This window comes from Somniosus microcephalus, chromosome 28 (genome assembly GCF_052327205.1).
Source record: "Somniosus microcephalus isolate GS21.2 chromosome 28, FLI_Smic_1.0, whole genome shotgun sequence".
Lineage (NCBI taxonomy): Eukaryota > Metazoa > Chordata > Chondrichthyes > Squaliformes > Somniosidae > Somniosus > Somniosus microcephalus.
In genome coordinates this window covers 36,303,554-36,432,196 of record NC_141014.1, presented here as the reverse complement: position 1 = coordinate 36,432,196, position 128,643 = coordinate 36,303,554, and the positions used below count along the sequence as shown (strand labels likewise).

The following is a 128,643-nucleotide window of genomic DNA, read 5'->3' as shown; positions in this document are numbered from 1 at the left end:
GGAGAGAATGGGAATGGGGGGGGGGGGAGAGAATGGGAATGGGGGGGGGGGGGGAGAGAATGGGAATGGGGGGGGGGGGAGAGAATGGGAATGGGGGGGAAGAGAATAGGAAAGGGGGGTTTTGGTGTTTTGGGGTTTGAGCCGCTCCGGGCCCAGGCTCCTCCTCCCTCTCCCTCAGTCATCCCCGGGCTGCGCCTCTCCCCAGTCGGGGCGGCGGCAGTGTAAATGGAGCCCGGGGCTGGAGCTGCGGCCTAGGCGGCTGTGGGCGGCCTGCACTCTCTCTCTGTCTCTCTCCCCCGGGTCGGGCCCCGGCCTTACCTTTCTGGATGCGGAGCTGGGCGGCCGACGCCTTCTTGGTGCCGGTCTTGGTTGCGCCGGCGGCGTCCTCCTCCTTCTTCTGCTGCTTGAGGGAGAAGAGCTTGATCATGGTGCGGTGCCGGGCCGGGCCGCGGGGGGGGGAGAGGAGAGGAGAGGGGAGGGGAGGGAGTGAGCGAGTGCCGGGGCCTCGGGAGTCGGGCTCGGGTCGGAGCGAGAGACGGAGCCGCCGCTCGGGCCGGGAGCAGAGCGCAGAGCAGCGCGGGAGCCGGGGGTGAGAGGTCAGGCCGGGGGGAGGGGCGCTGGGGGAGGGGAGGGGAGGCCTGGCTCTGCCTCTCACATCCTCAGCTCAGCAAAATGTCAGCAAAATAGGGTGTGGGGGGAGGCCCAGAGGGTGTCAGACAGGCTTGGAGACGTTCAGGGGGTGTCAGGGACCCTCAGGGGGCGTGGGAGACCCTTGCGGGGTATCGGAGAGCCTCGCGGGGTATCGGAGTCCTTCGCGGGGTATCGGAGTCCTCTGCGGGGTATCGGAAACACTTGCAGGGGTATCGGAGACCCTCGCAGGGTATAAGAGACCCTCGCGGGGTATCGGGAACACTCGCGGAGTATCGGAGACCCTCGTGGGGTATCGGAGACCCTTGCGGGGTATCAGGAACACTCGCGGGGTATCAGAGACCCTCGCAGGGTATCGGGAACACTCGCTGGGTATTGGAGTCCTCTGTGGGGTATCGGAAACACTTGCAGGGGTATCGGAGACCCTCACTGGGTATCGGGAACACTCGCGGGGTATCGGAGTCCCTCGCGGGGTATCGGAGTCCTTCACAGGGTATCGGGAACACTTGCAGGGGTATCGGAGACCCTCGTGGGGTATCGGAGTCCCTCGCGGGGTATCTGAGTCCTTCGCGGGGTATCGGGAACACTCGCAGGGGTATCAGATGCTTGGGGGGAGCGTGTGGAAGATGCTCAGGGGGCCTCAGAGACCCTCAGGAGTGTGGGAGATGCTCGTGGGGTATCGGAGACGCTCGGGGGTGAGGGAGAGGCTTGCAGGGTATCAAAGACACTCGGGGTATCAGAGATGCTCGGGGGGTGAGGGAGAGGCTTGCGGGGTATCAAAGACACTGGTGGGGGTATCAGAGATGCTCAGGGGGTGTGGGAGACCCTCGCGGGGTATCGGAAACACTCGCAGGGGTATCGGAGATGCTCGGGGGGGTGTGGAAGATGCTCGGGGCCTCAGAGACGCTCAGGGGTGTGGGAGATGTTCACGGGGTATCGGAGACCCTCGGGATGAGGGAGAGGCTTGCGGGGTATCAAAGACACTCGTGGGGGTATCAGAGATGCTCGGGGTGTCATAGATGCTCAGGGAGTGTATGAGACGCTCTCGGGGTGTGGGAGACAGTCACAGGGTATGGGGGACCCTCTCGGGGTGCGGGAGACGCTCTCGGGGTGAGGGAGACATTCGCAGGATATCAGATGTTCAGGGGATGTGAGATGCACAGGGGTTGTGACAGATGCTCTTGGAGTGCAGGAGACGCTCTCGGGGTGTGGGAGACCCTCCCGGGGTGCGGGAGACACTCCTGGGGTGTGGGAAACTCGGGGTAGGGAAATCTAAGACGACAGGAGATGTGTGTTTGGGGGTCTCCGATGGGCGGGGGTACATGTATGTTTGGGGGTGTCTCATTCACACAATTACTGGAAAGGAAATATCGTCAGCACGTCGTTGGTGACCATCTTTCATTCAGTGGGTTTCCTCCTCCTCCTCTCCACTTCCAGTTTAAATGGTTCCCTCTAGATGTGCCCAACTTCAATCTGAATGTCTACACTTTTACACTTTGATCACGTGATCTCAAAACCACATCCTTATGACAGTAGGTGCCTAAAAGTGAGTCTCCTCGCAGCTCAATGAGGCTCAGTCTTGCTGCTAATTTCAGTGCAGTTGTGTTGCTCGCTAACTTTTTCTGAAGGACCACATTCACAAGTTGCAAATAGCCAATATTGGAGCAGGAGAACAGTTGGAAAAGAAATAACAACAGAAAACGCTGGAAAAACTCAGCAGGCCAGGCAACATCCGTGGAGAGAGAAACAGAGTCAACGGTTCAGATCGAAACCCTTCGTCAGAACTGAGAGAAAAAGGCAGGAAATGAAACAGATTAAAAGGCAGTTTGGGGGCTGGTAAATGGGGGAGGGGATGAAAGAAGAGATACTCAAGGTGAGACGAGATGGTAATAGGACAGGTAAAGAAACAAAGGATGGCTCTAGATGAAGTGTGAAATGCGCTGGCAGAGTGAGAGACAGCTGCCATGTGGGAGAGAGAAGGAAAAGGCACAAACCAAAAGTGTGGATAAAAAATATAAAAATGTAATAGGGGCCGAGGTTATGATCTGAAATTGTTGAACTCGATATTGAGTCCGGAAGTTGGAAAAGAGCTGCCGCCGCCACAACATAGTTAGGTTTAAACGTCAATATCGAAAAGAATAACGAGGAATCATCGATACGGGTGCTGGAGTAGAAAAATGCCAAGCTTAGCGAGACCAGAAGGGATCTGGCCCAAATTAACCGGCAGAAAAGTTAGCCGTAAGTCAACAGGTCAGCAGTGGGACATCTTCAAACACGAGGTGGCGAGAGTCCAGAATAAATACATCTCTTTATCAGGCAAAAATGTGGGTTACTTAAAAGAATGGAGTTCTGTCGATAGATCGAGGTATTAAAATTAAATTGGAACTTAAATGTGTAAAAATATAGAGCTAACAATACTAGAAAGACTTGCATTTATATAGCACCTTTTACGACCTCAGGGCATCCCAAAGCGCTTTACAGCCAATGAAGTACTTTTTGAAGTGTAGTCACTGTTGTAATGTGGGAAACGCGGCAGCCAATTTGTGCACAGCAAGCTCCCACAAACAGCAATGTGATAATGACCAGATAATCTGTTTTAGCGATGTTGGTTGAGGGATATAAAGCAGTTCACAGGTCATTCTATTAGTCATAGAACGTGCCTCAGCCCCAACCTTAGAACAGTTCTGATGAAAGGTCTTCGAGCTGAAACGTTAACTCTGTTTCTCTCTCCACAGATGCTGCCTGGCCTGCTGAGTGTTTCCAGCATTTTCTGTTTTTATCTTAGAAGAACTCCGCCTGCTTTACTAGAATTATACAGCAAAAGGAGGCGGCCATTCGGCCCATCATGCATGTGCCGATGTGACAATTTTCTCCACTTACCGCACCAGCCATCCGGGTCCTCCGAGTGAGTAGCAGTTCAGTGCCAAATCAGGAGGCAGTGTTGTGCTGTAGGTCCCTGGCCCCAGTCGGAGCTGGATTGATGCTGTATGAAATAATTTCAGGCAGGAACCTAACAGCCAGCACACCACGACATTCTATTCACAGTCTGGGCTGGATTTAAACCCAGGTCCCAGAGGTGAAAGGCCAGTGTCTGACCCACTGCAACACCCAATTCCTAGACAGATCTTTTTCTTGTGGCTATCAGTAAAGACAGACTTGCTTTTATACTTTCACGACCACCGGACATCCCAAAGCGCTTTACAGCCACGAAGTACTTTTTGAAGTGTCGTCACTGTTGTAATGTAGGAAACGCAGCAGCCAATTTGCGCACAGCATGCTCCCACAAATAGCAATGTGATAAATGACCAGATAATCTGTTTGTGATGTTGATTGAGGGATAAATATTGGCCCCAGGACACCGTGGAGAACTGCCCTGCTTTTCTTCGAAATCGTGCCGTGGGATCTTTTATGTCCACCTGAGAGAGCAGACAGGGCCTCGGTTTTAACGTCTCATCCGAAAGACGGCACCTCCGACAATGCAGCACTCCCTCAGTACTGACACCCCCAACAGTGCAGCACTCCCTCAGTACTGACCCCCCCCAACAGTGCAGCGCTCCCTCAGTACTGCCTCTCCGACAGTGCGGCGCTCCCTCAGTACTGCCCCTCCGATAGTGCGGCGCTCCCTCAGTACTGCCCCTCCGACAGTGCGGCGCTCCCTCAGTACTGCCCTTCCAACAGTGCGGCGCTCCCTCAGTACTGCCCCTCCGACAGTGCGACGCTCCCTCAGTACTGCCCCTCCGACAGTGCAGCGCTCCCTCAGTACTACCCCTCCGACAGTGCAGCACTCCCTCAGTACTACCCCTCCGACAGTGCAGCACTCCCTCAGTACTTCCCCTCCGACAGTGCGGCGCTCCCTCAGTACTGCCTCTCCGACAGTGCGGCGCTCCCTTAGTACTGCCCCTCCGACAGTGCGGCGCTCCCTCAGTACTGCCCCCTCTGACAGTGCAGCGCTCCCTCAGTACTGCGCTGGAGTGTCAGCCGAGATTTTTATGCTCAAGTACCATTGCAGACCCACTTTAGGGGAAACACCAGGCTGTTGTTGTGATTTTAGTAGAGATGGAGAACCTGTGCCATAAAGGTGCCCCATCCCTTGCCCCTGGGATGTTCATACTCAAGATAGAAAAGAATTTAATCTCAAAGATCAATGATTGTGTCAGATTGTTAGAGCCTGACTTCGGTTTAGTTTCTTGGGCCAGTTATGGATTTGGAGCCAGTGACCAATTGTGAATGTGTTGAGATCGATCAGTCTGCTCGGAATTGTCCCATCAACCTCTCCCAGCTCAGATACACCAATGGTTAGAAGCATTTAACCTCTCGAGCACTTTCTGCTACAGCAGTCTGTTTATGCTCCACGCGAGCCTCCTCCCACCCCTCTTCATCTCACCCTATCAGCATATCCCTTTCTCCCTCATGTGCCTATCTAGCTTCCCCTTAAATGCATCTATGCTACTCCCTGTGGCAGCGAGTTCCACATTCTAACCCAGTTCTGACAAAGTCTCATCGACCTGAAACGTTAACTCTGTTTCTCTCTCTCCACAGATGCTGCCTGACCTGCTGAGTATTGCCAGCATTTTCTGTTATTTCTAACCACTCTGTGGGTAAAGTTTCAGAAGTTTCTCCTGAATTCCTTATTGGATTTATTAGTGATGATCTTATATTTATGGCCCCTATTTAGGAAACATCTTCTCTCTACGTCCACCCTATCGAACCCCTTCATAATTTTAAAGATCTCTATCAGGTCACCTCTATCGAACACCACCTCTGTTCAAGAGAAAAGAGCCCCAGATGATGCCGTAGCTTTGACAGCGTCAGCTGGGGAAGAGCTGGGAGCTAAACCAGGCTGAATAGAACAGTTTCAGAAGAGATAAACAAAGAGGGAGAAGGCATTGCAGGACCAATTCAGCGCTGGAGACAAAGAATGTTATTAAGGCTAACGTTCAGACTGAGGGGTTTTTCTTGACTTTGTGCAATTGTGTAAAATGGATATGGTGAAAAATGGGACACCGTCTTCAGATGGCTGTGTTGAGTTTGTCGTATCTTCTCCAAGCATTTTGGAAATCTCGCAAGAACGCTTCACCGTGTTGTTGCCTGCTGAATTACTAGAGTGTCAAAGCTAAGAATGAAACCTGTAATCTTGGCCCTTTGTTCAAATGCTGATGATAAATTAACCATGTATTTTAACATTAATAGAGTTGTTTCCTTTTAGTACATCTTGTTTAACTGAGGCCCTGTCTGCCTGCTCAGGGGGGATATACAGATCTCATTACACTCCATCAAAGACGACCAGTGCGTTTTCCCGGTGTACTGGCCGACATTCCTTCCTCAACCAGCACCAAAACCAAATGATCTGGCCATTAATCACATCGCCGTCTGTGGGGGCCTATGTGAAAGGCTTTCCTTTTTAACATTTTAATGAAAATACTGGATGGCAAAAAAATAATACTCTCAAACACATGTTTTAGTCATTGAAATTTACCGTTGCTCTTGCATCAAGCAGGATGCAGGAAAAGTACATCCGCAGCTATTCTGCGCACCCTAAGCAGCATTTAAAACGGATGAGAATGGAGATTCTGCTGCTCCCCTTAACTAAATGAAAGGACTAGAAGCAACTGCAGAAATCTCCATCAACCCCCCCCCATTAAACAGGCCTATATTCCCTAGAGTTTAGGAGGAGAGGTGATCTCATTGAAACATACAAAATTCGTACGGGGCTTGACAGGGTAGATGCAGCGAGGATGTTTCCCCCTGGCTGGGGAGTCTAGAACCAGGGGTCACAGTCTCAGAATAAGGGCTCGGCCATTTAGGACTGAGGTGAGGAGGAATTTCTTCACTCAGAGGGTGGTGAATCTTTGGAATTCTCTACCCCAGAGGGCAGTGGAGGCTCAGTCGTTGAGTATATTCAAGGCTGAGATCGATAGATTTTTGGATATTAAGGGACATAAGGGATATGGGACTAGGGCGGGAAGGTGGAGTTCAGGTAGATCAGTCATGATCTTCTTGAATGGGGGAAGCAGGCTCGAATGGCTGACTCCTGCTCCTATTTCTTATTACTGGGACCGAGATACAGATCCTGTAATCTCACTGGCTACATGCAGTGATGCACGCAGAGTTGAAGATCCCCGGCTATGCTGAGCTGGCTCATCTCCGTCAAGGGCAGCAGTTGGCCTCGGTGGCCCCCTCGGCTAGGGCGAGGTGGACGGAGAGCCAGAGGTTTCCTGCTCCCGCTCACCACCCGAGCCCGATCCCGTCTTTTGCGAGAGAACACAGGATCAGGCTCGCCTCCAGTGCTCCCGTGCCCACGCTCGCTGTCGGGGCTCACGTGGAAGAGTGGCCACCTTGGGCGCAGTACACAAGGGCTGCCACAACACCTCGGAACCAAACACCAAGCACGTGGAGGACAGGCGGGGGCGGGTGGAGAACCAAGTGAAAAAATGAAGAGGAGTCCAGCAATCCCAGTATCGGTGGATTTTTTAATTTTTATTACTGAGTGACGTAGGATTTCCCCTCAGAGAAATGAGTTTATTTCCTTTTTTTTCTTTACTATGATCCAGTATGAATTTCAACATGAAATACAGACAATGTATATTACACATTATCGAATTCTTTAATACATACAGTTTACACCTAGAAAAAAAAACAACTCTGGCTCTGACCTCTCTGCATGTAAAAGTCTCAGTAAAACCAGGAACAAGAAAACAAAATATCTTTCCGCTAGTTCTCCAGTCGGACTCGAACCCAATTTGACTTTTCTGAAGCTGAAAAGTCCTGTGTGTGGTATCTCCCAGGCCCAGGTTTATACTTTTAGCTCAAGTCGTGTCGGCGTGCCACAGTAGCTGAAGACAGCCGGGGCTCTCTCGTGTATTTACAGTCTTGTCGAACGAAAGTCATTCCAATGAGGCGGGTCCGAGTGGGGCCGGCTCTCAAAATCTGTCGTCGACCACCATTCATCCGAAGTTTACCACGATCGGCAAAGCTTCCCGTCCGAAGCTGCTAGTCCTCGTCAAGCCGCCGTCTTTTCGCCTGTGCGGGGCTGCTGTCGAGATCGCCTGTAGGACGGGCCGGCTCCCTGGTGTCAGTTTGGTCACATTGTTTGCTGTCCACCTCCATCTCCGGCTCGTCCTCTGGCGGGGTAGCGAAGGTTCTGCCGCTGAAGATATCTGTCAGTTTCTCCTCGAAAAACGATTCGAGCGTCATCACAGACTCTGCCACCTCCTTCTTGTCCTTCAAATGAATTCAAGAGGAAACAATTGGTTTTTTAAAGTCACTGTAATTAAGGACCAGCTAAATAAAACCTTTAAAAAAAATTTTTTTTTTTTTAATTCTCCTGTTTTAAATAAATCCCATTGGTAATCCAATGGTTTAGTGGAGACACAACTTGCATTTATATAGCGCCTTTAACGGGGTAAAACGTCACAGGCGCGTAATCAGACAAGAATCGACACCGAGCCACATCAGGAGATATTCGGACAGGTGACTAAACCTTGATCAAAGAGGTAGGTTTTAAGGAGAGTCTTAAAGGAAGAGAGGTTTAGGGAGGGAATTCCAGAGCTTAGGGCCCAGGCATCAGAAGGCACGGCCACCAATGGTGGGGCAAAGAAAATCAAGGATGCGCAGAGATCTTGAAGAGTTGTAGGGCTGGAGGAGGTTACAGAGATATGGAGGGGGCGAGGCCATGGAGGAATTTGCAAACAAGGATGAGAATTTTCAAAATGTTAAAAATCGAGGCGTTGCCGGACAGGGAGTCAATGCACCGTCCAGGGTGGAACTGAGTTGTAGGATCTTAGCCTGCGCTGCAGTTGGCCTCAATCCCCTGTACTAAGGAAGGGGGCAGTGGGAGAGATGGACCAGGGACGGACCAAAGACTCACCTAGGGTTTCTGCTGGAAAGTGTGCATGTACATGTCAGGTAGGGGCAGGACTGGGATCTGCTGGGGTGGCCTCCACAGTTAAGAAGCTTGCTGGGTGTTCAGTGGCGAGGCTCATTAGGGAAAATGGTCACTTGGCCAAGTAAGCCCAGCATCATTCAGCAATCTCTATCTGTCACTCGGACTGATGGCTAACTGCAGGGACCTAGACAGCCTCTCCAAACTGTTCTCCCACTACTAACCTATCTTACAGGCTTTTTAACAGTCTCCTGGCTTTACAGTCCAAAGATTGATTTTGAATTCAGTTTAACAAACCTGGAAATAAAAATCAGTAAAAGTGGCCATGAAGCTGTTGGGTTGTCGTAAAAATCCATCTGGTTCACTAATGTCCTTTCGGGAAGGAAATCTGCCGTCCTTGCCCGGTCTGGCCTATATGTGACTCCAGTTCCACACCAGCGCGGTTGACTCTTAACTACCCTCTTAACCCCCCCCTACAGTCCTCAGACAGGACTTGGAAAAACATCTGAAGATCCAGAGATGCACTTAGCTGCTACAATTCATTTGGGAACAGATAGACACTAACGTAATAAAACTCACTACACACTTGGTTTGAGTATAAAGCAAGGCTTTAATCAACTTGTTTCAGAACATGGAGGTCTAGTTGTACTTCACTAGCTCCTTGTCTTACAAAATGTCCCTGGAAAGCTGGGGCCCACGCCCGAGTATTTATACTCCTTGAACAGCGCCACCAGCTGGCAGACCAGCGTTATTTCATAAGTAGTTTCTTGATGAGATTTATAACAGACACCCCCATGTCATTTTGATCCTGAGGTTAACAAATGTTAAAGGAAGAAATAAAAGAAGAACTTGCAATTATGACACTTTTCACGACTTCAGAATGTCCTAAAGTGCTTTTGAACATAAGAATTACGAGCAGGAGTCGGCCATACAGCCCCACGAGCCTGCTCCGCCATTCAGTAAGATCATGGCTGATCTTCGACCTCAGCTCCACCATCCCGCCCGATCCCCATATCCCTCGATTCCCCTAGAGTCCAAAAATCTATCTAAGTGTTAAAGTGTAGTCACTATTGTAATGTAGAGAAGCGCAGCAGCCAAGTTGCACACCACTGTTTTGTGACTCGTCTGCGCGAGGTTAAAAAAACATGAATGAAAAAGGTCGCGTTCAGTGACACTGGCGTTGTCAATAGTGGTTTCTAGAGTTTAGAAGAATGAAAGGCGATCTCATTGAAACATTGACAGGGCTTGACAGGGTAGATGCAGGGAGGATGTTTCCCCTGTCTGGGGAGTCTAGAACCAGGGGTCACAGTCTCAGAATAAGGGGTCGGCCATTTAGGACGGAGATGAGGAGAAATTTCTTCACTCAGAGGGTGGTGAATCTTTGGAATTCTCTACCCCAGAGGGCTGTGGAGGCTCAGTCGTTGAGTGTATTCCAGACAGAGATCGATAGATTTTTGAATATTAAGGGAATCAAGGGATATGGGGATAGTGCAGGAAAGTGGAGATGAGGTCGAAGGTCAGCCATGATCTTATTGAATGGCGGAGCAGGCCCGAGGGGCCGAATGGCCGACTCCTGCTCCTATTTCTTATGTTCTTATGTCCTATAAACAGCAGTGAGGTAAATGACCAGATAATCTGTTTGTGGTGTTGGTTGAGGATAAATATTGGCCAGGCCACCGGGGAGAACTCCCCTGCTCTTCTTTGAATAGTGCTGTGGGATCTTTTGCATCCACCTGAGGGGGCAGACAGTACCTCAATTTAACGTCTCACCCGAAAGACAGCACCACCCTCAGTACTGCACTGGGTGTGACAACCTTGATTACGGTCTCAAGTCTCTGAAGTGGGGCTTGAACCCACAACCTTTTGACTCGGAGGCGAGAGTGCGACCCACTGAGCTGAGGCCGACACAAGTGTTCACAGGAACACGAGAAAAAATAAAAAAAACAATACCTACTTCTGAATCTTTGCGTTCCCCGTCCCTTGCCTGCAAATGAATCTACATCGACAAACTTACCTGAAGAGACAATAAGGATAGAATGGAGGAAATGGAAAGGTATGTTGAAATTTAACCACTGGGACTGAGGTTCTCAGCCCACCCCGTTAGCTTCCAACTTGTATCATTTCAGACAAGTACAAAAGTGTTCTTCTGTTCACCAACACCACCGTGCAATCATACAGCCCCTTTACTGTGGAAAAACATCCCATGGCATAGAAACATTGAAGATAGGAGCAGGAGTAGGCCATTCGGCCCCTCAAGCCTGCTCCGCCATTCAATGAGATCATGGCTGATCATCCCTATTCAGTACCCTGTCCCTGCTTTCTCCCCATATCCCTTGATCCCTTTAGCCTTAAGAAATATATCCAACTCCTTCTTAAATATATTTAATGAATTGGCCTCTACTGCCTTCTGTGGTAGAGAATTCCACAGGTTCACCACTCTCTGGGTGAAGAAATTCCTCCTCATCTCTGTCCTAAATGGCTTACCCCTTATCCTTAGACTGTGACTCCTGGTTCTGGACTCCCCGACCATCAGGAACATCCTTCCTGCATCTTGTCCTGTTAGAATTTTATAAGTTTCAATGAGATCCCCTCTCATTCTTCTAAACTCCAGCGAGTACATGCCCAATCGACCCAATCTCTCCTCGTACGTCATTCCTGCCATCCCAGGTATCAGCCTGGTGAATCTTCGCTGCGCTCTCTCCATGGCAAGAACATCCTTCCTCAGATAAGGCGACTAAAACTGCACACAATACTCAAGATGTGGTCTCACCAAGGCCCTGTCACTTCGGAGGTGTGAAGAAAACGGACGTTAAGCCAGAGAGGGATCAAGGAGGTGGGTTTTTGTGGAGTGTTTTAAAGGAGAGAGGTGTGGGAGAGGCAGAGGGGTTTAGGGAGGGATAAGTGGTCACCAATGTGCCCCATAATTTTTTTTCGGGAGCGCGGCCCATTCACAGATCCACGTATACGCAAACTTTAATACTGCAAAAGCTGGTATGGTACTGCGCGGGACCGGCAGAGAGCTGCGCGGCCTATAGGGAACGTTGGTGGTCACACCTTTGTCTTGACAACAGGAAGCACAAGTAAGTGAACCGTCAGAAAATGAAACAACAGGAGAAAAAAAAAAACACCTGGTTCTTCTCTTACCTGAATTGGTTTGCCAAATGCCTTGAACATTAATCGAACCTCCAGCACGAACTCGTCAGCTGAGGAGTAACGGGGTGAGCTCGCCTTCTCAAGCTTGGCTCGAATGGAAGACAGATCTACTCGCTGATTCTTCAACTGTATAAAAGAATCGACAAGAGCAAGATTAGCCCTGGGTCCGGGGCGAAGAGCAGGTTGAGCAAGCGCCGTGGAAAATGGAGTGGGTGAAGGAAGAATTGAGAGAATCGGCTGAAGAGTAGCTTATGGTTGAAGTGTTGGTTTCATGATGGGAAAAAGCCGACAGGAAGTGCATTCAGACATAAAGAAAAAGAAATGATTTGCATTTATATAGCACCTTTCACATCCTCGGGATGCCCCAAAGCGCTTTACAGCCAATTAAGTACTTTTAAAGTGTAGTCACTGTTGTAATGTAGGAAACACGGCAGCCAGTTCATGCACAGCAAGCTCCCAACAAACAGCAATGAGATAAGTAACCAGATAATTTATTTTAGTGACGTTGGTTGAGGGATAAATAGCGGCCAGAGTACCGGGAAAACTCACCTTATCTTCTAAATCGTGCCGTGGGATCTTTTACGACCACCCGAGGGGGCAGACGGGGCCTCGGTTTAACGTCTCATCTGAAAGACGGCACCTCCGACAGTGCAGGACACCCTCAGTACTGGCACTGGGAGTGTCAGCCTACATTACCTGCTCAAGCCTCTGGAGTGGAACTTGAAACCAGAGGCGAGCGAGAGTGCTGCTCACTGAGCCAAGGCTGACACTTAGACACAAGATTCGTAATGTAAAAAGAAAGACTTGCATTTATATAGCGTCTTTCACGACCTCAGGACGTCCCAAAGCGCTTTACAGCCAATGAAGTACTTTTTTGAAGTGTAGTCACTGTTGTAATGTAGGAAACGCGGCAGCCAATTTGCGCACAGCAAGCTCCCACAAACAGCGGTGTGATAAATGACCAGATAATCTGCGTTTTTTTTTTTAAAGTCATATTGATTGAGGGATAAATATTGGCCCCAGGCCAATATTATAGACGACATGGATGGATATACAGGAAACTTTGTGCTATCCGGCACCCACGGGACCGAGCTGCTGCCGTTGCCTCAAAACTGCCATACTCTCCAGAGTTAATGTTGAGAGATACGGAGATTCTTATCTCCGTATTTGATAACAAACACTGTTGCTTAGCAACAGCTTCTAAACACTCGGGTGTGGCCCTAAAGCTCTGTAACTGAAGCTGTTGCTATAGCTACAGACCTTGCACAGTTTGACTGTTCAAACAAAGCAAAAAAAACAAACAAAAAGAATTAAAAAACAGCTGCTGATTTTTGCCGGTGGCTCCAGATTGCCAGATAGCTCAACTCCGGATAGCACAAAGTTTCCTGTATTTGACAACTTTACTTATAAACAAGTTGAGCAAGAGAATCTCACACAAAGAGCTATTCTTCAAATACTTACTTGTGAGAATCCAGTGGGGTTGTAGAGGGCCTGACTCATCTTATGAGAGAGCAGCAACAACAGTATGTGTTCACATTTCTGTTAAAACAATGAGAGACACAAATCTGCCATCACTGTTACACCTGTATAACACATATAAACACTGGCACGCCTCCAACACTGAGCACAGACTTTCTTTTTCACTGGGGTGGCTCATTTTTTTGTAAACATCCCTTCGCGCAACCCGCCCCCAAGTCACCCCATGAACGCCGACTCGTGTCGGTTTGCAGTTGCACAGATACTGGCCCAAGCAGCCACTGCTTGTGCGTGACCCTCGACCCGTGAACGTTGGCAGGCTAGTCACCGGTAGTAGCATTCGTAAGGCTGGTGTAGGGCAACAACTATAATTTGACATTGAGGTGGTTCAGCCAGATACATGCATCAGGAGTAGCGGAGCGTATCGCTGTGACGCCTCCTTCGTATTCGTGAATGGGGCCTGGGAGTCGTTCTGTGTTCTGCGGCCTGTTCTGGGTGACCACAGTTGCACACGGGAGAGTTTTTAATTCTCCGTTTGTGCACCTTGTATCCGCCTCTGCTGCAGTTTGCGCGGACGCAGTTTAGGGTTGCCCATAAGCGCAGCGGAAGATCCAAGCCAGGGATCTTCCGCGCCGGGTCTTTCACGAGGCGTTTGCTTGCGACTTCTTGCGAACTCCATTTGGCTAGTCACCGATTTCAAGCATCATCTCGCCCAATGCGCGCACACCTGTGCACTTTCCAGAGACCACCAAACAGCGATCAAGAGCAGGAACTCCAGCTGATATTCCCGTCCCTGGTCCCCTGGTGTCCAACAGCCTGCTGAAACTCAGCGTCAGGCACGAAGGTGAGGAATGGTCGGCCTGGCACCGCGCCAAAGTTAGTCGTTCTTCACCAGTCAGCTCAACAGCGAGCGTCAGCGGGCAGTTTGACAACGGGAAGCGCCACAGCCGAGTTAATCCTGTCTCAGCCAACGTCGGTCCGTGGGGTTTACACAGGATCGCAATCAGCGGCATGAACCCAGGCTGATTGCCCCTTTCCCTGGTCAAGGTTTATTTGTTGCACCCCAACAGCTGCCCTTGGCTGAGAACAGCCAACTCAACATAAACTGGGAGTACAACCAATGTTCCCTGTAAGCTGCACAGCATTCCAGGGAACCCGCGCAGTCGGCGTTTCAATGTAGAAACCACACATGCGCGGTATTTTGAATGGCCCACGCAGCCCCTTACAAGGGGCCACAAAAAATTACAGGGAACATCGATAACAACCGGGGACATTCCAGTCTGAGTGAACTTGTAGCACACTCCACTTCGAGGAACAGGAATATTTCCAGTTTTAGTACAAACCCTCTGATCGAGAGCACAGAGGCCCTCCACTGCAACACTACTGCCACTTTCTAATGCTGTTGGGGAACTTTCAGTCTGTATTTCAGATGTCGGCAAATCCACACACATCGAACATGTCCATTCAACACTGCAGAAAAAGAAACAGGAAACAGGTCAATCAACAATGATTTAAAAAAAAAATATATATATATACTAGCAGACAACGTCTCCCCCGTAAGCTGCGCTGCCTCCTGCGCGGCCTGCCCCATTCAAATTTTTGCGCCCGCGCGGTATCCACAATGGAAAAGCCGGTGAGCGGCCTGCCCGGGACCTTGCAGATGACTGCGCGGCCTAGCGGGGATATTGCTAGCAGATATTCCACGGTGCTGTTCAAGCTTTGATGTGATATTTTATAATGACAGGAGCATCGTAATGCACCATATTAAGAGTACTGTGCATAGTTCTGGTCCCCATATTACATAAAGGATGTAATAAAAGGAGACACTGGGGAAGGTGCAAAAAAGATTTACAAGGAGGATACCAGAACTGAGGCTATAACCATCAGGGAAGATTGAACAGGAAATTCAGGAGAAATGGTTAGAATGTGCAACTTACTACCACAGGGAATAGCAGCGATGCATTTAAGAGGATGCTAGAGGAGCAGATGAGGGAGAAAGGAATAGAAGGATATGCTGATAGGGTGAGATGTAAAGGGGTAGGAGGAGGCTCGTGTGGAGCATAAACACCGGCATGGACCTGTTGGGTCGATTGGCCTGCTTTTGAGCTGTAAATTCTGTGTAATATATTATTCTGCTGCTAAGAGGGGAATTGTGTTTAAGAGGGCTTGTTCTAAGGCTACAAAATCCACCTAATGTTAAGTTAACACAGCCAGAGATCACTCAGTTTACTTGCTGTTTGGTCAGGGAAGGTTGCAGACTGGAATGTGCTGGTCAGTTTCAGGCTGCAGCTCAGTAACACCCAGCACTTTCAGATCGCTTTGCCTCTGTAACAAAGTGAGACATCTGGAATGCAATGCACTGCTTTCAATATTTAAAAAAACTTCCGAGGTACATTTCCAAACGTTCGCCCCTCTTCAACTGCTGGTGTCGACTCCCGTTTTGTTGGATGCTGGCAACTTCTCCCCTACTTCACCCAACTGGTCATTCTTCAGTGGTAAGCCTAGGAAGCGAGTGGCAGCAGGACATTCAACCTTGCAGAACATCACTCCAGCTCAATCTTGCACTTTCAAGCCAATATCTGTACTGTATTGTGTACAGTTTTGGTCCCCTTATCGAAGGAAGGATATACATGCCTTAGAGGCAGTGCAACAAAGGTTCACTAGATTGATTCCTGGGTAGAGAGGGTTGTCCTATGAGGAGAGATTGTGTAGATTGGACCTATACTCTCGAGTTTAGAAGAATGAGAGGGGATCTCATTGAAACATACAAGATTCTGAAGGGGGATTGACAGGGTAGATGCTGAGAGGTTGTTTCCCCCTGGCTGGATGTCTAGAACTAGGGGGCATAGTCTCAGGATAAGGGCTCGGCCATTTAAAACTGAGGTGGGGAGGAATTTCTTCACTCAGAGGGTGGTAAACCTTTGGAATTCTCTACCCCAAAGGGCTGCGGATGCAGAATCGTTGAGTATATTCAAGGCTGAGATCGATAGACTTATGGACATTAAGGGAATCAAGAAATATGGAGATCTGGCGGGAAAGTGGAGTTGAGGCCGAAGATCAGCCATGGTCTCATTGAATGGCGGAGCAGGCTCGAGGGGCCGAATGGCCTACTCCTGCTCTTAATTCTTATGTTCTTGTGATCACTGGGTAAATGGAATCCAGGCTTAATTTTACAATCCCTAGCTCAGAGAACTGAGGCTAACTGTACGGCCCGACTGCTGCCCCAGCTAATTCAGCAGCCCAGGAGCTGAAACTGGGATCTTTCAGGCTGTATGAATTCGTACTACACCAGGCTGGATCTTCAATTCCTGGTTGTGCTGAGTTGCCGGGAGTAACAGCTGGAGCATTGTTGGCGCGGTTGGGGGGGGGGGGGGGAAAAGAGAGAAAAATGAGACACGGCTTTCGCTCCTAATTGCTTTCCCACGACATTTGCTGGAAAGTGCTCGAGTGCACATCATGTAGGGGTGAGGGTGGACGAAAGAGCTAATTTAGCATTGACGGGGATTGAACCGGAGACGTTGGGCGTGGGCTGTGCAGCTGAACACTGCCTTAACATATAGAAACATAGAAGATAGGAGCAGGAGTAGGCCATTCGGCCCCTTGAGCCTGCTCCGCCATTCAATGCGATCATGGCTGATCATCCAAACTCAGTACCCTGTCCCTGCTTTCTCCCCATATCCCTTGATCCCTTTAGCCTTAAGAAATATATCTAACTCCTTCTTGAATATATTTAATGAATTGGCCTTAACTGTCTTCTGTGGTAGAGAATTCCACAGCTTCACCACTCTCTGGGTGAAGAAATTCCTCCTCATCTCTGTCCTAAACGGCTTACCCCTTATCCTTAGACTGTGACCCCTGGTTCTGGACTCCCCCGCCATCGGGAACATCCTTCCTGCATCTATGGTGTGGAGATGCCGGAGTTGGACTGGGGTGGACAAATGTAAGAAGTCACACAACACCAGGTTATAGTCCCAACAGCTTTATTTGAAATCACAAGCTTTCGGAGCGCTGCTCCTTCTTCAGGTGAAGTGGAGAAATGCATAAAGACACAGCTTATATAGTCAGAGAATCATGTCAGATGTTTACAGGTAACCTTTCCAACTGCCATTTATCACACCTCGGCAGGGAGATAATCACAGCAGTCAAAGGCGTGAATGGTGTCCAAACAGGTCAGTCAGGGAAACATTACATCAAAGAACAATGAGGTGGGGTCACAAGGTGACCCCTTGTGACCCCACCTCATTGTTCTTTGATGTAATGTTTCCCTGACTGACCTGTTTGGACACCATTCACGCCTTTGACTGCTGTGATTATCTCCCTGCCGAGGTGTGATAAATGGCAGTTGGAAAGGTTACCTGTAAACATCTGACATGATTCTCTGACTATATAAGCTGTGTCTTTATGCATTTCTCCACTTCACCTGAAGAAGGAGCAGCGCTCCGAAAGCTTGTGATTTCAAATAAAGCTGTTGGACTATAACCTGGTGTTGTGTGACTTCTTACATTCCTGCATCTAGTCTGTCTAGTCCTGTTAGAATTTTATAAGTTTCAATGAGATCCCCTCTCATTCTTCTAAACTCTAGCGAATATAAGCCCAATCGACCCAATCTCTCTTCATACGTCATTCTTGCCATCCCAGGTATCAGTCTGGTGAATCTTCGCTGCACTGCCTCCATGGCAAGAACATCCTTCCTCAGATAAGGCGACCAAAACTGCACACAATACTCAAGATGTGGTCTCACCAAGGCCCTGTACAACTGCAGCAAGACATCCTTGCTCCTGTACTCGAATCCTCTCGCTATGAAGGCCAGTATACCATTTGCCGCCTTAACCGCCTGCTGTACCTGCATGCTTATCTTCAGCAACTGGTGCACAAGGACACCCAGGTCTCGTTGCACTTCCCCTTCTCCCAATCTATTGCCGTTCAGATAATAATCTGCCTTCCTGTTTTTGCCACCAAAGTGGATAACCTCGCATTTATCCATATACTGCAACTGCCATGCATCTGCCCAATCGCCCAACCTGTCCAAATCGTACTGGAGTTTCTCTGCATCCTCTCCACAGCACACACGCCCACCCAGCTTTGTGTCGTCTGTAAACTTGGAGATATTACATCTAATTCCCTCATCTAGATCGTTAATATATATTGTGAATAACTGGGGTCCTAGCACCGATCCCTGCGGTACCCCACTAGTCACTGCCTTCCACTCAGAAAAAGACCCATTTATTCCAACTCTTTGCTTCCTGTCTGCCAACCAGTTTTCTATCCAAGTCAGTACCTTACCCCCAATCCCATATGCTTTAACTTTGCACACTAGTCTCTTATGCGGGACCTTATCGAAAGCCTTCTGAAAGTCCAAATACACCACATCCACTGGTTCTCCCTTAGCTATTCTACCAGTTACATCCTCAAAAAATTCCAGTAGATTAGTCAAGCACGATTTACCGGCAGGACCATCAGAGGAGCGGTTCGCCACTTACTAATTCAACCTGTTTGGTGCTGGGACTCACCTGGGCACACTTGGCAAAGCAGGCACGTGGCAGTCAACGTGAAACACCTTCAGGCAATGACTACAACATGGCAGCTCGCCTCCTTTGCCACAGACGGCGCAGACCACCTCGTCCGACTCCTCGCCCTTCTCACCGACGCTGCAAAGCGGAGACGACTTGAGGTCTGGTATGCTTCCGGGCGACTTTTCGCTGGGGGACGGTGTGGGGCTCAGGGCATGGTGGGGACGCTTGCTCGCTCCCTCAGTCCTCTCGCTGAACACAAATTCGATTTCCGTTTCTGAGGCGGGAGAGGCCGAGTTTGGTGGTGTCAGGGTGCTCTCCAGAGTCGATGCCTGCAGGTTAGAACGAGAGTTAACTATTTCCTGCTGGTGCGACGGGGAGACCAGAACCAGAGCCGTAAAATCAGAGCTAGGCTGTTCAGGGGCGAAGTAAGGAAGTGCTACAAAAAGGGTAGTGGAAATCTGGAACTCTCCCCCCCCACAAAAAAGCTTTTTAGGCTGGGGGATCAATTGAAAATTTCAAAACTGAGATTGATCGATTTTTGTTAGGTGAGGGTATTAAGGAGCTAGGGTGGATAGATGGAGTCGACATACAGATCAGCCATGATCTAAATGAATTGTGGAATAGGCTCGAGGGGCTGAATGGCCTACTCCGGTTCCTATGTTCCTAATTTTTTTTTTTACATTGCCTTGTGACCCAGCGTTTTTCCGGTTCCCTACAGCTACTCTTCCCGTTGACACGGCACGGCGTAGCGCAGTACAGCAGTCAGCAGGAGCTACCGTCGCTGAAAGCACGCGGCAGGGTAACCCGGAAGACAGCTACTTCATCCACACAGTGCCTCGAGGGTACACAGGTGGAGGCCAATCCCCCGCCTCACCGAGTGCGCGAGTGTCTCCACAGCTGAGCCAGCGCGGTGTTCATCTCCACAGGTACAATCCGCGCCGCCCCAAGCTTCACCCCCCGCCGCCGGAGAGCGATTCCTCAGTGAGCCCGTGCTACTGCAGTTATGGAGCAGTACTTGCGGAGTACGGTGCATACCTCAGCTGCACATAGAAGCCATTAAGTCAAACCATTTCATAAAAAGGCTCGATGTTTTCCAAGTGTAGAAAAATATGCACACTATTTTGGTACGAGAAGGTCCAAGGGACAAGCAGTTGTGTTTCTGGAGAGAGTCAGGATCAGGAACATAGGAGTGCGCAGGGCCAGAAAGGTCACGGAGGGTCCAGCGAGCCAGTGCATCCTTCTCTCTTATAGGTTTCAATCAATTTGCCAACACTACGGGTGCCTCCAATGTCTCTCTGGGCAAGGAAGTGCAAATGGTTGCAGTTAAAGAGGCACGCGGCAAGAATGTGGCTCAATCAATCAGAAAGAGACGCGTTTGTTGGGATCTACTGGCATTTTTAGGATTCAGAAAACTTCTTAGGTTGTAAGCCTGCTCTGAGGTACTGCACAGCACTGCTGCTCGACAGGGGATTTTTTAATCGCCCTAACCATAAAACACTTTAAAAATTAAGGCATTTAATATAATTTAGCAGACCTCACTTTTGAACCTAAAACATTTTCAGACAAACATACGTGGAATGTAGTAAGGTATAAGGGAATGGGATTGCTGGGCTGAAAACTGTCATTCCAATAAGGAACACTCAAAACAAGTCCGTAAATACCGTGAAGGGTGGATTCAAAGGCAAGCCATCTCCTTCGATGATGATCAGGCTGAACTCGTCCTGGCCACTGCCTGGTAACAGTTTGAAGGTTGGAAGCTCGGTGTCGGTGGACAGATCAATTTGCAATCGCTCTAACCGCACATATGGGACCTTCATCCTCAATTTGGGTTTAACGCCGGAGCTTGAACTAAAAGCAGGAAGAAAAGGGACACAGCTTTATGCAATGTCATCAAAACCAGAAAACAAGCCATTAGAAAAGTGAGAAATTCAAGATGGCGCAGCAGTGAGTTGCTGCAATGTCCTTTCACCTCTGGGACTGGGTTACGCAGCGGGTTAGCAGGCTGTCCTTTCACCTTGGGTGATGGTTAGCGCGCTTGCCCTTCGACCTCTGGGTCTGGGTGATGCAGTGCATTAGTACTCTGCCCTTCGACCTCTGGGTCTGGGTGATGCAGTGCATTAGTACTCTGCCCTTCGACCTCTGGGTCTGGGTGATGCAGTGCTTTAGTACTCTGCCCTTCGACCTCTGGGTCCGAGTGATGCAGTGCATTAGTACTCTGCCCTTCGACCTCTGGGACTGAGTGCAGGGACCAGACAAGATTCTCATCTTGAACACCCAGTGTCTGTACCAAGTACTCACAGGTCAGATGTAGCGTTCGAGATGCAGAGTGAAGTTCCCTCTATTCTGCCTCAACCCCTGCTGAATCAATGCAACATTTTTCTATTTCCCACACCAGTCAATTTGTGTCTGCTCAGAGTGAGCATGTGAACTCGAGGTCAGTTTTGCGTGCTGGGACGGTGTCCCCTAGGAACTGGCGTGAGACTTCAAAATTCTTTGGCCTTTTAATACCGAACAGTAATGGTGACAACACTGCAGTGCACTGGGAACCCAGACTGAAGTGGTATTATGCGTATTCGTGCCATTGATCTTCTATACAAAAAGCATCACCTTACTGTGGACAGGCGCCGAGAACCAGGGGTCACATTCTCAGCTTAAGGGGTCGGCCATTTAAGACTGAAATGAGGAGGAATTTCTTCACTCGGGGTTGCGACTCTTTGGAACTCTCTGCCCCAGAGGGCTGTGGAGGCTCAGTTGTTGAGAATATTCAAGGCTGAGATCGATAGATTTTTGGACTCTAGGGGAATCAAGGGATATGGGGATCGGGCGGGAAAGTGGAGTTGAGGTCGAAGATCAGCCATGGTCTTATTGAATGGCGGAGCAGGCTCGAGGGGCCGTATGGCCGACTTCTGCTCCTAATTCTTATGTTCTTATGTAGAAGCTTGGGGATGGAACGAAAAACTCAGATGCAGCATCTCTTAGCAGTGGTTTCCCGGTGCCACAGGCAGGTGCTTACTAGCGAAGAACGTGGAAAGATCAAGCGATGGGAGTTAACTCCCCACAATGGCTCATTTAGTAAAGCCAATGCGAGACCAAAAGCAGAAGGTCTCGTGTCCGATTCCAGGGCTCTGCTGAATTATCTGATCTACTGCCGGGGAGGAAGGGCGTCAGCAGAGTGCACCTGGTCTAGAGAAGCGCACAGCAGCCAGGGTTTTGATATCTGACGACTGCTGCCCAGTCACTCCTGCAATGTGTATAAAAACCAAACAAGGACAAGAATGGAGTCAGCTGTGACAGAATCCCAGCTAACGCTGAACGTGGAGGCTCAGGCATGAAAAATAGCCATGTTGCCAAGTTATCAGAAGACTATCAGCAACTGTGGAAGTCAAATCCCAGTGTGAGTGCGAAGAAAAGTGAAAAAACTTGTTAGGGGTGGAAGAGGAGAGATAGGAAATGGAGAAAATAACTCTGAAAAAGAGAGAGTCTGAGCTCAAACAGGAATATTTTAAGTGCCTTGCAAAGTAGTTTGTAGTTCTATCCTCCAATGGAACTTTTTGCCTGTATAAACTGAAGTTTATATGGAAAGCGCATTGGGAAATGCTGATCCTTACCTGCCGCTAGTGCATTTCAAAGTACACGGCAAAGGGATGTGTCCAGACGCTAAACAGATAAAGACAAATACAATTGGTCAAAGAGGCTGTTAAAATAGTAAATACAGATTTATATTTCATATTACTGCAAAGAATACACCGCCACGAAGGAAGGGGTTAGTTAATGCTCCGTGTGCACAGTTTAAGACTTGGTTGTATTTTTAAACCACACATATATACACTTTTTGAAAAGAATCACAGGCAATATTCCATCTAACTTTTTTTTCCTGCGCGGCCCATTCACAGTTCCGCGCACGCGCAGAACTTAACATTAAAAAAGCCGGTCCTGGGCTGCGCGGGACCGGCAGAGAGCTGTGCGAACGCACAGCTTGGAGGAAATGTTAGTGCACGGCCCCTTTATTGGGCTGCGCGGCCTATTCAGATTTCTGCGCATGCGCGGTTTTTTCCATATAAAAGCCGGTAAGCTAGGACCTCTAGACAAACTGGGAAATTGATTACAGGAACAATTAAGGAAGCAAAGCCCCCCCAATGTGCTGCTGTGGGGATGAACAGCCGACTGCTGTCCAGGTACATAGGTCATTAATATTAATATACGGACAGGTACAGGAAATAATCAAAAAGGCTAATAGAATGCTGGCCTTTATATCTAGAGGACTAGAATACAAGGGGGTAGAAGTTATGCTGCAGCTGTACAAAGCCCTGGTTAGACCACACCTGGAGCATTGGGAGCAGTTCTGGGCACCACACCTTAGGAAGGATATACTGGCCTTGGAGGGAGTGCAGCGTAGGTTTACCAGAATGATACCCGGACTTCAAGGGTTAAGTTACGAGGAGAGATTACGTAAACTAGGGTTGTATTCCCTGGAATTTATACGGTTAAGGGATAATTCAATCGAATTTTCAAGATATTAAGGGGAACCGATAGGGTAGATAGAGAGAAACTATTTCTGCTGGTTGGGGAGTCTAGGGGGGAAAAATTCAGTTGTTTGCACCTCCCGTTCGCGCCTTAAGAGGGCACTAATGGGGCGCAAAGCAACTAGCGCCCGGGCGCAGCGATGTTTGCGCCACTCGCGAAATTAACTAGACATTTTGCGGCGGCGCTAAACACTACCGCCACGATCTCCTGCGCCGGCAGATCGTGACATCAGTCGAGTGCGCAACGCCCCGGACCGGATATTGAGTGGCGCCCCCTACCTTACCGCCTGCCGCTAGCAACGACAGGTTGAAGGGAGCGTTTTGCAGTCAGGAAGGGACTGGGGGGAGCGCTATTTAAAGGCGACCGCGTCCTGCCTTTTTTTGTTGGCGACATTTTTGCACCACGCATTCTGAGAGAGAGAGACAGACTTCTGGAGAGATTCAACGCTGTGTGAAGGGGTTTTGGGTACTGAGCAGCACTTTGCAGGTTCATTTTGATTTGCCCTTCCTTGCTTCGCCAGCGCTCTGAGGTAGCGCCTCGCTCCTCGGCCTTTGCGCCTTAAGACAGGTGTGAAGCGCCTGATTTAGCACTCCAATCACCCCCGGGGCGATAAAAGCCAAGTTTGCTGTCGGAGGCGATAATTAGCGCCAGGCGCTAAACTTTGCACACGGCCGATAATGGCGCCCCAAACAGGGCGATACTGAATGTCTCCCCCTAGGACTAGGGGGGCCAGACCTTTCAGGAGTGAAGTTAGGAAACACTTCTAGGGTGGTAGAAGTTTGGAACTCTCTTCCGCAAATGGCAATTAATGCTGGATCAATTGTTAATTTTAAATCAGCTGACTGGCCACGGAATGGCCTCATGATCCTGGATATTTCTATTCATGTAGTGTCCAAGGACTTTACGTTGATGCCAGTTACCTGAAGCTTCCTGTAGTTCTTTGATGCGATCTCTCTGCTCCTCTTGCTCGGTGCTGCAACTGGCATCCGACAGCTGTTAATAAGGCAGAAAATATATAGTGAAGCCGTTTCTCCCCGGACATTTCGTTTTAATCTGTAAAGCATCAGTCGTTTCGTGGCTGCAAGCGGCTGTTTATTAACGGGTAGGATTCTGCTGCCTTGTTTTAGAAGGGAGGTTTTTGGGGGGGGGGGGGGGGGGGGGGGGTGCTGTCTGCGAGGGGACAAGGAGAAATGAATATGTGCATCTGAGGAAGGGGTGAGTGTTCAAACTTCTTTACAGCACAACAGCTACATTCTGACTGGATGTCACTCAACAATACATCACTAAAAAAATTGAATTTTATGCCTGCAGTCACGGATTCGGCCCACCAGTTCTCCCCTCCTCTAGTCAGCAACGCTAGCCACCCTCCCCCAGCCAGTGGGACGCCCTCACCCTCCCCCAGCCAGTGGGACTCCCTCACCCCCTCCCAGAGAACAGGGCCCCCTCACCCCCTCCCAGAGAACGGGGCCCCCTCACCCCCTCCCAGCGAGCGGGACCCCCTCCCAGAGAACAGGGCCCCCTCACCCCCTCCCAGAGAATGGGACTCCCTAACCCCTCCCAGCGAGCGGGACTCCCTCACCCCATCCCAGAGAACGGGATCCCCTCACCCCCTCCCAGCGAGCGGGGCCCCCCTCAGCCCCTCCCAGCGAGCGGGGCCCCCTCAGCCCCTCCCAGCGAGCGGGGCCAGTCTATATTTCCGATTCTAATGGCCTCTAAGTGGCTGGAGACAGAAAGAATGGAGATGGTGACTTTAAACCACTGCGTTCTTTAACTCAACATACAAAGAAATGAATGTAGCATGATGGAGTATCAGAGTTGAAATGTATGTATTGCCCCCTCCATTCACAAAAATAAAACCGTGGGGAAAATGGTTAAATTGAAGATGGAATGAGGGGTCACTTGGCCCCACAACAGGAACAAGACATGAATGTGGCACAATTTGTTTTCCGCTAACCTTGAAGGGCACACCCCTCCTTGGTTCTGAAAACGCACGAGGAACGTGATATGCAGGCTGCCCTTCAACAAATCCTTCCGCACCCGACTCAGACCAGGACAGTGCTCCATCGGAGGTCAGAATCAGAGAGTACAGTAAGCTATCATCTCTACCAACCTGCTGTGGCACCAGAGAGGGGCCCGGATAGGAATACTGCAACACAAGACAGCATTTGGTAATGAGATAAGCAACAAAGGAAAACTCTGCAGAAGAGGGATTAACTGAATTACACACCGGATTTACAGGAATAACCAAGTTTAAATCAGGCCCATTGCACTCTCCCAGACATAGCAACATGGATCTTACCCCCAATGCCACCCGACTTCCCTCCATCATGATCTCAATCACTACGAATCAATGTTCCCTCGAATCTTTTTTGGCGCCGGGCGGCCCCTTTAAGGGGTTAAGCGGGCCATCCGAAATACCGTGCCTGCGCGGTTTTTGTATTGAAAAGCCGGCTGTGGGGGTTCCCTGGAGGTACTGTGCGGCCACACAGATTAAAGGGAACATTGCCACTAATGCCAGCTGATTTTTCACCATCACCGTTGCAAAGTCTCTCTGTCTCTCTCTCCCACCCCCCCCCACACCCCCACCACCCACACCCCCACCAACCCCCCACCCACCCCCCACCCACCCACCCCCATTCCAGTTACCTGGTATCTCCTCCACCCATGCCCATACTTGAGATTGCACATTTCCAAGTGCCCACACAGCCACGCCGCGAGTGAAAGACGACAGGGGGCTCTCCCCTCTCCCAGCCCACCCGCCAGGCTTCCTGTAAGCAAGGGACAGACTTCAGGGCAGCTGGAGCCGTCCAACAAACCATTTCCTCCAAAACTAGTTTATGCACCAAAGTAAAATGCTAGTGCATAATATCCAACTGATTAAAGAGGACCAAAAGCAATGGTTATAATCACCCTTCACAGTTGCCAACTGGGAATGAGAGGGTCCAAACAAACACTTTTTGACAGCACAACAGCACCTTAAAAAAATGCCAAGTAATCAAGATTCTTTGGCAGCCAAGTTCATTAATCGCCCCTTTTTGTGAATTTTGTCATCAAGGTGAGGAATAATAATAATTTAATCTAGTTCCTTTTTTGGCCATTTTCCTGATGTTTTTATTTCTTACCATTGAAGGGAGTTCTACTTTCAATTCAGCACCATTGCCAAGGGATTCCTCTTGCCCGAGGTTTGAGGAGCAGTTGCAGAGGAATCAGGCAGGTCGCACAGACTTCGCTGTTACCCAAGTGTGTGGGTCCGCAAAACCCGACCAGAGCTACCTTGGCATGTCGGGGGGGGGGGGGGGGGGGGGGGAGGAAATGTGCGCCTTTCTCACCTACGCTTTGCCAGGGAGGTGCTGCTGCAGGTTGGGATTGGGCCCTTGATGCTGTTACAAGCAGAAAAGTCGTCTCGAAATGCTGGAAGTCGAAGGAGCACAGCACGTACATAACCTGCACCCTAACCTAGAGGTCACTAAGTGACTGTGCATTGTGTAGCTGCGTTACTTTACAATAACGCGAGGCATTAAGCCCTTGGAAGAAGCAAGTATGAAAAGGCTTTCACCGTACATTGCATCTTGAGGTCGTGCTCCATCGAGAGTAACGAGTATGCTTAAGATGCAAACTAAGTGAAGTATAACTTACAAACAGCCTTCCTGCATCTAGTCTGTCTAGTCCTGTTAGAATTTTATAAGTTTCAATGAGATCCCCTCTCATTCTTCTAAACTCCAGCGAATACAAGCCTAATCGACCCAATCTCTCTTCATACGTCATTCCTGCCATCCCAGGTATCAGTCTGGGGAATCTTCGCTGCACTCCCTCCATGGCAAGAGCATCCTTCCTCAGATAAGGCAACCAAAACTGCACACAGTACTCAAGTAATCTACTGGGATTTTTTGAGGATGTAACTGGTAGAATAGATAAGGGAGAACCAGTGGATGTGGTGTATTTGGACTTGCAGAAGGCTTTCGATAAGGTCCCGCATAAGAGACTAGCGTGCAAAGTTAAAGCACATGGGATTGGGGGTAAGGTACTGACTTGGATAGAAAACTGGTTGGCAGACAGGAAAGAGTTGGAATAAACAAGTCTTTTTCCGAGTGGCAGACAGTGACTAGTGGGGTACTGCAGGGATCAGTGCTAAGACCAGTTATTCACAATATATATGTGGTAAACCATTGTTATTGTTGTTCACCGTTGTTGTTGCACACGGTTGTACCTATGCATGCCTCAGCATGTCTCTGCTGGCTCCGCCCCTGGCTCCACCCACAGGCCCAGGTATAAAGGTGATTGCCCTGCAGCCCCCTGCCTTCTTGGAACCCAGTCAACCACGAGAGGCATGCTCTGTTCTTTGCTAATAAAAGCCTTTTAGTTACTCTCCTAACTCTCCGTCTTTTATGAGTAATTGATAGCGCATCGATATATTAATGATCTAGACGAGGGAACTAGATGTAATATCTTCAAGTTTGCAGACGACACAAAGCTGGGTGGGCGTGTGTGCTGTGGAGAGGATGCAGAGAAACTCCAGTACGATTTGGACAGGTTGGACGATTGGGCAGATGCAGTATAATGTGGATAAATGCGAGGTTATCCACTTTGGTGGCAAAAACAGGAAGGCAGATTATTATCTGAACGGCAATAGATTGGGAAAAGGGGAAGTGCAACGAGACCTGGGTGTCCTTGTGCACCAGTCGCTGAAGGTAAGCATGTAGGTGCAGCATACGGTTAAGAAGGCAAATGGTATGTTGGCCTTCATAGCGAGAGGATTCGAGTACAGGAGCAAGGATGTCTTGCTGCAGTTGTACAGGGCCTTAGTGAGACCACACCTTGAGTATTGTGTGCAGTTTTGGTCGCCTTATCTGAGGAAGGATGTTCTTGCCATGGAGGGAGTGTAGCGAAGATTCACCAGACTGATACCTGGGATGGCAGGAATGACATATGAAGAGAGATTGGGTCGATTAGGCTTATATTCGCTAGAGTTTAGAAGAATGAGAGGGGATCTCATTGAAACTTATAAAATTCTAACAGGACTAGACAGACTAGATGCAGGAAGGATGTTCCCGATGGCGGGGGAGTCCAGAACCAGGCGTCACAGTCTAAGGATAAAGGGTAAGCCATTTAGGATTGAGATGAGGAGGAATTTCTTCACCCAGAGAGTGGTGAAGCTGTGGAATTCTCTACCACAGAAGGCAGTTGAGGCCAATTCATTAAATATATTCAAGAAGGAGTTAGATATATTTCTTAAGGCTAAAGGGATCAAGGGATATGGGGAGAAAGCAGGGACAGGGTACTGAATTTGGATGATCAGCCATGATCTCATTGAATGGCGGAGCGGGCTCGATGGGCCGAATGGCCTACTCCTGCTCCTATCTTCTATGTTTCTATGTAAAGGCCCTTATGGTCATTCCTTTAACGTGGCTTCAGCGCACAGATTTCTCCTTGTACAGCAATGCAGCTCACCAACAATTAGAAGGTCTTCTTGTCGTAATAAAATCCTAGTGATGATAACCAGAGGTGGGAAACTCCTGCAAGGATCAGTCATGGTGAAGTGAGCCAGCCCCGCCACTCTTGCACCTATTTGGTTTTTCAAATTGGTCGGTAATTACCTGTTGCTGCGCAAGATCGTGGGCATTGGCCGGACCGTCTCTGTGGGGCAGTATGACACGGGGATACGAGGTTGCCTGCTGCACCAACATCTTGAGCTGGTCAACCGGGCTGTTGCCAAGGCGACGGTTTGATGTTGGAGACCGACGGCAATTCGCACCAACCTGAGTCTGGAGAATAGAAAAATCGAGATAAATGTTTTAATGACGGTGGGACACAAGCTCAGTGAAGCTGTGGAGTGTTAAATAATTGTGGGGAAGGCAGGAAGGGGGGTTGGGAAGGATGGGTATCAATCTGTATGGAGGGTTATGTCTCCTTCCTCACAACTGGTCTCGTGTGTAACATCTGGCTCCATCTGTCCATCCCAAGCCTTAATGCATCGTTTTGAAGGAAGGTCATATGATGGATAGAAAGAAAGAATTGCATTTATATAGCGCCTTTCACAACCACCGGACGGCCCAAAGCACGTCACATGTAGTCACTGTTGTAATGTAGGAAACGCGGCAGCCAATTTGCGCACAGCAAGCTCCCACAAACAGCAATGTGATAATGAGCAGATCATCTGTTTTAGTGATGTTGGTTGAGGGATAAATATTGGTCAAGAGCAGGGGAGAACTCTGACAGTGCAGCACTCCCGCAGTATTGCTACTGCAGTGTCAGCCTAGATTTTTGTGCTCAAGTCTCTGGAGTGGGACTTGAACCCATGACCTCAGGTCATATGATTCCCACTGAGTTGGGAAATAAAATCGTATCAGAGTCTTTAAAAAAAAAAGCAAAGCAGGATATGAAATTTGGCCTTATTCTCGTGCACACTGCTGTGGATTGGCCTAGAATGGACACACCACGGTCACTTGTAGCTTGGCAGGTATGCCCGGAACTGGACGATCCAGTTACTGGCATGCTTGGATGATTCAATGGCTAAGGCATGACCTGCAATGGGTTAAGAGTGGAATTCAGGGCGGCACTGGGTGTAAAAGTCGGATAGTCAGGCGGTGAAGGGTAGAATACTAGAGCCTAGTCTTCAGTCGCTTACAAGCCTTTACTTAGAGACACACATTGCATACCGTGTACCCTGAAGATAAGCTTCCACCACTTCCCGAGCCTGCTCCCATATACAGGAAACTTTCTGGTATCCGGCACGGACGGGACCGACGCGTTGCCGGTTCATCAACAATTCCGGATAACCAAACGCTATAGTAAAAGATACGGAGCTCAGAGCTCCGTATAAAGCAACAAACCCTGTTGAACAGCTTCAGAACAATCGGCACAAGTTGCAAGCGTCTCTGTAGCTTAGCAACACCCTTGCACAGCAACAAATGGAGTAAAAAAAGTAACTAAAAGTAAAAAAAGTTACCTGAACCGACTCCTGAATTTTGCTGGTGGATAGAGCGTTCCGGTTAATCGAAAGTTTCCTGTATATGGACACGAGAGAATCTCCACCGCCTGAATACAATTAACACGAGGGGGCCCGAATCCACTTTATCTTAGAACCGGCAAAACTGACTGCTTTTGCCGACCTTGTGTGCCGTTGTTGCTTTTCTCAGCGCGCTGCTCGTGTGTTGGATGTCCTGACTAAACTGGACGAGCTGGAAGGTACAGGATCCAACACCAGTCCAGGTCTGTGATGACACGTGTGTGGAGCCGCGATGGAGGGAGGTCTGCTGGCTGAGAAGGCGAGCAGCCGAGCCACATGGGCCAAGGTGGCCCCAGGTTCGATAACCGCTTGGTGCCGAGTTAACGGATCTCGGCGCCAGGCTGCAGCTGGGAACAGTGCAATCGGGCTTGAGGCAGGCAAAAAAAATCAGCCAGGGTCCCTGCGCTCGCAGCACTATTTGGCAATCCCTGGCGAAAGTTCGCATGACCACTGGGTGAGGGAAAGATCAGGCTCAACCGTACCGCGCTCGTGACTGAAAAGCCAACGGCCAAGGTTATGAATCTATCCTCCCAGTAGAAAATCATCTGGGGTGGATGTGGATGGGGGGGGAATGCCCGAATTTCTGATGGGCATTCATGAGGGAAGAGGAGGGGAGAGCTCCATGCTGGCAGCGTGAATTCATAAATGAATCCTGACGTAATAAAACTCACTACGCACTTGGTTTGAGTATAAAGCAAGGCTTTAATCAACTTGTTTCAGAACGTGGAGGTCTAGTTGTACTTCACTAGTTCCTTGTCTTACAAAATGTCCCTGGCTGGCTGGGCCCACGCCCGAGTATTTATACTCCTTGGACGGCGCCACCAGCTGGCCGTCCAGCATTATTTCATGAGTGGTTTCTTGATAAATGATGAGATTTATAACAAATCCCTTAACTGTCCGGCCTCTCATGAAGAACAGTGACATGGGCAAAGTGCCAGAAAAGGGCAACTGGTGGCCATAGAATCTCAAGGTGTGGCCTTCAGTAAAGCAAGGGAAAAGCTAGGCGGGATGGCTCTTTTTCGGCTGGCACAGACACGATGGGCCGAATGGCCTCCTTTCTGTGCCATAAATTTCTACGATTCTATGTGATTCTAGCAGAAATACATGACTGAAATGTAACCACTTATTCCTCCCCATCCCCATCCCAGATACAAAGACATCCATTTCATCAGGCACTGCACCAGCTGCTCACGCCGGCCTCAACTCAGATTCTCTTGGCTCGGGTGGCCTGGCGGAGTGGTGTGTTGGTGCACCGATGCTGTACGCTTAACTGTTACGCTGCAGCCGTAAGCCTCTGACTTGATTTTGTTTCGAGTGGAAGCTCGGTGCTTTACAGCAGGGAGGGGCAGACAGTCAGAGGGTGAGCCGCCCGTCTGTTCTCATCCATCTGCTCGTGGCCGGCTAGGCTGCGACACGCGGGAAACCACGGAGAATGCCGCCTGCCCATCTGAATCAGGCCGCGACGTGCAAGAAGGCAAGAGGACGAATTTAACCAGAAAAACTCTGTACACGCATGGCCCATTGCAAATTGCACAACATCTATTCACAGCAACAGGAACAGAAAGCTGCCGGGACATCACCCAATCAGCACTCAGATACTGGCCTGGAAGCTGCTAAAACTTGGTACAATTACAGTTTTTAAAAAAAACTTTTGTCTAATGAAATCACCCACTGTCGCTGCCCCACAGTCCCAGAGACACCCACTGTCGCTGTGCCTCAGTCCCAGGGACACCCACTGTCGCTGCGCCTCAGTCCCAGGGACACCCACTGTCGCTGCCCCTCAGTCCCAGGGACACCCACTGTCGCTGCCCCTCAGTCCCAGGGACACCCACTGTCGCTGCGCCTCAGTCCCAGGGACACCCACTGTCGCTGTGCCTCAGTCCCAGGGACACCCACTGTCGCTGTGCCTCAGTCCCAGGGACACCCACTGTCGCTGTGCCTCAGTCCCAGGGACACCCACTGTCGCTGCCCCACAGTCCCAGAGACACCCACTGTCCCCACAGTCCCAGAGACACCCACTGTCCCCACAGTCCCAGAGACACCCACTGTCACCACAGTCCCAGGGACACCCACTGTCACCACAGTCCCAGAGACACCCACTGTCTCCACAGTCCCAGAGACACCCACTGTCCCAGAGACACCCACTGTCTCCACAGTCCCAGGGACACCCACTGTCCCCACAGTCCCAGGGACACCCACTGTCTCCACAGTCCCAGAGACACCCACTGTCTCCACAGTCCCAGAGACACCCACTGTCTCCACAGTCCCAGAGACACCCACTGTCCCCACAGTCCCAGAGACACCCACTGTCTCCACAGTCCCAGAGACACCCACTGTCTCCACAGTCCCAGAGACACCCACTGTCTCCACAGTCCCAGAGACACCCACTGTCTCCACAGTCCCAGAGACACCCACTGTCTCCACAGTCCCAGGGACACCCACTGTCTCCACAGTCCCAGGGACACCCACTGTCTCCACAGTCCCAGAGACACCCACTGTCGCTGCCCCACAGTCCCAGAGACACCCACTGTCTCCACAGTCCCAGAGACACCCACTGTCACCACAGTCCCAGGGACACCCACTGTCACCACAGTCCCAGAGACACCCACTGTCCCCACAGTCCCAGAGACACCCACTGTCTCCACAGTCCCAGAGACACCCACTGTCTCCACAGTCCCAGAGACACCCACTGTCCCCACAGTCCCAGGGACACCCACTGTCCCCACAGTCCCAGAGACACCCACTGTCTCCACAGTCCCAGAGACACCCACTGTCCCCACAGTCCCAGAGACACCCACTGTCTCCACAGTCCCAGAGACACCCACTGTCTCCACAGTCCCAGAGACACCCACTGTCCCCACAGTCCCAGAGACACCCACTGTCTCCACAGTCCCAGAGACACCCACTGTCCCCACAGTCCCAGAGAAACCCACTGTCTTCACAGTCCCAGAGACACCCACTGTCCCCACAGTCCCAGAGACACCCACTGTCCCCACAGTCCCAGAGACACCCACTGTCCCCACAGTCCCAGAGACACCCACTGTCCCCACAGTCCCAGAGACACCCACTGTCTCCACAGTCCCAGAGACACCCACTGTCCCCACAGTCCCAGAGACACCCACTGTCACCACAGTCCCAGAGACACCCACTGTCCCCACAGTCCCAGAGACACCCACTGTCCCCACAGTCCCAGAGACACCCACTGTCCCCACAGTCCCAGAGACACCCACTGTCCCCACAGTCCCAGGGACACCCACTGTCCCCACAGTCCCAGAGACACCCACTGTCACCACAGTCCCAGAGACACCCACTGTCTCCACAGTCCCAGAGACACCCACTGTCCCCACAGTCCCAGAGACACCCACTGTCTCCACAGTCCCAGAGACACCCACTGTCCCCACAGTCCCAGAGACACCCACTGTCTCCACAGTCCCAGAGACACCCACTGTCTCCACAGTCCCAGAGACACCCACTGTCCCCACAGTCCCAGAGACACCCACTGTCCCCACAGTCCCAGAGACACCCACTGTCCCCACAGTCCCAGAGACACCCACAGTCCCAGAGACACCCACTGTCCCCACAGTCCCAGAGACACCCACTGTCCCCCACAGTCCCAGGGACACCCACTGTCCCCACAGTCCCAGAGACACCCACTGTCCCCACAGTCCCAGAGACACCCACTGTCCCCACAGTCCCAGAGACACCCACCGTCCCCACAGTCCCAGAGACACCCACTGCCCCCACAGTCCCAGAGACACCCACTGTCCCCACAGTCCCAGAGACACCCACTGTCGCTGCTCACAGTCCCAGGGACACAGACTGTCGCTGTGGTCGGATCTTATGATAACCTCCACATCTGTATTTGTAAGCCTAGACAATGACTGTTAGGAGGATATTCAACTGTGGGGGCCATCACAGCTAAGTGCTTTCACTCAATGTCCACGCCGCAGAAGACATGGGGGCAAAACTGCACCTAACTAAAGCCAGCACTTTTGCATCGGCGAGGAATTAAACCTGGGGCCTTCTGGTCTGTAGGCCTTGGTTCTATACTGCAATGCACCTTCATCCACTAGGCAATCAGCAGAGGCTTTATAGAGGAACTTTACTCCAGTGGAGGAGTCCAGGTGAACTTGCAACAGTGGTTTCAGACCAGTGTGAAAATGGTTAACTTGCAGCAGCAACAACGCCGAAGTAAAGTACAGGAAACTCTTTATTATCCGGCACCGACGGGACCGGCGTGGTGCCGGTTTATCAAAAAGTCCGGATTACAGAGAGTTATAGTTAAAAGGTACGAGAGCTCCGTACACAGCAACAAATCCAGGCTTCCCTGTTGCTTAGCAACAGGTGCAGGAACTCCGGCCACAGACCAAGCGTCCCTGTTGCTTAGCAACAAGTGCAGGAACCCCGGTTACACGGCCACAGATCCAGGAACTGCCACTAATATGAAGTAAAACTTACCTGAACCTACTCCTGAATTTTGCCGGTTAACAGAGATTTCCGGTTATTTAGGTGCCGGTAAATCGAGAGTTTCCTGTAGTGGAATTATTCAGGACACTGCACGAATGTTTAGAGAGAAAGTCTTGCTCGTCTGCGGTCTGGTGTTATACCCAGAACATTGCAAAATAAGGAAATCGATTAGCCCTCGTATTGTCACTTCTCCCAGAAACTTATGCTGCAGATACGAGTTATTTTTGGGGGGGCCAGCGACTGCATTATGTAGGCAAACGCAGCAGTCAATCCGCACACAGCAAGATCCCGCAAGCAGCGAGGCAAGTGACCGGTCAATGCGTTTGGTCTGGCGGACGTTGGTTGAGGGAGGAATGTTGACTCGAGCACCAGGATAACTCCTTCCCTCTTCTTCAAACAGTGCCCTCCGAGATCTTGAACGCCCACCTGAGTGGGTAGATGGGGGCAGCTCATTTGAAGGAAGAGGCTCTGACAATGCAGTGCTTCCCTCAGTACTGCCCTGGAGTGTCAGCCTAGATTTATATGTTCAAGTCTTGGGAGCTTGCCTTGGAATCCATAAGCTTTGAACTTCCAAGCTACAAGGTCATCAGAGTAAAGAATGCGGCGGAATAACAAACGTGACCTCTAAGTGGCGCAGCCTAAAATTAGGTAACAGCTGTCGAATGGTGGGCGTGAGGGGGAGGAGAAGGTATACCCTACTCCTAAAATCACACAGGGCCATCCAGTGCCGGCATCTGCCTCTGGAGTTTGGCCGAGAGCGGAGATTAATGTTAGCACTCCCCCTCGTGACTGGACCAGGTACGGCAGCATTACGGTCATCGGGCCTGAAAGTCTACGCACTTACCTGCTGGCTCCGGCCCTGGGCCTCTCCACTAGGAAATGCGCAGAGGCCCAGGTATTCCAGGGGCGCAGGCGGTCCGCAAACGTCCCTGGGATCACGTGGGCCATGGGGAACCAATCATAGAAGGGAATCCCCATTCACATTTTTGACAGGTCTCTACACACGGATCTGTCAAAAGTATGAATGGGGATCACTTAAAAAAGTTAAAAATTAAATAATTTTTTTTAAATCACGTATTTAAAACTAGTTAAAATAGCATTAAATTAAATATTTTTAACAAATTTAATTTTTTGAAAAACAAAATTCAATTACGGGTCTAAAGATAAGCTTACCTTTTCTAGAAGTATTTTTTAAATTATAAATGATCGAAAACATTTATTTTTTAAACTCTTACGCTGGTAAAAAGCAGGTCTTACGCAGGCGTAAGATTTTTAAAGGTTTTCAGCGGGCGGAGGTTGTGCAGAAAGCGGAACTCTCCCCCCGCGGAGGCCCTTCTCCCGGGCAGGCGGAGGATCTGTCAAGAGGATTTCAGTGCTTGCCTGAAACTGGCACTTGCGAGGCCCCTATGGGCGCGTACACACCTCGCACGCACCAGTGGGGGGGGGGGGGGGGGGGGGGGTGGTCAGAAAATCCAGCCCAATATTTCCTAAACGGTTCCTGCGTCACCAGAATTTCTAACCAGGGCTGCACTTGTTGAAGTGCGACTACAATCAGCGGTACACAAGAATACCGATCGACAAGAAAGCCTGATCGAACTGGGAACAACAGCGTTGTCACTCACTCATATTTCAGTAAGGTGTAGCGAGGTGGGCATGTGCCATTTATGTACAACATTCTGCCATATACAGGAAACTCTTTTTTATCCGGCACCGACGGGACCGGGATGGTGCCGGTTGATCAAAAAGTTCGGATTACAGAGAGGTATACTTATCAAGGTAAGAGAGCCCCGTACACGGCCACAGGTGCAGGAGCCCCGATTACACGGCCACAGATCCAGGAACCCGGGTTACACGGCCACAGATCCAGGAACCCCGGTTACACGGCCACAGATCCAGGAACCCCGGTTACACGGCCACAGATCCAGGAACCCCGGTTACACGGCCACAGATCCAGGAACCCCGGTTACACGGCCACAGGTGCAGGAGCCCCGATTACACGGCCACAGATCCAGGAACCCCGGTTACACGGCCACAGATCCAGGAACCCCGGTTACACGGCCACAGATCCAGGAACCCCGGTTACACGGCCACAGGTCCAGGAACCCCGGTTACACGGCCACAGGTCCAGGAACCCCGGTTACACGGCCACAGATCCAGGAACCCCGGTTACACGGCCACAGGTGCAGGAACCCCGGTTACACGGCCACAGGTGCAGGAACCCCGGTTACACGGCCACAGGTGCAGGAACCCCGGTTACACGGCCACAGGTGCAGGAACCCCGGTTACACGGCCACAGGTGCAGGAACCCCGGTTACACGGCCACAGGTGCAGGAACCCCGGTTACACGGCCACAGGTGCAGGAACCCCGGTTACACGGCCACAGGTGCAGGAACCCCGGTTACACGGCCACAGGTGCAGGAACCCCGGTTACACGGCCACAGGTGCAGGAACCCCGGTTACACGGCCACAGGTGCAGGAACCCCGGTTACACGGCCACAGGTGCAGGAACCCCGGTTACACGGCCACAGGTGCAGGAACCCCGGTTACACGGCCACAGGTGCAGGAACCCCGGTTACACGGCCACAGGTGCAGGAACCCCGGTTACACGGCCACAGGTGCAGGAACCCCGGTTACACGGCCACAGGTGCAGGAACCCCGGTTACACGGCCACAGGTGCAGGAACCCCGGTTACACGGCCACAGGTGCAGGAACCCCGGTTACACGGCCACAGGTGCAGGAACCCCGGTTACACGGCCACAGGTGCAGGAACCCCGGTTACACGGCCACAGGTGCAGGAACCCCGGTTACACGGCCACAGGTGCAGGAACCCCGGTTACACGGCCACAGGTGCAGGAACCCCGGTTACACGGCCACAGGTGCAGGAACCCCGGTTACACGGCCACAGGTGCAGGAACCCCGGTTACACGGCCACAGGTGCAGGAACCCCGGTTACACGGCCACAGGTGCAGGAATCCCTGTTGCACGGCCACAGGTGCAGGAACCCCGGTTACATGGCCACTAATATACAGTAAAACGTACTTGAACCTACTCCTGAATTTTGCCAGTTAAGAGAGATTTCCGGATATTTAGATGCCGGTTAAAAGAGAGTTTCCTGTACTAAGATCTTGTTCTTCCAGACTTGCCTTGTGTCTGGAGAGAGAGCATGCTGAGTTATCTAACACAAGGGGAAAGTATTGGTGGCTGGGGCTCTGTTGCTAGTGGTTGTGATGGAGGGAGATTTGAGGCGCGGTCAAGAAGCCTAGAGGCACAAAATTAAACATTGCGCGAGTGCAATTTTTTCTGATCGAAACTGGCACCAGTATGGTAAATAAACCTAATGTCAATGAATTAAACTAGCAATGAGCAATCAAGCACACTTATTCGATACACTTACACTCGGAGTGGCAGCAGGGACGTTGGGGTGGGCTTGCTGCGGTGCAGCGCTGGTTAGCAGCTGGCGGCCGGAAGTCGTGTTTGATCGGAGTGCTTGCTGCACCGGCGGAGAAGGTCGACTGACGGGGACGATCGGCTGCCCGACGGGCGTCGGCACTTGCTGCGCCGGCGGGGTCTGTCCGCGGCCAGGCGTGCTGGGTCCGAAGGGCGGGGGCTGCTGCTGCCTCTGCACGGGGGAAGGCAGTTTGTTGACGGCAGTAGGTTGCTGGACGGGCATTTGCTGGTATAGAGTGGCGGGCTGCTGCCCGTTGTTCGGCGGCTTGGCAGCTCCCTGAGTATGGCCCTGAGGCTGGTGGACCTACATTGAAAGGATTCAAATTGTAGAGATAAAAAGAAAAAAAAAGCTGCACATTTTTCTTATTCGTTCATGGGATGTGGGCGTCGTTGGCAAGGCCCGAATTTATTGCCCATCCCTAACTGCTCTTGAGAAAGTGACGGTGAGCCACCTTCTTGACAACTGAGTGGCTTGCTAGGCCATTTCAGAGGGTAATTAAGAGTCAAGCACATTGCTGTGGGTCACGAGTCACGTGAGTCACATATAGGCCAGACCGAGTAAGGACGGCAGAGTTCCTTCCCTAAAGAACATTAGTGAACCAGATGGGTTTTTATGACAATCCGGTAGTCTCGTGGTCACCATTACTGACGTTGCCTCCGCAAGATCCTGCAAATCCATTGGCAGGATAGGCGCACCAATGTCAGTGTTCTCGCTCAGGCCAGCATCGAAGCTTTGACCACGCTCAATCAGCTCCGATGGACGGGTCACATCATCCGTGACTTAAGAAAACTACTAGGCACTTGGTCTAAGCGTTAAACAAAGCTTTAATCAACTGTTTTACAACATGGAGGTCTAGTTGTGTCCTTCACTAGTTCCTGTTAAGAATGTCCTGCGCAAGCTGGGCCCGTGCCCGAGTATTTATACTCGCCCTGGACAGTGGCACCCATAGGCCACTCAGTATTATTTCATAAGTCTTTCTTTCATGAATGACTGATTTATGTCAGTCTGCATGCCCGATACGAGACTCCCAAAACAAGCGCTCTACTCGGAGCTCCGACACGGCAAGAGAGCCCCAGGTGGGCAGAGGAAACACTTCAAGGACACCCTCAAAGCCTCCTTGAAAAAGTGCAACATCCCCATCGACACCTGGGAATCCCTGGCCCAAGACCGCTCAAAGTGGAGGAGAAGCATCCGGGAAGGGGGCCGAAACACCTCGAGTCTCTTCGCCGGGAGCAAGCGGAAGCCAAGCGCAAACAGCGCACGTCAACCCAAGCACCCCACCCACCCGCCCCTTCAACCACTGTCTGCCCCAACCTGTGACAGAGACTGTAGGTCCCGCATTGGACTCATCAGTCACCTGAGAACTCATTTTTAATGTGGAAGCAAGTCATCCTCGGTTCCGAGGGACTGTCCAAGAAGAAGATTACCGACGCTAGCTTTTTATTCCAGATTTGTTTAATTAACTGAATTTAAATTCCCCAGCTGCCGTGGTGGGATTTGAACCTCCAGCATCCGCAAAGAACAATTCAGCTGCCGACCCAGAGAACCCAAATTTTATTTACTAGAAAGGTACCGGGGGGGGGGGGGGGGGGGGCGGTGAGGAACTTCTGTTATGTGAAGAGACTGGAGAAGCTGGGATGGTTCTCCTTAGAGCAGAGATGGTTAAGAACATTAAAGCCATAGGGAAAGTACAGCATAGATTTAGCAGGATGAAAACTTGAGCCATGAGGAGAGTTTTGAGATACTGGGACCATCTTCCTTGGAGCAGAGATGCCTAAGAGGGAGATTTAATTATCAAGGATTTTGACAGGGTGATGAGAGAAAATTTATTCCTGAAGATGTCCTAAAACACATCCCAGCCAATGAAGTATTTTTGGGAGTGCAGTCACAGAATCCCACAAACAGTAATGAGATAAACGAATAGTGGAATAGACACTAAGACACTGAGGAGAGGGGTTAGGAGAAATGCCTGGAAGTTGTTGGAGAACTGGATGCTTTGTGACTCAGCCTCCACAGCCCCTTGGAGTAGAGGATTCCAAAGATTCACCACCCTATGAGTGAGGAAATTAATCCTCATCTCAGTCTTAAATGGCCGACCCCTTATTCTGAGACTGTGACCCCTCGTTCTCGACTCTCCGGCCAGGGGAAACAATCTCTCAGCGTCTACCCTGTCAATCCCCTTCAGAATCTTATATGTTTCAATGAGATCACCCCTCATTCTTCTAAACTCCAGCAAGTATAGGCCCAATCTACTCAATCTCTCCTCATAGGCTCATTGTGAGGATACACCGGGAGAAAAACAAAAAACAATTTCTAAATAGCTAACTTACTTGTACTCCGTTCATCTGTGGCAGTAATAGCACCTGACCTATGAGCTGCTGCTGTTGTTGCATCTGCACAATGTTCCCTTGTTGCACCACTTGCACTTTCATCTGCTGCAGGTACCTCCCATTAGCGTTCGGCATTGCTGCCGTTGGCCTCACCAGCTGAACAGCTTGCTGCATCCGTGTCTGTCCACTCACCGGGGGCCAGGGCGGCGCTGGATGAGGCTGGCGCATGAGAACCTGCTGCGTGTTCTGTTGCGGAGGGGGCTGGCGGGGGGGTGGGAGCTGTTGCTGTTGGTAACTGGGCGGTGGAAGTCGATGGGAGGGCTGCATAGGTACATGGCCGGGCCAAGAGTTTCCCTGGGTCGCAACCATTCGATTGTGAGGCTGGTGCTGGGGGACGGGCGGGTGCTGGGAGAGGGGTGGGTGCTGGGAGGCGGGCGGGTGCTGGGTGGCGGGCGGGTGCTGTGAGGCGGGCTGGTGCTGGGAGGCGGGCGGGTGCTGGGAGGCGAGCTGGTGCTGGGTGGCGAGCTGGTGCTGGGTGGCGAGCTGGTGCTGGGTGGCGAGCTGGTGCTGGGTGGCGAGCTGGTGCTGGGTGGCGAGCTGGTGCTGGGTGGCGGGCTGGTGCTGGGCGGCGGGCTGGTGCTGGGCGGCGGGCTGGTGCTGGGCGGCGGGCTGGTGCTGGGCGGCGGGCTGGTGCTGGGCGGCGGGCTGGTGCTGGGCGGCGGGCTGGTGCTGGGAGGCGGGTTGGTGCTGGGAGGCGGGTTGGTGCTGGGAGGCGGGTTGGTGCTGGGAGGCGGGTTGGTGCTGGGAGGCGGGTTGGTGCTGGGAGGCGGGCGGGTGCTGGGAGGCGGGTTGGTGCTGGGCGGCGGGTTGGTGCTGGGAGGCGGGTTGGTGCTGGGCAGCGGGTTGGTGCTGGGAGGTGGGCTGGTGCTGGGAGACGGGTTGGTGCTGGGAGGTGGGCTGGTGCTGGGAGACGGGCTGGTGCTGGGAGGTGGGCTGGTGCTGGGAGACGGGTTGGTGCTGGGAGGTGGGCTGGTGCTGGGAGACGGGCTGGTGCTGGGAGGCGGGTTGAGGACAATGGCCAGACATTGAGGGATGCTGAACTGGAACATGTGCTGACAGCGTTGGAGGAACTTCAATCACAACATTGCCTGTTGGGAAATAAACCACGTGTGAAAATGTGTTTATATTTATCAAGGGACTGATTTTACAATATTACAATTACACAAATCTACACATTGCAACAATAACAACTTGTATTTATATAGCACCTTTAAATAGAAAAATGTCCCATGGCGCGTCACAGAAGTATTATCAAACACCGAGCTACACAATGTTAGGACGGGTGAGCAAAAACTAGGTCAAAGAGGCAGGTTTTTAGAAGCGTCTTAAAGGAGGAGAGAGAGGCGGAGAGATTCAGGGAGGGAATTCCAGAGCTTAGGACCAGGCAGCTGAAGGCACGGCTGCCAATGGTGATGCGATTAAAAATCGGGAATGCACAAGAGGCCAGAATTGGAGGAGCAAGATCTTGGAGGATTGTAGGGCTGGAAGAGGTTAGAGATAGGAAGAGTGGGGGGGGGGGGGGGGGGGGGGGATGTGTTGCCAGACCGGGGACCAACGTAGATCAGCCGAGCACAAGGGTGGTGAGTGAACGGGAGTTGCTGCGAGTTAGGATACCGGCAGCATAGTTTTTGGATGAGTTCAGGTTTATGGAGGGCGGGAGATGGGAGGGCCTGTCAGGAGAACATTGGAAGAGTCAAGTCTAGGGATAACATATTATACAGGAAACTTTGGTTTATCCGGAGGTTGTATGTCCGGAATACTCGATCTAACGGCAAAAATCAGGAGCCATTTTCCATAAGTTTTTTTAGTTCTCGTTCTTTTTTTTTCCCAGTCAGGCACTGCAAGGTCTGTAGCTATAGCAACAGCTTCAGCTAGAGACGCTTGCAGCTGCAGCCGACTCTTTAGCAGCTGTTGCTAAGCAACGGTGTTTGTTGTCAGATACGGAGATGAAAACCTCCGTATGCTTCAACATTAACTTTGTATGTCTGGCAGTTTTGATAGATCGGCAACACGCCGGTCCCGGATATCACAAAGTTTCCTGTAGCATTAGTTTGGGAGATCTGAACAAGTCTTCCATTTTGACCAGCTACTTACCAAAGTTGGCCGCGTTCTTAGTCCAGAAGGCAGAGTCCCAGAGAAAGGTAATAATGTCGTTCTTCAACTCCTCCGTGTTAACCTTGGATTGCAAGCCTCTTTGCAACTGAAAGAAGATCTGTGAAAGCGAAGCAAAGATCCCCTGATCAACCAAGTGTCCCAAATAGTGATCATCCGGGCTCAAAAGTTAATCCTTATATCTACAGCGCCTGACTGATTATTAATGTACAGCAGAGGTTCCCAAACTTTAATTACTGCGTTCCCCCTTCCAGATCTACCAGCTGCCCACGTACCCCCTACCAGCACACAATGTTAATATAAGAACATGAGAAATAGGAGGAGTAGGCCATTCGGCCCTTCGAGCCTGCTCCACCATTCAATGAGATCATGGCTGATCTTCTGCCTCAACTCCATTCACCGGCCCTATCGCCATATCCCTTGATGCCCTTACTAGTCAGAAATCTATCGACTTCTGTTTTGAATATACCCAATGACTGAGCCTCCACAGCCCTCTGGGGTAGAGAATTCCAAAGATTCACCACCCTCCGAGTGAAGAAATTTCTTCTCATCTCAGTCCTGAATGGCCTACCCTTTATCCTGAGGCTGTGGCCCCTGGTTCTAGACTCCCCAGCCAGGGGAAACATTCTCCCAGCATCCATCCTATCAAGCCCTGTAATAATTTTGTATGCTTTAATGAGATCCCTTCTCATTTTTCTGAATTCAAGAGAATACAGGCCTAGTTAACTCAATCTCTTCTCATACGACAGTCCCGCCATCCCAGGAATCAATCTCGTGAACCTTCGTTGCACTCCCTCTATGGCAAGTATATCCTTCCTTAGATAAGGAGACCAAAATTGTACACAGTACTCCAGGTGTGGTCTCACCAAGGCCCTATATAATTGGAGTAAGACTTCTTTACTCCTGTACTCAAATCCTCTTGTAATGAAGGCCAGCATACCATATGCCTTCCTAATGGCTTGCTGCACCTGCACATTCACTTTCAGTGACTCATGTACAAGGACACCCAGGTCCCTTTGAGCATCTGCATTCCCCAATCTTTCACCATTTAGGAAATACTCTGCCTTTGTTTTTTTCTACCAAACTTTGCATTTATCCACATTATATTCCATCTGCCATGTTCTTGCCCACTCACTGAGCCTGTTGAGATCCCCTTGAAGCCTCTTCACATCCTCTTCACAACTGACACTGCCACCTAGCTTTGTATCATCAGCAAATTTGGAAATGTTACATTTAGTCCCCTCATCCAAATCATTGATATAGATTGTGAATAGCTGGGGCCCAAGCACCGATCCTTGCGGTACCCCACTAGTCATAGCCTGCCATCCTGAAAAAGACCCGTTTATCCCTACTCTTGGTTTTCTGTCTGTTAACCAACTCTCAATCCATGCTAGTATATTACCCCCAATTCCATGTGCCCTAATTTTGTTCACCAACCTCGTGTGGGACCTTATCGAAGGCCTTCTGAAAATCAAAATACAGTAAATTCTTGTTTAAATCGCAATTAATCATCCGGAATACTTTAATAACCGGCAAAATAGATAACCGCTAATCTTGCCGAATCCATCCAGTACTCATTTTGCCGAGTCCGAGTCTCGCGCGGTGACAGAGTTAGTCAGTGGTTTTTATTTTTGTTCGTGTTAAAAATGGCCTACCTCTCGGTTATCCAGAATTTTTCATCAACCGGCACCATCCTGGTCCCGTAGGTGCCGGATAAGAGTTTACTGTACACCACATCTACCGATTCCCCTTTGTCTACTCCACTAGTCACATCCTCAAAGAACACCAATAGGTTTGTTAAACAGGACTTCCCTTTCATAAATCCATGTTGACTCTGCCCAATCTTTAGTTTCTAAGTGCCCAGTTATTGCATCCTTTATAATAGATTCCAGCATTTTCCCAACTACTGATGTGAGGCTGACAGGTCTGTAGTTCCCCATTTTAACCCCTTTAAACCCAAGCACTGTACATTGGTACACCTTGAAGTAAATTAACTACTTTATGTAACAAATTCCCAGTTTTAAAGTTTTGTTCAAGTAGCCCATTATAAAAATGGAATAAATAAGAACATACGAATTAGGAGCAGGAGTCAGCCATACAGCCCTTCGAGCCTGCTCCGCCATTCAATAAGACCATGGCTGAGCTTCGACCTCAACTCCACTTTCCCGCCCGATTCCCCAGATCCCTTGATTCCCCTAAAGTCCAAAAATCTATCAATCTCAGCCTGGTATATACTCAACGGCTGAGCATCCACAGCCCTTTGGGGCAGAGAATTCCAAAGATTCACAACCTTTTAGTGAAGAAATTCCTCATCTCAGTCTTAAAAGGCCGACCCATTACCCTGAGACTGTGACCCCTGGTTCTAGACTCTCCAGCCAGGGGGAAACAACCTCTCAGCATCTACCCTGTCAATCCCCCTTCAGAATCTTATTTGTTTCAATGAGATCACCTCTCATTCTTCTAAACTCCAGAGAGTATCGGCCCAATCTACTCAATCTCTCCTCATAGGACAGCCCTCTCATCTAAGGAATCAATCCCGAGAACCTTTGCTGCACCGCCTCCAAGGCAAGTATATCCTTGCTTAGGTAAGGAGACCAAAACTGTGCACAGTACTCCAGTTGTGGTCTTACCAAAGTCCTGTACAATTGCAGTAAGGCTTCCTTACTCTTGTAAGCCAACCCACTTGCAATCAATAAGTAAATAAATAAAATCCACCATTAGACAATTTCTGCTGCGTAACCCCCGGAGATGCATCACGTACCCAGGGGCACGCATACCAGTTTGGGAACCCCTGCTGTACAGGAAGGTTTAACAGACGGCGGCCTCATCCCATGCACTGGGTTAGGATGTTTCCTTAGCCTTTAGCTGCTCTAACGTACAAGTCAATTAGGCTTATACTCGCTGGAGTTTAGAAGAATGAGAGGGGGTCTCATTGAAACTTATAAAATTCTAACAGGACTAGACGCAGGAAGGATGTTCCCGATGGCGGGGGAGTCCAGAACCAGGGCTCACAGTCTAAGGATAAGGGGTAAGCCATTTAGGACAGAGATGAGGAGGAATTTCTTCACCCAGAGAGTGGTGAACCTGTGGAATTCTCTACCGCACAAGGCAGTTGAGGCCAATTCATTAAATATATTCAGGAAGGAGTTAGATATATTTCTTAAGGCTAAAGGGATCAAGGGATATGGGGAGAAAGCAGGGACAGGGTACTGAATTTGGATGATCAGCCATGATCTCATTAAATGGCAGAACAGGCTCGAGGGGCCGAATGGCTGACTCCTGCTCCTATCTTCTATGTTTCTATGTACGCAGGAGTGCAATGTGCAGGCAATAATAAGAGCAATAATCACATCAACTTGCCCCTTGTGGTTTCATGGGTGAAGGCACAGCACAGCTGTGATGGGACGGTTGCCTCTCAACTTGCAGGTATGATGTAATTTTTAGGGTACTTTAACGAGACGTCCCCTCTAGCCACAGTCTTGCTGCACCTCCCTTGAGCTGAGCTCGCGTCCCCCGAGAATCAGAAGCAGCGCCTCAGCCCGGACTCTGCATTAACTAATCAGGTTTCTTTACTTACAGAAATTAAGCAAGTAGGACATATACAGAAGAAGAAAAAGATAAAGAAAGACTTGCATTTCTATAGAGCGCCTTTCACCACCTCAGGACGTCCCAAAGCGCTTTACAGCCAATGAGGTACTTTTGGAGTGTAGTCACTGTTGTAATGTGGGAAACGCAGCAGCCAATTTGTGCACAGCAAGCTCCCACAAACAGCAATGTGATAATGACCAGATCACCTGTTTTAGTGATGTTGTTTGAGGGATAAATATTGGCCCCAGGACACGAGGGAGAACTCCCCTGCTCTTCGAATAGTGGCCATGGGATCTCTTGCGTCCACCTGAGAGAGCAAACGGGGCCTCGGTTTAACGTCTCATCCGAAAGACGGCACCTCCGACAGTGCAGCACTCCCTCAAGCACTGCACTGGGAGTGTCAGCCGAGACCTGGAGTGGGACTTGAACCCACAACCTTCTGACTCACAGGTGAGAGAGTGCTGCCCACTGAGCCACGACTGACACTTGGGGAAAAAAAGAGCACAAGCTTATGTACAACGGCAGCAGTTAAGCTGCCTCATCTTTTAAAACTACATTCTGCTCCTGGACGAGGAATCTTATCAGTGCCCCTTTAGCAACAGAGTCCCTCAAGTGGCGTAATCCACATAGTGCAGCATTTCAATCCTAGGCGACTTCACATATATGTTGGCATTGTCTGATTCTGGGACAGCTGTGTCCACACAGTGCCTACAAACATACTTTCTGCTCCAGCACCATTCTAACCACTGAAGTAGCAATCTGCGCAGATAAGACGGCGGTTAGGCTCTTCAATTTTTTTTACATACCAATTTCTTGCAGAGCAGCAGGGCTGTGCAGTTATCAGTGCTGATGGCCCACGAGGCAAATTTTAAGACGTGGTCCATTTGCCGGTACAGTTTGGACATGGACAGGTGTTGCTGCTCCAGCTTCAGCTGTCGCTCTTCCGCCAACCTCTGTCGAAGAACAAAGCAGAAGTTAAAAACTTGCAAGTATGTCTATCACTTGCCCGCCCGCTCACTAAGAGGGCAGGCATGAGATCTGACCCCTGACACCTGCTAACGCAACCTGTAACAAATCCCTCTCCCGCCCGGGGGGGGGGGGGGGAACACCTTAGATAATTGCAAGTATCACAAACGCACCAAGGAGAGAATTAACGGCATAAACTTGTGTCCTGTAACTTGGGGAGGGTGCAGACCTACAGAAGGTTATAAGCATTCGGGCCTATCTGTGGGTTAGGTTGTCAGAAAACTGGCACAGACTGAGTGGTTTAAGATCGGAGGGGGAATAAGACAAAAACTAAACTTCTAACTAGAGTTTAAACAAGAGTGAACTTACATGCTTGATTGGTACCCCATCCACCACCTTAAACATTCACTCCCTCCACCACCGGCGCACCGTGGCTGCAGTGTGTACCATCTACAAGATGCAGTGCAGCAACTCGCCAAGGCTTCTTCGGCAGCACCTCCCAAACCCGCGACCTCTACCACCTAGAAGGACAAGGGCAGCAGGCACATGTGGTACACCACCACCTCCAAGTTCCCCTCCAAGTCACACACCATCCTGACTTGGAAATATATCGGCCGATCCTTCATCGTCACTGGGTCAAAATTCCTTCCTAATAGCACTGTGGGAGTACCTTCACCACATGACTGCAGCGGCTCAAGAAGATGGCTCACCACCACCTTCTCAAGGGGCAATTAATGCTGGCCTTGCCAGCGACGCAGACATCCCGTGAATGAATAAATAAAAAATATTTTGTGACAGCTTAACACGGAGGGTGTCTGCCCCCTTCTCTGGAAGGTTTCAACTCCCACTGTCATACAGTTCAATGGCGCGTCAGCCCTCCAAGCCCATTCTTATGTATTAGGCTGGGCAGCAAGTGTCGACGGGCTAATCTATTGGGGGCGGGGGGGGGGGGGGGGCGGATATCACAGCCAAGCCTGACTCTGTCCTCAATAGACATCCACTCGAGCATTTTCAGCCAGAGCCACTGGCAAACAACTAGGAACGAGCACCCTTGCTGGGGTTTTTCCACTCCCAAGAAAGGGTGCCGAAATCAAAAGGAGCACTCCAACCAATATCGTGGCTAGTCAGCTAACTCCGCACAGGCCGGGGTTCAAATCTGCTACTTTCTGCTCCGCATGACTCAGTGCTATCGCAGGCTGTACGTTCCCGACTAAGCCACTGGGGAGGCAATGCTTTGAAATGGCAGCGATAACCACGATAACTGGAACAATATCAGTTGTGTAAGCACTGCGGTTACCTCCACTCTCTGGATGAGCGTCTTGCCCCGTTTATTGAGTTCTCTCATTATCTGCAGGATGGCCATCTTGATCTCAACCTGGACCTTCTTCTGCATGTCCTGAACATCTCTTAACCTGACGAGTGAAATCAGAACCACTTTGATTCCAACAGTCAGAACACACCTACAACAATGTGCTGTTACCCCCCCCGCCAGGTTATTTTGGAGTCTATAGAATAACTAAACCCTCACAGCAAGATGGAAAGTCAGCAGAGGGAAGCAGGCTCATTAACACCCTGCTGTAACAGGTTGTTTTTGGTGCCATTTTAGAGAGGTGAGCTTGTGCACAAAACAAGGAAATGTTCTCTTCCTGCCTTGAACGCTTTGCAAACACAGGACAATGCTTTGAATAAACAGAAGGTTACATCACAGAACAAATATCCTCTACGAACTTATTTTTTTTTAAACTATTAGCATTCATACCCAAGTTAAAGTCTCTTTTGTCCCCGCCCTCCAAAAACTAGGTTGCTTGTTTAGCTAAACCCCTGTATGATTTTTAAGATGAACAAGAAATGGGACAAAAAGTTCAGTCTCGACACCCTCTGCCATAGCTTTCAACCTGCAAACGGTAGGAATTTTCTTCAGGTTTGAGCCTAGAGAGCGAGTGTTAGCAGGCGACTAAACTACGGGGGGGGGGGGGGGGGGGGGCATATCATATCATCCGATGTCTACATATACTCTTTTTAGCAGGGACTCTCACTGGAAAGCAAATCAGGACTGGGAACCCTGCTTTATTTATCCTCTCTCTGTCTCATGGGAGTTGAACCAATTGCAGTGTCCAGCCTGAGTCAGCGGAGACCTTGGGGCTGTCGCACCTGTGTAGCTTTAGTATTACATAGGGCGATGCTTTTACTCACTTGGTTATCGGGGATTTTGTCCCCCCCACAAATTGGCCTGGGTTTTTTGTTGTTTTTTTGCCTCTCCCAGGAGATCCCATGGTTTCGGGTGGGGTGGGGAGTGTATACTGTGATACACAAGGTGTCACCAATCGTGTGGGGCAGGCTGGATGGACCCGCTGATTTTTTTTTTTTGGGTACGCGGCCCATTCAAATTACCGCGGTTTTTTTCCCCCCCAAGTATAAAGCCACTGAGCGGCCTGCGTGAGAGTTCCCGGTTGCTGCCCGGCCTAATGGGAACATTGGCCAGCGGGTCTTTACCTGTCCGCCATTGCTCGTTTGACATAAGGTCTGGAATGGCAGCTATAATGAACCTTTGTGGGTCGCGAGCCACGCTGATCGCTGCTCCTTTCCTCAGTGGTGCTGTTTAATGTCGGGACTCCCCAATTAAAGCAGGCGTGTGCCTCCCAATCAGGCACCTGAGGTAACAGCACTGCTTGGTGACAGCGCTCCTCCAGCTCCAACGGGGCAACGTACCTGGTGCGGACTTGCTTGGTGGTCACTTGCAGCTGGGTTTTCTTCTCCGTCAGCCTCTTCACCAGGTTTTCCAGTGTCATTTTCTGGTTCTTAATGGCTTCCTCTAGAAACTGGTACCTGGAACACAAGGAGGTTTCGACGTCGTATCTTGTGAATGTAATTTTGTGCACTGCTCGCTGAAGAGAACCAAAAGCCTCCCTCTGCTCATACATATTCTAACTGCTTACTGAAGGTTAAATCCCTACTCTTGCATATAGATACATACAAATACACATAGAAACCTAGAAGATAGGAGCAGGAGTAGGCCATTCGGCCCCTCGAGCCTGCTCCGCCATTTAATGAGATCATGGCTGATCATCCAAATTCAGTACCCTGTCCCTGCTTTCTCCCCATATCCTTTGATCCCTTTACCCTTAAGAAATATATCTAACTCCTTCTTGAATATATTTAATGAATTGGCCTCAACTGCCTTCTGTGGTAGAGAATTCCACAGGTTCACCACTCTCTGGGTGAAGAAATTCCTCATCTCTGTCCTAAATGACTTACTCCTCATCTTTAGACTGTGACCCCTGGTTCTGGACTCCCCTGCCATCGGGAACATCCTTCCTGCATCTAGTCTGTCTAGTCCTGTTAGAATTTTATAAGTTTCAATGAGATCCCCTCTCATTCTTCTAAACTCTAGCGAATATAAGCCCAATCGACCCAATCTCTCCTCATACGTCATTCCTGCCATCCCAGGTATCAGTCTGGTGAATCTTCGCTGCACTCCCTCCATGGCAAGAACATCCTTCCTCAGATAAGATGACCAAAACTGCACACAATACTCAAGGTGTGGTCTCACCAAGGCCCTGTACAACTGCAGCAAGACATCCTTGCTCCTGTATTAGAACCCTCTCGCTACGAAGGCCAACATACCATTTGCCTTCTTAACCGCCTGCTGCACCTGCATGCTTACCTTCAGCGACTGGTGCACAAGACACCCAGGTCTCGTTGCACTTCCCCTTCTCCCAATCTATTGCCGTTCAGATAATAATCTGCCTTCCTGTTTTTGCCACCAAAGTGGATAACCTCGCATTTATCCACATTATACTGCATCTGCCATGCAACTGCCCAATCACCCAACCTGTCCAAATCATACTGGAGTTTCTCGGCATCCTCCTCACAGCACACACGCCCACCCAGCTTTGTGTCGTCTGCAAACTTGGAGATATTACATCTAGTTCCCTCGTCTAGATCATTAATATATATTGTGAATAACTGGGGTCCTAGCACCGATCCCTGCGGTACCCCACTAGTCACTGCCTGCCACTCGGAAAAAGACCCGTTTATTCCAACTCTTTGCTTCCTGTCTGCCAACCAGTTCTCTATCCAAGTCAGTACCTTACCTCCAATCCCATGTGCTTTAACTTTACACACTAATCTCTTACGCGGGACCTTATCGAAAGCCTTCTGAAAGTCCAAATACACCACATCCACTGGTTCTCCCTTATCTTTCCTTCCACCTATCCAATCTAATCTTGAATGTTGGCGTAGTTTGATAGTCAAGGACGTGAATTCCAAAGCCTCAGCGCTTTCTCATTCCACATCTTGAGGCTCAGTACGCTATTCCTTAAATACATTTATCTTGCACATTCAGCATTATAGTTTTCAAGATGTTTGTTTATCCTGACTCTCTCAGCAACACTTCCCAGTTAACTTCTTTCAGTTCATCCCTCATTGATCTAAAGTTTGCCTTTTTTAAATGTCTTAACTAATTTGACACCTAATGCACCTCATTCTGTGCTTAGCGCTGATGACTGCCAGTGAATAATACATTAGGCATCCGTAACAGTGCCATTCAGTGGCAACAATTGCATACTAGGACAATGGTCTGCACAGCAATGATGCAGCCCTGGGTTTAAAAGAAAGATTTTGTGCAGGTTTGGACCGAAAAAAGAAACAATGGTCATCAACTTCATTTCATAAGAACGTAAAAAATAGGAGCAGGAGTCGGCCATACGGCCCCTTGAGCCTGCACTGCCATTCAGTAAGATCATGGCTGATCTTCGACCTCAACTCCACTTTCCCGCTCGATCCCCATATCCCTTGACTCCCCTAGTGTCCAAAATCGATCACAGCCTTGAATGTACTCAACGACTGAGCCTCCACAGCCCTCTGGGGTAGAGAATTCCAAAGATTCACCGCCCTCTGAGTGAAGAAACTCCTCCTCATCTCAGTCCTAAATGGCCGACCCCTTATCCTAGTTCTAGACACTCCAGCCAGGGGAAACTATCTCTCAGCGTCTACCCTGTCAATCCCCCTCAGAATCTTACATGTTTCAATGAGATCACCTCTCATTCTTCTAAACTCCAGAGAATATAGGCACTCAGTCTCTCCTCATTGGACAGCCCTCATATCCCAGGAATCAATCTAGTTGACCTCCTCCCGTCGTGAATGCGCTGACGTGCAGAACTATGCTTCGCCAATAAAGTGGTATTTCCGGTCCCTGTCCTTCAGCGCCACCTGCGTCACGGACTGTACTTTCCCCCCCAAGGTCCAGGGAGCTCCAAAGTGGCAGTCTAAAATTGTGGCTCTATTAAAACAAACGGATGAATGTAGCTCCTTTCTGGTAGCGATACCCCTGGAATATCTTTGGAGGGAAGGACAGCCAAAACAGCGGGTCTCCGACAAACAATCAGTATCTATTGTGCGTGCATTTGGTTTATTTCTCCCTCATAGCATGTGCAATATCTCACAAACAACTGAAGGGATTAATCAGTGCTTATTCAGCTGAAGAAATTAGATATTCCAACAGGAGGGGGGGGAAGATAGGCAGACATCTGGGCACGGTCTATTTTCAACTGTGCACAAATCACAAGTAACCAAGAACAATGATCACAAAGTTCTGCAATGTGCCTTCATGTGCAGAAGCAGGAGGCGAGTGTAGGGAGCAAGAATGGTTGTGAACGGAAGCAAGTCCCCCCCATACCTGTGATCTTTGTGCGTGAGCAGCTGGCAGTCTCGGCAGGTGAGCGTGTCGCAGGTCTCACAGAACAGCTTCAGGGTCTCCTGTCTGTGAATGGAGCAGAAGATCGGCCGTTCGCAGTTGGTCCTCCCATCAACTAGGTGGATGAGAGCGAGAATCAGAGCACGACAAAACAAATTCTCCATCCCACATTACTGAAGATGGCCTCCCCAATCAGAAGTGAACACCATCGATTGCCGAGCTCTATAAATAATTGCAAGCGCTTTCCTTTTCTGACCAACTGAACATTTTAAACTCACAAATGCTTCAATTGTAGCACCACGGTGTTTAATGCAAAAACTAGCTCTTCAACCGATTGGCTGGTTAGTTAAACCTAAACCAGTCACCAAACCAAAATGCCATTATTCGAGATACTGAGGGCACAAGGTTCGACAGCTGAAGAGCGCTATGAAACTGCCAACACCCGATTGGATTACAAAAAATGATGCGCTTCCGCTCTGCAGCGATGTCACTGGGTCGACTTACACTGTACAGGAGATGAACATGCCTGGATTCAGCAAGACATTAACATGTTGCTGTGCGACACACCAAGGGGGCACACTTAACTAGGAAGTGGTTGGTTCGATCAGAGTCGGCTGTGCCCCAGCAGGTTTACAGACGTATTTCCTTTCCCTAATTTTTCAGTGACCGGGTTGGCTATCTGGTGGCAAAAGGATGGAGCCACCCGGCGGCGATGCCTCATGTTTTAATATTCTGCCAGCATTCACCGTCTCAGCTCCCGCACAAGGAATTTAGGCAAGATACGGGAGGGCTCCTGTGGAACTGTATCCCAACAGGACTCGGTGGTTTCGAAAGATGAGGAGGAAAGAAACTTGGGGGGGGGGGGGGGAAATCTCTTTCCGACTCACCAAGCTTAACACTACAATCCCAAAGAAGTTAAACAGCAGCTTCATAGGACTGGCTGGTACCATTCCAGCTCCTTGAACACAGACGCGCACACTCAGGTCGGCCATTTAGAACGGAGATAAGGAGAAGTTTCTTCACTCAGAGGGTTGGAATTCTCTACCCCAGGGGACAGCGGATGCTCAGTCGTTGAGTATATTCAAGGTCGCAAGCGATAGATTTTTGGACTCTTGGGGATCAAGGGAGATCGGGAAAGTGGAGTTGAGGTCGAAGATCAGCCATGATTTTACTGAATGGCGGAGCAGGCTCGAGGCCTACTCCTGCTCCTAATTCTTAGGTTCTTACAACAGCAACTTGTATTTTGATCGTGCCTTTAATGTCGTAAAATGTCCCAAGGTGCCTCACAGGAGTATTAAGAGACAAAAAATTTGACACCGAGCCACATAAGGAGAAATTGGGGCAGGTGACCAAGAGCTTGGTCAAAGAGGTAGGTTTTAAGGAGCGTCTTTGAAAGAGGAAAGAGAGGTAGCGAGGCGGAGAGGTTTAGGCAGGGAGCGCCAGAGCTTCAGGCCTAGCCAACAGAAGGCACGGCCACCAATGGTGGAGCGATTATAATCAGGGATGCTCAAGAGGGCAGAATTAGAGGAGCGCAGATATCTCGGGGGTTGTGGGGCTGGAGGAGATTATAGAGGTAGGGAGGGGGCGAGGCCATGGAGGGATTTGAAAACAAGGATGAGAATTTTGAATCTCATTTCAAGGTGGAGAGCGATACGAGGAAGTGGTCAGAGATGGCCTTATCTGCGATTGACACGACGAGAGATGGCAAGGTCGAGGGGGTGGCCGTGAATATGGGTTGGGGAGTTTACATGGAGAGAGAGATTAAGGGAGGATGGGAGGCTAGTGAACTCAGAGGAGAGAGCGCATGATGAATTGAGATGGAGGTTGAAATCACAGAAGTCGCTCGGTGCAGAGGCTGAGGGAGGAGAGCAGTGAAGATATCTCGGTAATAACATTCTTATGGTACTTGGGTGGGCGGTAGAGAACAAGAATTTTAAATGAGAGGTGAGAGGGGTGGAATAAGGTGAGATGCTCAAAGGAAGAGAAAGTGCCGGAGGAGTAGGGGGACTGACCAAGGTGCGATTTGGTGATGAGAGCCACACCGTCACCACGGCGGTCTGAGCGGGGCAAGTGGTGGAAGGTATAGCCAGGTGGGGAGGCGTCATTTAAGGGTAAGGTGTCATCACCCCTCAACCAAGTTTCCGTCAGGGCCATGATGTCGATGCAATCATCCACGACAAGCTCATGGATGGCAAGGGCCTTGTTCGCAAGTGAACGGACATTCTGGAGGGAGATGCGGAGAGGGTCGGTGATGGCTGCCCCACTGCCAGCGTCCACAGGGTCAGCACTGGGGGGGGGGGGGGGGGGCGGGGAGGAGTTGGATTGGGAGGAGATTGACAAGATTTGCCCCCAGTGGGCACACTGAGCGAGAAGGTCAGCGGCCACTGACCCACCTATTCCATGAGCCTCAATTTTGTTAACCAGCCTTCTATGTGGTACTATGTGGTACTTTGTCAAACGCCTTCCTAAAATCCATGTAGACAACATCCATTGCATTCCCTTCATCAATCCTCCGTTACTTAATCAAAAAATTCAATTAGATTAGTCAAACATGAAGTTTGGAACAAGATAATCTAGAATTCTACTGCTGAATGCTTTTCACAGTCAAAATGGCCAGTTTGAAAATGTCACATGTTACACTTCATTGTCAGCCCTTCCACCAGATGGCATAGGTTAGCTGCTGCACACAGCTAACGTTCAACCTGTAACATTTTATTTAATTCGTTCTCGGTGTGTGGGCGTCGCCGGCAAAGCCGGCATTTATTGCCCATCACTAGTTGCCCTCGAGAAGGTGGCGGTGAGCAATGCGCCCCGTAATTCTTTTTGGGTGCGCGGCTCCTTTAAGGTTGCTGTGCGGCCCCCGTTCACAGTTCCGCGCAGGCACGAAACTTAACACCAAGAAAGGCCGGCGGCCCCCGCGGGACCGGCGGAGAACTACGCGGGCGTGCAGCTTAGTGGGAACGTTGGCCCTTTTCTTCCAACGGCTGCAGTTCGTGCGGTGAAGGTGCTGCCATAGTGTCGTCAGACAGGGAGTTCCAGGATTTTGACCTGGCGACCATGAAGGAACGGCCGAGGTATGTCCAGGTCGGGACGGTGCGTGACATGGAGGCGATGGCGTTCCCACGCGCCTACTGCTTTTGTCCTGCTAGGTGGTGGAGGTCGAGGCTTTGAGAGGTGCTGTCGAAGAAGCCTTGGCGAGTTGCTGCAGTGCGGCCATCGAGTATATATGATAAAAGCAGGGAGATCAACTGGGATTTTTACCCTAAAACTGGAGGTTTTAAACAAGTTTTTTTTTTAAATTCAGGGTTTTAAACTTTTATTTTTTAATTCTATTAATTAAAAGTCCAAAGTTAAAATATTTGAAATTAGTAACTCAGATTGAGATTCTACTTTAAAATAAGAGTTAAATATTAACCTCCTAATCTGTTTCTTGTCGTAAGGAACAAGCAGAATTCCATGCCCTGGTGGTTCAGTGGGTATTGTATCACATGCTGTGGTAATATGTCAAAGTATCCCAGATTCAATTACTTGCCCTGAAATCAGCCGAGACACTTCAATTATACGCTCAGTGCCCCTGAGTCAAAGAGGAGCAAAAAGGTCACCCGAGGTTCCTGCTCCTGCTCACTGTAGAAAATGACCCTTGCTGGATAGGACTGGGCTTGGCTGTGAAGAGCTGCACGGCTGAATAGGCTGCCAAGATTCTCAGTCCATACCAACGGCAGAAAAAACAGCAGCTTGGGGGAGGTCCATGAGAGCTACAGGAAACTTTGTGCTATCCGGAGGTGAGCTATCCGGCAATCTGGAGCCACCGGCAAAACTCAGCAGCCGTTTTTTATTCTTTTTGTTTGTTTTTTTTGCTTTGTTTGAACAGTCAAGCTGTGCAAGGTCTGTAGCTATAGCAACAGCTTCGGCTACAGTGCTTTAGGGACACACCCGAGTGTTTAGAAGCTGTTGCTAAGCAAGTGTTTGTTGTCAAATACGGAGATAAGAATCTCCGTATCTCTCAACATTAACTCTGGAGAGTACGGAAGTTTTGAGGCAACGGCAGCAGCTCAGTCCCGTGGGTGCCGGATCGCACAAAGTTTCCTGTACATAAACCCAGCAAGAGTCAGAGCCTTCAGGAGGGGGTGAGGGTGAGAATACCAAGGTCAAGGAAATAGAAACAAGAAACTGTGAAGGCAGCAAGAAGTAAAATAAAAAGGCTAAACTGATCTTTGGCTGCTAATATGGCTGGCGCCCACAATGTTACACCTTGCTGTTAGAAACAATGTAAGGCAGAGTGCAGAAGTTATACAGACAATAGGCGATCAGAAAACACATTACCGTGATTGCAAACGCATTACCATAATGTTTAGGTGATCAGGAACCCATTACCAGGATATTTACTTAACTGTAACCCATTCAGTAAAATGTGACTTCTTTATTTCAAACTGCCAGGCCAGGAAATCAAATTAACTGTATACGTGCACAGCTCGGGATTGGTGCAGACTGTACGATGTGTTAATGTCTTCTCAAATGCAAGTATAATAATGTAACACACTGTAAGACAAACTGCTTGCTCTGTTGGATTCGCAGACTCTTGCAGGAGTCGGTGTCGATATATCAGAGTAAGACTCCGTGGATAATAAATCGTTTGAATTCTCCAGTTGTTCGACTCAGTGTTTACTGAACCAGACTGAGGGTAAAAGAATCCGTTCTAACATTTGGTGTCAGAAGTGGGATCTCAACGGACAGTCACCGAGAGTTTGCGAACGAAGAGTTGAATTGTCTCGGACGTGGAGAGAGGAAATGGGCCCCCGACGTAAGTAGTTTCCTGTACTACCTCGGTTTTCCTCTGATTCCGCCAGTCTGACGACGAGTCGGCCAATCGCTAACTCCCGTGTGGTGTCCCGCCGAGATCCAGGTCAGTCTGGCGAATACTGGAAGGGATAGGTGTTTAGGTCAGTGATCAGATATCACTGAGGGTCAGTGATCGGATATCGCTGAGGGTCAGTGATCGGATATCACTGAGGGTCAGTATACGTACTGAGGGAATAACTAGGAACTGTGTAAACTTAGAAATAAGCACTTGTGTCAGGTAACGCGTCGACCTCGTATCTCACTTGGCCTGCCTAGGCTCTGAACAAGTTTAAAACGTGTAAAGTTCACAAGGGGAGTAAGATGGGCAACTGTTTAGATACCACGACTGAATCGGGTAGCGCCTTACAGACCCTTTGTGAACAACATCCTGACAAAGCGAAGCAACTCAGACAGTTGTCGGGAGGATTGAATAAGAAATTAGGAAGTGATCAATGGCCACTAGGAGGAACTAAGAATCTAGATGCCGCTAAAAAGGCTCAAGAACTAATTTGGAAAAGTAACAGGGGCACCACTGCCAAAGAACTAATTGCCCTATGGAGACAGTACTGTCAGGAACTGAAAGAAACTTCCTTGTTAGCAAGTTGGCAGGATAATGCCTTAAAATTAGGAATAGCACTTACAGGGGGAGGGGTAGTCAAATCAGTAGAGGTATTGAAAAAGGAATGCGCTCATGAGAAACGCTCAAAACAGGAGCCTGAAAAGACCACGAGCGAGCCTGGAAAGGCTGATAAGAGTGGATTACGTAATCCAATGGTTGGCCTTGCCTTGACAGAGGGAGATGGTGATGATGATTTGGACGAATGGAATCACAGGGCTCAGGTTGTTCCCCACGCTCCCCCCGGTACGTTAACATCTATCCCCCGGTGGCACCCGCACCAGCTGCACAAACCCCCGCGCCGACACCTCAAGTACCTGCCAGTGCCGTTTCCCCGCCGCCGTCAGTCACGGTTCAAGTAAATAATCCCCCGCCGGTCCAGATGGGAGACCAACAACCGGGTCCACAGTATACCGACCCTGTTGCCTTTTACACCCGACTCAGGACTAAGAATAATCAGCCCCCGACGCCACCCTCCCCACCCCAACCCAGTCCATCAAGGTCACGAAAACGGAGAAATCAAAGGCAGATGATTCAAAGTCAGAGACTAGAGAGTCAGAGCCAGAGTACCCTCAAGGCTTTAAGGTCCCTTTTAGAGTGCCGGGACCATAGTGACATTGACAGTGGAGATTCAGGAGACGACTTGTCATCCCTGGAATCAGAATCCGATACCGAGAGACCCGCCAGACATAAACCGACACCCCGGCAGTTGCCGGTGAGACAAATGCCTAACCCTGCCTTTAACGCAAATATTCCAGTGGCCGCCGATAACCCCCGAACCATAGGTATCTTCTACCCCTGGAAACCTAACGAGATAATGGCTATCTTAACCGGGATGCCAGATAGGAAGAAATCCCCCACCTTGTTTGTAGAATTCCTCCGGACTACTACACTCGTCTATAATGCTGAATCAAGAGACTTATGGGCGTTAGTACAGCAGATCTTGACTCCCGCCGAACACGCAAGGTTTTTGGTTAACCTAGGCTTTGAGGACCATGCCACATTAGAGGCTCAACACGCACAGAGTGCTGCTCGTGAACGCGCCATACTCACTGCTTTAACCACCACCCTGCAGAAACCCATTGATATATCCAAGGTGTTGGATACTAAACCACGAAAGGGCGAGGGAGCAGAGGAATTCCTAGAGAGATTCTCTGAGGTATATCGGAGTCAGTCAGGAGATGCTAATTACCGGAACGGAGCAAACTCGCCGCAATACTGTGCTATCCTGATAAATTGTCTACCAACCTCGGTGTCTGAAGCAATTAAGACTAACAATATGGACTGGTCAGAGAATAGTCCCAGCCAGATGGCCAGGGCAGTGAAATATTATTGGAAAGAGAGTAAGAGTCAGGAGAGTCAGCCCCAGGTCAAGGTCAAGACTGAGTACGTGATAAAAAGGAAGAGCCAAAGCCCACCCAAGATGTGATAGGATATCAGACGGAGCCCCAGTACTGCGTCCCAGGGTGGGTTGATAGACAAGGGTACAGAGATACCAGCCATCCCAACGGACCAACCGTCCCTAATTATGGCCCACCCTACGCTCCCCCAAGACAAAATTTCGGCGATAGAGGAAGAGGAGGGAGGCAAGCAGGGTCAGATACCTGTTTTAATTGTGGCCAGCAAGGCCATTGGAGCAGGGAATGTCCCTCCCGAAGACAAGGAAGAGGGGGCCACATGCAAGGACAACAGGGAGGTTGGCAGGGAAATCGGGGACGAGGAAGATATACAGACTTCTCCCAGAATAATCCGTTTCCCCAGTACTGACTAGCCAACCTCGTGGCGAACGGGTTCCAGTCGGACAAGGAGCCCGTTCTATCCCTGCTGATTGAAGGGAGCCGACATACGTTTCTGGTAGACACCGGAGCTGCTATGTCATCTGTCCGATCAGAGCTCAATCTCCCTAAATCTGGGGAGACACAAAGCCTGTCCGGATTCCAAGGACAAGTGTGCCAGTACCCGATATCAGAACCAGTTGAAGTAACATTTCGAAATGAGTCTGTAAAACACCAATTCGTAATCACAGATGGGCTGGATTGCAATCTCATGGCCAGAGACCTGTTATGCGCATTTCAATTAAGAAGCATCAAGAAGCATTGTACTACTATCAACCCAGCATGTTTTCTCACAGAACCACCCCTCGAACAAACAGACCCAGGACATGATTGTCTATTTTTAATCAAGGAAGATACCTCTGTCAGGGAGGATCTATCTGATGCCCCAATACAGAGTCCTGACACAACCATGTATGTAGATGGAAGTGCGTCCGTCAGTCCCCTTGGGAAAAGACTTTCTGGATATGCAATCGTAGATCAGGACAGTAATACTTTGGAGTCGGCTGCCTTTGAACTTCCGTATTCCGCCCAACAAGCAGAACTGTTCGCATTAATACGAGCTTGTATCTTAGGGAAGGACTTAAAGGTTAATGTTTATACAGACTCGAGATATGCCTTCGGAGTGGTTCATGATTTCGGACAATTATGGAAAAACAGAGGGTTCCTAACCTCTGCAGGAACACAGATATCCCATCAGAAATTAGTATCTGATTTGCTACAAGCCCTCATGCTACCAAAACAGATCTCCGTGATATAGTGCTCCGCACACACAGCAGGACAGACCCCTGTAGATATAGGGAATAGATGCGCTGACCAGGGAGCGAGGGAAGCGTCCCAGGAACAACGAGTGGTTGTGCCTAGAATGATGAGCCAGACTAAAAGCTCAAATAAAAGCAAGTCTCCCTCGGAAAAGCCAATGCCAACCATCCAAGACGTCATTAAGTTACAGGAGGACACTCCTGACCGTGATAAGGGACTGTGGAAACAGCTCGGTTGTACATATGATTGTGTGTCTAAATTATGGGTCACCCCTGCCGAGCAAACTTGTATGTCAGATGAGCTAGCATTATGGGTTATTGAATGTATACACTTTGCAACTCATTGTGGTGCCAGAGCAACTAGTGAGACGTTATTAGCTACATGGTGGCATCCTAGATTACAAGCTCTGGCTCAAGATATTAGCAGTCGCTGCCTCATTTGTCAGCAGCATAACCCGGGAAAAGGCATACCTTGTGAAATGGGTAAGACGCCGTTACCCACGGGTCCCTTTGAGACCCTCCAGATGGACTACATTGAATTAGAAAGGTGTCAGTGTTATAAATATGTACTGGTTATTGTTGATGTATTTAGTAAGTGGATTGAGGCCTACCCGACTACGGATAACAAAGCCTCCACTGTTGCAAAAGTTTTAATGAGAGAAATTATTCCCAGGTACGGAATTCCAAACCGATTAAGTTCAGACAACGGCCCTCACTTCGTGGGTCAGGTAACCAAGGAGTTCTGCACTCAAATGGGCATCCAACAGCAGCTACATTGTGCTTACAGGCCACAGGCCGCCGGACTGGTCGCGCGGGCTAATCAGACCTTGAAAAATAAACTTGCCAAATTACAGGCCGAGACGGTAACTACATGGCTCAAATTACTCCCCGTGGCCTTGTTCCAAATACGCACTACCTCGGCTGGTGCAGCAAGATTAAGCCCTGCTGAAATCATATATGGCAGACCTCTCAAAACCCCGTGGAACCAGGAAGTCCCAAAGACTGTCCACTTTCACCACATGACGGCAGAAATGACTAACTATATTTTGTCGTTAACCAGGGCATTGAAAAGTTTGCACTCCCGGGTACGCGCTGCTTACATCGACCTCCCTCCTATAGTCAGTCCGTCCCAGGTCGAGCCTGGAGCGTATGTATTAATCAAGAATTGGACGCGAAAAGGATTGGAACCTCGTTGGGAAGGACCCTATCAAGTCCTACTCACCACCCCAACTGCTGCCAAAGTAGAGGGAAAGAGTGCTTGGGTTCACCTCCGCCACTGTAAAATTGTCAGTAATGCTATGCCTGAAACTTAAAGAATGCTAACCTCTCTTGCTTCCAAGAAATCTCTCCCTAAACAGACGTGCCGCGCCGACCAGCCATGCAGACGTCGCTGTGGATCCTCTCTATCAGTGTCCTGATCACCCTTGGAATAACTCGACAGCCCAGAAGGAGGACATGCCGGCGGAACCAGCCCAAGCGGGTACACCACCTATGCCACGGAGACGTGCTTCGGTGCAATGATGATAACCCAGGCGGGTTCGGGAAATGGAACGTGATCAACTGGGACACCTACATTGGGCTTATTAGACAGCCCCACCGCTCGCTAATGCTGAGATACATACACACAGGAACATTGCCATGCCATTGGACCAAGTGTAAATTTGATTACGTCTGTCGACGCCAGGTGACCAAGTCTGTTACTGCAGGACCATGCAACCGAACTACCGATACCAAAGGACAAAGGTGTTATCCAAAGTCCAACCAGGAAAAGAAAAGAAAAGAAATGGACTGCCCCCTATGAGCAGCTTCGACTATTCGAGGGTAGAAGGTATCCTCACAAAGAGACATGAACGAGATCTCCAACACACTTTCCCTGAAGAAACCCCGACGGGCAACCTATTCCTCCAGACTCACGCAGCCCTATACTCACCAGAGTCAATTGTTTGTTATCCGCCCCTGATATCTGTTGAGGGGGTGTTTGCCCCAACCCCAGTTATTGTTCCCCCGGACTTTCTTTTAGATGCTCACCTTCTCCCTCCCACAACCAATATAACAATACCCTATACCTTAACCCCGCCCGCCAATTGCCTGAAACTAAGCAGGAACCCTGGTGGCTATGAGAATTGTTGGAATGGGACGGGCTATGGTTGTAGGTCAGTATGGGTTAAGCAGAACTACACCTGCTTGGTGACATGCTGCCTCCACCATCAGTGTACGGTAGGACCAGACACCGGTAGCCGCACATGTGAGCAATCCGTATGTGTGTCAATAACCGAAGGAGTACAAGTTTTATGTGGAGAAGGGGATGGGACAACTCTGAAGGTAGGGGGAGAAACCTTTATGCTAGTAAAAATAGCTAATACCCAGCCTACTGATACTCGTGAGATCCAAGGTTTTGACTATTTCCTTCCCCCGAGCCATTTAAGCACAAGGCAGAAACACATATCCGTGATATATACCAAACCAGGCTACTTTTTCTTGAGCCAAGGAAGAGCTACTAATTACATGGTAATAGATACCGCTCCCCAGACGGTAGCCATCGCTACCTTAACCCCTACCACAGTACCCTGCCCCTCTCAATGGACATCCCACCGAAAAATAGTAGTCAGGGCAGCCTCGAAAGAGTTTTGCTCCAAGTGGAAAGATCCTGAATCCCTAGGAGGACACGGAACCTCTATAGGATATGGATTTGCTGGCCTGTTCTCTATAGGCTATACTGGAGCCTATCTGGCCGCCAATAACCGGAACTACCTTATCTGTGGCCTCACCATCCTGGGTAATGCTACCATGGGGGCCCTCGACGCAGTCACTAAAGAATTGTCGGAACTCAGGTTATTCACTATGCAAAACAGATATGCCCTAGACTACCTGCTGGCCCGAGAAGGTGGTGTCTGTGCAATAGTAAAAGGTAAATGCCTTATGGGAGTCCGAGACCAGACAGAGAACATCACCCGCTTTATCACTAAGATAAGGGAACAAATGGATAATATGAAGGAAGCAAGTAACTGGGGAGATTGGGGATTTGGAGGATGGTATGACTGGTTGGTAAATATGGCAATGTACCTAGTAGTTGCAATCGCCTGTATTTTTATTGGACTAGCAATCATGAAATGTGTGCTAGGAAGAATGCAGCTAGCTTTGGAGAAAATAGGTAGCCCAAAGATGTTAATGGTAAGACTGACCAATGAATGTGAAATGAAGGAAGTAAAGTACGATGACAATGAAGAATTTGATCGACTGAATAAAATAGACGTAACCGAATAACGGTTGGTTATCATAGAATGATAAAAGGAGGGAATGAGAATACCAAGGTCAAGGAAATAGAAACAAGAAACTGTGAAGGCAGCAAGAAGTAAAATAAAAAGGCTAAACTGATCTTTGGCTGCTAATATGGCTGGCGCCCACAATGTTACACCTTGCTGTTAGAAACAATGTAAGGCAGAGTGCAGAAGTTATACAGACAATAGGCGATCAGAAAACACATTACCGTGATTGCAAACGCATTACCATAATGTTTAGGTGATCAGGAACCCATTACCAGGATATTTACTTAACTGTAACCCATTCAGTAAAATGTGACTTCTTTATTTCAAACTGCCAGGCCAGGAAGTCAAATTAACTGTATACGTGCACAGCTCGGGATTGGTGCAGACTGTACGATGTGTTAATGTCTTCTCAAATGCAAGTATAATAATGTAACACACTGTAGGACAAACTGCTTGCTCTGTTGGATTCGCAGACTCTTGCAGGAGTCGGTGTCGATATATCAGAGTAAGACTCCGCGGATAATAAATCGTTTGAATTCTCCAGTTGTTCGACTCAGTGTTTACTGAACCAGACTGAGGGTAAAAGAATCCGTTCCAACAAGGGGAGTTGGATTTATGACTCTATAGGCTGGCTTACTTAAGTCAGGTCACGTGCGCACACACACACACACACAAAGTTTGAAAAATTTGTACCCGTGAGCCCTGGATTTTTCTTGCTCATGGTGTGGTCCTTTGTGAATTTCACTCTCTGGTGAGCCTCTACGCAGGCATCGCACAGCCACTCCGCGCATTCGACACAGAAGCTGGAGGACACAGCGTTGTCTTCGCAGCTGGTACACACCTGGGGGGGAGGGGGGGGGGGGGGGGGGGGAAAGACAATGGAAGAATATTAAAATCAGCACACAGGTCCAAGTGCAGACGACTTGCTCTACGGGACACGCTTCCATCATCCCACTTGAGGAATATGCTTGCTTGCAGGCTGGTCATTTGATTTTCAGAGTCATTGCAGAATTTAGAAGACCCAATGTTTTAACGTATGCTCACACTATACATTGTTTATACAGCAGCTGGAACCACCATGGAGATATCACTTTAAATGAAGGTCACTCGTGGATTTGTGTGTGTGGGGGTGGGGGTTCTTATCCTCAATAATCAGATGTGGCACCCATTCTCGCATGTATTGAACCCAGTATAGTCACACTAACCAAAAATCGCTGGTATCTTAGCAGGTCACGTGCGACAAAGCCTCCTATCTCGGGCGAAGGAAAATGGGAGCAGAGAAAAGGGAAGATGATGCCCTGTAGATATTGGAGAGGGAGAGGAAAGTCTAGGGGAAAGCACAGTGAGTAAAAAGAACTCCCGATTTTATATTAAAAATACACGCTCATAAAAATGTTGATTTTTTTTTTTTTACAAGCCAACAGTTTATCCCCCGAGACTCTCCAAGTTGCTTCATGACAAAACTAATAAGATGCGCGTCCCCAGTAAGCAAGCACGCTTTGCCACGGTCAGGTGGCTGCACATCAACTCCAAGGCCGTTTCCCCAATGGAGCTTCTCCAGATGACTCGTCGGTGACCACAGGGAGCAGCCTAACAAGGAGGAGGATGAGCCAACCTGGAGCAAATTCATATTGTAAAGAGCACGCCAAATCTCTCGTCTTCCTGCCCGTGCTCTTATGATGGAAGTACCGTCTCAGTGCTGATTATTAATTCTCTCCACAGCCAAACACGGATCCCCGCGTCTTCAATTAACTACTTCATTTTACAACTGCACCTCAAGTCCTTGCCATCAGACTCTTCCTCTGCCAACTCCCTCATTCTTATCACAGATCGCAATGCCCCAGCAACCACAAAGCAGCTTATACTGTTCCAATTTACAGTGATCTGAAAAATAAATTCTGTCTGCTGGCATTTCAGTGAGCAGCCCAGTATATTTACAAATGAACATCCTCTGGCAGCCCCACAACACCAACCCCACCTCCCCCGCCGCCTCTACCCCAGGCCTTAAAAACCTCTGTTCCGCTGACTCTGGCCTCTTGTGTATCCCCCTCCCATCGCTCCACCATTGGCGACCATGCCTTCAAACAACTAGGTCCCACTATAACAACAGAAATTGCTGGAAAAACTCAGCAGGTCAAGCAACATCCGTGGAGAGAAATTTGAGTTGACGTTTCGGGTCAAAACCCTTCTTCAAAACTGGAAAGCAAACAAAATAGATCGAAGGCAGGGCTGCGATCGAACAAAAGAAGTAAAAGAGACAATAAAAGGTATTCGAAACCAGACGAGATGGTAATGGGCCAGTGGAGACAAAAGGCAGCTGAGATTAGGTGTGAAGTGTGCTGGCAGGATAGGAGACAGCTGCCAGGTGGGAGAGAGAAACAAAAGGAAAGGGGGGGGGGGGGGGGGGGAGGAAGACCCAAAACAAAGGGGTGGAATTCCGCCCCTAAACTCCTTTGCTCTCCAATTCCCTCTCCACCTTCAAGACCCTCCTTAAAAACCACATCTTTGACCAAAGCTTGTGGTCGGTCACATCTAATCTCTTTAGCTCGCCGTCCATTCCCCTCCCCAACCCCTCGGTGAAGTGCAATTGGACTTTTTATTTTACATTAAAGGTGCTATGTAACAGTCGAACATATTTTATTTTCTTCTCCAATCAGCCGCCTTATCTCCAGAAGGTAATAATTCATGCAGGGGCACAATTCCATTAGTCACACACCAGTTCCTGGTAACTTTTAAAAAAAAATTAGGTGCAAGCCTGGACAGTGAAAGAAAGACTTGCATTTCTATAGCGCCTTTCACAACCTCAGGACATCCCAAATCGCTTTAGTCAATGAAGTACTTCTTTTTAAGTGTAGTCACTGTTGTAATGTAGGAAACGTGGCAGCCAATTTGCACACAGCAAGCTCCCACAAGCAGCAATGTGATAACCAGATAATCTGTTTTTTTAGTGATGTTGATATAGAAACATAGAAGATAGGAGCAGGAGGAGGCCATTCGGCCCCTCGAGCCTGCTCCACCATTCAATGAGATCATGGCTGATCATCCAAATTCAGTACCCTGTCCCTGCTTTCTCCCCATATCCCTTGATCCCTTTAGCCTTAAGAAATATATCTAACTCCTTCTTGAATATATTTAATGAAATTGGCCTCAACTGCCTTCTGTGGTAGAGAATTCCATAGGTTCACCACTCTCTGGGTGAAGAAATTCCTCCTCATCTCTGTCCTAAATGGCTTACCCCTTATCCTTAGACTGTGACCCCTGGTTCTGGACTCCCCCGCCATCGGGAACATCCTTCCTGCATCTAGTCTGTCTAGTCTTGTTAGAATTTTATAGGTTTCAATGAGATCCCCTCTCATTCTTCTAATCTCCAGCGAATATAAGCCCAATCAACCCAATCTCTCCTCATACGTCATTCCTGCCATCCCAGGTATCAGTCTGGTGAATCTTCGCTGCACTCCCTCCATGGCAAGAACATCCTTCCTCAGATAAGGTGTGGTCTCACCAAGGCCCTGTACAACTGCAGCAAGACATCCTTGCTCCTGTACTTGAATCCTCTCGCTATGAAGGCCAACATACCATTTGCCTTTTTAACCGCCTGCTGCACCTGCATGCTTACCTTCAGCGACTGGTGCACAAGGACATCCAGGTCTCGTTGCACTTCCCCTTCTCCCAATCTATTGCCGTTCAGATAATAATCTGCCTTCCTGTTCTTGCCACCAAAGTGGATAACCTTGCATTTATCCACATTATACTGCATCTGCCATGCATCTGCCCAATCACCCAACCTGTCCAAATCATACTGGAGTTTCTCTGCATCCTCCTCACAGCACACACGCCCACCCAGCTTTGTGTCTTCTGCAAACTTGGATATTACATCTAGTTCCCTCGTCTAGATCATTAATATATATTGTGAATAGCTGGGGTCCTAGCACCGATCCCTGCGGTACCCCACTAGTCACTGCCTGCCACTCTGAAAAAGACCCGTTTATTCCAACTCTTTGCTTCCTGTCTGCCAACCAGTTCTCTATCCCAGTCAGTACCTTACCCCCAATCCCATGTGCTTTAACTTTACACGCTAATCTGGGGATAACTCCCCTGCTCTTTTTCGAAATAGTGCCATGGGATCTTTTATGTCCACCTGAGGGGGCAGACGGGGTCTCAGTTTAACGTCTCATCCGAAAGACGGCACCTCCGACAGTGCAGCACTCCCTCAGCACTGCACTGGAGTGTCAGCCTAGATTTTTGTGCTCAAGTCTCTGGAGTGGGACTTGAACCCACAACCTTCTGACTCAGAAGCGATAATAATGGAACGATTAACAATAGGGACATCAGACAAGCCTGATCCTGTTGCACACGCATACCTCCAACAGGGACCACTACATACTAATAAGGAGGGACTACCCTGTTCAATTCCCTCACAATCTGGGGCTACTGGGTGTGTTGATAAGCTATTCGTCTGTTTGGGGGCCGTGGAGGGGGGAAAGAGAGGAAAGAGGAGGGACATTACAGCACAACTTAATCCATCTATGCCCGACATCCAAATAACCGCACTGTGTAACAAGGTTTGCCAGACAGCAACCTGGAGCAGGAACCCTGGCTGGATTTTCCCTTGCCTAACCCAGGGACACTGAAACCACTTGTAGTGCCCTAACCACTGGTGCTGTTCGGATTGATTCAAATGACCAAGTGAACCAAGTTCTACCATGTGGCATTTGGGCCAACTGGGGAGAGGCTCAAGCTCATGGAAGAAAAATGTAAAGATGGTTAAAAGTGAAGAGAGGTGTGGAGGCAGGACTGCATTCTGCTGGACGTCAAACTAACAGCGGTCACACTGTTGTGTTTATGCTTACAAAGGTATTTACTTTTTTTTCTATGAAGGTAAAATAAAATTTGAGTACAATCAAGCAGGCAAGATATTCTTGTTCCAACGGTTTCACTGAATTCCTGATTAGCAAGCCCTGTGAAACATTACGCACGAATCAAATGGGAACAGTGAACAGGTCACTGGTAAAACCAGTCACTTGGGAGAAATGATTCCTCGCCATTTAAACTGCAACAGGTATCTTTAGGAAAATTGTAGTGTGCATTGAAATTATTCGACTGCACAAACGTGGCCCGTTTTGCTTATTCAAATCATCGTCTGAAACAGTTTCAGGATATGAAAAAATAGGCAAATATCTCCCTATAAACAATGCAGTTGATAAGTATAGTCAGCTTCCCATCTAACATCATAATCAACTTTATTGTCATTGTTAGTGCACAAGTGCAGTACAACGAAATGTAGGCTTGCGGCTCCCGAGAGTGTACATTTAGATTAAGACATTTAAACATTCAACACACATTTGGCTTGTAATACATTAACATAAACATAACCATAATAAAGTGCATTGGCAGATGTGCAGGCTTTAGAGTTTATTTGTGGAGTTCAGTAGGATGACAGCCCTGGGAAAGAAGCTGTTCCTAAATCTGGTCGTACGGGTGCGAATGCATCTGTAGCGTCTCCCAGATGGCAGGAGGGCGAACAGACTGTGGCTGGGGTGGGTAGGGTCTTTGATGATGGACCGTGACCTCCGTAAACAGCGTTTCTGGTATATGTGCTCTATGGTCGGTAGCCGGGTGCCGGTAATGCGTTGGGCAGTTTTGACTACCCGCTGCAGGGCTTTCCGGTCATAGTAGCTACAGCTGCCATACCATACTGTGATACAGTTCGTCAGGATGCTCTCTATTGTGCAGCGGTAAAAGTTAGAGAGGATCAGGGGTGACAGGTTACATCCCTTCAGCCTCCCTAGGAAATATAGGCGCTGCTGGGCCTTCTTCACCAGAGAGGAGGTATTGAGGGACCAGGAGAGCCGCATGGACAATCAGTGAGTAACAGAAATCAGTTGCATGTTTCCTGCTAAGACAGAGGAACTACATGGACCCTGCCAAAGTTAGTGTGGGAGGAATGCTACATTAAAATTCTTTACAGGTTATAATGGAACTTCCAGTAAGATCGGGGAAAATAAATGTTACCATAAGAAACAGGAGCAGGAGTCGGCCATTCGGCCCCTCGAGCCTGCTCCTCCATTGAATAAGATCATGGCTGATCTACGACCTCAACTCCACTTTCCTGCCCGATCTCCTTATGCCTTGATTCCCCTAGAGTCCAAAAATCTATCTACAGGAAACTTTCGATTTACCGGCACCTAAATAAACGGAAATCTCGGTTAACTGGCAAAATTCAGGAGTAGGTTCAGGTAAGTTTTATTACTTGCCTTTCTTGATCTGTTGCTGTGCAAGGGTGTGGCTGCAGCTGTTGCTAAGCTACAGAGATGCTTGCAACTTGTGACCATTGTTCTGAACCTGTTGCTAAGCAACAGGGTTTGTTGCTATCTTTTACTATAGCTTTCGGTTATCCGGAATTTTTGATGAACCGGCACGACGTCGGTCCCGTCGGTGCCGGATAAAAAATAAGTTTCCTGTATCTCAGCCTTGAACATACTCAACGATTCAGCATCCACAGCCCTTTGGGGTAGAGAATTCCAAAGATTCACAACCCTCCGTGTGAAAAAAATTCCTCCTGCTCTCAGTCTTAAACGGCCGACCCCTTATCCTGAGACTATGATCCCTGGTTCTAGACTCTCTAGCCAGGGGAAACAGCCTCTCAGCATCCACCCTGTCGATCCCCCTCAGAATATTATATGTTCGAGATAAGGAAGATCCAATGAACTAGTACAAGAATAAAAAGAAATCCAAATCAGTAATGCAAGTCCCTGCATTGCCTGGTTACCGGGACACAGGGAGTTCCATGAGCTTCTCTGGCTTTACTGAAAGTGCATCTGTCATAGGTTCTAAGTGGCCTGGAGAGCACGCGGGAGACAAACAGAAATCACTGGAGATGACTCAGTGTTGAAGCAAGTCTTCCATAATCTTTCCTACATTTTCAGTGACTTTGAGTGCTCCTGCCCTCAGAACTTTCCTACTCACTGTCGTTTTGGGATTTACTAAAGAAAGAAAAAAACTTGCATTTATATAGCGCCTTTCACGACCTCAGGGCGCCCCAAAGCACTTTACAGACAACGAAATACTTTTGAAGTGTAGTCGCTGTTGTAATATAGGAGCCAATTTGTGCAGAGCAAGCTCCCACAAACAGCACTGTGATAATGACCAGATAATCTGTTTTAGTGATGTTGGTTGAGGGATAAATATTGGCCCCAGGACACCGGGGAGAACTCCCGCTGCTCTTCTTCAAAAATCTTTATGTCCACCTGAGAGGGTGGACGGGGCCTCGGTTTAATTATTTTTTTATTCATTGATGGGATGTGGGCGTCACTGGCTAGGCCTGCATTTAGTGCCCATCCCTAATTGCCCTTGAGAAGATGGTGGTGAGCCGCCTTCTTGAACCGCTGCAGTCCATATGGTGTAGGTACACCCACAATGCTGTTAGGAAGGGAGTTCCAGGATTTTGGCCCAGCGACAGTGAAGGAACGGCGATACAGGTCCAAGTCAGGATGGTGTGTGGCTTGGAGGGGAACTTGTAGGTGGTGATGTTCCCATGCGTCTGCTGCCCTTGTCCTTCTAAGTGGTGGAGGTCGTGGGTTTGGAAGGTGCTGTTGAAGGAGCTTTGGCGAGTTGCTGCAGTGCATCTTGTCGATGGTACACACTGCAGCCACAGTGCGCCGGTGGTGGAGGGGGTGAATGTTGAAGGTGGTGGATGGAGTGCCAATCAAGCGGGCTGCTTTATCCTGAATGGTGTCGAGCTTCTTGAGTGTTGTTGGGGCTGCACTCATCCAGGCAAGTGGAGAGTATTCCATCACACTCCTGACTTGTGCCTTGTAGATGGTGGAAAGGCTTTGGGGGAGTCAGGAGGTGAGACACTCGCCGCAGAATTCCCAGCTCCTGGCCTGCTCTTGTAGCCACAGTATTTATATGGCTGGTCCGAAAGACGGCACAAAACAGCAGTTAGAATAAACCTGGCCCAGGATGGCACGATCTCTAACCATGGACTCTCCAGTAAAGTTGGAGGAGCCTTTACAGTTGTGGGGAGGGTAGATGATTACTGGTCTGCCACCATGCCCTGCGTTGGTTCCTAGCTTGCATTATATGCTTACAGGACTGGGTTCAAATAAACCTGAAGAGAAACGGTTCCCTTTTACGAGATCACTGGATCGGTTCTTTATTCTTGTCCCTACTGTTGCAGCAGCTGTGTGCGCATTCAATTCTCTCTCAAACAGCTTACCCAACGAAGAGTTACCTTCAGGAGAACGCTCCCTCCACTGGATACGCACATTAACAAAATCATCTTAAAACTGCAGCTTCTGCACGAAGCACTGTAACCAACTGCAAAGTGTAATTATTCAAAACATATAAAGTTACAAAATTCTCTACAGTTTGAGATTATCCAGCCCTCTATTTTCTACATGCACACCAGGTTTTAGGTTGGCATAACCACGGTTTTACTTGTACCATCTGCAGTTCTGTGGCAAAAGGCCAGGGATCAAATCCTATCCCACTCGATGTAGTGTACCTCTGTTGTATTGTTGGCTCACACTTTCACAAGTTCATACCGATGGGAAACCTGAAATAATTCAAGACAAGTCACACACCTCACAAGCCTGAGGTTGTATTTGGTGCCAAGTGTCATGTGGAAGGGTCCAGCTCCTTGCTCGCAGTCTCCAAGTGGGCTTGCAGCAGGAATTTGGATGGGCGCCCTATCAATTTGGGACGTCTGCAAACAACTTGACCCAGGGAGCCTCAGGAGAGACCAAAAAAAATCATCTGAAGCACTCCATCCGAGTACGGCCTTCTGTTCCATGTCGAGTTGCTTCGACTCCTCCAGAGGAACTGCAGCTCTACTCTGAACAGCACTCTTGTCTGGCCAGAAGACAAGCAGCAAGTGAGTTGATGGCTGGTTGCCTTCCAAAGTAAGTACAAACAGAAAACTCAAAGCCCCAACCTGGCCTACCTCAGCCCCAGGCTACGGTACTCAATACAGCCCATCTGGCTTGGCTGTCACTGGTGTTGTCTGGAAGCAACTTTGCCTGATACTGCAGACCACATAGCTTGCCCCTTCCCCCACCCAATACCCAAGGGTGCCTGTGACAGCAATCATGCCATCTTTGCTTATTGTGGTACCCGTAGGGCGCCGGGCAAGGGATCTGGGCAATGCTGTAGGCCAACAAGGCATTGGGCGCTTTCAGGGTTGTAGGTCGCGGGCGGGGGAGGAAATCATGGTCAGAAGTTGTACTTTCTGGTCACGAATGAAAGTTATGCTTGGGGAGGGATCTGACCCAGAGTGGGAAGCATAGGGCAGAGGGTGAACGGGCGGAAAGGAACAGGCACTCAGGGTGGTCAGGGCAGGCGGCAGTAGGAGAGCAACGGAAAGAGTGGGGGTGCGGAGCGAGTAATGCGTGCTTGGGTGGGAAGGAGGAGTGCAAGCCGGAAAATCCTTCTCCAAACAGTTATGTAAAGTTTCTCTATTGTAAATAACAGGGGGGGGGGGGGGGCTTCCCCAAAGTGGGGAAACATTCAAGGGAATTCCCTGAAAACAGGTCAAAAGCCAGTGCCTCATCCTAAACTAGATCTGGCTTTTGAAGTGCGGGAGTAGGACTGCAAGCAGTATTGTGTGCAGTTTTGGTCGCCTTATCTGAGGAGGGATGTTCTTGCCATGGAGGGAGTACAGCGAAGATTCACCAGACTGATACCTGGGATGGCAGGAATGACGTATGAGGAGAGATTGGGTCGATTGGGCTTATACTCACTGGAGTTTAGAAGAATGAGAGGGGATCTCATTGAAACTTATAAAATTCTAACAGGACTAGACAGACCAGATGCAGGAAGGATGTTCCCGATGGCGGGGGAGTCCAGAACCAGAGGTCACAGTCTAAGGATAAGGGGTAAGCCATTTAGGACAGAGATGAGGAGGAATTTCTTCACCCAGAGAGTGGTGAACCTGTGGAATTCTCTACCACAGAAGGCAGTTGAGGCCAATTCATTAAATATATTCAAGGAGTTAGATATATTTCTTACGGCTAAAGGGATCAAGGGATATGGGGAGAAGGCAGGGACAGGGTACTGAATTTGGATGATCAGCCATGATCTCATTGAATGGCGAAACAGGCTCAAGGGGCCGAATGGCCTACTCCTGCTCCGATCTTTTATGTCTCTATGTTGTGGAACAGGGGCTTCTCCAAAGTCATGGGGAAATGCTTTTGGAAATCCTGGTCCAGCACTTCAAAAGCCACTTCACTGTAAGGCCACGAATGGGCTTCTGAACTGCAACATAGAGGCCCAAGGTGTCTCAAGAGTAGGGTAGATACACCGCAGCGACTAAGAGGGCCGGGGGGGGGGGGAAGAAAGTGAGAAATAGTGAGGAAAATGCAACATGGAGGCACAGGAATAATTCAGGAATATTTATCCATGGAGACTGTTCAAGAAATAAAAATGGCCGAGGTGAGGGAAGCACAATGGAGAAAAATAAAATGGTGACGGAGTTAGGAGACTCAACACAGTGCCAGCAGTGGTGGGAGGCATGAAACTACATCAAGACAACATGCCAAAAATGGTATTATAAATGTCAACAGACCACTTTTACATTTTATAAACAGGAAGTGAGATGTGTGCCATAAACACGACTCGGACATGATGCATTGAAAAATAAAGAAATTCGGCACAAAATGGCCCCAAGAAGAGTCAGGTCTGGGAGTTATGCGAAAGTCAATTGATAAATTAGTAAGAGGCAAGAGGGATGATAGAAAGGAAGATCGGAGACAACAGCAAGAGGGATCCAAATGTTTTTTTTTCATATAAAAGGTATGCACATTCCTATCAATTGGTAAGACACAAATTCTATCAATTCTAGACACCAAAGGCATCAAGGGGTGTGGGGAGAGAGGGGGAAATGGGTATTGAGATAGAGGATCAGCCATGATCATATTGAATGGCGGAGCAGGCTCGAAGGGCCGACTCCTGCTCCTATTTTTCGATGTTTCGGAGTGCAGCAGAAATATTATAAAGAACCAGGAACGGCAAAGGTTCTGAATGAAATAATCACATTGGACTTAAACACAGACAAATTCTGCCTTGTTGTTCAGCTCAGAAACCTAGGCCACATGCATACATCAGTAAAGTATATGCTATGAAGCAGCTCAAGGAATTCACGACACCTGGAGCAGATCACGTACATCCTAGAATTCTCAAGGAGAGAGGGGAAAAGGCAGGGTCTTGTTTTGTATTTCCAGTCTTTCATATAGGTGGTGTACCGAGGACCAGAGGATATCAAATGATAGTAGAAGAGTGAGACATGAATCTAGGAGCGCTCGACCGGTTAGCCCAGCAGGAGTGGGCAAGGTGCTTGAGAACTGTTATAAATCTCATCATCAAGAAACTACTTATGAAATAACACTGGATGGCCAGCTGGTGGCGCCGTCCAAGGAGTATAAATGCTCGGGCGTTGGCCCCAGCTTGCCTGGGACATTTTGTAAGACAAGGAACTGGTGAAGTACAACTAGACCTCCATGTTCTGAAACAAGTTGATTAAAGCCTTGCTTTATACTCAAACCAAGTGCGTAGTGAGTTTTATTACATCAAGAACATTCTATGGGATGCTATAATTGGAGTTCAACTAAAGGGCATAGAAGCCATAAAGAACAGTCAGCACTGATTTAGCGGGACTTAGGATTAAGTTATAAAGGTTTCTCAAGAACCAAATTGGTTTTCATTTGTGCAAATATTGACAGGAGACACATCAAGTCTTTAAGAAAAGTAAAGGAATGGATAATGTAACTTTCAACTGAACTACGCGCAGAGAAGTAGAAGACTCGAGTATAAAATGAACCGCAAGCAAAACTCCAGATCAGAAGGTTTCCCTTGGGAGTGATGGATGAAGGAACTAGGCTCCCATCGCAAGCACTTAATGTGCCAATTATCCTTCAGAAAAGAGCCAAATTAATATTTGGTTAGTTAACAGCTTTGAGACTTTGAAAGGAAAAAACTATGTAAACCATGATGATTTCTAAATTGCTGGGGCCTTGAAAATCTCAGGCAAGGAAACCGATAGAACAAAAGCAAATTATCCAGGATGTAATGTCAGAGCAGCACACTGGAGTTTTTGCTCGATTTACCTCAGCGGCAGGAACGGACTCGGCAGAACCTGTCCTCAGGAGTTGGAACAAGCTCAGCTCTCTGCTTCCTTATGATTATATGTGGAAGATAAGTGAATGAGGAAAAATAGGGTATTTTCTTCAACTAATCACCCACCACTGCCAGGGCAGGTATGATACTGGTCAACAATGTTCCCATTAAGCTGTACGGCCATGCAGCGCTCTGGAGGCCCCACGCAGGCTTTTGAATGGAAAAAAACGCATGCGTGAAAATTTGAATGGGCTGCACAGCCTGTTAAAGGGGCCTCGCACCCAAAAAAAAAATTTAAGGGAACATTGCTGGTCAGATGAGAAGTGAAGCTTCTTTCTACACTGCCCATGGACCATTCCCAGGTCTGGAACCTCAGGGGGTAAAGATGTAGGGTAAAAGTAGTCCTTGTAATCAACCACTCGCCTCATCATCTACAGATGCATGGTTGGCTTTGTCTGTACCGCACACAGCAACCATCATTCACGAACACAGAACTGCAGAGGGAAGTGTTGTGCATTGGTGCAATGGGTGGCGGAGGCCTGCGATAAGAGGGAAGCAATTAAAGTGCACGCTACCTGGATAGCTTTCCTGTTCGAGCCGCTGTCCAATTCGCCGATGTCCCTCAGGAAGTAGTTCTCTACGACGTCCTTTATGTAACATTGCTGCCTGCACACTGGGCAGTAAATGAGCCCTAGGGGACAGAGAGACAGGGAATTCAGCACGGTACCTTTTAACATAGTCCAGCACCATAATTTAAATGGCGAACTCTTTCCTATTAATTACTGTGCAGCATCACAAGGGTACATTTTCATACAAAGTTGCGCACGTAATTAAAAAAAGACATTTCAAACAAGGCTCGGCAGCTAGCGTAGTAAAACCTCAGGCGCACTCAAAGTTTTAGCGTGTTTCAATACGAGCATGGGTTTGGTTTAAGGCTTCCCAGTGGCTTCAGAGAGATGGGCTTCCCAAAGAGTCAAACTTTTGGTCGAAAACTTCACGTTCCCAACCAGGGCTCACGACAGCCCACAGGTCAAGTGGAAAGCCTGCAGGACCCCTAAAAATGGCAGCACTTTTGAATCAGATTGATGCAACTTGTTGAATAATTCCCGTGCGCACCCCAAGTATATGCCCAGAAAGAAACCCAGACAAACAAGTCAAAATCTCCAAGAATAGCACGCGCGGTAGCAAAGTAAAAAATAGCCCTCTCATTACAGTGATTAAGCAGCCTTTCATATAATTTTAATCTTTTACTCCTCTTGTAATCAGTGTGTCTTAACTGAGTGATTGCGTTAATTCCATTTATTTTCTGCGGTGGGGAGATTTCAGTTTTATTCATACGATTTTTGCATGCCCTGGCCTCCACTCCCCCAAATTAGAAATCCCCCCCACCAACTCACCATACACCAATATCTGGCACATGGGGCCAGCTGACAAACTGTGCAAAGATTTCCAATGCTCTGGACAGCCACAGCAAGGTGACCCAAGGTATCTCTTTCATTGGGAATTTTCTGTGTTTCCTCAAGATTAAGATTGGGAATACAGGAAACTCTCGATTTACCGGCACCTAAATAACCGAAAATCTCTGTTAACCAGCAAAATTCAGGAGTAGGTTCAGGTAAGTTTTACTTCACATTAGTGGCCGTTCCTGGATCTGTGGCTGTGTAATCGGGGTTCCTGCACCTGTTGCTAAGCAACAGGGACGCTTGGTCTGTGGCCCGGGTTCCTGCACCTGTTGCTAAGCAACAGGGAAGCCTGGGTTTGTTGCTGTGTACGGAGCTCTCGTACCTTTTAACTATACCTCTCTGTAATCCGGACTTTTTGATAAACCGGCACCACGCCGGTCCCGTCGGTGCCGGATAATAAAGAGTTTCCTGTACTTTCGAGATTACAGGTAGAAATCTGCTTCCGAGCAGTCCTTGGTAGCTGTGGCTCAGTGGGTAGCACTCTCGCCTCTTGAGTCAGAAGGTTGTGGGTTCAGTTGGCATTACTAAATTCCATTTAGAAAGGATAAGGTGGTGCCTCACTGGAGCATTAGCTGATACGATCCTGTTCTCACTCCTTATTAAGACCTACACAAAACACATCTTTGGTGGAACTACAGTAGAGGCCAATTAATTGGAACAAACACCCACAGCTTCAGGCTGCAGTTCTAACACCTCCTGCTCCACCGCAATGCCAATGTGCCCACTTACCCGCTGAACATGACGTGTCAACTTAGCAGATCCAGGAAACCTTACAAGTGCGAGTGTCCTGAAGACCGCGCAATTCTCCCAAACAGCAAGAAAGTATTTTCCATTAATAAAAGTACCCTACAATCTGCTGAGGCCCACCTGAACTGAATCCAATACCCTTTTATAAGTCACTTCTTGTAGAAGTGGTTCTCTAATACGGCAGAGCGCCCAGGGCTTTGGAATCTGCCCCATTTACATTGCAGCGCAGATTCCACAGTACCTACGGTAATGGAACATAGGAACAGGAGGAGGCCACTGAGCCCCTCAAGCCTGTTCCGCCATTCAATGAGATCGTGGCTGATCTGCAACCTAACTCCATATCCCTTAATACCTGTGGTTAATAAAAATCTATCAATCTCAGATTTAAAATTAACAATTGATCTAGCATCAATTGCTGTTTGCAGAAGAGAGTTCCAATCTTCTACCACCCTGTATGTGTAGAAGTATTTCCTAATTTCACTTCTGAAAGGCCTGGCTTTAATTTTTAGACTATGCCCTCTAGTCCCCAACCAGCAGAAATAGTTTCTCTCTATCTACCCTATCAGTTCCCCTGTCTACAATACCTTATTCTTGTTCTATGTCCATATTTATAACAGAAACTGTCTATGTAAAATTGTCACGCTGTAGTTATGACCTCCAGCCAATGGTGGTGCTGTAGAGCCTCAGTTTTACGTCATAACAGAAAATGCTGGAAAAACTCAGCAGGCCAGGTAACATCCGTAGAGAGAGAAATAGAGTCAACGTTTCGAGTCAAACTCTTTGTCTTGACAAAGAGTTTGACTCGAAACGTTGACTCGGTTTTCTCTCCACAGATGTTGCCTGGCCTGCTGAGTTTTTCCAGCATTTTCTGTTGTTATTTCGGATTTCCAGCATCCGCAGTATTTTGCTATCGTACTCAGTTTTACGTCTCCCAGCTCCCCGGCCAGTACTGTAGAGAAATTCCCATGCTCCAAACAAATCTACTACTCTGTTTCCCAAATTCCTGTAAGTTTTGCTATTTAACTATAAACAAATTAAAATCAAAATATATGAAAATAAAGACAGAATGAATCCCTTTAAAAATGAGGACTGAATTACATCTGGTCCAATTATCCCCTGCCCTCTAACCCTACTTCACTTGAAGATTACATTTGGTCTTCAGTCCCTTTGTGCAAAGCCACACAAGATCAACTAGTGTCAACGCAATGTCAAATATTTATCTGAAAACGCTGTGAAGCGCCTTGGAACATTTTACTACATTAAAGGCTATAGAAATGCAAGCTGTTGCAGAAATGCAAGAAAAGCCATTAAACCCTCCTGTCATCACTGGGCCTGTCAAATCAGTGAGCGGCTTGCTCTGCGGGCTGAAAATGACAGCAACCCTTTCAAGGGAGATTTCAAAAAGGGCAGTGACAAAGAATGGATGTAAAAGCAGAGCACGATTACACTGGTCTCCCACCAGACTGAGAAAGAGAACCTCGACATTAACATTTCCTGCAATACTCCACAATTATACATTTCCCTTCGGTTGCATGCAAGACATGCAAATTAATAAGCGTATCAGCTGGCAATCGCAAATTTGTTGTATGCAAATTAGTTTAATTGCAGTATGTCTCTCTTCTCCCTCCCATGTCTTAATGTGGCCATGGACTGCTAGTCCCACATGAATCGGATAACTCCGATTAAATACTGCAGTGTGCACCGTCCGTTCAAATCAGGAGAGCAGGATAAACGGGAGGAGGAGGAAGCCACTTAAATTGATCCAGCTCGTCTGTCGGCTAATACCCAATATATACCCTGTACAACACAATCTTTCAGCTAAAACCCAATACACACCTATAGAACATCGTTAACATACACCCCACCCGCTCAGTATCCAACTCCGTGCAAAAGCACCCGTCAGTCGTGGTTCAGTGGGTAACATTCTCGCCTCGGAGTCAGAAGGTTGTGGGTTCAAGTCCCAATCCAGAGGCTTGAGCACAAAAATCTAGGCTAACGCGCCCAGTGCAGTGCTGAGGGAGCGCCGCACTGTCGGAAGGGCAGTACTGAGGGAGCGTCGCACTGTCGGAGGTGCAGTCTTTCGGATGAGACGTTAAACCGAGGCCCCGTCTGCCCCCTCAGGTGGATGTAAAAGATCCCATGGCACTATTTCAAAGAAGAACAGGGGAGTTATCCCCGGTGTCCTGGGGCCAATATTTATCCCTCAATCAACATCATTAAAACAGATTATCTGGTCATTATCACATTGCTGTTTGTGGGAGCTTGCTGTGCACAAATTGCCTGCCACATTTCCTACATTACAACACTGACTACACTTCAAATGCACTTCATTGGCTGTAAAGCACTTTAGGATGTCCTGAGGTCGTGAAAGGCACTATATAAATGCAAGTCTTTCTTTCTTACTGTAAGATTCAATTTAAATGTTTTATTGTAGGGGATCTATAATGGATGGGCAGTTAATATAATTAGGGGACCTATGCTGTCAATTTTTTCCAGTAGATGCTACAAATGCATTTACAGGAAACTTTGTGATATCCGGCACCGACGGGATCGGCGTGTTGCTGATCTATCAAAACTGCCGGACATACAAAGTTAATGTTGAAGCATATGGAGGTTTTCATCTCCGTATCTGACAACAAATACTGTTGCATAGCAACAGCTTCTAAAGAGTCGGCTGCAGCTGCAAGCGTCTCTAGCTGAAGCTGTTGCTACAGACCTTGCAGTGCCTGACTGGGGAAAAAAAAGAACGAGATCTAAAAAAAACTTATAGAAAACGGCTCCTGATTTTTGCCGTTAGATCGAGTATTCCGGACATACAACCTCCGGATAAACCAAAGTTTCCTGTAGTTCAAAAAGAATCCTGGGCTTACACTGCATACACCTAATGGTCAATCACTGGACTAATGATCCGGAGACGTGAGTTCAAATCCCACCACAGCAGCTGGGGATTTTAAATTCAATTAAATAAATCTGGAATAATAAAAAGCTAGTATCAGTAATGGTGACCATGAAACTATTGGATTGTCGTAAAAACCCATCTGGTTCACTAATGTCCTTTAGAGAAGGAAATCTACCGTCCTGACCTGGTCTGGCCGATATGCGACTCCAGACCCACAGCAATCTGGTTGACTCTTAACTGCCCTCTGAAATGGCCTAGCAAGCCACTTGGTTGTATTCAAGGCGGCGGCTCACCACCACCTTCTCAAGGGCAATTAAGGATGGGCAATAAATGCCGGCCTTGCCAGCGATGTCCACGTTCAGAGAATGAATTTTTAAAAAGTCCAATCGAGAGGGCAGACAGGGCCTCAGTTTATCGTCTCATCCAGACGACGGCACCTCCAACAATGCAGTGCTCACTCAGTACTGCACTGGGATTGTCAGCCTAGATTATGTGCTCAAGTCTCTGGAGGGTGATCTCTGTAATACAGGAAACTCTTTTTATCCGGCACCGACGGGACCGGTGTGGTGCCGGTTGATCAAAAAGTCCGGATTACAGAGAGGTATACTTACTAAGGTACGAGAGCCCCGTACACGGCCACAGGTGCAGGAGCCCCGGTTACACGGCCACAGGTGCAGGAGCCCCGGTTACACGGCCACAGGTGCAGGAACCCTGGTTACACGGCCACAGGTGCAGGAGTCCCGGTTACACGGCCACAGGTGCAGGAATCCCGGTTACACGGCCACAGGTGCAGGAGTCCCGGTTACACGGCCACAGGTGCAGGAGCCCCGGTTACACGGCCACAGGTGCAGGAGCCCCGGTTACACGGCCACAGATCCAGGAACCCCGGTTACACGGCCACAGATCCAGGAACCCCGGTTACACGGCCACAGATCCAGGAACCCCGGTTACACGGCCACTAATATATAGTAAAACTTACCTGAACCTACTCCTGAATTTTGCCGGTTAAGAGAGATTTCCTGTACAATCTATTTCCTCATAAACCTTGCGGGACTCAAGTCAAGGAAAAAAAATTATATATATATATATATATATATTACATATAATATAGACGGACACGCAAGCAGCATCAACAGGATAGTCTCTATTTGACAAAGACTATATAAAAGGTATGTTATTTAAATAATGTACATATTTTTGCATATATAATGCTGGCCTTTCCAGCGACGCCCACATCACATGAGCGAATAAAAAAAAAACCTTGTGGACTTCATGTGAAAGCTTGTTATGCACACCCCCATAAAATCAGATCAGTATTCATGTCAAGATCGGCTTTCAATTTTTTCTGCACAGAAGACTCTTACAAATACAAACATATCCCCAGTGACCATTCCCTAATGTCTGAGCGACAATACCAGCTAATCAAAGAAAAACAGTGCTGTAATTGTAGAATGTTTTTTCATTAGCACATAGATTCTGTGTAGTAATAAAAAAAATTCAAGAACTAATTTATTAGTAAAAGTAAGCAAACACAGAATATAAAATAGAGTTCGCAAGACACTGCTTACAATGCGTGGTGTCCCCAGATATAAATCTGGTGACCTCGACAAACCTTCTTCGACAGCACCTCCCAAACCCGTGACCTCTACCGCCTAGAAGGACAAGGGCAGCAGGCGCATGAGAACACCACCACCGCCAAACTCCCCTCCAAGTCACACACCATCCCGACTTGGAAATATATCGCCATTCTTCCTTCATTGCTGGGTTAAAATCCTGGCACTCCCTCCCTATCAGCACTGTGGGAGTACCTTCATCTCACGGGCTGCAGTGGCTCAAGAAAGCGGCTCACTAACACCTTCTCGAGGGCAATTTGGAATGGGCAATAAATGCTGGCCTCGCCACCGATGCCCACATCGCATGAACAAATAAAAGATAACAACTTTGCGGACTTTCATGTGAAAACTTGTGTTGTGCACACCCCCATAAAATCAGTATTCATGTCAGATGCAAATGCATTTTTTAGGAATAGGATTCATATCTGAGCCTAGAGTGGTTTCTGGATTATTTGCATATCCAAATTGGATTAGATTGGTTTGCGTAAGTCATACCCTACATATTTTTCCAAGGATAGGACTTGTACTTTTGAGTTAACAGAGTAGGGTTTTCTAATTAACTTGATGTCAAACAGAATAATTCACTGATGTCCCAGTAACATCCACATACATTGTAAATACAGAACTTGCCATATCTCAGTTAATGAAAACTAGTTGATCTCCCATAGCATTTCTCACAGATAAAAACACTCTTCCTGTTACTGTGTCTGTTTTATCTCCGACTCTCCAATACATCTTTATTTATATTCCAGTCTTTCTCTCTCTGCCTTTCACACTTTCTTCATTGCCATCTTTATATTCTGTTTTGTGATTCTATCTCGCCTTTTTTTTTGTGCAAGTCCCTCCCTGTCTTTGTCTCTTCTACCTGCCTCAAACCTTTCTCTCTCTCTCACCTTTTTTTCCCGTAAGCATGTCTTTCTGTACATTTGGCACTCTGTATGCCACACACGCTTTGGGTTCACAAGATTGTCAGTTTGGCCCAGATCTTCCCGATATCGGGTCTATACAGGCTAGCGATAGTGAAGTGTTCATCACCAAGAGTAGTTCGGTATCAGTACCGAGTCCTGAAGGACATCGCTGCCCAGACTGGGCTTGCAGCAGGTGGTGAGAGAACTAACACAAGGGAAAAACCTATTTAACCTCGTCCTCACCAATCTACCCGTTGCAGATGCACCTGTCCATGACAGTATTGGTAGGAGTGACCACCGCACAGTCCTTGTGGAGACAAAGTCCCGTCTTCACACTGAGGGCACCCTCCATCGCGCTGTGTGGCATTACCACCGTGCTAAATGGGATAGATTCAGAACAGAGCTAGCAGCTCAAAACTGGACATCTATGAGGCGCTGTGGATGGCTGTGGTTGTTGGAGGCCAATCACTTCAGCCCAAGGACATGGCTGCAGGAGTTCCTCAGGACAAAACATCTTCAGCTGCTTCATCAATTATCTTTCCTCCATCATAAGGTCAAAAGTGGGGATGTTCGCTGATGATTGCAGTGCTCAGTTCCAGTCGTAATTCCTCAAATAATGAAGCATGCACCAAGACCTGGACAACATTCAGGTTTGGGCTGATAAGTGGCAAGTAACATTCGCGCCACCCAAGTGCCGGGTAATGACCATCCAGCAAGAGAGATACCAACCACCTCCCCTTTACATTCAATGGCATTACCATCCTCAAATCTCCCACCATCAACATTCTGGGGGTCACCATTGACTAGAAACTTAACTGGACCAGCCACATAAATACCGTGGCTACAAGAGCAGGTCAGAGGCTGGGTATTCTGCGGTGACTCACCTCCTGACTCCCCAAATCTGACCCATCATCTACAAGACGCAAGTCAGGAGTGTGATGGAATACTCTCCGCTTGCCTGGCTGAGTGTAACTCCAGCAACACTCAAGAAGCTCGACACCATGCAGGACAAAGCAGCTCGTTTGATCAGCATTCACTCCCTCCACCACCGGCACAACGTGGCTGCAGTGTATACCATCTACAAGATGCACTGCAGCAACTCGCCAAGGCTTCTCCAATAGCACCTCCCAAACCCGCGACCTCTACCACCTAGAAAGACAAGGGGCAGCACTCGCATGGGAACACCACCACCTCCAAGTCCCCCTCCAAGTCACACACCAGCCTGACTTGGAAATATACCACTGATCCTTCATCATTGCTGGGCCAAAATCCTGGAACTCCCTCCCGAACAGCACTGTGGGAGTACCTTCACCACACGGACTGCAGCGGTTTAAGGCGGCGGCTCACCACCACCTTCTCAAGGGCAATTAGGAATGGGCAAAAAATACAAGGCTCCAGGCTCTGCAATGTGCTTCAGCAGGCCCCACTTCTGGTTTCCTCGCCAGTCGGCACTTCGGAGTCCAGGCGCATGGCATGACCGATCGAGTGCACACGTGCAGTCCCAAATCGGTCTTCAGGCTCCCCAGACGGTCTTCAGGCGCCCCAAACGGGGGCGCACGCACAGAAGGACGCAGAAAACCTTGCAAATTATCACTCCGAAAAAAAAGAGTGCCCAGTGCTCGACTCCTGAGGATTGTGCACCTGCTCTAAGTGCCACAGACAGTAACCATGTACAGGAAACTCTTTTTCATCCGGCACCGATGGGACCGGCGTGGTGCCAGTTGATCAAAAAGTCCGGATTACAGAGAGGTATACTTACCAAGGTACGAGAGCCCCGTACACGGCCACAGATCCAGGCGTCCCTGTTGCATGGCAACAGGTGCAGGAACCCCGGTTCCACGGCCACAGATCCAGGAACCCTGGTTACACGGCCACAGATCCAGGAACCCCGGTTACACGGCCACAGATCCAGGAACCCCGGTTACACGGCCACAGATCCAGGAACCCCAGTTACACGGCCACTAATATGAAGTAAAACTTACCTGAACCTACTCCTGAATTTTGCTGGTTAAGAGAGATTTCCGGTTATTTAGGTGCCAGTAAAGCGAGAGTTTCCTGTATCTGTGCCACACTGACTCTGATGCAACACAAAACTCCACCCAAAGAATGTTTGACACCATTGGTGCTAGGTGGTTTACAATGACTGTCTCCAATGGCACTCTTCTCATTGGCGGCAACCCTGTAAAATAAGGAGGTAGCAGGTAACATTCTGTCAGCACGTAGACACAAACCACAGAATAAAGCGGAGGGAAATAGTGGTCGGTGTTGGTGAAATAACAGGAAAAACTCGAAACAGAAATTCAAAAACCGGCGAACCGTTTTCCCCATCTTCTCAGCGTGGTTTGGACAGACAGAAGCAGGTTTGCAATCAAAGTTAACAGCAAGATTTCTTTGTTTAAAAAGGCTCTTAAGCTGACTTCAGCTGAGGTGACAGAAGAGGTTTTGCTGCCTTGGGTAAGGAGCAGTTTGGCTAAGGTTTCTGCTCCTGATCGCTATCCAACATCATCCACCGGGATGCATGTGGAAACATCAGGCAAGGGCAGGCTTCAGATCAACTGTGATGCCCCACATGCTGGAACAGCCCGTCAACAATCACGATATAGGCTCACACTTGGGCATATCCCCAAGTACAGAACCACCTGCTCGAGGAGAGGAGGAAGCGGTGAAAAATGGTGGGGGGGTGGGGCTGGGGGGAAGTAAAATTGGAACAAAAAGGTTCCTTCATTTGTATGAAAGCTCGGAAATAACAAAATCCTTAACGCTGTGTAAAAATGGGGAAGTCGAACAATGGAATGCAAACTAACTGGCTACATGATTGCTACAAATAAGCACACAAGAGGTGGTAACGAACCCAGCATTAAGTTATTACATCTGCCTAACTGCACACTTCATTACCCGTCCACAGTTTCTACCTGTTGGAAAATTCCACTGGAGGGGGAAGGGGAAGGAGAGGGGAGGGGAGGGGAGGGGAGGGGAGGGGAGAGGAGGGGAGAGGAGGGGAGAGGAGGGGAGGGGAGAGAGGAGGAGAGAGGAGGAGGGGGGAGGAGGGGGGAGGAGGGGGGAGGAGGGGGGAGGAGGGGGGAGGAGGGGGGAGGAGGGGGGAGGAGGGGGGAGGAGGGGGGAGGAGGAGGGGGGAGGAGGGGGGAGGAGGGAGGGAAAGAGATTTCTGGGTGATTGAACATTAATTTTTTAGCACAAAATGAAGTACATTACTTCAATACTGAAACAACTTGCATTTACACAGCCGTTAGCACAGAAAAATGCCTCCGAGCCCTTGACGGATGCAGTAATAATCACACATAAATGGACACGGAGCTAAGGAAAGATATTAGGAGGGAACCAAAAGCTTACTCAGAGGTGGGTTTTAGGGAGGGTCTTAAAGGAGGAGAGGGAGCTGGAGAGGCGGCGGTGCTTATGGAGGGAATTCCAGATCATGGAACCTAGACGGCTGAAGGCAGGTCCACCAATGGTGAGGAAGAGGGAGGGAAGGAGGGAGTGAGGAATGTACAAAAGGCCAGAGTCAGAGGAACGTAGTGTTCCGGGAGGGGTGATAGGGCTGGAGGATGTTAGAGATAGGGATGGATTTAAACATGGGATATAAACTGCAGATGTTGGGGCACCAGTGTAAATCTGGAAGGACAGAGGTGACGGGTGTGCGGAGCAGTCTGCAGGATAGCACATGGCCCGAGCTTTGGATGAGCTGAAATTAACGGAGCTTGGGAGACCGGCTCGAAGGGTATTCGGACAGTTGGGACTGGAGGTGACAACGGCATGGATGACATAAATTAAACATATCCAATGGCAGTGACGGGCCATTGTACTGGCTAGGTTATCAGCAACATGGAACCAACAATGCAGCCCATCACTGGACACCCACCAGCAGTAAACCAAGAACTCGTCCACAATGTTGTCAAGTATTATAATAGAGGTCACCAAGGCTCTGAAGTAGAATTGCGTTAACACTCTATTGCCAGATATGCTGAATCCCTGGGATGGGATTGTCCTCTTCTATCCCTCCCCCGCCCCACACCATAGTCCAGTTTCCTGAATCTTTGGGTCAGCAACCATCCTTTTGCTCATCACGGAGAAGAAATCAAAACTACTTCCAGATTTATAGCCAGAGTGGACAGAGTGACCCAACTCCTGCTCCTATCTTCTATGTATCTATGTATCTATGTAACTAGTCAAGGGTGTCTGCATAATTGGACTGGGAACCTGTGTGGAAAGATTTTCAATCCTTACAGTATTTTTGTTTTTATAAACACATGTACAAACATACTATGCCAGAGTTTAAAATGATTGGGCTAGTATAATCAATGGAACTCAAGATGCTTATCAGAACCTCGAGTGCATTTGTGACACTAAGACCACATCAGCTCCCACCAAGGCAATCTGGTAGAAATGCTTTTGTGCAGCAGTGGCAGCAGCCGAGATACTCAACAAACTCTTTCCGCTAAAATGTCACCACATTGCTGTGCAAGATACTTTGTGCGCACTAACTAGGAAGTGGTGCTAGTTCTGTGATGGTCCAGTGCTTTTCAGCATTCAGCTGATTCAATTCGCATTGCAATGAACGTCCATTACAACAATCAGTGGCCACAATCCTCATGGGTAAACACCAGCATTGAAGGCAGATGTTGATGTCCTTCCGACAGACTCGTACAGGAGCGTGGCTATGTACAGCGACAAATGCAGGCTACAGGAACGCAGGGCCATATAATGGCAAAGTTAGCAATTAAACATACTTTATTACAGTACCGTACAAAACTACACTGGCATGCATTCTTGGACAAGGCTAACTGTTTGGACACTAGACATCACAAGTGGCATCAAGACAGTGAGAAGAAAATCAACATTTCTAAAGACTGCGTCTGCAATTATTTATAGCAGACAGCAACTTAAAATGCCCCAAGCTAATGCAGGCTCGGCAATTCAACCCATTTCAAATTGTAAATTACTGAACACTTTCCCACATTTTCGTCACCTCCAGGCACTAATTCTCCAACATCCTCGTTGCTTGCCCTCCCATCTTCTACAAACTCCAACCTGTCTGGAAAAAAAACTTATCCTGGTCCACACAATGTCCTGGTCTTGCTGACCTACACTGGCCCCCATTCTCTAATGCATTTAAAATCCTCAGCCTGACCTTCAAATCGCTCTTTCCTTGACCTGATCTACCTCTGCAACATCCTGCAACCCGCTGGTCCTGTTCTTTAGTTCTCCAACTCACCTTTGGTGCATCCCCCCCTTATTAACCCATTAGTGGCAGAGCCTCCAACTGCATCAGCCCGACTTCCCTGGAATTCCCTCTCGAAACCCATTTCCGCCTTGTAAATCCTCCTCAAATCTATCCTTTTGACCATTTCTCCCAACCATAACTCGCCATCCATTCCTTTATTGCTTTTTTCGGTTTTCCCCCCCTCCTCTCCAAGGCGCCTCGGGATGTTTTCTACGGAAAAGGCACGACATAAAAGCAAGTTAGGGATGTTAATGATCCACTCCATCAAGGAGTTCCTTTCAGCATTTACAAGGACATATAAAACAATCCTAACCTAGCACAATGGCTGGCCCCAGTAATAAACTTCAAGGAAATTTTGACTGGAGTGACTCTGCTCTAAATCCATTACTCCAAGGGCACTGCAATAACACGGTGCCATAATGTTTGCAATGAAGCAGGTTTACTGCAACCATTCCTGGGACTAGGGACAGGGTCACTGGCAAGGCTTGGAAGCTAAGCAGAGCCAGGCCTGGTTAGTACCTAGAGGGGTGACCATCAGGGAAGACCAGGTGCAGAAGGTCACGGAAGGAGCCCCGAGGAGGGGCGGTTGGTGAGAAGGTCACGGAAGGAGCCCCGGGAGGGGCGGCTGGTGAGCAGGCCCGGGCGTTGGGCTGAAGATTGTCGGACAGGAGGAATGGTGGAAATGGAATGGCAGCGCGCACAGACGCAGCGGCTTTGCTTCTCCCAGGACGGTGCTATTTACGTTTAATGTTAATGTTAATGTTATTTGTACTGGACTCATGGGAGCTTGCAAGATCACATTTCATTGTACAATGACAATAAAGTTGAATTATTATTATTAACAACACGTAAGTATTCCCCCATGGGGAGGGGGTGGGGGAAGAGAAGTTAAGTGGAGATCCAGTTGTTCTTGGGCACTTTTGCAGAGATAGTAACAGAGCCATAGGAGCACATCACCTACTCTGTCTGGTAGAATTAGTCTGTGGTTTGGAAGACACAGGCGAGACATACTCCATAAGCAGATGTTTCTGCAATTGCAGTATTAGTCCTAAATTGTGCTTTAATCCGTAGACATTTGTATGTAACATGCTCAACGGCTCTTTCTTCTCACACACCCTCAGGCCATGTAATGAAACCTGTAATATTCTCATTATAGAATTTGCCATCCTTCATTAACCACATCACTCGCCGTGGCTCCTTTGTGGCTTGTGTTGTTACTGAGCCTCACATGTGCCTTTTAACAGCTTTAATCCTGCACATGTTGCCACATCACATTTTCATAAAGAGTATTTTTCAAACTTGGGAGCAACTCGTTTAGGGTGACAGAATCAGTCAAATTCTCGAGTTACTTATTACCTGCGATTCCAGGAATTTTACCCATTTTTTGGGGAGAAGGGGGGAGGAAAATCACATTCTGTGATTCTCTACATGATATACATCAGTGGCTTTGACTACAATTGTGAAGTAGACTGCAGCGCATTGGGGACTACAGGACATTCATTCTTAGTGTTCCTGAATTAAAGTTAGTAAATAATCTGAAGTGTTTGTTTCAATCCAAGAAGTCTAACAATCCCAGGACTCCTTCAGTCTCTCCCCTAGTGAGCACAGCACCAGTCATTAGGGCGTCTCCCATTTTCTTGCAATGTAGCATTGAGATATTTTGACATATCCCACACACAAATGCCTGGAATCCTTCTGCAGTTCCTTGGTTGTATCAGATCTGACTGCCTTGCCTCTCCCTCACCCTCAGTATCTTCTGTCCATTTCCAAATTGTATTTTATTTCTGAATCGAAGTCATTAATGCAAATTAAAACAAGAGTCCCAGGACAATTCCAGAGGCACTCAACTCAATACACCGCCCCGTCACAAGATCAGTGCACTAACTAGTGTCTAGTGCTTTGGCTCTTGCAGGCAATTCCTTATATATGTATCGCCATGGACACCCATTGTCTTAAGCCGTTACTGGTGAGCCTTATCAAAATCTTTCTGGGAGTCAAGGGGAGCCTATTGCTTTAGTGTACCATCAGGAAGTCCAAGAAAGTTGCTCACGCAGGAGTCCCCCCTTCTGAAGTCATTTATTAGGATTGTTTCATACAACAACTTGTATTTATATAGCGCCTTTAACGTAGTAAAACGTCCCAAGGCGCTTCACAGGAATATTACAAGGCAAAAAAATTTGACACCGAGCCACATAAGGAGAAATTAGGGCAGGTGACCAAAAGCTTGGTCAAAGAGGTAGGTTTTAAGGAGCGTCTTAAATGAAGAGAGGGGTAGCGAAACGGAGGGGTTTAGGCAGGGAATTCCAGAGCTTGGGGCCCAGGCAACAGAAGGCACGGCCGCCAGTGGTTGAGCGATTATAATCAGGGATGCTCAAGAGGGCAGAATTAGAGGAGCGCAAAGATCTCGGGGGGGGGGGGGGGGGGCTTGTGGGGGCTGGAGGAGATTACAGAGATAGGAAGGGCGAGGCCACAGAGAGATTTGAAAACAAGGATGAGAATTTTGAAATCGAGGCGCTGCCTAGCCGGGAGCCAATGTAGGTCAGCGAGCACAGGGGTGATGGGCGAACATCCTCCAGCTTGTTCCTCATGATCAGCTCCATCATTTGCCAGTTACTTTGGGAAGACTAATGGGGTCTGCAGTTGCCTAAGTTTGCCTAATGGCTTTTACTTTGGAAAATAAGCATCACGTTGGCTTGTTTCACGTCCGGTGAGGGCTCCACTGTTTTCATCAACTCCAGGTACATGCCTTCTGTACCTGGGGATTTATCAGTCTGTCTCGGATCCATACCAAGGATGTCAAAATCATTAACCATACTTGTAGTGCCTCCCATGACAAATTGGTGTGTTACTAATGTATTCTTCAGTGAATACTTCCAGGGAGTAATCATTTAGTACATTAACTGTCTTCAGTTCAATCTCACTTTCAACTCCAGTTGCATCCTTATGGAATTAGATTTTTTCCCCCACCAATAATCTAAAAAAGTTTTTTCTTTTCCACACGTTAAGTGAATATACTTGTGAAGTACGTTTACCCTGTATTGTTTGTAAGGCAGCTTCTAATAAAATTAGTGCATGTGCTAAAACTGTGTCGCCGTGCTACACCTGTGGCTATTCAGCAATTTAAGAGCATAAGAAGTAGGAAGCCTAGGCCATTCGGCCCCTCGAGCCTGCTCCGCCATTCAGTAAGATCATGGCTGATCTTCGACCTCAACTCCACCTTCCCGCCCGATCCCCATATCCCTTGATTCCCTTAGTATCCAAAAATCTATCGATCTCAGCCTTGAATATACTCAACGACTGAGCCTCCACGGCCCTCTGGGGTAGAGAATTCCAAAGATTCACCACCCTCTGAGTGAAGAAATTCCTCCTCATCGCAGTCCTAAATGGCCGACCCCTTATCCTGAGACGATGCCCCCTAGTTCTAGACTCTCCAGCCAGGGGAAACAACCTCTCAGCATCTGCCCTGTCAATCCCCCTCAGAATCTTATATGTTCCAATGAGATCACCTCTCATTCTTCTAAACTCCAGAGAGTATCGGCCCAATCTACTCAATCTCTCCTCATAGGACAGCCCTCTCATCCCAGGAATCAATCGAGTGAACCTTCGTTGCACCGCCTCCAAGGCAAGTCTATCCTTCCTTAGGTAAGGAGACCAAAACTGTGCACAGTACTCCAGGTGTGGTCTCACCAAGGCCCTGTATAATTGCAGCAAGACTTCCTTACTCTTATACTCCAACCCCCCTTGCAATAAAGGCGAAGTATTTCTATTGGACAGCACTTTTCTAGATGTAGCTCTGCAGGTAGTCACGCTTCTGGATACTGCTGCTCTTTCAGGTAGATTGCTTTACTTCCTCCAGCATAAGTGAAGCTTTAAAAAGTTCATGTGCTCTTGCTGTACTCGAGGTGGAGTATTGTGTCCAATTCTGGGCACAACACTTTAGGAAGGATGTCAAGGGTTTGGAGAGGGTGCGGAAGAGATTTACTAGAATGGCACCAGCGATGAGGGACTTCAGTTATGCGGAGAAGCTGGGGTTGTTCTCCTTAAAGAGAAGGTTACAAGGAGGATTAATAGAGGTGTTCAAAATCATCAACGGTTTTGATAGCGCAAATAAGGAGAAACTGTTTCCAGTGGCAGAAGGGTTGGTAACCAGAGGACAGAGATTTAATGTGACTGGCAAAAGAACCAGAGGCGACATGAGGATTTTTTTTTACACAGCGAGTTGGGATCTGGATTGCACTGCCTGAAGAGGTGGTTAAAGCAGATTCATTGGCAACATTCAAAAGAGAACTGGATAAATACTTGAAGGGAGAAAATGGACAGGGCTGTGGGGAACATAAGAAGTAGGAGCAGGAGTAGGCCATACGGCCCCTCGGGCCTGCTCCGCCATTCAATAGGATCATGGCTGATCTGAACCTAGACTCACGTCCACTTCCCTGTCCGCTCCCAGTAACCCCTAATTCCCTTACCTGCTAGGAAACTGTCTATCTCCATTTTAAATTTATTTAATGTCGCAGCTTCCACAGCTCTCTGGGATAGCAAATTCCATAGATTTACTACCCTCTGAGTGAAGAAGTTTCTCCTCATCTCAGTTTTGAAAGGGCAGCCCCTTATTCTAAGATTATGCCCCCTAGTTCTAGTCTCACCCATCAGTGGAAACATCCTCCCCGCATCCACCCGATCAAGCCCCCTCACAATCTTATATGTTTCGATAAGATCGCCTTTCTCTGAACTCCAATGAGTAGAGTCCCAACCTACTCAACCTTTCCTCATACGTCAACCCCCTCATCTCCGGAATCAACCGAGTGAACCTTCTCTGAACTGCCTCGAGAGCAAGTATATCTTTTCTTAAATATGGAAACCAAAACTGCACGCAGTATTCCAGGTGTGGCCTCACCAATACCCTGTATAACTGCAGCAAGACTTCCCTGTTTTTATACTCCATCCCCCTTGCAATAAAAGCCAAGATTCCATTGGCCTTCCTGATCACCTGCTGCACCTGCATACTAGCTTTCTGTGTTTCATGCACCAGGACCCCCAGATCCCTTTGTACTGTAGCACTTTGCAGTTTCTCTCCATTTAGATAATAACTTGCTCTTTGATTTTTTCTGCCAAAGTGCATAACCTCACACTTTCCAACATTATATTGCATCTGCCAAATCTCTGCCCACTCACTTAGCCTGTCTATGTCCTTTTGCAGGTTTTTTATGTCCTCCTCACTCACTGCTTTCCCTCCCATCTTTGTGTCGTCGGCAAACTTGGATATGTTGCACTCGGTCCCTTCCTCCAAATCGTTAATATAGATTGTAAAGAGTTGGGGTCCCAGCACTGACCCCTGCGGAACACCACTAGTTACTGATTGCCAGCCTGAGAACGAACCATTTATCCCAACTCTTTGTTTTCTGTTAGATAGCCAATCTTCCACCTATGCCAGTATATTACCCCCAATCCCGTGAAAGGGCAGGGGAGTGGGATTAATTGGATAGGTCTACTAAAGAGGCAGCACAGGCATGATGGGCCGAATGGCCTCCTCCTGTGCTGTATCATTCTATGATTCTATGAACAAGGCTCTAAATCACCCATAAACTTCTGCTGCAGATAAGGAAGGACATACCCATGACCATGACCATGTACCATTTCACCCATTCAACCCGCTGAGAAAGAGGAAAGAGACAACTCTTCCAGTGATCCAAAAGCAACCGATTCCCAACATCCTCATCAAAATTGCTATTAATTTTATGCATCCTCCATAAACACGCTGAAAGCCTATTTCACCCACCAGGGATCACAATCTAATTTTTTTGATTTACTGCTCCATTCCATGGAATCTTTGTTGTTCAGTGGGCCTCAGCACTAACCGACAGCCCTGCCAACAGATTTGTTCTAAAGGCCTTGCCTTGACCTTTGCAACAGCATAGAATGTTCTAGTCATGTACACTCACCTCTCTCAGCCAATTTATAAGTAAATAATTCCAAGAATGTCCCAGAACAATCTTGCGTCTGTTTTTTTTTTTTTTTTAAAGACGCCAGGTCCTCTTGCTTTCCCACTGAATAAGGTGCCCTTTATAGCAGGGCTATCCAAACGACTGCCATGGGGCCATATGCACTCCCCAAGTGCCGACAATCCAGCTACTCGCTCCTACAAGTATTTATTTATTTCTTACTGGTTTGTCCTGTTTAAATTGTGTGGGGCTGGAAGTTTGGGAAGCACTGCTGTATCATGGGCCAATAAATCCTAAATCATTGAACAGCAGGATCATAGAAACATAGAAGATAGGAGCAGGAGTAGGCCATTCGGCCCCTCGAGCTGGCTCTGCCATTCAATGCGATCATGGCTGATCATCCAAATTCAGTACCCTGTCCCTGCCTTCTCCCCATATCCCTTTAGCCTTAAGAAATATATCCAACTCCTTCTTGAATATATTTAATGAATTGGCCTCTACTGCCTTCTGTGGTAGAGAATTCCACAGGTTCACCACTCTCTGGGTGAAGAAATTCCTCCTCATCTCTGTCCTAAATGGCTTACCCCTTATCCTTAGACTGTGACCCCTGGTTCTGGACACCCCGACCATCAGGACCATCCTTCCTGCATCTAGTCTGTCCAGTCCTGTCAGAATTTTATAAGTTTCAATGAGATCCCCTTTCATTCTTCTAAACTCCAGCGAGTACAAGCCCAATCGTCCCAATCTCTCTTCATACGTCATTCCTGCCATCCCAGGTATCAGCCTGGTGAATCTTCGCTGAACTCCTTCCATGGCAAGAACATCCTTCCTCAGATAAGGCGACCAAAACTGCACACAATACTCAAGGTGTGGTCTCACCAAGGCCCTGTACAACTGCAGCAAGACATCGTTGTTCCTGTACTTGAATCCTCTCGCTACGAAGGCCAACATACCATTTGCCTTCTTAACCGCCTACTGCACCTGCATGCTTACCTTCAGCGACTGGTGCACAAGGATCAGATACTTGAGATACATGTAAATCAAGGGGAGCGTAAACGTAAACCTTCATGTGGGCCTCGAGGATCCATGTTCGAACGTATGTGGCTGACGAAAAGGCTTGGATAGCCCTGCTTTAAAGACAGCAATCTAAACTCCGCACCTCGCAGCTAATAATACACGCACCACAGCAAGCAACAGCCTACATTACAGCGGCGACACTTCAAAAAGTACTTCATTGGCTGTAAAGTGCTTTGGGACGTCCTGAGGGCGAGTGGTGCTATAGAAATGCAAGTCAATTTCGACGCGGGTAATCTCAAAGGTCCCGCGCAGGCCGCTCGCCGGCTTTTCCGTTGTAAACACACTTGCGCAGAAATTTAGAGACCGCGCATCAAAAGAAAACAGGCCGCGCAGAACAAAGCGCAGCTCGCAGGGAACATTGCTGCAAGTCTTTCTTTTTACCACAAAATTCCAAGCCATCTTGCATGTGTGGTGTGGTGTTTTTTCCCTCCCTAAATTTTATCCACCAACTCCATACTGGGGCATAGCTCTACGAGCACATTCGGTACTTGATTCAAATGTGCATTATCCTAGTGTGCCCTCAATGATAAGCGCTGGCAGGCTATTTGATCACAAGGAGCTTGATCCTGTCTTCACCAGATAGCATGTGCACACAGAGGGGCAACTCTATGCAGATCAGGAGCAGGAACTTTGACCCATTTTCTCTCTACTAAACCTGAGCGCTGAAGCAAATGGTCATACTCCTGCCACTTCTCTTGGCTGAGATCAGTAAACAGCACGGACCAGGCACTGAACATGACTTCATCGCTTAGCTACTCGGCGGATAAATAAACTGAGCCATTGGGGAAAACCTTAACGCCATAGTATCTACCGAGATGGAAAAGATATGTAAAATCTGTTGATAACTTCCATAGTTTACAATTTTTAGTAAAAATGTACTCTGACTAGTGTTTCTATGCAAGAATCCCAATTGCCTCTTAATTAGAACTACAGGAAACTCTTTTTTATCCGGCACCGACGGGACCGGCATGCTGCCGGTTGATCAAAAAGTCCGGATTACAGAGAGGTATACTTACCAAGGCACGAGAGCCCCGTACAGGCCACAGGTCCAGGCGTCCCTGTTGCATGGCAACAGGTGCAGGAACCCCGGTTACACGGCCACAGATCCAGGAACCCCGGTTACACGGCCACAGATCCAGGAACCCCGGTTACACGGCCACAGATGCTGGAACCCCGGTTACACGGCCACAGATGCTGGAACCCCGGTTACACGGCCACAGATCCAGGAACCCCGGTTACACGGCCACAGATCCAGTAACCCCGGTTACACGGCCACAGATCCAGGAACCCCGGTTACACGGCCACAGATCCTGGAACCCCGGTTACACGGCCACAGATGCTGGAACCCCGGTTACACGGCCACAGATCCAGGAACCCCGGTTACACGGCCACAGATCCAGGAACCCCGGTTACACGGCCACAGATCCAGTAACCCCGGTTACACGGCCACAGATCCTGGAACCCCGGTTACACGGCCACAGATCCAGGAACCCCGGTTACACGGCCACAGATGCTGGAACCCCGGTTACACGGCCACAGATCCAGGAACCCCGGTTACACGGCCACAGATCCTGGAACCCCGGTTACACGGCCACAGATCGAGGAACCCCGGTTACACGGCCACAGATCGAGGAACCCCGGTTACACGGCCACTAATATGAAGTAAAACTTACCTGAACCTACTCCTGAATTTTGCCGGTTAAGAGAGATTTCCGGTTATTTAGGTGCCGGTAAATCGAGAGTTTCCTGTAATTGAAAGAAAGACTTGCATTTCTATAGCGCCTTACACGATGTCAGGACGGCCCAAAGCACTTTACAGCCAATGAAGTACTTTTTTTTTTTTTTTTTAATAAAGTGTAGTCACTGTTGTAATGTAGGAAACGCAACAGCCAATGTGCGCACAGCAAGCCCCCACAAAGAGCAATATGATAATGACCAGAAACTTTTTTTTTTTTTTTTTTTTTAAAGTGATGTTGACTGAGGGATAAATATTGGCCCCAGGACACTGGGGAGAACTCCCCCTGCTCTTCATGAAAATAGTGCCATGGGGTCTTTTACATCCACCTGAGAGGACAGACGGGCTTTAACGTTTCATCCGAAAGATTGTGCTGGCCCCCGACTGCCACCTTGGCTGAATTGCCGTAATTATAGTTTCCTCCAATAGCGCAGCTGTGAGCACAACTTGTAACCAAGGTATAAAGACCTGAAACGCCCCCCCAGGCCTCATTCTCAAACTGTGCTGAATTAGTTACTTTCAGCCAAGTTGGCAGTAGGGGACAATACAATGAACCTCAGTGTCCCTGGAATAGGCAGCGGCGAAGGGAAAAAAAAACCAGCCAGTGTTCCTGATTCTGGCTCCTCCTGGAAATTCCCTGGGAGCCAACACCAGGTGAGCAACAGCATTGTGCTAGGCTACACTTCTCTCCCATAACTGAACAGTCTGCCAACATTCACTGTCTAGGAACACAAATAAAAACAATCAGCTACATGTACAGGGTGAATGGATGACTGCCAACTGTGGAACCATGCCCCAGCACAGCTCCGGTGTGGAGGAGAAAATTGGCAGGAACGAGAATGTGCGATTGTTAAACTCGTGCACGCGGCAGGAGTTAAAAGCAGAATCTCTTGCACTGCCATTCCACGGGGCGTACTTTGTCACGGTCAGCCTAATAGCTGTTAACACCAGCCCTTCAAAACTGTGGCCCTGGTTTAATTTGTTTTAGTTTGAGTGCGAGCTGGTTGCCTTGGTTACAGAGCACATTCTGAGAGTGAGGTGCGGTTCTCTGCAGCTTCATGCATCATTGATGTCAGAAGACGCTCGGTGGGCTGAGAGAAACCTGGAACTCACTTTTCCCAGCAGATGGCTTCGGCCTTTCCACGACAGCTTAGATGCAATCCGACAATTTCTTTTTAAATTTTCAAGTACATATTTTTCAATGAAGGCATTTATTTAAGATTCGGTGCCGAGAGCCTTTCGAATCCAGTCTCCCAGCTATGGGTTTTATTCGTACACAATGTAGACGACACTGGCAGGGCCCCATTTATTACCCATCCCTAGCTGCGCCGATGATGTGGTGATGGGCCTTCTCCTTCAACTGCAGTGGTCCTTGCACTGATGGTGTCCGCATGATGGTGATAGGTAGGGGATTCCAGGATTTTGACCGAGCGACACTGAAGCAGGGTGGTATATGGCCAGGTCAGAATGGTGCAGGTCTTGAGAAGGCAGCTTAAAGGTTATGCTGTTCCCAAAACATTACTGCTCTTATCCTTCTCGATGGTAGAGGCTGAGTGGCTGGGAGATGTTATCAATTTGGCAATTTGCTGCAGTGCACGCTCTAGATCAGGGGTTCTCAACCAGGGGGCCCGCGAGAAGGTTTCAAGGGGTCCGCCAACATAGCGTTAACCCAAGATACACCATTCAAATTTCTTGTTCTTCCTTCAATGAAACCGATCAAAATCCAGATGTAACCTCTTGTCAATCAATTAACCAGGTTCTTCTGAGCCCTCCTTCACGTTTAACCAATACAAAGTCTCGTTTCATCCGTCATCTCACTCCGCCGCCCTCCTGACCAATAATATTTGCCTAAGCTGCAGGTGCAGCAGGCGGTTAAGGCGGCAAATGGCATGCTGGTCTTCATAGCGAGAGGATTCGAGTACAGGAGCAAGGATGTCTTGCTGCAGTTATACAGGGCCTTGGTGAGACCACACCTTGAGTATTGTGTGCAATTTTGGTCGCCTTATCTGAGGAAGAATGTTCTTGCCATGGAGGGAGTGCGGCGAAGATTCACCAGACTGATACCTGGGATGGCAGGAATGACGTATGAAGAGAGATTGGGTCAATTAGGTTTATATTTGCTGGAGTTTAGAAGAATGAGAGGGGGGTCTCATTGAAACTTATAAAATTCTAACAGGACTAGACAGACGGATGCAGGAAGGATGTTCCCATGGCGGGGAGTCCAGAACCAGGGGTCACAGTCTAAGGATAAGGGGTAAGCCATTTAGGACTGAGATGAGGAGGAATTTCTTCACCCAGAGAGTGGTGAACCTGTGGAATTCTCTACCACAGAAGACAGTTGAGACCAATTCATTAAATATATTCAAGAAGGAGTTAAGATATATTTCTTAAGGCTAAAGGGGATCAAGGGATATGGGGAGAAAGCAGGGACAGGGTACTGAATTTTGATGATCAGTCATGATCGCATTAAATGGCGGAGCGGGCTCGAGGGGCCTACTCCTGCTCCTATCTTCTATGTAACTCACACTTCTGGGTTAGAATGGGCCAATCTGGTCGTTTGTTTTTTTTGGCGCTTTGGATAGCCGATGCGAAGCTAATTAGCGCGGCGATTACAGGAGGGGTTGGGTCGGTTCGGGGGACGTGGTTGTGCTTCAGACATGGCAGGGCAGGGCGATCCAGGACTGGGCCAACAGGGAGCACACTGAGGTGACCACCAGCAGCATCAAAAAGATAGCGGATTTCCTCAATTCAATCGGTTTGGAGCAGCAGCCAGTGAATAATAAATCAGCAGCAGTGACAAGAGAGTCACCAAAGGAGGGGTTCCTCTTTACACCCACTCACGCTCCGGTGGGTGTCAGTAATACTGGGCTTTAGGGCTTGCCTCAGGTCATATCCTGTGTTAGTTTGTCACTGACTTAACAGTAACAAAAAAATAAAATTGCATCTAATTTCCAGTTATCTATCTATTAATATATAATTGGAATTTCTCTTCCGAATTAGTCACATTAAGTAAAACAAAAATAATATGTTTAATTGTATAACTAATTTTTATACAGAAAAAGTACTTGTGTTGTGTTTACAGGGGGTCCGTGGAATTTTTATAACACAGGAGGGGGGCCTCGGAGCAGAAAGGTTGAGAACCCCCGCTCTAGATAGTACATACTGTGGCCACAGGATGCTGGGGTTGGGGGGGGGGGGGGGGTGGTGGTGTACATTGAGTTCCGTGGAAGAGATAACAATCAAGCGGGCTGCTTTGTACTGCATGGTGTCAAGCTTTCCAAGTGTTGTTGCAGTTGCACCTATCCAGGAGACTGCTGAGCATCCCATCACACTCCTGGCTTGAGCCTTGTTTGTGGTGGGAAGGCATTAAGTGGTCAGGAGACGACCCACTTGTCCCAATACCCAGCCTCCGCTCTGCTCTTGCGGTCAGTGCTAAAACGGTTGGTCCAGTTAAACATCTGGTCAATAGCAACCCTCAGTGTTGATAGTTGGGGACTCGCCAATGGTGGTGCCACTGAATGTCACGACGAGTTAAGTCTGTGCCTTGTTGTTTTGGAGATGCTCAGTGCTTGACATTGGTGGCAAATATTACTTACTACTTTTCAACCCAGGCCCTGCTGTAGGCTGGCATAGACTGCTCCATTATCATGGGAGCTGTGAATGGTGCTAAAGGTGGTAGGAAGAAATACTTAGCCATGCACAAACAACACAAATGCACAGGCAACCAACCGGTCCTGAGGAAAGGCAAGAGCATTCATTCCTTGGAAATTCTTCTCAAAGTGACGCAGTTCAAAAAAATGCACCACAGTGCAGAAAGTTCCTGGGCAATTAGCCATCGCAACTGGGTGGTTAGCAGGGTGCTATAAGTGGCTTCAGCAACGGAGGCTGAGCAAGGGGACAAGAAATGGTCAGATTTTCCACTTTTATTTATTCGTTCACAGGATGTGGGCATGGCTGGCATTTATTGCCCATCCCGAATTGCCCTTGAGAAGGTGGTGTTGAGCCGCCTTCTTGAACCGCTGCAGTCCGTGTGGTGAAGGTGCTCCCACAGTGCTGTTAGGGAGGGAGTTCCAGGATTTTGACCCAGCGACGATGAAGGAACGGCCGATATATTTCCAAGTCAGGATGTTGTGTGGCTTGGAGGTGATGGTGTTCCCAGACGCCTGCTGCCCTTGTCCTTCTAGGTGGTAGAGGTCGCAGGTCTGGGAGGTGCTGCCGAAGATTGCTGCCCAGCAACTGCTGCAGGAGGTGTGCATGTATGAACAGGGGAGAATTGGGCTTGGCTGTAATGATTGAGAATAGTCTGCTGACACTCACTGCCCAAACTCTTCATGAAGAAATGCCACTTGTATGAGCTATCATTGAGACTCCAATGCTCAGACAAGCATGAGAGGCACTATATTCAGGAAAGGTGATTTGAGTGTGGGATTCTGAGATCAAGGCATGGGCAGTAGGAAGAGAACCGTGTTAGATATAGAATCTCAATAACAGCATTCTCAATGTACAATGGAACATGAATATTTATCAGTTGTAAATGTGCTTTTTTTTTACCACCACTTGCCCAAAATCAAACATGCTCAACCACAATGTCTTCATGAAGCTTACTGGATTGACACAAAAATATCCTAGGAAAAAAAGTCCCCTATGGCCCCGCGAGCCTGCTCCGCCATTCAATAAGATCATGGTCGATCTTTGACCTCAACTTCACTTTCCCGCTCGATCCCCATATCCCTCGATTCCCCTAGAGTCCAAAAATCTCTCGATCTCGGCCTTGAATATACTCAACGACTGAGCCTCCACAGCCCTCTGGGGCAGAGAATTCCAAAGATTCACCACCCTCTGAGTGAAGAAGCTCCTCCTCATCTCAGCCTTAAATGGCCGACCCCTTATCCTAGTTCTAGACACTCCAGCCAGGGAAAAACAGCCTCTCAGCGTCGACCCTGTCAATCTCCCTCAGAATCTTGTGTGTTTCAATGAGATTCCCTCTCATTCTTCTAAACTCGAGAGAGTATCGGCCCAATGTACTCAATCTCTCCTCATAGGGCAAACCTCTCACCCCAGGAATCAATCTAGTGAACCTTCGTTGCACTGCCTCTAAGGCAAGTATATCCTTCCTCAGATAAGGAGCCTCCCCTACTATGCACAGTTCATCTTCATATTACATTCACATGCACTGTGGTACATTGTCAGGGGGGAAAAAATATTCTTTGGTCAGACTGCAGCAGAATGGGATAAGATTCCCACAATCATTTCTGCATTGAAACGTTTAGGGACCATGCATTATGCTAATTAGACCTGATTTTCATTTTTAAATTGGGTTCATTAGAAGACAGACATTGTTGAAGGCCACAAGCTTTATTCTTGTGAAACTTGGGAGCGTATATTAGTTATACCATTAGGAATAAAGTATGAATATATATGCTAATTATGCATAATTGCACAAGCAAATGAGGCTAAAATTATACTTTCCGCTATACTCTATGAAACTTGGAAGCATAATGCTGTACTGGGGTGCAACATTAATTATGCTAATTAGATTTATTTACATATGCTCCGTCCTTGTGGTTTCAGTTATCCGGGCTGATTTTCGAATTAATCAGTTATATTCCAGTTTAAAAACTATGTCTCGGTATCGTATAGAATACGAGCACTTTGTCATTTCAATGCAAACCCCCCGCCACCCTCCCCCCCCCCCCCCGTAAAGTTGTCATTCACTTATAATAGGAAAAATCTCAGTTAACACGGCACCAAGATTTATTTGTTATATAAAAGAGTCAAGCGGGGAGCTTAATACCCTGAATAATCTAATGAGGTATCACATTCTGCAGTTTCCGAGAGCACAAATCCAAACGTTTCAGGTCGAGTTGGGACCAGTTAAAGCAACCCTCTCCTGCATGTAATCTGCATAACACTAATTAGATGACTAGCATTGCTGAATTAACTCAATTTACACGAGTAAAGTTAGTCCAATTCGCATAGTATATTTCCCTAATTGTGCAACGCCTTACACGTTGGGTTCAGGGAAACTAGATCATAAATTATATGGGAGGGTATTTTCTAATTATCCCCATTTACTCGTACAAATTAGGTTTCATAATCATAATTCATTAGAATAGCCCAAGAGCATCGCAGTTACACCTCAAGTTTCAGAAACACAGACTTGTGATAGAGATAAAAAAAAGAGAAAGATGATTTTCTGATCATCATAAACTAGTGCACAAGATACTCAACTGGGCACCAACAGCCCTCCTCTCGCAGTCTCACCTCTGAGTCAGAAGGTTGTGGGTTCAAGTTCCCACTCCAGGGATTTGAGGACAAAGGTTGGGCCGATACTCATTGGAGTTTAGAAGAATGAGAAGTGATCTTATTGAAACATAAGATTCTGAGGGGGTTGGACAGGGTGGATGCTGAGAGGATGTTTCCCTCATGGGGGAATCTAGAACTAGGGGGCATAGTTGCAGAATAAGGGGGCACCCATTTAAAACGGAGATGAGGAGGAATTTCTTCTCTCAGAGGGTCGTGAATCTATGGGATTCTCTACCCCAGAGCTGTGGAGGCTGGGTCATTGAATATATTCAAGGCAGAGATTGACAGAATTTTGAATACGAGTTATGGGGAGAGGGCAGGAAAGTGGAATTGAGGCCAAGATCAAATCAGCCATGATCTCATTGAATAGCGGAGCAGGCTCGAGGGGCCGAATGACCGACTCCTGCTCCTATTTCTTATGTTCTTAGCTGACACTCCCAGTGCAGTACTGAGGGATTGATTTTTCTTGCTTCAATATTTTTCAAAGATAATGCGCAGCGTAATGCTCTTCCTCTGTCACGAAGCTCTCAGTCATTCCAAATATTGGCAGCAGCACCTTAAACATCCACTCCCTCCACCACTGGCGCAACGTGGCTGCAGGGTGTACCATCTACAAGCTGCACCTCGCCAAGGCTTCTTCGACAGCACCTCCCAAACCCGTGACCTCCACCACCTAAAAAGGACAAGGGTAGCAGGTGCATGGGAACACCACCTCCGCTAAGTCACACACCATCACGACTTGAACGTGGATCGGCCGTTCCTTCATGGTCGCTGGGTCAAAATCCTGGAGCTCCCTATTGAACAGCACTGTGGGAGCACCTGCACCGCACGGACCGCAGCGGTTCAAGGCGGCGGCCCACCACCACCTTCTCAAGGGCAACTAAGGAACGGGCAATAAATGCTGATTGTGCCAGTGACGTCCACATCCAGAGAATGAAAAAAACGTGATAAATCTACAATTTTCTACTCAGGAGAAAGCTGCAGAGTGATCAGCTCTTGTGGTCTAGTTTAATTAAAGTAATTTTAAAAATTCATACCAAGAGAATCTAATCAGTACTGATCAGTCCCTTTGATTCCTTCCACCTGACTATTTTTCAGCCATTCAAGATCACCAAATCAAGTGGCATTTCTACTTCCCTTTAAAAGGTCTTACTAAAGAGGTACAAATCCCATTAAACGGGTCGCAGGAAAAGAAGGGAAAGGAAAAGGAAAATAACGCCGCACAGAGGACGACTGGAGGCAAGAAAACCCGTCTTCATCTACGTTCTCAAGATTGGAGCTGAGAATCTATACATGCTAGAAATAAAGTTGACAGATTGCAGCTATTCCAATGGCTCAGTTGGGAAAAGCAGGGTGCACCAACTTTCCCAGAATGTCCCCGGGTTCAATTCCTGATTCGTATTGAGTTTGCCAATTTCAGTCAGTGCATCGTGTAAGAATTGGCTTAAGTGCCCCTGGGCGAGAGGGAACTAACCCAATGGGTTCTCACACCCGCTCACTATCCAAAGGCTCTTGCGTGGATGTCGGATGAGGGCAGAATCAGACATGACTGTGATGACCCGTGGTCAAACACTCACCAATTAGAGTCACGCATGAAGAATGGCGACTTGGGTGAGGTGTTGGGAGGACACCCAGCAGGAAGCAAAGTGATAAAACTGGAGAGAAGACTAAGGTTGAGCAATAGACATGTGGGCGTCGCTGGCAAGGCCCAGCATTTATTGCCCACCCCTAATTGCCCTCGAGAAGGTGGTGGTCTAGCTTCTTCCTGAACCGCTGCAGTCCGTGTGGTGAAGGTGCTCCCACAGTGCTGTTAGGGAGGGAGTTCCAGGATTTTGACCCAGCGACGATGAAGGAATGGCCGATTTATGTCCAAGTCAGGATGGTGTGTGACTGGGAGGGGAACTTGGAGGTGGTGGTGTTCCCATGTGCCTGCTGCCCCTTGTCCTTCTAGGTGGTACAGGCCACGGGTTGGGAGGTGCCGTCAAGATTGCAAGCTGCATAGTTACACACCAGTAAATGGCCTAAAATTTTGCATACAACATATGCACATTTCCCTGTCCATTATATTTCAGCTGTTAAATTTTAATTATATGCAGAATTTCAGGCAATTTTTACATACTTGCAACTGATTGGCTGATGTAGATATTTCTTCCAGCTGAAATGCAATTTTATTCATTGCAATTTGAGCTTATTGATTGCAATTTGTTCATATGCAAATATCTCAGGAGATGAACAAGCAAATCGCTCACGACGATTTTTGAAACTAAGATTTTAACAATGTTAAAATGATCTATATTTCCAGTCAGCCGTGGCTAGCACACTCGCCTCGGAGTCAGAAGGTTGTGGGTTCAAGTTCCCCCTCCAGAGACTTGAGCGCAAAAATCCAGGCTGACACTCCAGTGCGGTACTGAGGGAGCGCCGCACTGTCGGAGGGGCAGTACTGAGGGAGTGCTGCACTGTCGGAGGTGCCGTCTTTCAGGTGAGATGTTAAACCGAGGCCCCGTCTCTCTCAGCTGGACGTAAAAGATCCCATGGCACTATTTTGAAGAGGAGCAGGGGAGTTCTCCCCGGTGTCCTGGGACCAATATTTATCCCTCAACCAACATAACAAGAACAGATGATCTGATCATTATCACATTGCTGTTGGTGGGAGCTTGCTGTGCGCAAATTGGCTGCCGCGTTTCCCACATTACAACAGTGACCACACTTCAAAAGTACTCCATTGGCTGTAGAGCACTGAGACAGGTCCGGTGGTCGTGAAAGGCGCTACAGAAATGCAAGTCTTTCTTTCTTTTTACATTACAACAGTAACTACACTTCAAAAAGTACTTAATTGGCTTTGGGACATCCTGTGGTCGTGAAAGGCGCTATATATAAATGCAAGTGTTTCTTTCAGATTAATATATTTACATATAAATGATCTTTTCTGTCTTCGAGTACGTTTATTAAGATTTGTACCTGAAGGCATCTATTCCTCTCAAAAACCTGGGCTTGAAATTTCTATATTTCCCATAGTCATTACTCTGCCACGGTGAAGGAAATGCCATAATTTATGTGCGGATACAATTTCCCACCATCTTTCCTCTCTGCAATAGAGCGTCCGACTTCATTTGTCTAATCAAATGATTTCCAAACAAGCTGCAAGAATTTAAATTTTCCTAGGTAAACTTAAATTATTTAAACAATTACGGACTGCTTAATGTTACTTCAGAGACACAACAGATTCGCAGCTGCAGCATTTGTAGTTACAAAATGTAAATAAAAAATGACCTTCACAGAAATATTTCTTTCCCCCAGGGGAAAAGCTGAAGATTTTTCTAAGTTGGAAGCTGAACCTGAATTAGGCTCTTCTGACTATCTTCTTGTGAGATCAGCTGCTGCCTGTGTCAATCATGGCAAGCCCCATCACTTTTCATTTTAGCTCCAAGTGGAGTTAACGACGTGTATTTATATAGCGCCTTTAACCTCCCAAGGCGCTTCACAGGAGCGTCATAAAACAAAATGTGGCACTGAGCCACGTAAGGAGATATTAGGGCAGATGATTGGTCAAAGAGGTAGGTTTTAAGGAGCGTCTTAAAGGAGGAAAGAGAGGCGAAGAGGTTTAGGGAGGGAATTCAACAGCTTACAGAGTCCTGGCAGCTGAAGGCACGGCCACCAATGGTTGAGCATATGTGGGAGCACAGACATCTCCGCGCCTTATCTGAGGAAGGATGTTCTTGCCATGGCGGGAGTGCAGCGAAGATTCACCAGACTGATACCTGGGATGGCAGGAATGACGTATGAAGAGAGATTGGGTCGATTGGGCTTATATTCACTAGAGTTTAGAAGAATGAGAGGGGGGTCTCATTGAAACTTATAAAATTCTAACAGGACTAGACAGACTAGATGCAGGAAGGATGTTCCCGATGGCGGGGAGTCCAGAACCAGGGGTCACAGTCTAAGGATAAGGGGTAAGCCATTTAGGACTGAGATGAGGAGGAATTTCTTCACCCAGAGAGTGGTGAACCTGTGGAATTCTCTACCACAGAAGGCAGTTGAGGCCAACTTATTAAATACTAGCTGGGGAGCCCCGCGTTGCGAGGGCAATTTTGGGGCGCTTGGTCTCCCTGCCCCTGTGTGTCCCCCCTCTCCCTGTCATGTCCTCTCCCTGTCTTATCTCTCCCTCCCCTCCCCTCCCCTCCTCTCCCTCCCTCCCCCACCCCCACACCTACCCTCCCCCACCCCTCCCCTGTCTCCCTCCCTCCCCTCGCCCTCCCCCACTCCCCTCTGTCCCTCTCTCCGGCCCCTCCCCCTGCCTAGCGCTTGAGGTCCGGAGCTGAGGTCCCCCGCGTATCGCGCGGCTGATGGACGGCCGCTGTGGGCGGGCGGGCGGCGCATGCGCGGTCAGTGCGGGCGGCGCATGCGCGGTCAGTGCGGGCGGCGCATGCGCGGTCAGTGCGGGCGGCGCATGCGCGGTCAGTGCGGGCGGCGCATGCGCGGTCAGTGCGGGCGGCGCGAGCCCACCGCGATTTCCCGAGGCTAGCCCCCCCCGCGATTTCCCGAGGCTCTCCCCCCCCCACCCCCGCGATGTCCCGAGGCTCTCCCCCCCCGCGCGATTTCCCGAGGCTCTCTCCCCCCCCCTATTAAATTGTTATTTAATTCCCTAACACATCATTAAAATATTTACCTTAGTTCCCTAACACACAAAGTGTGGGGGAAAAAATTGTGAAAAATCAAGATGGCGGCCACTCACCTCGGTTCAGAAGGATAAGGCCCGCCCACACACGCACTGATTGGTCGACCGGTCAGGTCACCGAAGCGTAGGATTGGTCAATCGTCGAGTCACTCGACACAACTGTAGGATGGCACGCGTCCGTCCGATTGGTCGACCTCGACGTCACACGGTCGCTAATGAGATGCTAATGAGCGGAACGCTGAACGTTTTTCGGATACCGCGGGCGGGATTTTTGTCCGGCCGAAACGTAAATACGCCTATGACCGGTCCGGAATCGCAAGCTTTCTTTTGAGGCGACGCGCGCGTCGGTACGCTCTCTAACTTTCAAAAGTATAGAGAACAGACAGACATCCGGACAGACAGAAGGGCTCTTTTATATATATAGATATTCAAGAAGGAGTTAGATATAGTTCTTAAGGCTAAAGGGATCAAGGGAGAAAGCAGGGACCGGGTACTGAATTTGGATGATCAGCCATGATCTCATTAAATGGCGGAGCAGGCTCAAGGGGCCGAATGGCCTACTCCTGCTCCTATCTTCTATGTTTCTATCTCGGGGGCTGTGGGAGATTACAGAGATAGGGAGGGGGTGAGGCCACGGAGGGATTTGAAAACAAGGATGAGAATTTTTAAAAATCGAGGCGTTGCCGGACCGGGAGCCAATGTAGGTCAGCAAGCACAGGGGTGATGGGTGAACAGGACTTGGTGCGAGTTAGGACACGGGGCAGCCGAGTTTTGGATGACCTCAAGTTTAGGAAGGGGAGAACGTGGGAGGCCGGCCAGGAGCGAGTTGGAATAGTGAAGTCTAGAGGTAACAACGGCATAGATGAGGGTTTCAGCAGATGAGCTGACTGGAGTTAAGAAACTTACTCTTCTGTGTCAAATGTGCATGTCCAGCACTGTTAATACGCCTGACTACCTTTGTGTCAAATAGACAAACCTGAAAAACAGGCGTGGTAATCAATTATTCTGGACCAAGTATGAACCATAAATTTTGGAACTTTTGTCAGAGACAGGTGATTTTTTTTATCCGAGATCAATTTTGCTTTCATGTTGTTGAAAAATTGCAAGGATTTCCATAAACAGCATATGCTGTTCAAAAGACCGCACTTTCCAAGAGAATGAAAATATTGTTATTGAAAGTAAATGTTCACTTATTAAAGCGACCCTGTGTTTACTGACTGTTGCAGAGAGCAGATCGTTGATATTTATCGAGGCATTTGTTCAATCTAGCCAAAGGAAAACAGTACTTAATTTCCAGGAACCAACCAGAAAAAACTGTTCCACAACATAGAAGATAGGAGCAGGAGTAGGCCATTCGGCCCCTCGAGTCTGTTCCGCCATTTAATGAGATCATGGCTGATCATCCAAATTCAGTACCCTGTCCCGGCTTTCTCCCCATATCCCTTGATCCCTTTAGCCTTAAGAGATATATCCAACTCCTTCTTGAATATATTTAATGAACTGGCCTGAACTGCCCTCTGTGGCAGAGAATTCCACAGGTTCACCACTCTCTGGGTGAAGAAATTCCTCCTCATCTCAGTCCTAGAAGGCTTGCCCATAATCCTTAGACTGTGACCCCTGGTTCTGGACTCCCCCGACCATCAGGAACATCCTTCCTGCATCTAGTCTGTCTTGTCCTGTTAGAATTTTGTAAGTTTCAATGAGATCCCCTCTCATTCTTCTAAACTCCAGCGAGTATAAGCCCAATCGACCCAATCTCTCCTCATACGTCATTCCTGCCATCCCAGGTACAGTCTGGTGAATCTTCGCTGCACTCCCTCCATGGCAAGAACATCCTTCCTCAGATAAGGCGACCAAAACTGCACACAATACTCAAGGTGTGGTCTCACACCCCACTCGAGTGTCATCAAACCCAACGGGCCATCCCCAATGCTTCAGAAGCTCAAGGCCCCACCCAAGTTCTGTCACACCCCGCAACCACCGCTCCTCAGTGCTTCAAAACACCACGTTCAATACTATCGTGCTCTACATCCTAAAAGAACGATATCAATATCAAGTCCACGAGCAGATTGCTCATGGCATTGTACACAGTGAGTCGACAGTTTTATAACAGGGGTATTATGCCAGGTATTTTTTCTGTGCTAGCCTCATGAACATGTGGGTGTTGCTGGCAAGGCGAGCACTTATTCCCTATCCCTAACTGAGAAGGTGTTAATGAGTCGCCTTCTTGAACCGCTGCAGTCCGTGTTAGGTAGGGAACTGCAGGATTTTGACCCAGCAACGATATATTTCCAAGTCAGGATGGCGTGTGACTTGGAGCGGAACTTGGAGGTGGTGGTGTTCCCAAGCGCCGGCCACACTTGTCCTACTAGGTGGTAGAGGTCGCAGGTTGGGAGATGCTGGCGAAGATGCCTTGGCGAGTTGCTGCAGTGCATCTTGTAGATGGTACACACTGCGCTGGTGGTGGCGTTTAAGGTGCTGGATGGGGTGCCAATCAATAAGAACGTAAGAAATAGGAGCAGGAGCAGGAGTCGGCCCCTCGAGCCTGCTCCACCATTCAATAAGATCATGGCTGATCTTCTACCTCATCTCCACTTTCCTGCACTATCCCCATATCCCTTAATTCCCTTAATATTCAAAAATCTATCGATCTCTGTCTTGACTCTACTCAATGACTGAGCCTCCACAGCCCTCTGGGGTAGAGAATTCCAAAGATTCACCACTCTCTGAGTGAAGAAATGTCTCCTCATCTCAGTCCTAAATGGCCGAGCCCTTATTCTGAGACTGTGACCCCTGGTTCTAGAATCCCCAGCCAGGAGAAACATCCTCCCTGCATCTACCCTGTCAAGCCCTGTAAGAATGTTGTATGTTTCAATGAGATCACCTCTCATTCTTCTAAACTCCAGAGAATATAGGCCTAGTCTACTCAATCTCTCCTCATAGGACAATCCCCCGATCCCAGGAACCAGTCTGGTGAACCTTCGTTGCACTCCCTCTATGGCAAGTATATCCTTCCTTAGGTAAGGAGACCAAAACTGTACACAGTACTCCAGGCGTGGTCTCACCAGGGCCCTATATAATTGCAGTAAGAGTCTTGACTCTTATACTCAAATCCTCTTGTAATAAAGGCCAACATACCATTTGCTTTCCTAATTGCTTGCTGTACCTGCATGTTAACTTTCAGTGATTCGTGTACAAGGACACCCAGGTCCCTCTGAACACCAACATTTCCCAATCTCTCACCATTTAAAAAATACTCTGCCTTTCTATTTTTCCTACCAAAGTGGATAACTTCACATTTCTCCACATTATATTCCATTTGCCATGTTCTTGCCCACTCACTCAACCTGTCTATATCCCCTTGAAGCCTCCTTGCATCCTCCTCACAACTTACATCCCCACCCAGCTTTGTATCAGCAAAAAACTTGGATATATTACATTTAGTCCCCTCATCCAAATCATTGATATAGATTGTGAATAGCTGAGGCCCAAGCACTGATCCTTGCGGTACCCCACTAGTTACAGCCTGCCAACCCGAAAATGACCCGTTTATTCCTACTCTCTGTTTTCTGCCTGTTAACCAATCCTCAATCCATGATAGTATATTACCCCCAACCCCATGAGCCCTAATTTTGTTTAATAACCTCGTGTGGCACCTTATCGAATGCCTTCTGAAAATCCAAATACACCACATCCATTCAACCTCAAAAAACTCTTAACAGATTCATCAAACACGATTTCCCTTTCATAAATCCGTGTTGACTCTGCCCAATCCTATTATTATTTTCTAAGTGCCCTGTTACCACGTCCTTAATAATAGATTCTAGCATTTTCCCTACGACTGATGTCAGGCTAACTGGTCTGTAGTTCCCCGTTTTCTCTCTCCCTCCTTTCTTAAATACTGGGGTTACATTTGCTACCTTCCAATCTGCGGGAACCGTTCTAGAATCTATGGAATTTTGGAAAATGTCAACCAATGCATCCACTATCTCTATAGCCACCTCTTTCAAAGCCCTAGAATGTAGGCCATCAGGTCCAGGGAATTTATCGGCTTTCAGTCCCATTAATTTCTCCAGTACTTTTTTTTTACTAATACTAATTTCTTTCAGTTCCTCATTCTCGCTAGAGCCTTGGTTCTCCACTATTTCCGGGAAGTTTTTTGCGTCTTCTTCCGTGAAGACAGACACAAAGTATTTGTTTCATTTCTCTGCCATTTCCTTATTCCCCATTATAATTTCTCCTGTCTCAGCCTGTAAGGGACCCACATTTACTTTCGCTAATCTTTTCCTTTTTACATTCCTATAGAATCTTTTAGTCTCTTTTTATGTCTCTCGCTAGTTTTACTCTCATTCTATTTTCCCTCTCTTTATCAATTTCTTGGTCCTCCTTTAGATTCTAAAATCCTCCCAACCCTCAGGCTTTCTACTCGTTTTGGCAACATTATAAGCCTCTTCCTTTGATCTAATACTATCTTTAACTTCTCTTGTTAGCCACGGTTGGACCACTTTCCCTGTGGTGTTTTTGTGCCTTAAAGGATTGTATATTTGTTGTAGATTATGTATTTATACTTTAAATGCTAGCCATTGCTTGTCTACCGTCATTCCTTTTAATGTAGTTTCCCAATCTACCTTAGCCAACTCGTCCCCTCATACCTACGTAGTTTGCTTTATTTAGATTCATGACCCTAGTTTCGGATTTAATTAAATCATTTTCAAACTCAATATAAAATTCGATCATATTATGGTCACTCTTCCCTAAAGGCCTCTTTACTGCAAGGTTATTAATTAACCCTTTCTCATTGCACAATACTAGATCTAAAATAGCCTGTTCCCTCGTTGGTTCCTCAACATACTGATCTAGAAAACTATCTTGCATACATTCCATGAATTCGTCCTCCACACTATCACTGCAAATTTGGTTTGCCTAGTCTATATGTAGATTAATTCCCCTATGATTACTGTATTACCCTTGTTACATGCACCTCCAATTTTCTGATTTATATACTCTGTCCTACATTACAAAAACTGTTTGGGGGCCTATAAACAACTCCCAATGTTTTCTACCCCTTGCTGTTAGTTAGCTCCACCCAAACTGATTCTACTTCTTGATTTTTGGAGCCAAGATCCTTTCTCTCTACTGTCTTTATCCCATCATTTATCAGGGCTATCCCTCCTCCTTTTCCATTTTGCTTATTTCTTCTAAAAGTTAAGTATCCTGGAATATTTAGTTCCCAACCTTAGTCACTTTGCCATGTCTGGCTACCCATCTGTGTGTGTGTGCATGTGCGTCTCCTCCTGCGCGCGCTCGTTTCCTCCTGCGTGTGCGCACATCTCAATGCCAGAGTGTGTGTGTCTCTGCGTGTGTGTCTCTCTCTGCCAGTGTGTGTGCGTCCGCCTCTCCGTCTCTGCCCATGCCTCTGCCCGTGTGCGCGCTCGTCTCTGCCCGTGCGCGCTCGCCTCTCTGCGTGTGTGCGCGTCTGCCTGTGCGCGCGCGTCCCCGCGCGCCTCCCCGCCCGCGCGTCTCTGCCCGTGTGTCTCTCTGCCTGTGTGCGCGCGTGTCTCTGCGTGTGTGCGCGCGTCTCTGCGTGTGTGCGCGCGTCTCTGCGTGTGTGTCTGTGTGCATGTGTGTCTGCCTGTGTGTGTGTCTGCGTGTGTCTGCGTGCGTGTCTGCGTGTGCGTGCGTGTCTGCGTGCGTGTCTGCGTGTGCGTGCGTGTCTGCGTGCGTGTCTGCGTCTGCGTGTGTCTGCGCGCGTGCGTGTGTCTGCGTGTGCGTGTCTGCGCGTGTGCGTGCGTGTGTCTGCGTGTGCGTGTCTGCGCGTGTGCGTCTGCCTGCCTGTGCGTGTGTAAGAAATGAAGTACTTTTTGAAGTGTAGTCACTGTTGCAATGTGGGAAACACAACAGCCAATTTGCGCACAGCAAGATCCCACAAACAGCAATGTGATAATGACCAGATCATCTGTTTTTGTTATGTTGGTTGAGGGATAAATATTGGCCAGGACATGAGGGAGAACTCCCCCCTGCTGTTCTTCGAAATAATGCCATGGGATCGTTTACGTCCACCTGAGAGCGCAGACGGGGCCTCGGTTTAACATCTCATCCGAAAGACGGCACCTCCGACAGTGCAGCACTCCCTCAGCACTGCACTGGTGTGTCAGTCTAGCTTTATGTGGTCAAATCCCTGGAGTGGGACTTGAACCCACAACCTTCTAACTCAGAGGCGAGTGTGCTACCAATTGAGCCATAGCTGACAGTGAGTGCGTACGTCTCTCTCTCTCTCTGCGTCTGCCTGTCTGCACGTGTGTGTATGTGGATAAGAGTGATCAGCAAGGCTGCAGCCCGGCAGCAGTACTTAGACTCGAATAGGGGAGAGGTAGACCAAGGCTAGAGAGTCCAAGAATGCTGCCACACCAGTCACAGCTATCAAGACTGAACGTTTATAACCTAAGCTCTGAAATGCCCTCTCCGCCCCTCTACATCTCTCTCCTCTTAAGATGCTCCTTAAAACCTGCTTCTTTGACCAAGCTTTGCGTTAGCTGTTCTAATATCTCATGTGGTTCGGTGTCAAATTTTGTTTGATTACACTCCCGTGAAGCTCCTTGGGACATTTCACTACGTTAAAGGCGCTGTATACAAGGTGTTGCTGTGGAATGATGTTAGACTATATTCAGTGGTTAAATGTGATGACTTATTTCACGTTATGCTGCCAACATGCTGTGCAAGAAATTCCACTTAAGCCAGTAGGCTTTATTGTTGAGACATACTCCCTGCGATACTGAAAGTACTCTCAACACTCCTCCCATCAGTAACTGATCGGCAGCGCACCCACCTTTTCATAGTATCTAATTTCTCTCCGGTTTCAGCATCCATTCTCACTCCTCTGTGAAGCCTGTTGGGACTTTGTACTACATTAGCGGCGCTATATAACTTCAAGCTGCTGTTGTTGTAGTATACAACTTTAAATGCTCTCTCTAAGCACAGTTCAAGTTGAGGAAAGAATTCATAACTGTATTGACCAGTTTCGCAGTTCCAATGGATCTAATAGGACAGCTTTGCACTTTGCTGAAATTCCAGAGACAATGACTGATGGTGTCGGAGTTGAACATCTACCCACTGGTCCCAAGTAGCTGGAGTTAACAATCACCCATGACGCACCAGTTACTGAAAGCTCTGTACAATCAACCTCCCTCGATGCAAGCAGGGCACAATGTGGCATGAAGTTGTTCCACTGGATCAATTCGAACAAAAAGAGAGAAGCACAATTGTAGAAATTTTCTCCCAAACTTGGATCGTGCCTGGAGAGCCGGGTTAACACGACAACGACTTGCATTTACAGAGTGCAAGCGGGTTCCACTGAATGAAAGCACAGTAGATGCTGGAGCGCCCTCAGCCCTCACTGCACTGCCCCACAAGCCTACATTGTTCCCAGTTGCCTGATCACCCCTCCCCCCCCCCGCCACATACTTTTCAATGCACAGAATGTGACTGAGGCAGGAGCAGCTTTCTGTGGAGCTGTGGCATCAGCCGATTCCGCTGACTCGGCAGTCCCACATGCGATTGCTGCTTTCCTCAGCGGCGCTGTTTAACATTCGGATATCTCGATTAAAACTGGTAAGTTAAGCAGTCCAAACACTCTGCCTAGTGATAGATACATACTTAACATATATATAAGATAGAGAAGCAGGAGTAGGCCATTCGGCCCCTCGAGCCTGCTCCGCCATTCAATGAGATCATGGCTGATCATCCAAATTCAGTACAGGAAACTTTTTTTTTATCTGGCACCGACGGGACCGACGTGGTGCCGGTTCATCAAAAATTCTGGATAACCGAGCGCTATAGTAAAAGATACGGAGAGCTGACAGCTCTGTATAAAGCAACAAACCCTGTTGCTTAGCAACAAGTGCAGAACAATGGCCACAAGTTCCAAGCGTCTCTGTAGCTTAGCAACAGCTGCAGCCACACCCTTGCACAGCAACAGATCGAGGAAGGCAAGTAATATGAAGTAAAACTTACCTGAACCTACTCCTGAATTTTGCCGGTTAACTGAGATTTCCGGTTATTTAGGTGCCGGTAAATCGAAAGTTTCCTGTTCCTGCTTTCTCCCCATATCCCTTGATCCCTTAAGCCTCAAGAAATATATCTAACTCCTTCTTGAATATATTTAATGAATTGGCCTCCACTGCCTTCTGTGGTAGAGAATTCCACAGGTTCCCTCGTCTAGATCATTAATATATATTGTGAATAACTGGGGTCCTAGCACCAATCCCTGCGGTACCCCACTAGTCACTGCCTACCACTCGGAAAAAGACCCGTTTATTCCAACTCTTTGCTTCCTGTCTGCCAACCAGTTCTCTATCCAAGTCAGTACCTTACCCCCAATCCCATGTGCTTTAACTTTGCACGTTAATCTCTTATGCGAGATCTTATCGAAAGCCTTCTGAAAGTCCAAGTACACCACATCCACCCTGGTTCTCCCTTATCTATTCTACCAGTCACATCCTCAAAAAATTCCAGTAGATTAGTCACGCATGAGTTACCTTTTGTAAATCCATGTTGACTTTGTCCGATCCTGTCACTGTTTATTTACCAAGTGCTCTGCTATTACATCTTTTATAATGGACTCTAGCATTTTCCCCACTACCGATGTCAGGCTTACCGGTCTATAAACCGGTCTATATACCAGGTGTCCTTCTGTGCTGTAACCATTCTATGATTCTATATCACATATCATATATATAGGTTTACCTGGGCCTGGAAGGTAAACTGCTGGGATAGGTATGCCCAAAATGTAAATTCCAAAGCAGTGAAATACAACCAGCATCGCTGTGCAAAAATACTTTTCATACTTCACATGGGATTAAATCACCACCAGCAAAATAGAGAGGAAAAGTAAGTATGTCAGGAATCTGCACAATGCAATTGTATAGATGTTAAGTATGAAGTTTAACGATTATTATGGTATAGTGGAAAGAGTGCTGGACTCATATCCCTCGCGCTGCTTACTGGACCTTACTATTACAGAGCAGAATCTTATCAGGTTACTCGTTCCCAATAGAACATGCTTCCCGGTGGCTGCTCATATTCCCTCCATAATTCACCCATAACAAGCACCAATCTCACTCCCAAGCACATCCCCAGTGAGAGAATTACCACACCCACACCCCCCCTCATCAACCCCAACCACACAACATCCAAACAAACACCATGCCCTACCTCATCTAAGTAGCAACTCTCTTCTCACTTCCAAGTGTCTTCTTCAACGCCCAAACCCAATAATTCCCAATCCTGTGTTTCCCTCCATTACATTTGCTATCCTCCAATCTGCAGGAAACGTTCCAGAATCTATAGAATTTTGGAAGATGACAACCAATGCGTCCACTATTCTAATGGCCACCTCTTTCAAAACCCTAGGATGTAGGTCATCCGGTCCTTGGGATTTATTGACTTTTAGTCCCATTAATTTTGCTAGTACTGTTTTTTTACTAGTAATAATTTCTTTAAGTTCCTCACTCTCGCCACACCCTTGGTTTTCTCGTATTTCTGGGAGGTTTCTGTGTCTTCCTCCATGAAGACAGAAACAAAGTATTTATTTAATTTCTCTGCCATTTCCTCATTCCCCATTATAAATTCTCCCGTCTCTGACTGTAAAGGACCTACATTTACCTTCGCCAGTCTTTTCCTTTTCACATACCTATAGAAGCTTTTACAATCCGTTTTTATATTTTTCGCTAGTTTGTGCTCATATTCCATTTTCCCTTTCTTTATCAATTTCTTGGTCCTCCTTTGCTGATTTCTAAAAAGATCCCAATCCTCAGGCTGACCGCTTTTTCTGGCAACTTTATAAGCTTCCTCCTTTGACTTAATACTAGCTTTAATTTCTTTTGTTAGCCATGGTTGGGTCACTTTTCCTTTTGGGTTTTTATGCCCTAGAGGAATATATGTTTGTTGCAAATTATGCATTATTTCTTTGAATGTTAGCCACTGTATGTCCACCTTCATACCTTTTAGTGTAGTCTCCCAATCTACCATGGCCAACTTGTCCCTCATACCCTTGTACAGGAAACTTCACGATATCCGGCACCGACAGGGCCGCCGTGATGCCGATCTATGAAAACTTCCGGACAGACCAGCGCTAATGTTGAAGGATACGGAGGTTTTCATCTCCGTAACTGACAACAAACACTGTTGCTTAGCAACAGCTTGTAAACAGTCGGCCCGTACCTTGGAAGCGTCTCTGTAGCTTTCCAGAGACTGACTGTTTAAAAAAATGCTAGGAGAAGAAAAAAACAGAAAAAAACCTAACGGCTGCTGATTTCTGCCGTTAGATCGAGGTTTCCGGACATACAACCTCCGGATAAATCAAAGTTTCCTGTAGTTTCCTCTGTTTAGATTGAAGACCTTAGTTTCAGATTGGACTACATCACTCTCAAACTTAATATAAAATGCAATCATATTATGGTCACTTGTCCCTAAAGGCCCCTTTACCACGAGATTATTGATTAGCCCTTTCTCATAACACAGTACCAGATCCAGAATAGCCTGTTTCCTAGTTGGTTCCTCTACATATTGATCCAGGAAACCATCTCGCATTCATTCCAAGAATTCGTCCTCCACACCATTAGTGGTAATTTGATTTGCCCAGTCAATATGTAGATTAAAGTCCCCCATGATTACCGTACTGCCTTTCAGTTACATGCACTTCTAATTTTTTGATTGATACTGTGCCCTACATTACCACTACTGTTTGGTGGCCTGTACACAGCTCCCACCAATGTTTTCCGCCCTTTGCTATTTCTTAGCTCCACCCAAACTGATTCCAGTTCTACATCACAATCTGCCGAGCCAAGATCTTTTATCTCTACTGTACCGATCTCATCCCCTCACACCGAGCTCCCCAGACCCCTTTTCTCCACCATTCCCCACAATCCCCTCACTACCAGACTCAGAACTCACTCCCACCTCTAGACCCGCTCAATCCCCTCACTCCCCCCTCCACAATCCCACTCCCAGACCCCCACTACAAACCCCCTCACTCCCCAGATCTCCCCTCCCCAGATCCTCACTCCCCACATTTCCCCCCCTCCTTCACCGCCATAGATTTTTATCCACTCAACATAGGATTACATACGGCACAGAAACAGGCCATTCGGCCCAACCAGTCCATGCCGGCATTTATGCTTCACTCGAGCCTCCTCCAGTCTATTCTCATCTAGCTCTATCAGCATAACCCTCTCTTCCTTTCTCCCCCATATGCTTATCTAACCACTCCTTAAATGCATCTATACTATTCACCTCAACCACTCCCTGTGGTAGCGAGTTCCACATTCTCACCACTCTCTGGGTAAAGATGTTTCTTCTGAATTCCCTAATTGATTTCTTGGTGAACAACAGGTTGTAATTAACTTCAAATTTTCACTTGATGCAATGAGACGAGTCAATAATGTATAAAGTTGGTGGCTATGGCACTGAAATCATGACCAGGGCTGTTTTTGACCAATGATTGATACCACAGCTGTAAAATCATAGAATGGTTACAGCACAATCGAACGCCATTCGGCCCATCAAGCCCATGCCGGCTCTCTGCAAGAGCACTTCAGTTCGTCCCACTCCCCTGCCCTTTCCCCGGCTAATTTTTTCCTTCAGGTACTTATCCAATTCGCTTTTGAAAGCCACGATTGAATCTGCCTCCACCACCCTCTTGGGCAGTGCGTTCCAGATCATGACCACCCGCTGCTTAAAAAAAAGTTTTTCCTCATGTCACCTTTGGTTCTTCTGCCAATCACCTTAAATCTGTCTCCTCTGGTTCTCGACCCTTCCGCCAAAGGGAACAGTTTCTCTCTATCTACTGTCAATACCTCATGATTTTGAATACCTCGATCAAATTTCCTCTCAACCTTCTCTACTGGGAACATAGGAACTGGAGGAGGCCATCCAGCCCCTCGATCCTGTTCCGCCATTTGATGAGAACATGGCTGATCTGCGACCTAACTCCATTTACCTGCCTGAATACCTTTGGTTAACAAAAATCTATCAGCCTCAGATTTAAAATTAACAATTGATCCAGCATCAATTGCCATTTGTAGGAAAGTTCCAACCTTCTACCACCCTTTGTGTGTTGAAGTGAGACATTGAAACTTGTAAAATTCTAACAGGACTAGACAGACTAGATGCAGGAAGGATGTTCCCGATGGCGGGGAAGTCCAGAACCAGGGGTCACAGTCTAAGGATAAGGGGTAAACCATTTAGGACAGAGATGAGGAGGAATTTCTTCACCCAGAAAGTGGTGAACCTGTGGAATTCTCTACCACACAAGGCAGTTGAGGCCAATTCATTAAATATATTCAGGAAGGAATTAGATATATTTCTTAAGGCTAAAGGGATCAAGGGAAATGGGGAGAAAGCAGGGACAGGGTACTGAATTTGGATGATCAGCCATGATCTCATTAAGTGGCGGAGCAGGCTCGAGGGGCCGAATGGCCTACTCCTGCTCCTATCTTCTATGTTTCTACCGCGATCAAATCGCCTCTCAACCTTCTCCACTGGGAACATCGGAACAGGAGGAGGCCATCCAGCCCGTCGAGCCTGTTCCGCCATTTGACGAGATCATGGCTGATCTGCGACCTAACTCCATTTACCTGCCTGAATACCTTTGGTTAACAAAAATCTATCAGCCTCAGATTTAAAATTAACAACTGATCCAGCATCAATTGCCGTTTGTAGGAGAGTTCCAACCTTCTACCACCCTTTGTGTGTTGAAGTCTTTCCTAATTTCACTCCTGAAAGTCTAATTTTTAGAAAGTCCTAGACTCCAAAACCAGTTTCTCTCTCTATCTGTTCCCCTTAATTTCCTGAAAACTTCGATCAGATCATCGCTTAACCTTCTCAATTGCAGGGCTGTACAAGCCCTGGTCTGGGCTGTGAGAGGGGATGAAGAAGCCCAGTCTGCTGTGGTGGAGGCCTTACCTTCCCCGGGCGGCCTGGGGCCGGCGCTGAGGCCCTGGTGCAGGCAGGCCCGGCACACCGAGTGCAGGCAGGGCAGCAGGCGGGGCTGGCGGTGGCGCAGCGGCTCCCGGCACAGGCCGCAGCGCTCCAGCGGGCCGGGGACGGCCGGCGAGGCCTCGGGCTCGGGCTCCAGCTCGAGCTCCGGCTCAGCCTGCATGGCTGTCGCTGCCGTGGTCGCTGTAGCGACGGCCTCCATTTTAACACCTCCCTTTTCTTCTTCTTCTTCTTCTCCCTCAGCTCAGCGGCGCTCCGGCCCATTGTGCTGGGCGGCCATTACACAGCCCGAGCGCGCCTCCGGGCTCTCGCGAGAGAGGCGGCGGCGGGGGGGCGACGTGCGCGCACGCGAGGAGCAATGCACGTCACCATCCTCACACACACCTGTCCCTCACTTATAAAGGTCAATGACCTCTGTGGCTCAGTGGGCAGCGCACCTGGTCTCGCAGTCAATAAGATCGCGAGTTCGATTCCAGATCCCGCTCCAACGTAAACTTAGCTTAGTATCAAACTCCCATCCCAGTGCAATACCGAGGGAGTGTTACACTGTCGGAGGTGCCGTCGTCGCTCAATAGGTCACCCCCTTACACCTGGAAGGTTGTGGGTTCAAGCTCCCCAGACTTATAGTACTGAGGGAGTGTTGCACTGTCAGAGGTGCTGTTGTCGCTCAATAGGTCACCCCCTTACATCTAGGAAGTTGTGAGTTCGACTCCCAAGATGTACAGTACTGAGGGAGTGCTGCATTGTCACAGGTGCTGTCATCAGCTTAACGGGTCACATCCTTACATCTGGAAGGTTGTGGGTAGGAGTCCCCCACTCCCGAGACTCAGCTGAGCACCAAACTCCCAGTGCAGTAAAGAGAGGGAGTGCTGCTCTGTAGAAACATAGAAAATAGGAGCAGAAATAGGCCATTCGGCCCCTCGAGCCTGCTCCGCCATTTAATGAGATCATGGCTGATCATCCAAATTCAGTACCCTGTCCCTGCTTTCTCCCCATATCCCTTTAGCTTTAAGAAATATATCTAACTCCTTCTTGAATATATTTAATGAATTGGCCTCAGCTGCCTTCTGTGGTAGAGAATTCCACAGGTTCACCACTCCCTGGGTGAAGAAATTCCTCCTCATCTCTGTCTTAAATGGCTTAGCTAATGTTACCCCACTATTCAAAAAAGGTGGTAGAGAAAAGGCGGGGAATTATAGACCGGTAAGCTTGACATCGGTAGTGGGGAAAATGCTAGAGTCCATTATAAAAGATGTAATAGCAGAGCACTTGGAAAGCAGTGACTGGATCGGACAAAGTCAACATGGATTTACAAAAGGTAAATCATGCTTGACTAATCTACTGGAATTTTTTGAGGATGTAACTGGTAAAATAGATAAGGGAGAACCAGTGGATGTGGTGTATTTGGACTTTCAGAAGGTTTTCGATAAGGTCCCGCATAAGAGATTAGCGTGCAAAATTAAGGCACATGGGGTTGGGGGCAAGGTATTGACTTGGATAGAGAACTGGTTGGCGGACAGAAAGCAAAGAGTTGGAATAAACGGGTCGTTTTCCAAGTGGCAGGCAGTGACTAGTGGGGTACCGCAAGGATCGGTCCTAGGACCCCAGCTGTTCACAATATATATTAATGATCTGGACGAGGGAATTGGATGTAATATCTCCAAATTTGCAGACGACACAAAGCTGCGTGGGAGGGTATGCTGTGAGGAGGATGTCGTGAAACTCCAGTACGATTTGGACAGGTTGGGTGATTGGGCAGAAACATGGCAAATGCACTATAATGTGGATAAATGTGAGGTTATCCACTTTGGTGGCAAAAACAGGAAGGCAGATTATTATTTGAATGGCAATAGATTGGGAGAAGGGGAAGTGCAAAGAGACCTGGGTGTTCTTGTGCACCAGTCGCTGAAGGTAAGCATGCAGGTGCAGCAGGCGGTTAAGAAGGCAAATGGTATGTTGGCCTTCGTAGCAAGAGGGTTCGAGTACAAGAACAAGGATGTCTTGCTGCAGTTGTACAGGGCCTTGGTGAGACCACACCTTGAGTATTGTGTGCAGTTTTGGTCGCCTTACCTGAGGAAGGACGTTCTTGCCATGGAAGGAGTGCAGCGAAGATTCACCAGGCTGATACCTGGGATGGCAGGAATGACGTATGAGGAGAGATTGTGTCGATTGGGCTTATACTCACTGGAGTTTAGAAGATTGAGAGGGGATCTCATCGAAACCTATAAAATTCTGTCAGGCCTGGACAGACTAGATGCAGGAAGGATGTTTCTGATGGCCGGGGAGTCCAGAACCAGGGGTCATAGTCTAAGGATAAGGGGTGAGCCATTTAGGACTGAAATGAGGAGGAATTTCTTCACCCAGAGAGTGGTGAACCTGTGGAATTCTCTGCCACAGAGGGCGGTGGAGGCCAGTTCATTAAGTATATTCAAGAAAGAGTTAGATATATTTCTTAAGGCTAAAGGGATCAAGGGATATGGGGAGAAGGCAGGGACAGGGTACTGAGTTTGGATGATCAGCCATGATCTCATTGAATGGCGGAGCAGGCTCGAAGGGCCGAATGGCCTAATCCTGCTCCTATCTTCTATGTTTCTATGTTTCTACCCCTTATCCTTAGACTGTGACCCCTGGTTCTGGACTCCCCCACCATCGGGAACATCCTTCCTGCATCTAGTCCTGTTAGAATTTTATGAGTTTCAATGAGATCTCCTCTCATTCTTCTAAATCCAGCGAGTATAAGCCTAATCGACCCAATCTCTCCTCATACGTCATTCCTTCCATCCCAGGTAGCATCAAGCTCCCAGTGCAGTACCGAGGGAGTGCTGCACTGTCAGAGGTGCCGTTGTCACTCAATAGGTCACGCCCTTACATCTGGAAGGTTGTGGGTTCGAGTCCCCACTCCAGAGACTCAGCCGAGCACCTAACTCCCAGTGCAGTACCGAGGGAGTGCTGCTCTGTAGAAGGTGCTCAGAGTGGCTTTGCACCCTAACCTCTAGAAGGTTGTGGGTTCGACTCCAGTCCCCACTCCAGAGACTTAGCCAACACCGGAATACCAAGGGTATGTTGCATTGTCGGAGGTGCTCATGTGGGCCACACCCTTGCTTCAAGGCACAAAACTGCAAAATAGAAAGACTTGCATTTTTTACAGTGTTTTTCACAACCACCAGCTTTACAGCTAGTGGATTACTTTTTTTGCAGTGTAGTTTTGTACTGTTGTAATGTAGGAAACACCAGTTTGCAAGTTCCCACAAACAGCAGTGTGATAATGACCAGATCATCTGTTGATTTGAGGGATTAAATATTGGCCCCAGGACGTCAGGGATATCCCCCCTGCTCTTCTTCGAAATAGTGGCCATTGAATCTGTTATCTCCACCCGAGAGAACAGTTCATCTCATCCAAAAGACTGCACCTCCGACAGTGCAGCACTCCCTCAGTACTGCACTGGGAGTGTCGGCCTAGATTTTTGTGCTTAAGTCTCTGGAGTGGGAGTTGATACCCACAACCTTCTGACTCAGTGGTGAGGGTGCTACCAACTGAGCCACAGCTGACACTGGAGATGGGAAAGAAGTCTGTTTAACAGTCAAGAAGCTCCAATTGGGTAATGAAGAGTCTGTTCGCTTTCCAGTTGGCCGTGGGAAGGCAGAGCGTCATGAGAATGGAGATGTCAGGTGGGAGAGTGGGGACGGGGGGGGAGGGGGGTTCGGTGGGGGGATCATGTGATAAAAGCTCCAGGAATAGGTCCAATCAGAGTTGGCAACCCAACCTGACCTGTTGAGCATTTCCACCATTTTCAGTTTGGCATCACATACCCTGAATTGCCTTAAAGTACCGTAACTGTATTGATGGAGGCAAGCATAAGCTTGGCTCAGCTGGTACATAGGAGAATCCAAAAAGGACAGGTGAAGACCAATTGGTGCATCGAGCCTGTCCTATATGGCTTTGATGTAACCTCTGCACACCAAGCGTGCCCCGGCAGGCATGCAATCTCCCAGGGAGCTGATTTAAAAAAAAAAAAAGCCTTAAGCCAATTTAAGATTAAAAAACGGTGAAATTCCACTCCGCTCCTGAAGGCAATCAAACAACTTCCAGGAGATTATGGTGACTGGGAGACACATCCCATGATACCCCTACCTTCTATGTGAGGTTATGTTGGCCACACTCAGGAACTTATACTTGCCTTGGAGGAAGGATATACTTGCCTTGGAGGTGGTGCAACTAGATTGATTCCTGGGATGAGAGGACTGGCCTATGATGAGAGATTGAGTCCATTGGGCCGATACTCTCTGGAGTTTAGAAGAATGAGAGGTGATCTCATTGAAACATACAAGATTCTGAAGGGGATTGACAGGGTAGATGCCGAGAGGTTGTTTCCCCTGGCTGGGGAGTCTAGAACTAGGGGGCATAGTCTCAGGGTAAGGGGTCGGCCCTTTAAGACTGAGATGAGGAGGAATTTCTTCACTCAGAGGGTGGTGAATCTTTGGAATCCTCTGCCCCAGAGGGCAGTGGATGCTGAGTCTTTGAGTATATTCAAGGCTGAGATCGATAGCGAAGATTCACCAGACTGATACCTGGGATGGCAGGAATGACGTATGAGGAGACATTGGGTCGATTGGGCTTATACTCGCTAGAGTTTAGAAGAATGAGAGGGGATCTCATTGAAACTTATAAAATTCTAACAGGACTAGACAGACTAGATGGAGGAAGGATGTTCCCGATGGTGGGGGAGTCCAGAACCAGGGGTCACAGTCTAAAGATAAGGGGTAAACCATTTAGGACAGAGATGAAGAGAAATTTCTTCACCCAGAGAGTGGTGAACCTGTGGAATTCTCTACCACAGAAGGCAGTTGAGGCCAATTAATTAAATATATTCAAGAAGGAGTTAGATATGTTTCTGAAGGCTAAAGGGATCAAGGGATATGGGGAGAAGGCAGGGACAGGGTACTGAGTTTGGATGATCAGCCATGATCTCGTTGAATGGCGGAGCAGGCTCAAGGGACTGAATGACCTACTCCTGCTCCTATCTTCTATGTTTCTATGTTTCTATGATAGATTTTTGCACTCTAGGGGAATCAAGGTATATGGAGACCGGGCGGGAAAGTGGAGTTGAGGTCGATGATCAGCCATGATCGCATTGAATGGCGGAGCAGGATCGAGGTGCCGTATGGCCAACTCCTGTTCTTATGTTCTTATCCAGCTCCCTTTTGAATGCGTGCTACAAATCCATGCTCTCTGCACGTGCCACCAACTTGTTCCCGGAGGTTGGCGATTCTGAAATATGAAGTGCCACCAAACATCTAACCTAGCTCGGTGCTTGCGTAAGTTATGCTTATGTTCCGTGGTCCTCGCTCGTCCATCTAGTTCAAATAGCCCATCCCCATAGACCAAGTATAATCCGTTCATCAAATCTCCATAATGTCTACGTTTAGCTGCAATATAAAGCCCCAGCTCGCTAAGCCCATTGTGGTAATTGAAGGCTCTTTGCATTAGGATGTTCTTGCCATGGAGGGAGTGCAGCGAAGATTCACCAGACTGATACCTGGGATGGCAGGAATGACGTATGAGGAGAGATTGGGTCGATTAGGCTTATACTCGCTGGAGTTTAGAAGAATGAGAGGGGATCTCATTGAAACTTATAAAATTCTAACAGGACTAGACAGACTAGATGCAGGAAGGATGTTCCCGATGGCGGGGGAGTGCAGAACCAGGGGCCACAGTCTAAGGATAAGGGGTAAGCCATTTACGACAGGGATGAGGAGGAATTTCTTCACCCAGAGAGTGGTGAACCTGTGGAATTCACTACCACAGAAGGCAGTTGAGGCCAATTCATTAAATATATTCAAGAAGGAGTTAGATATATTTCTTAAGGCTAAAGCGATCAAGGGATATGGGGAGAAGGCAGGGACAGGGTACTGAATTTGGATGATCAGCCATGACCGCATTGAATGGCGGAGCAGGCTCGAGGGGCCGTATGGCCGACTCCTCTTCCTATTTCTTATATTCTTATGTTAAGCTAGGTACCAGTCTAGTAACCCTCCTCTGAACCTTTTCCAGGGCCTCTACATCACCCACCGTGTAAGAAGACCAAAACTGGACACTGCATTCTCGATGAAGCTCAGCCATGGGCTTATACAGAGACAGAAGGGTATTTTTTCTTTTATATTTAATTGTGATGGCATAACATCCTAATACCATATTTGCTTTTGCACTAGCCTCACAACACTGGGCATGAACCTTCACTCTCGGTTCAAAGCCAAACATTGGTGGGTTCGAGCGTCACTCCACTGTCCTGAGGGAGTGCTGCCTTGCTGGAGGTGCCGTTTTTTGGATGACACGTTAAACTGAGCCCCCACCTGCCTGTTCAGGTGGAGATTCAAGACCCTGTGGCATTATCCGAAGACGAGCCAGTGAGTGGTTCAGGTGTCCTGGCCAAAATTTGTTGCACCACCAAAAACAGGTGGTCATCTGTCTCATGGTGCTGCATTTTCCTACAGCGATGACACTTCAAAACTAATTCCAGAGGCAGGGAAAGTCGGGGGAATGGGGGGAGGCGAGGAAAGAACAAGAGGGAAGGTCTGTAATAGGGTGATTAAATGACAAAAGGAATGATGGTGCAAGGCAAAGGGGACAACTAAAGACTGTTCTGCTGTTGCCATTTACAGCACCTCTAGACCCATGTACTGTTGTGGGTCGTGAACCCACAACCTTCTGACCAGGAAACAACACGGCTAGCAACTGAGCCATGGCTGACACTAAGG

General features: G+C 48.3%; 1 protein-coding gene across 3 annotated transcripts; it reads right to left on the bottom strand.

Annotated features, from left to right (window-relative positions):
- Positions 1 to 7,104: 7,104 nt before the first annotated feature.
- On the bottom strand, positions 7,105 to 122,201 carry LOC147099556 (uncharacterized). Of its 3 annotated transcripts, XM_085969800.1 has the most exons (20): positions 121,855 to 122,201; positions 76,869 to 76,984; positions 64,876 to 65,023; positions 52,851 to 52,983; positions 49,883 to 49,999; positions 48,471 to 48,585; positions 47,014 to 47,160; positions 42,602 to 42,719; positions 40,448 to 41,595; positions 38,064 to 38,420; positions 28,791 to 28,958; positions 25,151 to 25,342; positions 24,117 to 24,189; positions 22,281 to 22,329; positions 20,334 to 20,520; positions 18,670 to 19,001; positions 14,503 to 14,629; positions 13,145 to 13,222; positions 11,675 to 11,809; positions 7,105 to 7,869 (listed from the first exon to the last, which is right to left on the bottom strand). In XM_085969800.1, the coding sequence occupies exons 1-20, from the start codon at positions 122,087 to 122,089 to the stop codon at positions 7,639 to 7,641; spliced, it is 4,206 nt and encodes a 1,401-aa protein (XP_085825926.1). In that variant the 5' UTR covers positions 122,090 to 122,201; the 3' UTR covers positions 7,105 to 7,638. The 3 variants fall into 3 exon arrangements, with proteins under 3 accessions (XP_085825926.1, XP_085825927.1, XP_085825928.1); XM_085969801.1 differs by lacking the exon at positions 28,791 to 28,958; XM_085969802.1 differs by lacking the exons at positions 25,151 to 25,342; positions 28,791 to 28,958.
- Positions 122,202 to 128,643: the final 6,442 nt, after the last annotated feature.

What these genes read in the sequence shown, in the direction of transcription:
- LOC147099556 (XM_085969800.1), bottom strand. Translation starts at nt 122,089, where the DNA reads ATGGAGGCCGTCGCTACAGCGACCACGGCAGCGACAGCCATGCAGGCT. An exon ending in CGAACAGGAAAGCTATCCAG is followed by an intron (nt 65,024 to 76,868) that starts GTAGCGTGCACT and finishes CCTCCCCCCCAG; the next exon opens with GTGTGTACCAGCTGCGAAGA. An exon ending in CGCTCATCCAGAGAGTGGAG is followed by an intron (nt 47,161 to 48,470) that starts GTAACCGCAGTG and finishes GTTCTTCGACAG; the next exon opens with AGGTTGGCGGAAGAGCGACA.